This window comes from Carcharhinus amblyrhynchos, chromosome 18 (assembly GCF_965287045.1).
Source record: "Carcharhinus amblyrhynchos chromosome 18, sCarAmb.v2.hapA, whole genome shotgun sequence".
Taxonomy (NCBI): Eukaryota; Metazoa; Chordata; class Chondrichthyes; order Carcharhiniformes; family Carcharhinidae; genus Carcharhinus; species Carcharhinus amblyrhynchos.
This window is the reverse complement of record NC_137341.1, coordinates 8,959,247-9,103,241: the sequence shown is the minus strand read 5'-3', so window position 1 is coordinate 9,103,241 and position 143,995 is coordinate 8,959,247. Positions and strand designations below refer to the sequence as shown.

The window sequence follows — 143,995 nt, the reverse complement described above, 5'->3', positions numbered from 1 at the left end:
TGCATGTGAAAAATAACTCACCGGTAATTTGAAGTTGAAATACTTTACATAAATTAGGCACATATTGAGAATTGATATGAGCTTAGTGTAGGGATGTACATTTAAAGTCAGTCAATGCTCATTTTTCTTCACAAAAAGAGTGATGGAAGCATGGTTTAAGAATACTTAGCTGAGTTTATGAAAAAAAACACTTCAATGCCAACACTCTTTATTTCAAAAATCTTTCAACTTATAAGATAGAAAAGTCAAATACAACTAGATGCTGCAAATTAAAAAGCAAACGTTCAGTAAACACATTAACAGGACAGCCAGTCAGATAATACAGGATTCAATAACTAATGATCAAAAGAACATCTTCATTAGCATATGTCACCACAATGCCCTTTTCAAATTTTAACTGGAGTTATACAGAACAAAAAATATTGCAGTGCAAGTTCTTAGGCAAAAAATTGACAGGAAAGATCAGTAATTTCCTGCTCTTTCCAGTGTGCTTTTACCAGCCAGGGTTTAATTTCTCCTCGATTGCTTTTTTTATATACTTAAATTTGAAAGTGATAGAGTAGAATTTTCATACACTAAACAGCTTGGGGCAAAGTTAGCTTTGTGCTCCTCGTACCATAATAAACTTCATTAAAAAAGAGACAAAGGCATAACCTTTGTTTCTAAAATTACAAACACTTAGGATTGTTTCCTGCTGTATAAAACTGCAAAGTCTGAATTCACTGGTCAACACAGAGAGCGGGACATGTTCTGTTAGTCTTAACTTCCATAAATCTGATTTTCACATAAAAAATGCATTGAAAATTAGTCATGGATTAGTCCAATGTTTGTAATGGAAATAAATGCTGGAAGCACTGTGTTCATAATATTTAGCATGTTAACTGAAGAGCTCAAAACAATACTTGGGGATGCGGTAGAACACCATTGGTTAAGCCTGTAGCCTAAACATACAACTGAAGTCACCTTTATTGACCAGTTTAATTTTGTTAAGTATCTCAATGCAAGGTTGGTACTGACGTACTTTTACTTGGTGGTGGTGAAGAAATCAAGGATTTGGGGGAAATAAGCATGTCCATTTGGGGCAGTGGTTGTTCAGATATCTGTGCTTCAAGGTGGTCTGTAAATACTTGCTCATTCCATTCTGAAGACTGAGGTTAGTGGCCTTTCAGCAACATTGACAAGTGGGCAATTCTCATGTGGAGTTGCACTGAGAACTGGTTGGATCATCCAAACCTCATTTTGCAGCCAACTGTGTGAATACTCTCAATCCAGTTCCCACTGATCACAGACATGGGGAAAAAAATTGCTTATGATTGTCAGCCTTGATAACATGCCAGAAGGGCAGCTGGTGGAAACATGGAGCTGGTACAACAAAACAGTGCAGTGGAGATGGGTTAATGTAGGAGTGGCTGTACACCTGGCTGGCACTAAAAAGTGCGACTTAATTCTTAACTGGAGAATTACCATACTTAGGGCAGTTCCAGATGTGACCACTCAACAAGAATAAAGGAGAACAAATTTACAAACATTTGCACTATTAGCAATTATTGAAAAGCTTCTCAAATGCAACTCAGTACAAATTATGGTAATAAGCAAAAATGAACTCAGTTGAAGGAATTAACAAGTGCAAGCTTTTTGTCTTTGATCAATTGACAAAAGGGAACACTATTATTAACGTGGCTGAGTATGTCTCCAGGAAAGAAGCCTCAAGCCAAGGCTGTTACGCTTCCAAATGGACTTCCGGCGCCTAAAGTGGGAAAAAGAGAAATGGAGTTCTCTTGCAGCTGGAGTTGGTGCTTTCAAACAAAAGCAATCACATCTTGATGATCTCTACATGTAATTAATAAAGGAATACTGTACATTTCAAAATTATTTAAATGCAAGTTTACTTGTTAGTTTAAAATATGGGGAAGTCAATAGAATACCTGGATTCTTTAAAACGGCCTGTTCAGTTGGAAACATCCATATTTGCTTGATGGAATGCGACAAACATCCTCCACATTGTCTCTTCTCTCCTCCCCGCCACCCCACATTATACATACTTCATTCTCACAATCTGATAAAGGTAGAGACAACCTCCTCCTCCTCCTGATTCCCCTTTAATTTACAGAGCTGAGTATATAAGAATGAAATAGACGGCTCATGTTAACCCAATACTTTCTACAAACACTGAACAACCTGAGCACAATCCTATTCAAACTCCTACGGAGGCACAATGTTCATAGTTTCACTGATGGGTTAGTTAGGGATCAGCAAGGATGACAGAAATACTCCAGGTTAGCCATTCTGTAGAGATTTCAGGGACTAGTAGGTTAATTCTTTCAATACAGTGCTTGTTAACAAGTAGCAACATACCCCATAGTGCTGTATACATTTTAAATACAATTAAACCTATCATACGCTAGTTGGCAGGTCTGTTAAGACAGCATGGAGACATTCGTGCAACATTAAGCTTTTAATCCAAATCATTCTACAGCACCAAGCAGACATTTTAGTGACCAGCTCATTTCTTATTTGGAGTCTCAACTGCCCTTGCAAAGTTGAAGTAAACAAATCAGGGGGAAAGCCCTGCAGTTGGAGTTATATTTAGCACAAAAGATGATGGCTGGGGTCGTTGGAGGCCATACTTCACCATGCAGGACATCACTGTAGGAGTTCAACAGGCACTCCCATCTTCAATGACCTTCCATCACATGGTGAGAAGTGATGGCTGCACCATGTTCAGCACCATTCACTGATAATGAAACAGTTTGTGTCGACTTCTATAAAAACACCTGGGATAAGTGGCAAAGGACACTTGCATCACAGAAGTGCCAATGACCATCTCCAACAACAGAGAATCTAACCATCTCCCCTTGACATTCAATGGCTTTAACAGCAATGGATTCCCCCATTATTAATATATTGGGGGTTACCATTGACCAGAAACAGAATTGGTATAGCCATACAAATACCATGACCAGAAGAATAGGTCAGAGGCTGGAAATTCTGTGATTAATTAGTCTCCCATCTCTCCAAAGCCTGTCCACCATCTACAAGGCACAAGTCAGGGGTGGGATGGAATGAGTGCAACTTCAACACCACTCAAGCAGCTCAAGATCATGCAGGATAAAGCAGCCTGCTCAATCAACACTCCACCCACCAACCTAAATATTCACTGCCTCCACCACCGACACACATGAGGTACACTGCAACTTACCAAGTCTCCTTCAACTCCCACGAGACTTTTAAAAAAATGTCTTTGGAATCTGTTGAAAGAAAAATTACCTGAAGGAACACTGCAGCAGAGAAGGCCGGAGCCTTTTTCTGTTGGAAACATCCTGAACAGAGAAGGAAGTGGCATCTTCTGACACAATGCTACCTTCAGCACCATCTTCGCTCTCAAAATATAAATGGATTGGGGAAGCGCTGGCTCCTTCTTCAGCACTGGATCTGGAACTGACCGAAAGGGTGTCCTCCTCAGTTGTCTGCTCAGGCACTGTTTCATCTACAAGCTCTTCATCCTCAATATCTTCAGAGTCACCTGCTCGAAGCAAAGAAAGAACAAAGAAAGTTGCAGCACAGGAACAGGCCCTTCAGCCCTCCAAGCCTGCACCGACCATTCTGCCCGTCTTAACTAAAACCCCCTATGCTTACGGAGGCCATATCCTTCCATTCCCATCTCATTCATGTATTTGTCAAGATGCCCCTTAAAAGTCACTACTGCATCCACTTCTATCATCTCTCCCAGCACCCACCACTTTAAAAAAAATCTGCCTTGTATATCTCTTAAAACTTGCCCCTCACACCTTAAACCTATGCCCCCTAGTAATTGACTCTTCGACTCTGGGAATAAGTTGAAATTCTACATAAGATTCATCTGACCACTTTCATTGGACGGCACATTGAGGCAGCAGTACTAACCAGTGACAGTGTCCCAGGTTTGATTCCTGGCTTGGGTCACAGTCTGCACATTCTCCCTGCATCTGTGTGGGCTTCCTCCGGGTGCTCCGATTTCTCCCTCAGTCCGAAAGATGTACTGGTTAGGTGTATTGGCCATGCTAAATTCTCCCTCAGTGTACCCAAACAGGACTGTGGTGATTAAGGAATTTTCACAGTAACTTGGCTGCACTTTTAATATGAGCCTACTTGTGACGATAATAAATAAGCCTAAACAATATGTGCCTAAGGTGTTGGCCCTCCTCACTAGTGTGCATATGTTAACCTTCGGAGGTTTAAGGATATGGTGAGGCAGCAGCACTAAAACTTTAGTCCATAGTAAGGACTAAAAAGGTCCTTACTATGGAGGAAAACCAAAATCTACATGGGGCAGCATCTGGAGAAATGAAATAAATGGTCAGGAAACTTTGCATTGTACTGTGCTCAAATTTTGACCATGCTCATTTCAACTGCTCCTTAACTAAAGTGTTTTGGTTTGTTCTTTCTTCAATTAGACTATCTGCTGGCACAGAGAATGCAAACCAAAAATATGCAAACAAGAACAGACTGGATTAACACCAATACAGCAAAGATTTACACACATCTGTCTTGTCAGAAATGATATCCATTTCTGTGTCAATTCCTTCCCCATAGGGAGAGAAAAACCCATCTTCAACAAAGTCCAAGAGCTAGTGTATCACACGAAAGTCAGCCTGCCTATCCCTGATTACCTTTCACCCTTGTTAAGCAAGAATCTAACTCTGCCATAAAAATATTCAAAGACTTGCTTCCACTGCCTTTTGCGGAAGAGACTTACGACCTCAAAAAAGTCCCATTTTCGTCCACCCTGCCAATACCTATTTGGATCTTTACAGGTTTCGATCTGGTCATCTCTTACTCTAAGCACTTACACAGCAATAATCTACTCCATTTGGATTCTGCCAGAGTAACTCAGCTTCACACCTCATTACAGCCTTAGTCCAAGCACTAATGAAAGAGTTGAGAATCACTGCCCTCGACACCAAGACAGCCTGAGCAAAATAAATGGCAAGTAATATTTGTACCACACGTCATTGTCTGACAATCTCCAACAAGAGAGAATCTAACTGGCTCCCTTTGACATCCATTGCTGAATCCCCCACTGTCAACATATTGCGGACAGTCATTGAACAGACACTGAATTAAACTGGGTGCATACATACTGTTAACTATGAGAACAGGTGGTGGTCTTGTGATGCAGTTGGCAGTGCCCCTAGCTCAGAGACAAACGCTCCAGGTTCAAGTGCCAGTCTTGGACCAGATAGGCAAGCAACGCATGTTCATCATGCAACCAAACAGATTAAGAACCTGTTTGAGATCTTGTGTCAGAGAGGTAATATCCCTACCACTGGAAGAAGCTGCAGGTTCAAGTCCAATGCTAGGACTTTCTGGTCTTGAAGCAGTCTTCAGTGTGGTTCAGTGGGTTGATCATCAGCTTGGGAACCCTTGCACCACTTCCCCCACTAGTCCCCAAGGGTAAAAATAGTGTGAAGTTGCGTTTGGAAAAGTAAAAATCTGTAAATCTTTTCAATGCATGCTTTCAAGAACAGATCAGAGATGAGGAACTCATAACAAGTAACAACTCCCCAAAGCCTGCCCACCATCTCCACGAACGTGAATGAGTGCAGCTCCAAAAAAAAACTCAAGCAGCTCAACACCATCAAGGACAAAGAAGCCTGCTTCATTGGCAGCCCATCCACCACCTCAAACATTGGCTTGCTCCACCAAAATACCCGAGAAGCTTGCCCAGAATCTCTTCACAAGACCTTCAAACCCTGTGGCTTCCACCATCCAGAAGGACAAGGGCAGCAGACGCACTGCTGCTTCACAGCTCCAGGGGCCTGGGTTCGATCCCCAGTTTGGGTCACTGGCTGTGTGAAGTTTGCACATTCTCCTCGTGTCTGCATGGGTTTCCTCCCACTGTCCAAAGATGTTGATGGGTTCTTGATAAAGGAGGGGATTAAGGGTTATGGGGAGAGGGCGGGAAAGTGGAACTGAGCCACGACAGATCAGCCATGATCTTATTGAATGGCGGGGCAGGCTCGAAGGGCTAGATGGCCTACTCCTGCTCCTATTTCTTATGTTCTTATGTTCTTATGTGCGGGTTAGGTTGATTGGCTATGCTAAAATTGCCCCTTAGTGTCCTGAGATGCTTAGTTTTAGAGGGATTAATAGGTAAAATATGTAGGGACATGGGGGTAAGGCCTGGGTGGAATTGTGGTCGATGCAGACTCGATGGGCTGAATGGCCTCTTTCCGTACTGTAGGGTTTCTATGATGATCAGATGAATGGCAGAGCAGACTTGAGGGGTTATGTGGCCTACTCCTAATTTTCAATGTTCTCAGGTTAGTCTTCTGAATCCCATGTTATGCCATTTTAGATAAACCTGGTTTCCCCAGTTATCAGGACCCTTCAAAATTAGCAGGGACATGGGGTGGGGGGGAGAGACAGAGATCACATGGCTCCTGCCATGTATTTTAAAAGTAAAAGTGGATCAGTGGCAATCACTGGGATCTCAGTGTTATACCCCAGCTGCTAGCTTAACTCACAAATGGCAAGATGCAGCCAAATCTGCACATTGCATTGGAAACTGATAGAAACTAGAAAACCTCCCGGAACTCAGAACAGCTTCGGGACAGAAAGCAAAGAGTAGCTCATGGGGCTAACTTTACAAAACTGGCAGCAAAGAGAAAGGAAATGAAAAACTTGGACATCATCATGCGCTTCGAAACGACTTTATTTTACCTGGTCTGAATTCGCATTTGACTGTACTACTGCTTTTTTCAAAGAACTATAATAGCACCAGAAACATATTTAGTAAACCATGCAATTCGTTCAGAGTCACTAATTGATGTCTACTTGATAAGTGCTCACAATGAAACGTGGTGAGCAACTGGAAACATAAGATTAGTGGGCCTTATTCACATCTAACACACACAGTAGCAGATCCAGCCAAGACAGGAACCTTGTTCCATCAGCCCCACCCAAATCAGAACATGCCTTTGTGCATTTCTAATGATCCCGCAACCCATTTGTTGACTAGAACCTTTCTGGCTCTCAACTGTTCACTGTAATGCATGTAATATAAAGTTAACCTTAACCCGACTTCAACCGTACTAATTAAACCATGCCATTAATAATGTTATTAGTTTCATGACTAAATGATCTGTGACATCAATAATGTTTTCTTTGCACACACCCCTCCCTACACCCCCACCCACCATTCCTGACTTACCATCTCCATTTCCTACGTTACTCCAGCTCCAGGAATACTGGCTTTCATTTTCATTGAACTCTGCATCCGTAACGTTGTCATCACCACCTTCTTGGGCTTCAGCAGCCAATTCTTCATTTTCTGAGAGACAGAAATACATTAGTTGTATTTTTCTATTGTACCATCATTTGAAAGGCTACAGCCTGTTGAGTGCATTGAATAGGACTGTATAAAGGTCAATGAATTCAGAACAAATGACAGCACTCACAGAGTTTGGGTCACCAGAAGATAACAGAGAAACTTAATCTCTACTGCGCTTCACAGCGCCAGGGGCCTGGGTTCGATTCCCAGCTTGGGTCACTGTCTGTGTGGAGTTTGCACATTCTCGGCATGGTTTACCAAATATATTTCAGTTGCCATTATAGTCCTTTAAGCCTGGAAAATGCAGTAGTACAGTCAAATGCGAATTCAGATCTGGTAAAATAAAGTTGTTTCAAAGTGCAAATTAGATGTCCAAGTTTCATTTCCTTTCTCTTTGCTGCCAGTTTTGTAAAGTTAGCCCCATGAGCTACTCTTTGCTTTTTGCCCCTGAGCTGTTCTGAGTTCCAGGAGGTTTTCTAGTTTCTATCAATTTCCAATGCAATGTGCAGATTTGGCTGCATCTTGCCATTTGTGAGTTAAGCTAGCAGCTGGAGTATAACACTGAGATCCCAGTGATTGCCACTGATCCACTTTTACTTTCAAATACATGGCAGGAGCCATGTGATCTCTGCCCCCGTCTGTGTGGGTTTCCTCCGGATGCTCCGATTTCCTCCCACAGTCTGGAAGACTTCCCTCATGTCGCTATCTACCATCCAAAATGCTTTTCCATAAATCGATAGACGTTTGTTTTCAGGGCGAGACACACATTGACTTGTCGGTACTTCCTTTCCCAAGTGACTGTCACAGAGCATTCATATACAAACTCAGGGGCATTACAAATTAAGTGGTGTATGAAGTTTATTTATTAGTGTCACAAGTACACTTACATTAACACTGCAATGAAGTTATTGTGAGAATCCCCTAGTTGCCACACTCCGCCGCCTGTTTGCATACACCGAGGGAGAATTTAGTACGGCCAATGCACCTAACCAGCACGTCTTTCAGACTGTGGGAGGAAACTGGAGCATCCAGAGAAAACCCATACAGACACAGGGAGAATGTGCAAACTCCATACAGACAGTGACTCAGCTGGGAATCAAACCCAGGCCCCTGGTGAAGCAGCAGGGCTAACCACTGTGCTGTATAGTGGTCACGTTCAACTAGACTGAGCAAGGGTGGCAAGTTCGCTTCACCTAAGGATATCAGCAGGCTTTTAGGAAAAGGCATCAGAGTCCATGGCCTCAGCCCACAGGTTACCAGGTTTGTTTAATTCAATTTCAATGAGTCAGCATGCTAGCATTTTCTGTACCCCGTGTGCAGCATAGAAAAGGATTTCCACAGTTAATCACTTGCTTTTCACGAGTTCACAGAGTGTCTTTGTTACAACTCCAGCATTCAACTCTTTTGTGTCGTTACGCACGGGAAGACCATCCTAACTTAGCAATTCTGCAGTGGCTTTGTGATTTTAGATGGGTGGTGAATGGGTCAAATCACAAAGCAAACTGGCAGCTTTCAGTCTAATTTCTTCTCGTTAACCACAGCTGTTTGCCGCAGGTTCAGATTAACAAGCCAGATCTGTTTTCTGTAATGATGTTTGGTCAATGACAAGTTGGCTCTTTATTGAGGAATGATTCGACCTATCCTGCCTGCTTTTACATTCCCTTTTTGTGCGGTTATTAGTATTCCTCTTGGGCTAAAAATTTAAAAATTTCCATCCTAGGTATTGAAACCTAAATGGAAATATGCTGCCACCTGTTCCTTCAAGACCGATGCTGGCATCTCATCTTTCTACAAGATTCTGGGACAAATCACTCCACTGTTAGTCAGAGTGCTGCTCTTCTTAAGTTTCAAGTTTAGTGTCACAAGTAGGCTTACATTAACACTGCAAAGAAGTTACTTCCCCTATATATAAAAAAAATTCCCAAGTCACCACACCCTGGCGCTTAAGAACATAAGAAATAGGAGCAGGAGCAGGCCATCCAGCCCTTCGAGCCTGCCCCGCCATTCAATAAGATCATGGCTGATCTGTCGCTGCTCAGTTCCACTTGTTTGGGAACACCTAGGGAAAATTCAACATGTCTTTTGGACTGTGGAAGGGAAACCAGAGGAAGTCCACGTAGACGTGGGGAGAATGTGCAGAGTCTGCACAAGCAGCTGGGAATTGAACCTGGGTCTGGGGCGCTGTGCAGCAGCGCTAACCACTGTGCCACCATGCTGAGCCAAAAACAGGAGAATTTATTCATTCGTGGAATATGGGCTTCACTGGCTGTGCCACCCTCCTGCAACTTGACCCACAAGTAACTAATTAAATGCGTGTTGAGCTATAGTTACTTACCGTCATTTTCACGGATAGTAGGATCAGTAAACTGCAAGTGATCATCTGAGACCCAATCCTGAATGATCCCTTCAAATAGCTTCAGGCGATGGTGCATCCTGCACAACCGGCTTTTGAGAACAGTTATCTTTTCCTTGTACTTTTTCTTTGCGTCCCGGTAACAGTTGTGTTCCTCCAGCTGGTTCTGGGTAAGCTGGGCTCCACATCCCATTCTGCAAGGCTGGCTCCAGTGTTCACAAACTCGCTCGTGAGCAGCAAGGTTCTTCTGAAAGACTTCAGTGGTACAGGCTTCGTGCTTGCATCTGACCATCCTAAATTCACAAGCCGCTTTATGCCTCGTGTACTGTTCAAGGGGAAACGTCTCCCGGCAACCATAGACAAGGTTTTCACACTGCATTACAGAAGCAGAGAGCCCAGAGCTATTATCATAGAATCCTTATAGTGTAGAAGGAGGCCATTCAGCCCACACCGACAATCCCACCCAGGCCATATCCCCATTTACTCCAATGCATTTGCCCTAACTAATCCCCCTGACACTAAGGGGCAATTTAACATGGCCAATCCACCCAACCTGCACATCTGTGGACTGTGGGAGGAAACCAGAGCATCCGGAAGAAACCCACACAGACACAGGGGAAATGTGCAAACTCCACACAAAAACATCGACCCAAGCCGGGAATCGAACCTGGATCCCTGGCGCTGAGACAGCAGTGCTAACCACTGTGCTACTCCATAAAAACAAAAATTGGAGGATTGTTAAAATTATTCATTCATTCACGGGACGTGGGCATCACTGGCTGGGCCAGCATTTGTTGCCCATTCCTAATTGCCCCTGAACGAATGGCTCACTAGGTCTTTTCAGCAAGCAGTTAATAGTCAACCACATTGCTGTGGGCCTGGAGTCACAAGTAGGCCAGACCAGGCAAGGACGGCAGATTTCCTTCCCTAAAGATGGGTTTTCTTTTTTAAAAAAAGAGTGTATTGGCCACTCTTATTAAGATGAGCTTTCAATTCCAGATTTAAGAAAACACGTTAACTGAATTTCAAATTCCACGAGCTGTCGTAGCAGGATTTGAACCCATATTCAGAGCATCAGCCTGGACCTCTGGGTTACTAATCCAGTGGCATTACCACTGCACCACCATCTCTCCCTTCAAGGAAAATTGTGTAGAGCGGTTAGGCAAAGAGGGGACAGATCGGATCATATTTTCAAAGAGCTGGTACAGGGAATGGTGGACAAAATTGTGTACTGCAAAATTCGACAATCTGGTTTTGAGAGCGCTGATCGCAATCCGAAAGAGTTAGGACTTCTTTCCAGATGAAAAGACAGACTGAAGACCTGGTCTTCAACCCGTATGTACAAACAAAATTGACGCAGGAAAGCCAGTTACCCAGCAAGTTTCTTACTTGCTCACTCCCCCACCCATTCCCAACCCTTGGCAAATTTCCTCAGTCATTTTTCTGCCTTCACTCACGGATGTGAGAAACAAGACCCGGAGAAACCACAGGATGGATGTGCCGACAATGATGTGTACTGGCTTTTTTACAGCAGGTCCCATTGTAGCTGATATTGATTAGCTTCACACAACTTCAACTCTCAAGCTTACCTTCATGATCAATCGGCCAATCAGGTTGTGGATCATGGGTATCACAGCTCGAGCCGCTCTCCGCACCTTCTTCCTGCAGTAAGGACACTCCTGCTTCCTGAAGGGAATTATATTAAGTTAGGCAACTGCAAGCCCACATTGTGATTATAGCAACGTGTTCAGGAACAGTGAGATCATAGAATCCCTACAGTGCAGGAGGCGGCTGTTCGGCCCATCAAATCTACAGCGACCACGATCCCACCCAGGCTCTATCCCCAGAACCCCATGCATTTACCCTAGCTAGACCCCCTGACACTAAAGGACAATTCAGCATGGCCAATCCACCTGACCTGCACATCTCTGAATTGTGGGAGGAAACCAGAGCACCCAGAAGAAACAAACATGGGAAGAACATGCAAACTCCACACAGTGTGGAGACTGGAATTGAACACTTGTGCTGTGAGGCAGCACTGCTAACCAGGTGGGGTTGAGGCAGGAAAGGGGGAGAAAAATATTTTTCAATAGGAATGCCCCCATGAATCCCAGGAGTTTGCTATCTGTGAGCTAACAGCATGCATAACACGTCAAGTGTCAGCAGGTCTGACGGCATCTATGGGGAGAGAATAGAGCCAATGTTTTGAGTTTAGATGACCTTTCATCACCCAAAGGGTCATCTAGACTCGAAACATTGGCTCTATTCTCTCCCCACAGATGCTGTCAGACCTGATGAGATTTTCCAGCATTTTCTGTTTCAGATTCCAGCATCTACAGTATTTTGCTTTTATATCTCAAATGTACTCTTAAAGAGCAACAGCTGAAAATTTTTCCACATATTTCAATACAGATGCAAAATTCATTCAACAATAGAACTTTTAGCAAAAGCAATATATCATCATTTTTAACCATTGTTTAAATACAGCATTTCATACAGAAGTCTCCAGATACAGGTTTCCACACACTGAAACACCCCAGGAACTCTGCAAGCAACGACTGTTAAAAATGAGCAAGAAGTCTTTTACTCTATAAGCCACTTTGCAATGCAGCTTTTGCAGAAGACATGTTGGCAGCCAAGTTCCACTGGGTTTTTGAGCACACCGTGACAGATGGTACAGATGAACTCAGGGTCAGGAACATTCTCAAACAGCTCAATATCATATCCAGAATCCTGAATCAAAAAAAGTACACAAAATTAAAATTGGTGTTTTTGCATTTTATCCCAACTTGTAGTTTAAAGAGGGAGGCAAGGAACAGAAAATAACTTTCCATCTTACTCTGTTCAATATGAGGCTCTGTGTGATACACTTAAGTAAGAAAAAAAATGTGGAAATTGCTATCTTGCATAAATGGCAGGAAATTTGATGCTTGACTGTTCACCTCCAATAACACTAAATAAAGATTCCTCATTACAGATTAATTGTTTTCTTTCCCAATACCCGCTTTCTCTGTTGTGCAATTTTTAAAAATTTAATCATGGGATATGGGCTATCCAGCATTTATTTGCCCATTCCCAGTTGCCCTTGAGGGGCATTTGTGAGTCAACCACACTGCTGCGACTCTGGAGTTACATGTCGGCCAGACCAGGTAAGGAACAGCAGATTTCTTGCCCCTAAAGGACATTAGTGAACCACATGAAGCACCGGTTTCACAGTCATCAGTAGATTCTTAATTCCAGATTTTTTTAAAAATTGAATTCAAATTCCAATTCCACCATCTGCCATGGTGGGATTCGAACCCACGCACCAAGAACATTTGTTAAGTTTCTGGATTAATAGTCTAGTGGTAATATCACTAGGCCTTCGCCTCCCCCTGTGGACACAGAACAGAAATTTTACAAAACAGATTGGGGGTCACCTTGAAGATATCTCTCTCTTTTCTCCTCGTCCTCCTCCGCCTCCTCCCCCCCACCCCCGAATTGTACAGGGGAAGTGGTGGTATTATCACTGGGCTAGTAATCCAGAGATCCAGGATCTCTCTGGGAACCCTATTACCAATCCCACCACAGCAGATGGCAAAATTTGAATTCAATACAAATCTGGAATTAAAAGTTCAATGATGAAACCATTGCCATTTGTTGTAAAAAAAAACCCATCTGGTTCACTAATGTCCTTTACAGATAGTAATCTGCCATCCTTACCTGGTCTGGCCTGCATGTGACTTGAGATCCACCGCAACGTGGTTGACTCTTAAATGAGCTGGCAAACCAGTCAGATCAAGGGCTACCAGGGATGGACAATAAATGCTGGCACAGACAGCGATGCCCACATTCTGTGATGGAATAGAGACTCCATTAAAATTATAGTTGTTGCAGTTGGGTCAGAAGTGAAGTTATTACGAAGAGTTTCCCCAGCTCATCCAGCATACAATCACATATATACGTCAGGAGTTTAGTAACCATCTTAATGTGCTCCTGTATTCCTCTTTTAGTCCCCATCAGAACTACTTCAATGATGATCCTGAGGGGACTTGACAGGGTGGATGTTGAAACAATATTTTCCCTTATGGGAGACATTAGAACAAGGGGACACTTCTAAAATAAGGGGTTCCTCATTTAAGATGGGAGAGGAGAATAACTTTTTTCTGCCAGAGTATTGAGTCTTTGACTCTTCCCCAGACACTATTGGAGGCAACTTAATTGAAAGGCTGAGGTAAGATGCCATGCTGGACTATCAAGAGTGTCACCAGGGTAGGCAGAATCAGTTTAAATTTTTTTTTAATTAGTGTCACAAGGTGGCTTACATTAACACTGCAATGAAGTTACTGTGAAAATCCCCTAGTCGTCACACTCTGGCATCTGTTTGGGTACACTGAGGGAGAATTTAGCATGGCCAATGCACCCTAACCAACACATCTTTCAGACTGTGGAAGGAAACCCATGCGGATGAGGCAAACATGCAAAGTCCGCACAGTGACCCAAGCTGGGAATCGAACCCAAGTCCCTTGTGCTGTGAGGCAGCAATGTCAGCACGCTGCCACCAAATCTGGCAGCAGTGGGATTTGAACCCACGCCTGCATTGATACTGGGGCCTAAATTCAGCACCTTAAAACTGCTCAGCCACAATCAGCACAATCTCACCAAATGGCAGAGCAGGCATGAAGGGGTTAAATGGTCTACTCCCACTTCTAATTCATATATACAAAAAGTTATAGCAACATCAAAAGTCACCCCAATAACCTGTTAACACTGACAAGCCAACCTATTGCTTTAGTTCTCTCAGGGAGTAACTGAGCCTAGCCCAAAAAGTGTGGATCGAATCCATTTCTCCTTCAGTGAAAAGAATATTAAAATCTAGCCAGATTGTTAAATAAAGAGTTGGTTAAGTAACATTGAGTCATAGTGTCAGAGGTTTTCAGCATGGAAACAGGCCCTTCAGCCACCCTTTTTTAAAAAGGGAACCCCTAAACTAATCCCAGCTGCCCGCATTTGGCCCATATTCTTCTACACCCATCATACCCATGTAACTAACTAAATGTTTTTTAAAAAAAGACAAAATTGTACCTGCTTCTACTACTACCTCTGGCAGCTTGTTCCAGACACTCACCACCCTCTGTGTGAAATAATTGCCCCTTTGAACACTTTTGTATCTCTCCCCTCTCACCTTAAACCTATGCCCTCTAGTTTTAGACTCCCCTACCTTTGGGAAAAGATATTGACTACCTAGCTGATCTGTGGGCCTCATTATTTTATAAACCTCTCTAAGATCACCCATCAGCCTCCTGTGCTGCAGAAAAAAAGTCCCAGTCTATCCATCCTCTCCTTATAACTCAATCCATCAAGATCCATAGCATCCCAGTAAATCTTTTCTGCACTCCTAGTTTAATAATATCCTTTCTATAATAGGATGACCAGAATTGCACACAGTATTCCAAGTGTGGCCTTGCCAATGTCTTGTACAACTTCAACAAGACGTCCCAACTCCTGTATTCAATGTTCTGACTGATGAAACCAAGCATGCTGAATGCCTTCTTCACCACTCTGTCCACCTGTGACTCCACTTTCAAGGAGCTATGAACATGTATCCCTAGATCTCTTTGTTCAGTAACTCTCCCCAACATCCGACCATTAACTGAGTAAGTCCTGCCCTGATTCAATCTACCAAAATGCATCACCTCGCATTTGTCTAAAATGAAACTCCATCTGCCATTCGTACATATCGTAAAATCTTTCCAAACTTGGTCATGGGTTACAATATGGATCTAATGGTTCATCTGAATCTCCAAAGCACCTATATTTGTGACTCAAAATGTCACAGAACACAGGAGGCAATACAAAATAAAGGGTACAACTCAAAAGTATGTGCTGGAGCAGAGGGACCAGTGTCTTTCCACGCAGTATTCATTGAAGGTGCCAGGACAGGCTGAGATAGTGGTTAATAAAGCTGACAGTACTTTGGGCATTATTAGTCAGGGCACAGAGTGCAAGAGCAAGGAAGTTATGTTGAATTTGTACAAGGCATTAGTTTGGCCTCAGGTGGAGTACCGAGTCGAGTCGTGTGTGCCATATTTCAGAAAAGATGTGAAGGTGTTACAGAGTGCAGAAAAGATTCACGGGAATGAATTTTCCTTGGAATAAAGGAAGGCTGAGGGGGGCAAGGACAAGAATATAAAGGAAAAAACTGTTCCCACTTGTGAAAAGATCACGAACAAGAGGACACACATTTAAAATAATTGGCAAAGAGAAACCTTCACACCATGAATTATCAAGACTGAAATATATTGCCTGACAGCGTGGCGGAGGGAGGTTCAATTGAGGCACTCAAAAGCGAATCAGAGTATTGTGTGAAAAAGTAGCAGTGCAGGAGGGAGAATGGCACCAAATGGAATTGCTCAGAAAGCTGGTGCAGACACATTGGGCAGAATGGCCTCCTTCAGCACTGTAACCATTCTGTGAATTGTTTTTTTTTGATGGTCCAGCTGGAATTTGGGACTCACGCTTTGTTTCCTGTCTCACATTATGCCTATCTGGTGTTGATGAATAGGCTTACACTAGGTATCTCTGGTGAGAATAGGAAAAACAATTTAGCACGGGCAATGCACCTCTTTCGGACTGTGGCAGGAAACTGGAGCATCTGGAGGAAACTCACGCAGACATGGGGAGAATGTGCAGACTCCGCACAGACAGAGGCCCAAGATGAGAATCGAACCCGAGTTCCTGATGCTGCAGTGCTAACCACTGTGCCACAACGAGGGAACGTAAAACATGAAACAGGCAAGGAATATCAAATATCAGCATTTTCTTTTTTTACAATTACATTAGGAAAGAGGGAGCAATGTCGTTACACTAGTAAGGTGACATTGCAAGTGAAAATAAGGACTTGTTGGATAATTACTGTGTTTGTATTTAAAGTTTTTTTTTATTCGTTCATGGGATGTGGGCATTTATTACCCATCCCTGAGGAGCAGTTACTGGGGATCTGGAGTTACATGTAGGCCAGACCAAAAAGGATGGCAGATTTCCTTTCCTAAAGGACATTAGTGAACCAGATGGGTTTTTAATGACAATTGACAATGGTTTCACGGTCATCATTGGACTTGTTAATTCCAGATTTTTTTTTGAATTCAAATTTCACCATCTGCCATGGTGGGATTCGAACTCAGATCCCCAGAGCATTACCCTGGTCTCTGGATTACTAGTCCGGCAACAATACCACTACACCAGCACCTCCTCAGTGGAGGAAGAGGTCGAGACACCAGACATCCCAAGGATACAAATATTGACTCAGACTTACAAAAATTAACATGGCAAAATATCAGTTATAAGAACATAAGAAATAGGAGCAGGAGTAGGCCATCTAGCCCTTCGAGCCTGCCCCGCCATTCAATAAGATCATGGCTGATCTGTTGTAGCTCAGTTCCACTTTCCCGCCCTCTCCCCATAACCCTTAATCCCCTCTCTTATCAAGAACCCATCAACCCGCTTCTTAAAAATATTTAGCGAGGCAGCCTCCACCACTTCAACGGGCAGAGAATTCCAGAGATTCACCACCCTTTGAGTGAAGAAGTTCCTCCTCAACTCCGTTCTAAACTGCCTCCCCTTTATCTTGAGGCTGTGCCCCCTAGTCCTACTGTCTTTTTTGAGCGGGAAGAGTCTCTCCACCTCTATCCTATCCATCCCATTCATCATCTTATACGTCTCAATGAGATCTCCCCTCATTCTTCTAAACTCTAACGAGTACATATGATATGGCACAGTGGTTAGCACTGCTGCCTCAGTTCCAGGAACCTTAGTTTGATTCTTGGCTTGGGTCACTGTGTAGGGTTTGCACATTCTCCCCGTCTCTGCATGGGTTTCCTCCAGGTGCTCCTGTTTCCTCCCACAGTCCAAAGATATGCAGGTTGGGTACACTGGCTATGCTAAGTTGCCCAAGTGTCCTGGGTTGAATAGGTTAGAGGGATTAGCAAAGTAAATATGTGACGTTCTGGGGATAGGTCCTGGATGCGATTGTCGTTGCAGACTTGTTAGGCCAAATGGTCTTCTTCTGCACTGTAGAAATTCTATGATAAAAAAGCACTAAAGAGTGATAAGTCCCGAGGACCAGATGGTTTCCACCTCAAGATTTTAAAGAAAGTGGTGAGAAGATTCCAAATCACAGAATTCTTACAGTTCAGGAGGCCATTCAGCCCATCTAGTCTGCATTGACTCTGACAGAGTATTTTACCCAGGCCCACCACGCCACCCTATCCTATGGCTGATCTATCTAACCTACACATCTTGGGAAACTAAGAGGCAATTTACTATAGCCAATCAACCTAGTCTTTAATGTATGGGAGGAAACCAGAGCACCCAGGAGGAAATCCATGCAGCCAGAGGGAGAGTGACTAGGTTAGGATTATTTTCGCTGGAGTTCAGACAAACGAGGGAGGAATCTGAGACTTAAATCCGAACAGGACTAGACAGGGTAGATGCAGGGAGGGTGTTCCTGATGGTGGGGAGTCCAGAACCAGGGGGTCACAGTCTGAGGATTCAGGGTAGACCATTTAGGAAGGAGATATTTCTTCACCCAAAGAATGGTGAGCCTGTGAAATTCATTACCACAGGAAATAGTTGATGTATTCAAGGGATGGCTGCATATAGCACTTGGGATGAACAGGATCAAAGGTTATGGGGAAAAAGCAGGGTTAGGCTATTGAGTTGGACAATCAGCCATGATCGTGATGAATGGTGGGGCAGGCTCAAAGGGCCAAATGGCCTCCTCCTTTCTTCTAAGTTGTTTTGCAATTTAAAAAAGGTGAGAGAAGAAACAAAAAATCAGGTTGCCTGTCATCAAAAAATGATTAGCGTATAATTAACTTTTCAGCTGATTAGAGTACCAGCATGGATCTACAATCTCATGCCTGATGAATCTGAAGGGCAAACAATATCACTCATTCAACACTCCAAGTGTTCCGAAGTAATGGCATGCTGAAGAAAAATCACTTCCCACAAGAAACCACATTCCTGATCTGTCATTTCGATACCCAAAAACCTATTGGTTGCCTTGAAGCCAAACAGCCCCAAAATCCTCAACTTAACTACTCTTACAAACTTTAAAACCATTTACTTACTAATTATTTCAACTTATCCTCACTGTGGGAAATGGTGAGTGGGAGGGCTGCAAGAAAGACCAGGCCTGAAGCACCTAGAGATCAAACTGACTGGCAGCAAAATGGAGTAAGAAGTCTCACAACACCAGGTTAAAGCCCAACAGGTTTGTTTGGTAGCACAAGCCACGAGCCTTCAGAGCGCTGCCCCTTCATCAGGTAAGTGGGATGTGTTCACAAACAGGGCATATATACACTCAAACTCAATTTACAAGATAATCGTTGGAATGCGAGTCTTTCCAGGTAATCAAGTCTTAAAAGGTACAGACAAGATGAGTGGAGAGAGGATTAAGCACAAGTTAAAGAGGTACGTATTGTCTCCAGACAGTACAATTAGTGAGATTTTGTTAACCCAGGCAAGTCAGTGGGGGGCTACAGATAGTGGGACATGAACCCAAGATCCCAGTTGAGGCCGTTCTCATGTACAAAACTTCTTTGCTCAGCGATCCCGCGCTGTTGTGTGTCGTGAAGGCTGTCTTGGTGGTCACTTACCCAAAAATCAGAGGCCAAATGCCCGTGACCGCTGAAGTGTTCCCCAACAGGAAGAGAACACTCCTGCCTGGTGATTGGCGAGCAGTGTTCATTCATCTGTTGTCGTAGCGTCTGCATGGTCTCCCCAGCGTACCATGCCTCAGGACATCCTTCCCTGCAGCGTATCAGGTAGACAATGTTGGCTGCATTGCAAGAGTACGTACCATGTACCTGGTGGATGGTGTTCTCGCACGAGATGATGGTATCCATGTCAACAATCCAGCACGTCTTGCAGAGGTTGCTGTGGCTGGGTTGTGTGGTGTCATGGTCACTGTTCTCATGAAGGCTGGGTGGTTTGTTGCAGACCGTGGTCTGTTTGAGTTGTGTGGTTGTTTGAAGGCAAATCACCAGGCAGGATTGTTCTCTTCCTGTTGGGGGACACTTCAGCAGTCACGGGCATTCGGCCTCCAATCCTTGGGTAAGCGTTCACCAAGGCAGTCTTCACAAAACATGACAGCGCAGAATTGCCGAGCAGAAACTGACAGCCAACTTCTACACACAAGGACAGCCTCAACCGGGATCTTGGGTTCATATAACATTGTAATCCTCATGACTTGCCCGGGCTTGAAAAATCTCACTAACTGTCCCGGCTGGAGACAGTACACATCTCTTTGACCTGTGCTTAACCCTCTCTCCACTCACATTGTCTGTACCTTTAAGACTTGATTAGCTGTGAAGACTCACATTCCAACCATTATCTTGTAAATTGAGTTTGTGTCTGTATATGCTCTGTTTGCGAGCAGAACTCCCACTCACCTGATGAGGGGGCAGTGCTTCGAAAGCTCGTGTTTTTTGCTACCAAATAAACCTGTTGGATTTTAACCTGGTGTTGTGAGACTTCTCACTGTGCTTACCCCAGTCCAACGCCGGCATCTCCACATCATAGCAAAACGGAGGCCATTTTTCAACAACCAGCCCTCAACAAAAAAAAAAGCTCCAACCAAGTGACCAATTGCAAGTTCTATTAGGGCTGAGTTTAGTCTCCACAGTGGTCATGGCTGCCTCAAGGGGCGAGGCGGGGGGACCAACGGCTGGGAAACTCCTTTCCCGACCCATTCCTAGTCACTGGTGGGGTTAATCAGGGCTGCGTGCTCGTACCACTTCAGCACATTTTCCTTTGATATGCTCTCTGGTGTCTTCCACGATGGCGATCCTGGCATCAGAACCAGATATTGCATTGACAGGAGGTTGCTCAGAGATGACTCTGGGCAAACACCAAAGTCTTACTTCACAATTTCCTGCCAACGACTGTGTACTAGCTGCCGGTATGGAACTGGGCATGCAGTGTAGATATTCATAGAGTCACAGAGGTTTACAGCATGGAAACAGGCCCTTCGGCCCAACATGTCCATGTTGCCCCATTTTTTTTAAACCCCTAAGCTCGTCCCAATTGCCCATATCCCTGTATAACCATCTGCCCATGTAACTGTCTAAACGCTTTTTAAAAGGCAGAATTGTACCTATATGTAGCAGACTTATTCTCCAATGCATGCAATAACTTCAGCCTTATAATCAGCACAAGGAAACAGAAGGCAACGGCCTAGTAACATTATTGCTAGACTATTAATCCAGAAACTCAGCACACGTTCTGGGGACCCGGGGTTCGAATCCCACCACGGCAGATGGTGGAATTTGAATTCAATATAAAAAAAATCTGGAATTAAGAATCTACTGACGACCATGAAACCATTGTCAGAATAAGCCATCAGGTTCACTAATGTCCTTTAGGGAAGGAAATCTGCCATCCTCACCCGGTCTGGCCTATATGTGCCTCCAGAGCCACAGCAACGTGGTTGACTCAACTGCCCTCAGGCAACTAGGGATGGGTAATAAATGCTGGCCAGCCAGCAATGCCGATTCAATGCCACCAACGAATCAAAAAAGTCATTTACCAGTTAGCTCCTGGAAAGCCCTGTTCCCAGTCTGTGGTTTCAGTTCCTGACCAGAACTGATCAGGAGTGGATAAGTTCAGTAATACACTCTCTCAGACTGTCTGCATTGATGATAAGACACACGCAAAGCAATGTAGTTGACTCAACTGCCCTCGGGCAACTCGGGATGGGTAATAAATACTGGCCGTTGACAGTCTGAGTGTATCAGTCTGGGAATGAGGAGTAAGTTTGCCTATCAAATTGAAAGTCTACAGAGCAACAATCCTGTCCATTTAGTTCTACACACAAGATTCGAAACATACATCAGCGTCATGGTAAGAAGCTCAAACTACTTTCACTTGAACTACCTTCAAAAGCTTCTAAAGATCAGATAATCATAGAATCCCTACAGTGCCAAAGGAGGCCATTCAGCCCATCAAGCCTGCACTGACAACAATCCCACCCAGGCCCTATACCCATAACCCAGACTACAATATAGATTTATCAGAATGATATCTGGACTCACAAATGTTAAATTACACAAACAAGCATCATATTCCCTGAGATTTAGAAGATTAAGGGTTTATCTGATCAAAGTTTAAGATATCAAAGGGGAACTGGCGGTTTTTAAATGCGTTTGAAGGTTTATTTATTAGTGCCACAAGTAGACTTACATTGAAACACAATGAAGTTAACGTGAAAATCCCCTAGTCCCCTGTTCGGGTACACTGAGGGAGAATTTAGTTTGGCCAACACATCTAACCAGCATATCTTTCAAAATGTGGGAGGAAACCAGAGCACCCGGAGGAAACCCACACAGGCATGGGGAAAACATGCCAACTCCATTCGGACCGGTTTAATTCCTGGCTTGGGTCACGAAGTACCTGGACCTGAGGTAGCTGTGCTCACCCCTGTGCTGCCCCATTTAAACTAGTTGGGGAGTCTAAACTTGGGAGATATGGTTTAAAAATTACAGCCAGCCCTTTCGGGAGAGTGAAATTAATAAATATGGGTTTACATAAAGTGTGTTGAAGTTTGAAACACTCCACATTTGGCAATTAATGCTTGATCATTGTTAAGTTTAAATGACAAGTTACAGGGATTGGGGAACAGTTTGAAGTAGTAACATTTAGCTGTTTATCTGGTCACTTCAGTAAAAGGCACCTCATGAGTCTAAAATAGGTAAATCCAAATTATTAGAGTTCCTTATTATTCCAGGGGACACATTTGCATTTAAAACAAATATAATGGCGGGAGGGGGGAGGGCATTAAAGCTTGTCGTTTTCTAGCTCTCCAAGTTAGCAAAGTTCAAACCTACTCAACTAGTTCCCCGCAATAACTCAACAACTAAAAATCGGTCTGCATTTGTTAGAAATTAAAGCTTCTTAAAATGGAAGTAGAAATTAAAGCTTATTCAAACGAAAGTAGCTTCGATACCTCTAACCAGTCCTCATCGTAAAAAAATGCACCTATTTCACTCCCTTTAGCTCCCTAAAAGGTGAAGTGGGAAGAGCAACCTCGAGAAGAACAGAATGTTACTCAGCTCCAAACAAAAAGGGACAGGGAAACAGACTAAGCTTAATACTGTCCCAACTCAAACAGTCTCTGTACCTGTAGCTCTTCCTCCCTCCACTCCATGCTGTTACCACTGTGTAGCAATCAGCACGTTGGGGGTGTATCCTTTTCTTCCCCCCCACTGTGTTCAATCAGATCACCACGCCCCACTCAGCACTCCGACTGTCTACCGGGTTTCCGGTCAGGCGTGGTTCTGACCATCCCACTGGCCTCTGGGGACACTTCACCACGATCTGCTGTGTTTTTTTTGTCCTCTGCGTGGAAAGTTAACACAATACAGAAAGGCGTGGAGTGCACTGAAATGACCACGAATGAATGAATGAATGGGAATCGAGCTGAGTTGAATAGGCGGGCAGTGAATGCTCTGTACTGTGGTGGATTTCACTGGAAACGTAGTGCAGTGAAAGGCACTTTTTTTAAAAAAAAGCACGCCTTATTTAAAATCAGTCGCTGGAACATGGTGACCCCGACAATGACATTTTGATTTAGTGTTTTAAGTTTCCTTTGTACTTTGTTTCTGTTCGGGTTGTTCCCCCTCCTTTTGGGGAGCTGCCCCTTTTACTTTATCCCTGAGTTAATTTGAGTTGGTTTATTTGTTTGCCCGGGGGTGGGGGGCGGGAGACATGGTGACAGGAGACCATCCAGCTTGTTCTACCATTCAGTTAGATCTTGGCATTTCTGTATCTGAACTCTATTTACTGCCTTGGTTCCATCATAGCTTTGCAGGATAAACATCCGCCAATCTCCTTTTTTTACAAAATTTTCAATGAACCCAGCAGCTTCAATAACTCTCAGGGAGAGAGAATCATAGAAAACTTCTAAAGTGCATTTTGCTTGTATCCACATTTTTTAAATCTGCTTTTGGACTGAAATGTCTCTTTAATAACTACTCGGACGGAAGATGAAATGTTTTATTTTTAATGTAAAACATCTAATAATGTTTTTCTGGTTAAAAACCTTCACAATTAAAGTTTTAAAGTTTGTTTATTGGTGTCACAAGTAGGCTTACATTAACACTGCAATGAAGTTACTGTGAAAATCCCCAAGTTGCCACATTCCGGCACCTGTTCGGGTACACTGAGGGAGAATTTAGCATGGCCAATGCACCTAACCAGCACATCAATTAGAGAAACCATTATGACACAGGTATTATTGTTAAAAGAATTTCAATCTAATAAACTCCCAGAATAACAAAATCCATGAACAAAACCATCACCATGTATTGGAATTCATATATATTCTTGACGAAAATTCTTTATCATAAGGTAATGGAAAAAATGCTTTCAAAATTTCTACTAAAACATGGTGTATCTCTCATGGAACATCTTTAATACAGCATTCAGACTCTATCACTTTGTCATAGTGCCACACAGAATTACTAATGAAAATAAACATAATTGTTTCAAGGATAAGTGTTAGAAATTCCCTAAGTCGTATATCAGATCTCAAGGGGATCATCACAATTTCAATATGTGCTACCATCAATTATTGGCCAGCACAATGCTTACAGAGACTATGACAGACATATTGGCCATATCGCATGTTAGGTGGGAGTGTTGAATATTGATCAGAACCAAGCAGGATCACTGAACAGTTTGAGATTATACAAGGTTGCCTTTACTTTTGCCACGAGGGGGAGCACTCCTTGCATATACACAGAGATAGTGTCAGACTTTGAGAAGCATCAAAATGTATAGGCATCATTTATTAACATTTACTATTTTCCACAAATGAATATGTTCTTCAGTAATTGTGCTATCCCAAGAAGCATGGTGGCACTGTGGTTAGCACTGCTGCCTCACAGTGCCAGGGACCCGGGTTCGATTCCGGTTTAGGTCACTGTCTGTGTGGAGTTTGCATGTTCTCCCGGTATCTGCATTGGTTGACCCGAAAGAACCCCCCCCAATGTCTGCATTGGTTTCCTCCGGGTACTCCAGGGAGGAGCTCAGGCCTTTCACCTGGAGCAGGACCCACCTCCTCTACCTGGGGGTCCATCTCTGCCCAGCCGAGGAATCCTGGCCAGAGAACTGGCGGGAGCTGGAGGCCAAAGTCACCGCCCGCCTGGCTCGCTGGACAGGATTGCTCCGAGTGCTGTCCTACAGGGCGTGAGTTCTGGTCATAAACCAGCTGGTCGCCTCCATGTTGTGGTACCGGCTGGTCCCTTTGACCCCTCCCCCTGGCTTTGTCGCCAACATCCAGAGAACCCTCGTGTGCTTCTTCTGGGACAACCGACTGCACTGGGTCTCTGCTGCGGTTCTGCTTCTCCCGATTGAGAAGGACGGGCAAGATCTGGTGTGCCTCCACACGCAGATAGCGACCTTCCGCCTCCAGACCCTGCAGAGATACCTTTACGTTGAGCCTCCTCCACGATGGGTGCGCCCTGGCCACGTATTTCTTCCGCCAGTGGCGCGGCCTCAATTATAACGTGCAGCTCCTGCACATCAATCTGGGGCGCGTTCCCACCTCGTTGTGGGAGCTGCCCGTCTTCTACCAGGATCTCCTCACCATCTGGAACGTGGTCGCCTTGCAACGCAGTTCTCCCCCGTCAGGAGTAGCGGCTCTCGTGTGAGAGCCGTCGCTCAGGAATCCGCACCTCCAGCCGTATAACTTCAGGTGGCTGACGGAGAGGGAGGCTGTGGAGGCCGGGGTGACCAGGATCGGGGACGTGCTGGACGGCGGAGGAGTGGGCTGGATGAACCCTCGCGTGCGGGGTGGCCATCTGGCGCGCGGCCAAAGCCATCCAAGACCTTAGGACGGTCATGCTCGGCCCCAAAAGCACACGCCAGCTCGAAGCAGCTCAGGCATGCTGTGGGATCCCGTCCGAGCGTTCCCCTGTTCGGATGGAATTCCACATTAGCCCGAAGCCTAGACCCCCCTCCCCGGGTCAGGTGCCCCCCAGCATGAGCCGTCTGGCGGAAATGTCCTCTGTGCCTTTTTCCAGCGCGCAGAGGTGTTTCCTGTCCGGGCTGCTGCTGCGCACCTTCCACTATCGCGTCCTCGCCTGTCGCCCGGACACACCTTGGCGGGCCTTGTTGCCGCCGGGCGGCGGAGGTCCCCGATGGAGGTCCCTCTGCAGAGGGATCTCCCCCAGTTACATTGGGGACTTGGGGTGGAGGCTGCTGCACGCAGCGGTGCCGCACAACCATAGGATTCACTGGTTCGCGGACTCCCGAGACTGCTCTTTCTGTGGCCTCGAGGAGTCCGTGGACCACGTCTACGTTTTGTGTTATAGATTGCACTCCCTTTTTGATTTTCTGAAGAACCTTTTATTGATGTTCAGTTTGCATTTCGGTCCCGCGCTCCTGATCTACGGACACCCGGTGCGGAGAGGGGAGGGTCGGGACGCCGACCTCCTCGTGAACCTGCTCCTGGGCCTGGCGAGACGCGCCATCAACAGGTCCAGGCAGCGGGTGATCGACGGGGCCGTCTGCCTGCCCCTCTACCGTGGCTACGTTCGCAGCTGGGCGTCCCTGGAGGGGGAGCACGCAATGTCCGTGGGCACTGTCGAGGCTTTCCGTGCCCGTTGGGCACCGCTGGGACTGAGGTGTGTTATAGACCCCGACAATCACATTTTGATTTGACTCGTCTTAAGTTTCCTTTGTACCTTTTTGTTTCTGTTCGGGCCGTTCCCCCTCCTTTTGGGGAGCCGCCCCCTTTTTCTTTGTCCGAACGTAATTTAAGTTTGTTTGCTTGGTTCGGCCCACCCAAAAGAACGACCCGAAAGACTTGACCCGAAAGAACACCCCCCCCACCTAGAAGCAGCTGTGGCAAAGGGGGGGGTCACCTGGAGGAGGCGGGGCCAGCCAGAGGGGGCGGAGCCAGTCGGGACGGACCGCCCAGAGGGGGCGGGGTCAGCCAGAAGGGGCGGGGGGGCAGGTCGGAGGGCGTGGCATGTCGGAGGGCGGGGTAAGTCGGAGGGGGGCGGGACTATCCCGGGGCGTGGCCACCCAGAGGGGGCGAGGCCAGCCGGAGGGGGCGGTCCCTCTGATCTCTCACAGAGGCCGAGCTGTCACTGACTCTGTGCAGCTGTTGCGTCTGGAGACGGGGCTGCGTCATTCTCAGCGCGCCGCCGGTGAGGTCAGTGCAGCGCCGGAAGTGCGGGGCCTGTGCTGGGAACGTGCTGTTGATGAGAGATGGTGGCCTGAGGAAGAGGGAGACTGAGACCAGCCGCCTGAGCCCCGAGCATGGCTGCCACCGCCATCAGGTTGAAGACAAAGTGAGTGTTGCCACATCCCCTCCCCCATGGGACATGGCTGAGTGCCAGCCTCTGCACTGGCATCCAGATCAGCCAAGCATGGCCCCCCCCCTCCACACACTCTCCATGTTGATCACTGTGCTGTGGCACTGTGATTGATTTAAACTGTGGCCCTGTGATTGTTTGTTTCAAGTTTATTTATTGTTGTCACAAGTAGGCTTACATTAACACTGCAATGACGTTGCTGTGAAAATCCCCGAGTTGCCATGTTCTGTGCCCTGTTCGGGTACACTGAGGGAGAATTCAGCATAGCCAATGCACCTAACCAGCACATCTTTCACACTGTGGTAGGAAACCGAAGCACCCAGACGAAACCCACGCAGACATGGGGAGAACGTGCAGACTCTACACAGACAGTGACCCAGGCCAGGCACCGAACCCAGGTCTCTGGTGCTGTGGTGTAAACTGTGGGACTGTGATTGATGAACTCTGTGGTTAATGCTGCTGCCTCACAGCGCCAGGGACCCTGGTTTAATTCTGGCCTAGGGTCACTGTCTGTGTGGAGTCTGCACATACGCCCCGCTTCTACATCGGTTTCCTCCGGGTGCTCTGGTTTCCTCCCACAGTCCAAAGATGTACAGGTTAGGTACATTGGCCATGTTAAATTCTCCCTTAGTGTCCAAAAATGTGTAGATTAGGTGGATTAGAGGAGCAAATGTGCAGGGCTATGGGGAAGGAAGGTATGGCACTGGGCATGATGCTCTTTCAGAATGTCAGTTGTTGCTGAAGTGTGTGGACAAACATTTTAGACGAAGGTTGGGAACTAAACTACTTACTATTTGAGGTAAAGAAATACTAATTGTGAGTCAGAGTTCTTACAGAGAAGAGAAATGTCTGGACTGTGTGATGGGGTAAACTACTGATGTCTGCACTTAGTTACAAGTTTTGGATGCATTTGCTTGACAACTGTGGTGTTGGTGTGGAAATGATTTGCCTTTCAGCATTGCAGCAGTTATAGTCTTAATGCGCCTAACTGGTCACTGGGTTAGCTGACTAGGGTGAAGCAGAGGGAGTCTCTCTAGGGGACCAAATCTCCCTCTATTTCCAAGTAATGATGGATCCATGCCTGTGATATGCAGCTGTTCGGCACCTATGCAATGCACAAACAGTCACACCAATATTAAACTTGTTGTATAATATAGAAACTAGACGCCTGGAGTAGGCTATTTGGCCCTTCGAGCCTGCTCCGCCATTCATCATGATCATGGCTGATCATCAAATTCAGTACCCTGACCCTGCCTCTCCAATCCCATATATGTTGATCCCTTTAGCCCCAAGAGTAGGGGTGTGTGTGTCTGTGTTCGTGTGAGACCCATCTGTTCCATGGGGATTTCACAGTGAGCTGAACAATATACTGAAGCAGAAAGCAGCCGGTTCCTGCATTCTCTTCATGTGCCAACAGTTTCTGGTGTTTTAACATACCAGCTACATGAAAGCCCAACCACCCTAGTAGGTTAAAATTCCCCTGCAAAAGGACTTTTTTTTGGCGCCTTGCTGCTATGGGGCCCCGCCAGTGGTACTGAGCTGTGGTGTCTGGTCTGTTTTACATCATGGATTAGCGGAGTATGTGTGACTGTTAATTTTCTTGTTTTCAAGACATGACATTTAAGTCTGTGAATACTGCAGCGTGCTCTTGCTTCTGTCACCTCCATTTAAGAAATCTGTCAAGATAGTTTGTAACCTAAATTAGTATCAAGGTTAAGCGTTTATTCTCCTGATATCTGAAGTTGAGGAAGATCAGGTGAGAATACACATGATATAATCAGTCATTAAAATATAGTAATGAAGGCTTTCAGTTTGATCCTTAGATTCTATCCCAATGGGGCAGGCAAAGGCAGTTTATAGGGAATAAGTGCTCATTGACAGAACTATCTGAAGTTGAAAAACCTGAAAATGTAATGCTCACAAACTGAGATCCTGGTGGTAACATTGTACAGAACTGAAGAAATAATTTAAATATATTAAGAGAGACTATTTTTATATATCTGCAGACATTCTTGCACTTTTGGAACAGTGAACATGTAAAATCCAAGGCATTTGGAATTCTGTGTAACAAAACGCGCGTGAAGGATTTTTGGCAGGCAATAGATCTGAACCTTGTGTTAAGAGGACATGGACTCACAGCTTGAAATCCCTGAAAGTGTACCTTCTGAAGGCAAAACAATGTTTGTTTTGCTTCAGTCAAATGTGAAATTTCGGTAATTGACTGTTTTTCTCAATCAGTGTTTCACTCAATGTTTACATCTCTTCCAGCTATACTGTTTCCAGCAAAATTGAACCATTCTACAAAGGGGGAAAAGTGCAGGTACCTTTTAATCTGTTACAAATTTAACATTTTTCCAATAATGTTCAAACTTTTGAGATTGATTACTAAAAATGCTACAGGATATTGAAATACTAAGGATACAATTTTGATATTGCAATCTCTTAAATGTGACATAATTATCAAATCAGTAATTTGACGGTTAGCACTGCTGCCTCACAGCGCAAGAGATCCAGGTTCAATTCCAGCCTTGGGTGATTGTCTGCTTGAAGTTTGCATGTTCTCCTTGTGTCTGCCTGGGTTTCCTCAGGTGCTTCGGTTTCCGCCCATATTCCAAAGATATGCAGGTTAGGTGGATTGGCCATGCTAAAATTGCCCCTTGGTGTCCAAAGATGTGTAGATTGGATGGATTAGCAATTGGAGATATGTGGGGTTACAGGGGTAGGATGAGGGATGGGGCCTGGGTAAGATACTCTGTCAGAGAGTCGGTGCAGACACGATGGGCTGAACGGCCTCGTCTGCACTGTTGGGATTCAATGAATATGATGCAACAAAGCAAATTTGGCTCATTTTAAGGTCTGAGTCTATGTAATTTCTTGTATAATATGATTTGTTCATCATGGTTATGGAGCCCGACATCAACATTTCTTATACTAAAAAGTAGATCTAGGAGTCACTGAAAGAGGAAGAAGTTGAAAGGCAAGCAAGTGCTGAGTTTTACAGAGATCCATTCCTGTGCTACTATGCTGATCATTGTGGGAGATGATGGCATAATGATGGTAATCCACAGCCCAGCCTAACACTCTGGGGATATGGGTTTAAATCTCACCATGGCAGCTGGTAGAATTTAAATTCAATTAATAATTCTGGAATTTGTCGCTCGTTTCAGCAAGGGTGGCTACAAAACTAAATTCCATCTCGTTCACTAATGTCCTTTCGGGAAGGAAATCTGCCATCCTTACCTGGTCTGGCCTACTTGAGACTCCAGAGCCATGTGGTTGACTCTTAACTGCCCTCTGAAATGATCTAGCAAGCCTTTCCGTTCAAGGGAAATAAAGAATGGGCAACAAATGTTCGCCTTGCTTTGACACCAATATCCTGTGAAGAATAAAACGATGGCCTGGTGGTTAGCACTACTGTCTCACAGCAGCAGGGACCCAGGTCTGATTCCAGCCTGTGGTGACTGTCCATGCGGAGTTTGCACGTTCTCCCATTGTCTGCATGGGTTTCCTCCTGGTGCTCCAGTTTCCTCCTACAGTCTGAAGATCTGCAGGTTGGGTAGACTGGCTGTGCTAAATTGAACCTTAGTGTCCCAAGATGCATGGATTAGGAAATTAGCAGGGTAGATGTGCGTGGTTGCGGCAAAAGGGCCAGTTTGTGATGCTCTGTCAGAGGGTCGTATGGGCTCGATGGGCTGAAAGGCCTCCTGTACTGCAGGGATTTTAAATTATCCTAAGAAAGCTACTGAAATATAGCTTGAATGTAACATTCGACTTTTCTTCATTCCAACCTTCTCCATCGTTTCCTCTGTCCTAATTTGTTTTCATGTTTGTTTTTGGTTTGATGAATTTGATTTATCTTTGATATCTTAAATTCTAAAGAAGAGGGAAAAGTATAAGACCCATGAGTTTATTTTAATGGACTTTGGGCTCTCTCTGTCCATTTTGAGGTAGAAAAAGTCTCCCCTTGTTTTGAAATATATTCTATTTTTTCATCCAGATCAATAAAGATGGAATGTACATGTTTTGTACTTGTGGAGCAAAGATCAATATCATCGATATTGGAACAGGAAAGGTCACCAAGAGCATTGAACAGGTGTGGAATTTACTTTGGCATGAATGCTTTTCCGTTCCTCACCCTTGGTCCTGCTGGTGAGCTCTTGGTATACAGTGTATTATGCAAACTAATATCTTCAACCTCTGTACCAATAGAAACTTTCCATACTCACTTTTTAATTGCATTTTGTTAATTTTGTGTTTAATGTGGAATGTGTTAGGGCTGCATAATGGAGTTTTCATTTACAACTTTATAATTATTACACACTGCCAGTTCAATATAATATTAAATGTCAAACCCAAAGCTCCTACGTCAGCAATATAACTCAGCACAGATATTCAAAGCCTTCCTTTTAGTGTATCTATGTGATTTGTTTCCATTTCACCCAAAAGTCATTTTGCGTACATTGGAAATACAGCACAGAGAGAGGCCATTCTGTTCAGTTCATGCTCCATTCCTGTCTTTTCTCATCTTAAATCCTATCATCTTAACCCTGTATTCCCTTCTCCCTCATATGCTTGTCTAATCTCCTTAATTGTATCTAAACTATTTGCTTCTACACTCGCTAAGGTAGCAAGTTCCACATTCTCACCACTCTTTGGATAAAAGAGTTTCTTTTGAGTTATGGCTAACTCACATTGATGATCTCTCTCATCTGTTTTGTCAAAATCTTCCAGCATTTGGAAGACCAAGATTTGGTCACCCTGCAGCACTTGTTCCCAAGATAAAAGATACCCAGCCTGTCCATCCTTTTCTGATATGTATACTTAAATATTTCTGCTATCATCCCCGATCATCTCCCGTGCCTTTGTATCCTTTCCATAATATAGTAACCAGAACTGCAACCAATACTCTTAAGTGTGGCTTAACCCAAGGTTTGATGCTAATTGAGCCTAAATTTCCTTCTGTTGAATTATATCCCTTTAGAAATAAAGCCGAGAGCTTGGTTTGCTTTCCTTGATAACCTTGTTGACGTGTGGCGGAGCTTGTAATGATTGGAATTTTTCTGTTCTGAAACGCCTTTGTTCCTCTACTTGATCTGAACTCGGATCTTACAAGTAATAAGTGGCCTCCCCATTCTCCAACTCATTTATCTGTCTGAACATTGTTTGTGTCATTGCATTTGTGTTGATTACCATTTTCCTCTTTTGCCTTGCAGGAGGATCAAGAAGATATTACCTGCTTCATTGTCAGCCCTGATGATGAGGTAGTTATTGGAAAGGAAGTGTTTTCGCACTTTTTAAGTTTAATTTGGTAAAAGATATGTGATCAGTAGCACAGTATGACATTAAGCTTGATTAGTGCATCGATTAGCGCATAGGGTGGCGCGGTGGCACGGTGGTTAGCACAGCTGCCTCACAGTGCCAGGGACCCAGGTTCAGTTCTGGCCTCGGGTTGCTGTCTGTGCAGAGTCTACATGTTCTCACCGTGTCTGCGTGGGTTTCCTCTGGGTGCTCCGGTTTCCTCCCGCAGTCCAGAGATGTGCGGGTTAGGTTGATTGGCCATGCTAAATTGAGTAAGAAGTCTGACGACACCAGGATAAAGTCTAATAGGTTTATTTGTAGCAAACGCCACTAGCTTTCGGAACTGGCTGTTCCTTTGTCAGGTGGGATGCTAAATTGACCCAGTGCCGGAGGGATTTGCAGGATAAATATGAGGGGTTATGGGAAGAGGGCCTGGGTGGAATTGTGGTCAATGCAGACTCGATGGGCCAAATGGTCTCCTGCACTGTAGGGATTCTAAATATGCCATATTAGCGTAGGTATGTATATCCAGTGCCTCCAAGAGAGGCTGATGAAAGCTTTCCTGCAGAAATGAAAAATTGAATGCAATTGATTGTGTCTTATTCCATTGGGTGGTTGTAGAGCAGACTCATCTGAAGGGCCACCTGATAGGGATAATAAAGGGCTCTTAAACAAGAGGGAATGAAGTGCTTGGAACTGTACCCGGGTAATTTTCCTTCAGTGGGCACTGTAATTTGTTGAGAAGAGAGCTAAGAGAGACTCAGTATCTTCCTCAGCTGGTGAATTTATTGTGCATTTTTGAATGCACGCAGCTGCAAATTGGACTTGCTTTCTTCAGTTGGATGTGATCCATTTGACATCAGCAGGAGGTCAAAAATAGAAGGCAGCAGATTGGGAAAAGACAAAAAAAATTGCATTGCCGTCTCTCCCTGCACGCATTGCTTCTATTGACTAATTGTGGAGCGTCTATTTTGGACTTTGTAGCATATTCCACCATCTTGTAAAGATGTTCTGTTGGTTCTCAGAATGATTTACTCTATTTTTGGATTATCTGTATTTGGATACTGTTTGTGTGCTCTACTGTTTCCCACCATGAGCTCATTTGAACACATGAAAGTTGGCGTGATCCCAGAATAAGAGTTCACCAGCCATTGTGCAGACTCTGGTGGAGACTGCAATCTGACTTTGGGAGTTTTGTTTCTTTAGAACACATCTTCTGAACCGTGGCAGCAGAAAATAATCTCGTGCCCGTTTGTCATGACGTGGAGCCGATCCCAGGGATTCCCCTAGCAGAGTCACCGCTCCACAGTTGCCGTTGCTGCCACCGAGGCAGGGGAGCAAACGATCCAAGTTGCTTGATCTGTGACCCCACTGAGGATTACATCCCATTGTTTGGAATTCCCTGCTCTAGTCCTAGGTATTAATCAGTGTTGTGCATAGAAAACAGAAGTGATCCCAGGACAGAAGTCAGGGTGGCACAGTGGTTGTGGTTGCTGCCTCTCAGCACCAGGGACCCGGCTTTGATTCCCAGCTTGGGTCACTGCCTGTGTGGAGTTTGCACGTTCTCCCTGTGTCTGCATGGACTTCCTCCGGATGCTCCGGTTTCCTCCCACAGTCCAAAGATGTACAGGTTAGGTGGATTGGCCATGCTAAATTGCCCCTTAGTGTCAGGGGGACAAGCTAGGGTAAATACTTGAGGTTATTGGGATGGGGCCTGGGCAGGATTGTGGTCAGTACAGACTCAATGGGCCGAATGATCTCCTTCTGCACTGTAGGATTCTACAATTCTAGGAAGTGCTACCCAGTTCCAATTACTGCAATGTTGTCTTTAACTCCTATCCCCTGTGTTCTCCTTCCAATTCGTTTTTTACTCCCAAGCTGCTATTTTATCCCCTCGTTCTACATCGCTAAATCTTCCCCAACACCTCCTGCAGACTACCTTGTCAAAGATTTTCTGGAAGACCTTGAACCCCACTCTCTTGCATTGCCCCCACTTAACCATACCTGTCACCACCTGAAAGAATTTATCCCATTTGTGACACATTACAGTACGTGTAATATTATCTTGCTTTGTAGATTTTGGTGACGAGTAGTCGTGCCTTACTCCTGAAGCAGTGGGACTGGAAGGAGAACGTGTGCACTCGTACATGGAAAGCTATTCACGATAATCCTGTGGCCAGCATGGCTTTTGACTCTACCTCAACTTTATTGGCTACAGGTACAAGTCTTTCCTCGATGGGACTGTCCCCAGATTCTTTCATTTATTCTATGTTACAACATGTAAAAGTGATCCTGTAGATCACATGGCAGATCAACCTGATACGTTTGGAAATGCGACCCCGATGAAAGGCAATGGAACTATCATGGCTTGTTTATCAACTTTTTCAGGTGGATGTGATAGTACAATCAAGATTTGGGACGTTATCAAGCAGTACTGTACACACAATCTAAAGGGCTCCTGTGGAGTTGTTCAGTAAGGAAAATTAACCATGTGGCTTAATATTAGAACTGTTGTAAGTTTGGTGCGTAGGTGGTCTTGTGGTGCAGCAGGTAGCGTCACTGCCTCTGAACCAGGCGCTCTGGGTTTGGGTCCCACCCCAGGACTTGACGACCATGGAAGGTGCGTTCATCACGCAGCCAAACAGGTTGAGTGTCAACCTGCAAATAAATTACAAACATGCCAATGGCTGGCAATAAGAGTGGGAGAGCCTCCTGATCACCCACACTCGATGTTGAGTGCCCCCGCTGGCAACAGACTAGCGACCTGTCCCAGGGAAAAGTAGCTTTGCGCACCTCTCACCAAAGTCTTGTAATGAATGAAGAACGGATTTTAAATAGTATAAAACTCTGGCATTTTATGTAAGTTTCAAAAGGCAAAGATGTACTTGCTCCAAGCTTTGCCTGATGAGATGGTCTATTTGGTATAAACCTAAATAGAAACGAGAAGCAGCCATTCATCTTGAACATGGCTGATCATCAAATTTGATATCCTGATTCCCACCCCACCGCCCCCGGCCCAATATCCCTAGATCCCTTTAGCCCCAAGAGCTATGTCAAATTTCTTTTTGAAATCAGACAACATTTTGGCCTCAACCACATTCAGATTACTTTCCTTCACTTCTGGCACTTCCTTACTTTCTCCTTGCAGCCTGGTTGAATTTCACCCTGACATATCCCGGCTTCAGCTATTTTCCTCTTCGATGGACTATAAAATCCGGCTTTGGGACCTGAACTCCAGCAGCTGTGTGAAGGTGCTGGACTCTCATTACAGTGCTGTGACTTCGCTGACATTCACTTCAGATGGAAATACACTTGTCAGGTACTGTGAAAGTTCCAAGCAGGTTTGTTGTAATATAGAGTCTGGTGTGAATTAAACTGTGTTTTAGCTGAAAAATACAGGCAAAAAAGTGGCTAATCCAGAAAATAGAAACAGGGGCCAATCACAGTCATCAGCTTTGTGAGCATTTCCAAGATGGGACTTATTTTGCCAAATAAATTTAGTCGCTTTTCTTGCTTGTATAAATATGAGTCTTCAGTTTAAAAGTTGTACATTCATTCCAAAGCCTGTTTTGATTTGATTTATTATTGTCACATATATTAGTCTACAGTGAAAAGTATTGCTTCTTGCGTGCTGTACAGACAAAGCATACCATTCATTGAGAAGGAAAAGAGAGAGTGCAGAATGTGGTGTTACAGTCATAGCTAGGGTGTAGCAGGGAAGAAGCTATTCTTGAGTTGATTGACATATGACCTCACACTTTTGAATCTTTTTCCTGACAGAAGATGAAAGAGAGTATGCGTGGTGTTCTTGATTATGCTGGCTGCTTTTCTGAGGCACCGGGAAGTGTGGACAGAGTTAATGGAAGGGAGGCTGGTTTGCATGAAGGAGTGAGCTATGTTCATGACGCTTTGTAATTTCTTGCAGTCTTGGGCAGGGCAGGAGCCATACCGAGCTGTGATACTAACCAGAAAGGATGCTTTCTATGGTGCATCTGTAAAAATTGGTGAGAGTCGTAGCAGACATGCCAATTTCCTCAACCTTGTGAGAAAGTAGAGGTGTTGGTGGGCTTTCTTAACGATAGTGTCAGCTTGGAGGGACTAGGACAGGTTGTTGGCGATCTGTACACCTAGAAACTTGAATCTCTCGGCCATTTCCACTTCATCCCTGTTGATGTAGACAGGGGCGGAAAGGGAAGCCAGTGCAGTTTTTAATGTGAATTTGAAGGTGAAAAGATCTTTTAAAAGATATCCTGTGAAATACGTAAGATTTAACTTGTTGACTCTGTCATAATGTAACGATTCATTTTATGCAGCTCTGGACGTGATAAAGTATGTATTATGTGGGACTTGACAACTTACGAGTCACAGAGAACTATTCCAGTGTATGAGGTGAGTTGATATTTCTAATAAAGTAGTTTCAATGTTGGAAATATTTTAAAATAGAATTCCTTCCCTTTATGAGTCATATCGTCATAGCTGGGTGTATTTTTCTACCATATGGCCTTGGGTGGTGATGTCACCTTAGGATGGTAACAGAAAACAAGAGTGTGGTGTTAATGTCTGCTTTCAAGCCTGTATTTAGTGCCCGATTTTAGTCCTAATTGTTGATTACCCGAACGTGAGCTTGCACGAAAATGTTAAGTCACACACCTGCAGGTTTGGCACCCAAGTACTTGATGTAGAGCGGTGTTCAAGGACTTCTGCTGAAGGTGAGGAGAGCTCTGACACACAGTGACCTGTTACAGGATGGTGCAGGGATGGAGGGAAAGGATGCACAAGACTCTCAGACATAACAGATTTTCTGGAGGAGGTCCGGAGGAGAAGAGATGTCCCATACCCCTGGTGGGAAGGACCATTGCCTCACGCTCCTGGCCCTCTGTCCTCCAGCAGCTGCTCCTGTTCCATTTGGCCTTGTGCCCACCTCCCATTCCTCATTCAGATCCGAAGAAGATTCCCGTGACCAAGCACTTTCTTTCCCATGGTGACTCCTATAAAATGGAATGGAGTTGCACAATACTCTTGTAAGTAAAGCCCTTTGATTTCCATTGGTGGAACCTGGAGAAAGTGGTTAGCGCTGCTGCCTCACAGCACAGGGGACCTGAATTCAATTCCTGGCTTCGGGTGACAGTCTGTGTGGAGCTTGCACATTCTCCCAGCGTCTGCGTGGGTTTTCTCCAGGTGCTCCGGTTTCCTCCCACAGTCCGAAAGACGCGCTGATTAGGTGCATTGGCTGTGCTAAATTCTCCCTCAGTGTACTCGAGCAGGCGCCGGAGTGTGGTGACTAGGGCATTTTCACAGTAACTTAATTACAGTGTTAATGTAAGCCTACTTGTGACACTAATAAATAAACATGAAATGGTGACCATCCCTTTGAAATCTACATTACACCCTGTTTACTTAAAACAGCTCGTCATTGTTCAATGCGAAGGACAAAGTTAGCCAACAAAATATCCTCTTCAACGAGTGTGACCAGGTATTTCAGGACCTTTCAATACCTCCGTGAGTCTCTGGGCAGTTGTTCCGAGAGTGGGCTTCAACCCCTTTCTTAAGATGATATCATGAGCTGAACACTGGCTAAATTAATCTTTCAGCTCAAGACCCTGTCTTGCTTATGTCAGAACTCCTTGAGCGCCTGAATGTGCTGTCAAAGATCACCCCGAACCCTTCAATTGGAGAGATGGGTGCACTGCAGTTGTTCTTTGGCTACACCCATTGCTGTTGCTTGGTGCATCCACTGGGTGGCTTCCTTGTGTAGTTTGTAAACCTGTTTTGCCTCACTCTCCTTTTATTTAAATAAAGTGGACTTAGTATCCTGTGGGACAAACATGACTGTTAGAAAACCCTTCCCGTACAGCATTTCCTTAAGCAGAAATCGTTCTGCAAGACCTCTTCCTCGGAAACTTCTGATTTTCAACAAAAGGACAAGTTGGATAGGGGAGCAGCTGTTCCCCTTACTTGAAGGGTCAGTTACGAGGGGACACAGGTTAAAAGTGAAGGGTGGAAGGTTTTGGGGGATTTGAGGAAAAATGTTTTTTACCCAGAGAGTGGTGATGGAGTGGAATGTGCTGCTTATGGAAATGGGAAGCCTCACATCCTTTAAAAACTACCTGGATGAGAACATCATAACATTCAAGGCTATGGACCAAGTGTTGGCAAGTGGGATTAGATGGGCAAGTCAGGACCTTTCATGCGTCACTGCAGACCAGATGGGCTGAAGGGCCTTTTCTGCACTGTGATTCTGAAAAGAAAGAATTTCTAAACTGCCCTGTAACAGTTTTAACAGTGGTTATTAGTCCCTCGCTGATCTTCTAATCTTTCTTGCAAATCTTCTTTTGATTCACGATAGGCTGTGGAAGCAGTGACGTTACTTCCAGAGGACGGGGATTTCACTGCATTGGGGGTGACAAACAAAAACCCTCACTTTATCACGGCAGGCAGTAAAGGTAGGTGACCTGTGACTAGGGCGGTGGATAAAGGAGAGCCGGTGGATGTGGTCTTTCTTGATTTTCAGAAGGCGTTTGACAAGGTACCTCACAAGAGGTTATTGCAGAAGGTCAGGGGACATGGAGTTGGGGGTAGGGTGTTAGCGTGGATAGAGGATTGGTTGTCAAATAGGAGGCAGAGAGTGGGGGTCAATGGGTGCTATTCGGATTGGCGGTCGGTGACTAGTGGAGTGCCCCAGGGGTCGGTGCTGGGGCCTCAGCTATTTACCATTTATATAGATGATCTGGAGGAGGGAACCGAGCGTATGGTATCGAAATTTGCTGATGACACCAAGATTGGTGGAATGGCAAATTGTGCGGAGGGTGTGGAGAGTCTACAGAAGGATCTAGATAGGCTGGGCGAATGGGCCAGGAAGTGGCAAATGGAATTTAATGTTGGCAAGTGCGAGGTGGTCCACTTTGGTAGGAATAATGGTGGGAAGGATTATTACTTACGTGGCGAAAAACTGCAGCAGGCGACGGTGCAGAGGGACCTCGGGGTCCTTGTGCATGAGTCGCAAAAACCCAGCTTGCAGGTGCAGCAGGTGGTCAGGAAGGCAAATGGGATGCTGGCCTTCATAGCGAGGGGGATTGAATATAAAAGTAGGGAGGTCTTGCTGCGGCTGTATAGGACATTGGTGAGGCCGCAGCTGGAGTACCGTGTGCAGTTTTGGGCGCCGTACTTACGCAAGGATATTTTGGCCTTGGAGTGCAGAGGAAGTTTACTAGGCTGATGCCGGAGTTGAGGGGGTTGAGCTATGAGGAGAGGCTGAATAAACTAGGCTTGTACTCGTTAAGAGTTTAGAAGAATGAGGGGAGATCTCCTTGAGATGTATAAGATGATGAATGGGATGGATAGGATAGAGGTGGAGAGACTCTTCCTGCTCAGAAAGGACAGTAGGACTAGGGGGCACAGCCTCAAGATAAAGGGGGGGGCGGTTTAGAACAGAGTTGAGGAAGAACTTCTTCACTCAAAGGGTGGTGGATCTCTGGAATTCTCTGCCCGTTGAAGTGGTGGAGGCTACCTCGCTAAATATTTTTAAGACGCGGGTTGATGGGTTTTTGATAAGAGAGGGGATTAAGGGTTATGGGGAGAGGGCGGGAATGTGGAACTGAGCCACGACAGATCAGCCATGATCTTATTGAATGGCAGGGCAGGCTGGAAGGGCTAGATGGCCTACACCTGCTCCTATTTCTTATGTTCTTGTGTGGCATTCAAACCGGTCACAGTGCTTTCCGATAGCTATCCTGTGACGAACAGGAAAGGTGAGAACTGACTAATGACACAACTGGATGAATCAAAGTCTGCTATTCTCTAAAACTTTTCCCTGGAGCGTAGGAGACTTAGGGGTGATCTTATAGAGTCTATAAAATAATGAGGGACATAGATCGGTTAGATTGCCAAAGGTAGGGGAGTCTAAATCTAGAGGGCGTAGGTTTAAGGTGAGAGGGGAGAGACACAAAAGGGCCTACAGGGGCAATTTTTTCACAGACAAGGTGCTGACTGCCTGGAATGAGCTGCCAGAGGTAGTGCTGGATGTGGGTACAATTTTGTCTTTTAAAAAGCGTTTAGACAGTTACATGGGTAATTTGGGTATAGAGGGATATGGGCCAAACGCGGGCAATTGGGACGAGCTTAGTGATTTTAAAAAAAAAGGCAGCACAGACAAGTTGGACTGAAGGGCCTGTTTCCATGCTGTAAACCTTTATGCCTCTGTTACTAATACATCATGGTCGAGATCACCTTTTGACCAAAGCTATTCTATGAAGCCATTACACTATGTTATTGACGGGATGATATGTGCTAGAAATGCCAATACAACTGGAGCCTTATTCTGTAAATATTTTTGTGTTTTAAAAATTGCCACGTGTCCAGAAATTTTAGAATTTTCCATTTGTGACAACCAAATCAAATGATACCAGATTAAGTGACGAAACATTCAAGGTAATTTAATTGCCGAAATTGTCTACTTATTGTATTTGTTGCAGCTCGTAGTTGATGTTTGCCAGATACCCTGGAGCAGATTGGCAGCCTTTCAAGAATTAGCATGCTAAGCCTGTGTTGTGCACTGAAAATAGAGTTTAACCTTTATAAGATCTCTCTATATAATTACATCATTAATGCATGGAACGTAAACAAGATCAGTACAATGTTTTAAAAAAACTTCATTTAAAATTATATTTGAAGTGTAGATCCTGCCAACTTTGCAACAGAAAGCACAGACAGGGTGGTTCTTTTGAATAAATCCAAATTAATATGTCGGAGGAGACATATTATAACTTCTTAGGAGCTGACATTTTGTCAAATGTGCCCCACCACAGTTTATAATGAAAGAAATCGCGACATCAAACACAGTTCCACGGTGGCACAGTGGTTAGCACTGCTGCCTCACAGTGCCAGGGACCCAGGTTTGATTCCTGACCTTGGGTCACTGTCTGTACGGAGTTTGCACGTTCTCCCCATCTCTGCTTGAGTTTCCTCCAGGTGCTCCGGTTTCCTTCCAGAGTCCAAAGATGTGCAGGTTAGGCAGATTGGCCATGCTAAATTGCCCCTTCAGTGTCCCAAGGTATGTAAGTTTGAGGATTAACGGAGTATGTACATGGGGTTATGGGGATAGGGCCTGGGTAAGATGCTTGTTCAGAGAGTCAGTGCAGACTCGATGGGCCAAATGGTCTGCTGTGTAAGAATTCTATGATTCCACATTGTGTGATACTGAAATAAGCAGCAAATTGGAACTTAAAACATGAACGTTTGCTACTTGCATCCTGTACATCTTTTATCAACATAACACAATGGCACAGTGGTTAGCACTGCTGCCTCATGGATATCGGGTTCAGTTCTGGCCTCGGGTCACTGTTTGTGTGGAGTTCTCCCCGTGCCTGCATGGGTTTCCTCCGGGTGCTCCAGTTTCCTCCCAAAGTCCGAAAGATGTGCGGGTTAGGTTGATTAGCCATGCTAAATTGCCCCTTAGTATCAAGAGGAATTAACAGTGTAAATACATGTAGGGATATGGGGATAGGGCCTGCGTGGGATTGTTGTCGGTGCAGGCTCAATAAGCCAAATGACCTCATTCTGCATTGTAGGGATTCTATGATTTTCTGCCTTCTCCTGTAAATGATAAAATGTCTTTTTCTTTTGAACTTTTCATGCCATTAATTGGGCCAGCGATATGAGTTGGCACGTTGCCATAGGTTGCCGATCACTGCTCTGGTGTCCACTACAAACTGTGTGTTATAATGTGAATGACAAAAGTTCAGTGCGGAATAATGTTGAGTTGTTCACAGATTGCAGTTTCAACTTTTCGGCATTTGTATTTTTCTCTGAAATCTATCTATAATATAGTTCAATTTGGCCTGTACTTCTTGCATCAGAAACTTGTACTTTTCATTATCTCCCTTTGGCCTCGCCTTCATTGTCAGTGCCTGTGTACAGATTGATGATTGAAGCAATCTCTGTGAACTTGTCAATCCTGTACTCATCTAGCAGTGGAGCTTCAGCTTTGCTTCTTCCCATTTCCTCCGTTGTACGATAAAGAAATTCCTTTGTTTTGAGCAGTTTTATTTCTCTGCTTCCCAAACTTGCATACAAGGGTGGGCTGTACATCTTACAAATAGGAGCTGAACTAGATGTGTGTGACCTGGTCCAATTATTCCATCTCCACTAACCCCATTTCCCCTGAAAATGGTATTTGGTCAGCCCTCCACGTGTGCAGCATTACAATCGCCCAAGTGGTGGACGTCCCATCGTCACCGTCAGGCAGGAAGCGGGACTTACCCACGATGCCATGTAATTATGAGCCAACAGGTGGGAAGCTGGCCAATCGGATGGAACTCCCACACAGCTCATCCAATCAGCTCTGGAATCCAGGCAGCTCCACTGAGCGGTGGCGGTGACTGAGGCAGCAGCATGGGGGAACTTCCGTTTTAGACAACCCTAGAAGAGGAGACATCAAGTATATTTCTATGTGGGACAAGCAGACAGATGGGGAAACCCTCCCTGCCACAGTGAGGGGGATGCGAACAGCGTCCTTTTGAGCCTCTGGTCCCTCCCTAGAAGCCTCTGGCTCCAGTGGTCCCTGGAGAAGCTGCCTCCATGCAGCTGCCATTCTCCCCATGCTTTGGAAAGGGCTATTTCACCACTGGCAATGCCTGCAGCCAGCAAAATCACTCTTAATTGGTTCACTATTCATTTAAACTGGCTGTCAAACTGAGGTAGGCAACCAACATATGACCATTCCAACTGCTAGATCACTTACTCCGTAGTGCGATTGTATCAGCGAGACATCAGTGCAGCATGGTGGCACAGTGTTTAGCACTGCTACCTCACAGCACCAGGGTCTCGGGTTCAATTCCAGCCTGGGGTCATTGTCTGTGTGGAGTTTGCACTTTCTCCCGGCTCTGTGTGGGTTTCCTCTGGGTGCTCGGGTTTCCTCCCACACTCCGAAGATGAGCAAATTAGGTAGATTGGCCATGCTGAATTGTGCCTTAGTGTCAGGAGGATTAGCAGGGTAAATACATGGGGTTACGGGAATAGGGCCCAGATGGGATTGTTGTTGGTTCAGGCTTGATGGTTCAAGTGGCCTCCTTCTGCACTGTAGGGACTCTATGGACCTTAGCTCCCTGGCACATACCAGTTCCACCTCTTCTCTCTTTTCCATCCCATGTGTCTTTTCATGTGCATTTTGGCTGTTATTGCAGAACCTGAGCTCATTACCACTGCATGGTTTAGGGTCTCATCACCCTCCCCATTCTAAATCTCTCCATTTCCTCTGTGTTGTTCGAATGCTGATCCAACATCCAAAACTTTGATAAGTTGTAATTTCAACCAATTGAAGATTGGGAAGACCAAATTCATTGTCTCTTGTTTGATCACAAACTCTGCCTCCTCACCGGTGATTCCATCTGTCCCCCTGGTCACTCAGTCAGGCAGAATCAGACCTTTTGTGACCTCCACATCTTTGATTCAATCTTGTGTTGCTCAATTACCACTTGCGTAACATGGCCCCAACCAGACACATCAGGCAGGATTTTACAACCTCGTTTGGGCGAGATCATAAAATCCCACCTGAGGCCAACGGAGAATTCCTTTCCACGAAGCAGTAAAATTCCAGCCATCACCTCTCCCCTTCTCCCCTTTTGCTCTGCAGATTGCCAGATCTTCCCTCAAATGAGCCTCTTTGCCTAAGGTTCTGTTTGCTGTTTTGAATATCAGCTTCTTTGCCTACAGTTTTAATCCCACCTCGGAAGTATTTCAATTAATCGTGTTCCGTAAGAGTTTTTGAAAATGACTGGTGCTGACAGATTGTGCTGGTGTTTTTTTTAGAAGTTAGTTGTCTTGTTCCCCTCTCTCGCTTGCTGATGACTGTCGCTAGCCTGAATGTTTGGATTCTTGCATTTTCAGTTGGTAAATTCTGCTTTTTTTTCCCCTCTTAAATACAACTAAAGGGATTCTTCGAATTTGGGAAGCTCATTCTGGAAGATGCGTTTACTCCCAGTGCTTGCCTGGGAGGTCCAAGAACGAAACTGAAGACAATGTGGGAGAGCGATCGCTAACCCATTGCATGCTGGTCCCAGCGACACAGAAGCTAACCACTGTAACCGCTGAACATAACATTCTGACCTATGACCTATGCACTCTAAAATTAGAACATCAGGTAAGTAGAACATTTAAAAAAAAGTTCTTCACCCCAAACCCTACTATTCACATTCCCTTTATAAAATTACGTTGATTAATGTATGTTGCACTTGAAATATTGACATGATTAATGGGAATACAATTCAGTGCCATTCAACAACAGCCATAGCGGAATTGGTATCAGTGCGTATCAGTAAACTTCTGTGCTCACGGGTCATTATTATCATTTCAAGGTTCTCTGAAAACACATAGAAAATCTCCATGTAGGCTATGCAAATCAGACCCTTTAATTTGCCACATAACAATTTAAGTGATCACACACTGCTGTGGCCTCCCAAAAACTCCTCCTTTATACTCCTTGTATAAGAACGAATGAATCTATGTTGTTTGTGCAGAAAAGTAACACGTGTCAATCTTCCTTCCAGCAGTGGTAAGCTGTAGAATTTATTAATGCTGCAATCCACAATGAGGTCATGGTCATTATACACAATTCCCAAGTTCATTCACTGATAGCTGATGAGAGCGCTCACAATGCTATGCAAAGAATGATTATTCTCTAAATCACATTGGGAACTGAATGTCAACCACAAGACTGTGTCTGGAAATATTATCTAGTTAAGCGTATGGAATGCTCAGAATATTAGACAGCACAGTTTACAAACTGGATCTATAGATGGTGTTGCTGACTTCATATGGTGTAAGTATCATGCGAGGGAGGTGTAATGGTGCAGCTGCCCAGCTGAGAAGATGCGTGTCCACTGTGTTGCCTACTGGGAAGATTTTTTTTTTGACTCCCATGTTGTTCCCAGGGTGTGCACGTAGCTGGCTAGGCCAGCATTTATTGCCCATTCCTCATTGCCTGTGAGGAGGTGACAATGAGCTATTTTCTTGAGCTGCTGCAGGTATGTGGCTTTATAACACCCATGCTGCGGTATTTACACACTGTATTTATGCAACTGCTTTCACCCTGCAGCCATCCCCTCATGTAAAGTAATTTCTCAGAGGGGCATTGACAGCAGGTTTGCCAGCAGACTACATTTAAAGGCCTGAATGCTAGGGGAGGAACTCCCCACATACTGACTAACTCCTCAAACTTAACCTTCTTCATGGATGATAACCTGGTCAGCATTGTGTAAATAGTGTGTAAATACCGCAGCGTGGGTGTTATAAAGCCACAGATCTGCAGCGGCTCAAGAAGATAGCTCATTGCCTGTGAGGAGTTGGCAATGAGGAATGGGCAATAAATGCTGGCCTAGCCAGCTACGTGCACACCCTGGGAATGACATGGGAGTAAAAAAAAAGTCTTCTCAATAGGCAACACAGTGGATGTGCATCCTCTCAGCTGGGCAGCTGCACCATTACACCTCCCTCGCATGATACTTAAACCATATGAAGTCAGCAACACCATCTATAGATCCAGTTTGTAAACCGTGCTATCTAATATTCTGAGCATTCCATACGCTTCACTAGATAATATTTCCAGACACAGTCTTGTGGTTGACATTCAGTTCTCAATTTGATTGAGAGAATAATCATTCTTTGCATAGCGTTGTGAGCGCTCTCATCAGCTACCAGTGAATGAACTTGGGAACTGTGTATAATGACCATGACCTCATTGTGGATTGCAGCATTAATAAATTCTACAGCTTACCACTGCTGGAAGGAAGATTGACATGTTTTGCTATGTAGGTGTTAATCTTCTTTACAAACAACAGAGAATCATTCATTTCTATACAAGGGAGTATGTTGTCACTCAGCATTTAGAAAAACCTGGGGTCTACTCACTGACATTTCCCCATTTCATTGCCCTTCGGGCAGTTTTTAACAGTTGCTGCAGATAAGAATTCCAACAACGTATTTCTGTTTGAATCACTCCTTCAATGTGAGCCTTTTGAACAAAGCAGAGTTTCAGATAGTCCAGATTCTATACGACCCTTTTTAAAAAAAATACTTTGAATTCTCCCATTAACTTCACAACACAATCTACGCACAACCCTGACACTCACCGAGCGCAGAAAAGTACCTCCCAGTTTCAGAAGGCTCCACCAGAGACTTTGGTTGTTCCAGTTTTCCCCAGGTTACAGAAAGCCAGTCCTCTCTAAATGTGGGATAGCACTTTTCCTGAGACATTGCTGGTGCCTGGGCTTCATTTCTTAGACATGGTGTAAGGCAAAGACGCTAACAATTATCAACTGACAAACTAGTGGGCAGCCTGGATGTTACAAGGTGCAAAACATTCCTAATGACTGAGCATAAAGGATTGGTTGGGAGACCGGAGGGCCTTTGGAGACTCCAGCCAGAGATTGGAGTTGGTAATCGCAGTTTCAAGGTGGCCGGGGGCGGGGTGGTTGTCGGTTTGATGCTCGAGGTTGGAGGAGGTTGCCCTGGTGGTTTGACACGATCCCAGCTTTGTGTTTTGGGACTGGAGGGAACACAGTGCTGGTGGGCCAGGGGGGAGCAAAGTGCTGTCAAAGCACTTTTTAAAATGTTAGAAAAAAATTTTCATTTATTCACTGGATGCCAGCATCACTGACAAGCCTGTACGTATGGATCCACCGCTCCGTGGCCAGGGAAACCTGTGGCTAAAAATAAGGTCACTGTTTGGAGGCTTACAGCCCTCTTAAAAGTTGCAATGACCAAAGCGGCTCCTGAGAATGGATGGGTGCCCCTGCCCCATTAAAACCACATGAGCAAACATGAGGCGCATTGGATTTCAGTTCTACTTTTTAGATATTTTAACTTCCAAGCTATATTTTGGAGTTTAAAGTGACCTCCTATTTGTCTGCAGTCGCTACTGTCTACTTCAATAAGGACGTTGCTCAGTATAAACCAATATTTTCATCTTATAAAACCGCTGTTTGCTGCAAAGAAGGTGTGGGTGGAAGAATTCATTCACACACAGTCTTGCAGGGAGCATGGGAGGTGTCACTTACTTGTGTTCAATACCATTGCAAACTCGGAGTAGTTGGGAAGCAGAGGAGAGCAGGACACTGGCATTAGCTCTGAATTAATGCAACACAGGAAAGAAAGGCCAAAATATTTCCCTGCTGCTTGTGGAACTCTTGGCAAGAATTGGTGATCACTTTGTTGCGTTCTGAACAAGCATAGCAGTGGGACAGATTGTACAGGACACACAAAACCAATATTTTAGTACATGTTATATATTGGTTTAGGTTTTGGAACACCACATGATTTTGTGCTTCAGGTGTTAAGATTATTGCATTCTAATGTCTTCTCCTTAGTTTGTAGGTTACAACGATGAGGTGCTGGACGTGAAATTTCTGGGTCCATCTGACACGCACATTGTGGTGGCCACCAACAGCCCACAGCTGAAGGTGTTTGAGCTTGCAACATTAAACTGTCAAATCCTATATGGACACACAGGTGAGTGGAAAATGCGGAGATCTTATTCTTGTGTTGGCTGGTCATTTTAGAAATCCTCTGTGGAAATCTCCACTCTGGTAATTGTAAGAGGTAGCGGTTATGGGACCATTGTTTGGGGAGTACAGATGCCTGGTAACTATTCCATTGCAGGGATGGACATAGCACACAACAATACAGTGCCTCCTGTGTAATTTGAATTTAGCCTCTGCTGGCTGTTTACTTGTTATGAAGCAATAGAATAGAAATATTCCTGATCATGCAGAAATTGATTTAGGGAAAGGATTTTGCAGACATCCAGGTAATTGCAGTGCCAATCTACCCTCCTGATCTCCGGATGCATTGATGCGTTTCTCTCCAAACTGCACTTGTACCACTCAGCGATTGGAAAAATAAAAATTGTAACACTGATTAAAAATGAAATGTTTCTCCAGAGGAAAACTTACAAAGTTCCCAGATGTCAGCCCTGTCTTAGTCAGTACTGCAGTTAGGAAGAGGAGTGGGCCACTCAGGACTGCTTTCAGCCCTGAGTTGGACGATTGTAGGTGTAACTCCTATTTCAGGGACTTCTCTGACTTAAGAGGACAAACTACAGAAACTGGGATTGTTCGCCTTTGAAGGTAGAAGTTTCAAATGAAAATTAGTAGGCATTTAAAATTATGCTGGATGTTGACAGTAAGGATAGTTTGAACCTATTTCCACTGGTAAAGTTTGAAGTTTCTTTTCAATTAGTGTCACAAGTATGCTAACATCAACGCTGCAATGAAGTTACAATGAAAATCCCCTAGTTGCCACGCTCCGGGCCTGTTCGGATACACTGAAGAAGAATTTAGCGTGGCCAGTGCACCTAACCAGCACGTCTTTCAGATTGTGGGAAAAAATCGGAGCATCCAGAAGAAACGCACGGGGGAACGTGCAGACTCCGCATGGCAGGACCCAAGCCGGGAATAGAACAGGGGTCCCTGGCACTGTGGGGCAGCAGTGCTAACCACTGTGCCACCGTGCATGTTAAGAACTAGAGGCTACAGATTTAAGATAATTGGCAAAAGAATAGGAAGTGGGGTGGCCTGGGATGGGTGGGTGGGGTTAGTAGGGGAAATTATATTTTTTTAATGCGAGCAGTTATCTGGAAAGCATCACCTGAAAAGATGGTGAAAGCACAGGTTCAGTGTTGACTTTCAAAAGGAAATTGGATAAATACTTGAAAGGGAGCAATTTGCAGAGAAATGTCAGGATTGCTGTCTCAGGAGTCAGCAAGGCAGAGCGAGATGAAAGGCCTCCTTCTGTGCTGTAAGATTTTAAGTTGACAAAATGTATTTAATTCACTTCAGCTAATTTTGATTCATGGGTCAGCAATATTCTTGGGGTTATTGGGTTTTACAACGACTAAGTTAGGATCGCCACTATAGAGGTTTACAGCACGTAAACAGGCCTTTCGGCCCAACTTGTTCATGCTGCCCCCCTCTTTTTTTTAAATCCACTAAGCTAATCCCAGTTGTCTGCGTTTATAGAGTCATAGAGGTTTACAACATGGAAACAGGCCCTTCATCTTGAACAACTAAGTCATATGAAATCTACCATGATGGCAGGGTGTGATTTGTATTTTAGCGTCAAAAATAATTTTGAATCAACTTCTTTTCCCTTCGTTTCTGGCCTTTGCTATTGCTGTTGTTAGCGCGAGTGGGCGAAACGACCACAACGGACTCAGGGTGAGGTTCAATAACGGCACAGCTTTATTTTCTTTACGTCGACGGAGAAGCGTACAATCGGACTGTCCCGAAAGTGCTCTGAAGACTCTCCCACAAGGGGCTACAGTTATACCTGAACTTCGCGTTTCAAATGCTAATCCTTTATTTACAGTATTTGACTTCAGCCATCCTGTTTCGATGTTTTCGAGTGTTGGAGCAATTGTTTTAAGTGTGTGTTAACCGTTTTTGTCTGGTTGGTTATCAATGGTCTAGAATCTGGGGTTTGAACCATGGGTGTGTTATTGATCTCAAGAGTTTTGAGGGGCCAGGGACGCTTCCTTGACTGTGTTAATTTTAGGTGTCTCCATGGGTTGTTTGGCTGGTTTAGAAGTGCTGATTTTGATGGGGTGGGGACGTGTTCTTTAATTTAGTTCCTGTAGGTGCCATCCTGTCCAATTTCCCTTAGGTGCTAGCCCTCATTTGCATTCTAAAAGCATGCTCTTGCCAACTGATCAGTGTGTTACTTTGTGATTTTAGTGGAGGGCTCTGAGAATAGCTTTCGTTTGCTTCCATTTTGTGTGCCCAAGTTCATAAAATTTGTTGTCCGTGTTGGTCGGGAGCAGGCTTGTTCTGCCTCCCTCAGACCGATTTTCTTAACAAATTTTATGTCCGGTGCTCCCTGCATTTGCACGCTGCAGTCGTACAGTTTAGGGGAGCCCCGGGTTTGTCAAATTCGGTGTATGCAGGAGAAGTCTTCCCGATTTGTTAATTGCCCCATATTGCCAATCATTCTGATTAGTTCCCTCCTAGTTTTGGTTTTCTTGCGCTGGCGGTATGTATTAGCACATTATGACCCCTCCCAGGATATTACCAGTATGAGTTGGATGGCAACCAGTATGTGCGAGATTATCCGGATCCAGGGATGAATGTCTACACTTAGACCCCAGTCCCACACCCTCTGAATCCATGTCTGGCTCTGTAAGGCTGACTCTGTGTCGTGCTCTAGGGTTTTGATATTGTGATTGTAGCTGGTGGTATAATCGAACAGAGTGTCCCACTTTGAGACGGAGCTCTCTCAGTACTTCTGCCAAGTGTGGGACGGGAGCCTGTTCTGGCTCTTGGTGATGTTTGAGGTCGTCTCTCAATGGGTCCGTGGCATTAAGTGTCAGGGTCTGTCTACTTCGGATGCTGGTGACGTGGACCTGGCCAATAGAGACCGGTCGGCGAGGGGGTGAAGCAGAAGTTTGGGCTGGTGATCGGGCATGTCAGCCCGTTGTATATGAAGGATGTTCTTGTTGTGGCTACACCATACCTGCCTCGTCCTCCATATCCTGCCCGGGCAAAGTGTGGATCGGTGGGTGTAATTTTGAGGGTATAGCCCTGCATTTTATTAAACCCGCATTCAGCTGCCTCTCCTTGTCTCAGTGGGTGAGGGCAGATGGTTATCTCTCCCCTTTGTTTGCATCCCGAGAGGGAGGTACTGAACATCACGCCAGGCCTTGAGATGGCCGTGACTTCGGTTATATGGTAGCGGAGGGAGGTATTGCCTCTAACAACACCGATATTATCAATCTGGAAGGTAGGGAGTGGTCCCGAGTCTGGTGTAACTATTGGAGTCAATAGGACCATCCTTACTCCCGTACTCTCGCTAACCTCGCAGTCGGGGATCACGGGATATACCCATGTCATTGCTCTCAAGGTTCGGCTATCCAGCACCCCCTTCTGATCTGCAAGTTGTGCTAGCCGGGTGCTGTCAATCCAATCGGGCACCTCCCCCCTGTGTACCTGGTCCAAATTATGTCTTAATTGACCTATCATCCACTGACCGTACGCGTGGCACAGCTGTCCCTGTTGTACCCAGGCAGTGTTTTCTCTCTCTCTATCTACGAGGCGGTTAATGGTACGGGCGTGTGTTTCTAATATTGTGACTCCATCCAGTTGAGTATGGGCACCCCTCTCCCCTAAAAGAGCCTGCTCAGCTTGTTGGGCTAGTGACCGTTGCAGGATATCTTTCATCACTCCCTTCAACTGTTCTATCTTATTACTGAGTCCCTGGATGTCAATTGAGTTAACCACACTGGATCCGGTGTTTATCCCTGTGAGGATGTCATTGACTATGCCCCTTTTGCTTCTGTGTTTGTGTGTGTTGTCTCTGTAGTGTGTTGCTCTCATCGCATTGATAGCCTGCTTTATAGTTTCCCTGCCCAGCATTTGGTACATGTCTCGTGTCTGTTCTGAACAGTATCCCGGTACCTGGATCCCTGAGATATCGATCAGAACAGGCACGATTTCGTGTTTCACATTGTCATATACAATTTCTCCCTCGTTCCACAACACCAGTCCTCCCTCCGGCCCCCCCTGCTCAGCAAGGGGCAGGGTAAGATTTCGGGCGTCGTGGTCGTGGGGGCGCGCGTTGTAGGAAGTGCAAAACGTACATATAGTGAGACTACTGGAACCTCAACTAGTCCATAGTACCCGCAAATATCAGTGTCCGGTTTCAAAATGTCTCTTTGTGGCTGGATCCGTGGGCCCTCGGGAAGGGTGCAGATCGTCCCAAAGGTGTAGCCAGAGTCGCTCAGCGAGTCTGGCCGTTGGATACGTGTTTGGGCCTTATCCAATGTGCAGGTGAAGCAGGTCACATCGAGACCTGGGTGGACTTGTAGCCATGCGTTGGAATACATTCTGTTGTTCTCGGGGTATGGTGCTGCCGGCACGCACAACGCCTCGGACATATTGAATATTATTCCGTGGGATTGTTGATAAGTGGTGTATCCCTGGATGGCGAACCTTGACAAGAATATCACGGATAGGGCCATCCTCAAAGTGGTTGTCACCCTGGAGAGGGGTAGGAAGGGTACACAAAGCCTGGTGGCCGCCAGGTATTAGAATCCTAGTATTAACTAATCTCGATAAACTAATCTACTTGGGCATGCCTCTACATCTATATACATATATACACACATATTAGAGCCATGGCTGATGTGTGGCTCTCCTCCGTCCGAGAGATGAAGGTTGTTAATTCGATCTCCGCTGTGTGGATAGAGGCGGTTAGTTACGGGTCAATACGTGGCCCGTTTATGTCGTCAGACTACTCTTGTCTTTGTAGTCAGTCTGTCCTGCCTCTCTCTCTCTCTCTCTCTCTCTCTCTCTCTCTCTCTCTCTCTCTCTCTCTCTCATAGGGGTCCTACCCATTTCGGTGCAAACCGTGTTTGATCGGGGGCAACTCAGATCAAAACCTCGTCCCCTACCTGGGGAAGTGTGGAGGTATGGCAGATGTCATGTTTCCTCACCTGGTCTTTTATAGCCTGTTGGTCTCTGGCTGTGTGGTGTAGCTGTCTGAGTTGGTGGTCTAACTGTTGCACATATCTTTTCATTTTATCCTCGGGGGGGTGGTGCCACTGTTGTAATTTTAAAAATCTCTGATACTTTGGCCCAGTTTGCTTACTCCAATGTTTTACCCCAGTGCCCTTACTTGCAAGATGGACAAAGGACAAACACAAGTAACGGTTCGACTAGTTTATTCAATTGGGTGATGCGTGGAGTGGACAGATAAAGCTATTTACAAACTGGACTGTGATGTCCTGATTCTTCCTTAGTGAAGGGAACCTACGTGGGCGGTCTTTTATCTTAATTACGGCTGCTCCTGAGGGCAGCCTGGCTGCAGCTACCAGGTCTCGGATGATATTTTCGTGCTTTATGCGGCCCCACCCCCCATGGTGATAAACCTGCGCCTTCTCCAGGCCATCATGTAATCGTGGGTCACCCCTTTGAAGTTAAATCAAAGTGTAAAGCATTGTGTACTCAAAAACAAACAGACCTTTAACAATTCTGCTCTTACCTCAATGCAACAACAATCACCTACATTCGACAAGCAGCCAGACCACACAAATACACTGAAATACAAAAACTATCCAAATTATCAGCTCAACCTTAGATTTTCTCTAATCAACCTTCCATCTTGCCAATTAATTGGTAATATTTTCCTAGTATGTTGAGAGACTAGTCTCTTTCTCTCAGAATTCTGTAACACACCCTGTGAACTTCCTCCTTTTAAAAAACCAAGGATCACTTGGGTGTGATGATATGCAGTGCTAAGGTTCTTTAAAACATTCATTCCCTCCCGATCAACAAACATCTACTGGTAATTCCATGCATTCCTTGCAACTAATAGTCACAGAATTCATCAAACCAGGGGCAAATTCTAAACTTACTGTGGGATCAGGTGCCTCTGGAAAAAGAAGTGGGAGATCCCCAGTCAGTGCCATAACCCAATCCATAAACACTATCTCCCTCAGACTCAACTGTCCCAAACACAGACAACATCCCTGTCTGCATTGACAATTGAGATTTTAATTGGTTAATCTCCTGCTGGAACTTGGAGTAACCAGAACTTGGATTCTTTTCACTAACTTGATATACTTTAAACTGACTCATAGACAATATATTTACCTCATTGTTTCGTTCCTGCTCATCTACTTTCCCACAAAATTACTTATTTCTTTCTCTTAACTTTCCAACTAACTCTCTCGTAATTTCTCTTTAACTTCATTTTCTCTGACTTCTCACTCTGTAACTCTTCTAAACTACTAATCACAATAACTTTACTCAGTTTCAACAAACATTTTCTTTATCTCTGTTTCTCTACCATGGAGCTGTTCCAGACAACTGGCAATTGCAATCATTTTCCTAAGCTTGTGAGCCCTTTTACTTACTTCCCTTTGGGCACGAATCCAACAATTCTCTCCCTCGGATCCCAGGTCCGGTTTCGGGGCATCACCCCACTGTACCCATTTGAGCCACTTATGATTCAAAAATAAACGGAGAACTTCCTCCCATTCGGCATGACAGGTCATAATTATTTCCTTTTAGGATTCATTACTTGAGAATACGTAAGGGATCAGAGTAGGGGTCTGGTTTTCACTAAATTCCCTCTCACAGATTTTACCAAAATTTCCTAGACTGTTCTAGTTCTAACTACCAGTTTGTCCACCTTGTGTTACAGACACCAGGTTTATGGCCCAATTTGCTGGTCAAATCTGTATTAGTCCTTCATTCACTTAAGACTGGCTGTCACATGGGGCGCCTGCCCTCTTAATTCAGGCTCAGACAGAGTGTTGGAGAATACTGGGTTGAAGGTTCAACTTTGGAGCTGCGTATTACTTTTTATCGAAGTACCGACTGGCTTACGAACTGGCCACATCGGGGAGTTGGTGTTGGACACTGGGTCTTAAGATACCCTGGGCGACCAAAGCCTGAGCAGGGGCTTGTAGTGCCTCGGGCTTTACAGGGTATTATTTGTGGGGAGCGTGGACTGGCCCGCGTATGTGTAGGGGAGGGATTCTTACGAGGCTGCAATCTTGTTTTTCCTTGGGGACCCAGTATCCCTGGATCCCCCACATTTGTATATTATTTAAATTCTATACCTTTTAAGCCCAATCATGGCCATTGATTATACTCAAAAGGCTAAGAAATTCCAAGAATCTATTTCAATTTAATCCAATCCAATTTCCAAATTTTATTTAAGCTTTGTGTCAAACCCCCCCCCGTTGTGAAATCACAATTAGGGGAAGAACATTAAAACATTAATAAAACAACAAACAAAAACATTGATACAACCTCTTTACCAAGCACACACAGACACACATGAAAGCTTCCAACATGCATTCCACATTACCTTCATTAGGTTTTTAACTAGATTCTTATTTTGTCTGCTAGATAGCGGGTGAGGGACCCTTCTGGTTCCCATTCAAAGGTGGTATTGTTGCTGTCCATGTTAGTTTCCTTTACTAGGGCCAGTAGTGTACCAACCCTGGCTCTAATGCTTTCACAGATACTTGTGTGTATATCTGATTGGGTTACGGTCTCGTGTTCCCACTGTTAGTACGTTTGTACCTTCAGTGACAACCCGCAGAGCCCGACCTGCGTGTAGCGGGGAGACTGCCGCTCTCAGAGGCTGGTGAGTTCTGTACAGCCTCTCCGCAGGGGCCGCAGCATACAGAGAGACTACCGACTACAGTGACTGGGGCCACTAGCTCCTACCCAAACTCCTATCGCTAAATCGACTCTCGGAGGGCAGCTGTTTCCCTATCTCCCAGGGAGTCACCCGGACCTGGGTGCGGACTGGCGTGTAGTCGACCGCAGGTCGGAGTCCCCCAGTGTGTAGTCGTTTTTTCACGCTACTAGAGGTCTCCTGCTTGTAGTGGTCGAGGCACTCAGAGGCTCCAGACTGAGTCGCGCCCTGACATGTAGCAAATTCCTCGCGGATTTTGCCCCCAGTGGCCCAATCTTTCGCGCTTGCAGAGATCCTCGCCGATATGCAGCGCCCGGACGTGTACTGAACTCCGTGAGTCTGATCCCAGTGGCCCGAAACCTTGGACGTCCTCCTTAACCTTAAATCCCAGGGTGCTGTCCCTGAACCTTAAGTCCCAGAGTAACACCCCTACCCTGTAACACCTGTTCTGTCGGGTCCCCTAGTGGGCAGTCAGTCTGTGGTTGGGGGTCAGCGGAATGTAAAAATAACACAATGAATCACGGTTCGCGATCCCAGCCACCCGCCCAAAAAGAAACTTAAACCCACGTTACCGCTGTGCAGCTGCTGAACGGACCCTTTTCACAAGTTCAGATCGCGGCAGCCGTGACACTGACACTGGGACAGTAATATTCCACGTGTTCGATGAAATGAGTAAAGATACTCGCCCAGTGCCGGGAGACGGCGTTCCAGCGACGGTCGTGATCCCGGACGAGCCCCCAGTTGTTAGCGCGAGTGGGCGAAACGACCACTACGGACTCAGGGTGAGGTTCAATAACGGCACAGCTTTATTTTCTTTACGTCGACGGAGAAGCGTACAATCGGACTGTCCCGAAAGTGCTCTGAAGACTCTCCCACAAGGGGCTACAGTTATACCTGAACTTTGCATTTCAAATGCTAATCCTTTATTTACAGTATTTGACTTTAGCCATCCTGTTTCAATGTTTTCGAGTGTTGGAGCAATTGTTTTAAGTGTGTGTTAACCGTTTTTGTCTGGTTGGTTATCAATGGTCTAGAATCTCTGGGGTTTGAACCATGGGTGTATTATTGATCTCAAGAGTTTTGAGGGGCCAGGGACGCTTCCTTGACTGTGTTAATTTTAGGTGTCTCCATGGGTTGTTTGGCTGGTTTAGAAGTGCTGATTTTGATGGGGTGGGGACGTGTTCTTTAATTTAGTTCCTGTAGGTGCCATCCTGTCCAATTTCCCTTAGGTGCTAGCTCTCATTTGCATTCTAAAAGCATGCTCTTGCCAACTGATCAGTGTGTTACTTTGTGATTTTAGTGGCGGGCTCTGAGGATAGCTTTCGTTTGCTTCCATTTTGTGTGCCCAATTTCATAAAACTTGTTGTCCGATAACACTGTTCACTGGTTTTTGCATATTTTTCCAATCATCAGGCTAATATTGCTGATATTAGTAAAATGATGGGCAGGTTAGGATGAGTTGGCCGTGCTGAATTGTCCTTTGTGTCCCAAAATGTGTAGGTTAGGGGATTACTGGGTAAATATGTGGTGTCACAGGGAAAGGGCCTGGTTAATGTAACTCTGTCAGAGAGTTGGTCAGACCTGATGGGCTGAATGGCCTCCTTCTGCAGTGTGGGATCCTATGATTAAAGCCCTGAAATAAAGCAAAATATTCACCTACGTGAAAGTTACGACCTAAAGCGAAAAATTTGTTTCCTGCTAAATACTAAATTTATACCCTGAATTAGAAAATGTCATTTTTTTTATTGTAGAAACGGTATTAGCCCTGGATGTGTTTATGAAAGGCACCAAATTTGCCAGTTGTTCTAAGGTATGTTTTATTTTCAAGCAAATTGATCTAATTTTAGAGATGTATTTGGGTGTTAATCCATTACGAAAGCAAACTCCAATGAGTTTTTATATTTTCAATCATTTTCCTTCCATGCTTCAGGACAAAACCATTCGAATCTGGAAAATGAACAAAGTGACTGGGGAAGTGAATTGTGTGGCGCAAGGTGTCGGGCACGCCCATGGCGTTGGTATTGTAGCCTGCTCACGGTAAGAGTGCTTCTGAAAGTATTCGTGTTTTTTTTAAAGCCTCACAAATCCTCTTGCAGTTCTGTCTGCAGTTAAAGTGATTGAAACACTACTCGTGGCTTGATTTCAAAACTCTCATCCTTGTGTCCAGGTAGAATAGAATCACACAATCCCTACAGTGCAGAAGGAGGCCATACGGCCCATGGACCCTGTACCAACAACAGTCCCACCCAGGCCCTATCCCCACAACCCCACATATTTACACTGCTAATCCCCCTGACACTGAGGCCAATCAACCTAACCTGCACATCTTTCAGTTTGTGGGAGAGAACTAGAGCACCCAGAGGAAATCCACACACTCTCACAGGGAGAATATGCAGATTCCGCACAGACAGTCACTTGAAACCGGGACTGAACCTGGGTCCCTGGCCCTGTGTGGCAGCAATGCTGTGCCACTGTGCTCTTAGCTCTGCAACCTCTCCTTTTTCTCGCATTCTCCCCCCTTGCGCATTTCCGATTTTTAATTGCTTCACATCTGGCTGCATGCCCCTCAGCTGCCAGAGTCTGAGCTCCGAAATGCTTAAATCTTGCTGCCTCTCTGAACCCTAACTCTGTTGAGATCTCTTTAAAACCAAGCCTTTGGTGACCTGTTTTAATATTCCCTGTTGTGTCTTGTCATCACATTTTGTTTGATCGTGTTACTGTGAAGCACCTTGCAATGTTTTACATTAAAGGTACAATCTATACGTAACATTTTTTTTGTAGATTAATTTGAAGTAGTGGGTAGTATGCATTAGACAGATGCTTTTCTAAACCTATATCCTTATAAGACAGTTCTCTGTCTGCAGGGAACTTTTAAATAGTGATCGTCACTTCCAGGCTTTACTTCATGATGAAGCAATGCTGCTGTTTTCAGCACCCACCTTAGGAGCTTTCACCTTCAGAGATTTATTGTCCTCAGTTGAAGGGGGGAAAGGGGATTGTTAATGCCCCAAGTCGATCATTTTATCATTGTCTGGCAATGAATATATTAACAATGGATTTCTGTGTTCCATCACTTGATTACAGGCTTCAACATAGTGAGAAAATTCTTAGTTCTGACTTGTTTCTCCCCCCACAATGATATTCTAATTACAGATTAAAGGAACGTTTCATTGTCAGTGGCAGCCAGGATTGCACCTTAAAGCTGTGGACTCTCTCGAAATCCCTGGGGGTTGACATTAGCGAGCAAGCTGCAGAGCCTGAAATCCTTCGTGCTGACTTGACCGAGAAGGTTCACGACAAGGTAAGAATTGTGCATTATAACTTTTATTGATATCTAAAAACGACAAATACTAAACTGCTTTGCTGAAGAAGAAATCAAGAAAGGGCAATCGCAGGTTGCTGAGCAAAGACATTTACAAAATAGTGGGACTGCCCTTGGATCCATTCTCCTTGCTTACTATTGTATAGGCAGCTCTCGCGTTGGCCTTACTTCCTGCCGATGCACGATTACCTCCCAAGTTCCTCTGGAATGTACTCTAGACTCTCCTCTTTCTCGCTGACCCGTAGTGACATCATTCTCAGAACTACCAGTTTGACCTCCCGACTACCTCCCTCAACTCTCTCACCCTCCCCACCACTATCTACACTGTCAAGACTGCTTGCCAGACATCCGGTCCTGGCTAGCCTGCTACTACTTCCAGTTTTGTATTGAGAAGGTTGAAATCAATGTCCTCTGCCTCTGGATTACCAGTGCCGTGATATTACTCCATACCTATGCCACCGATTCTATTCATCTCCACGGCCGCTGCCCCCACATGATGGTTCACATCCCTGAAATTTTGAATCTGAACGAAGCATCTGACCGTATAACCTCATATGACCAGCTGCCAACTTCCTGCTCTGACATTCATCTCTATTCCAGCCCATGCCCGTTGAAGTGGTGGAGGCTGCCTCGCTAAATATTTTTAAGACGCGGGTTGATGGGTTTTTGATAAGAGAGGGGATTAAGGGTTATGGGGAGAGGGCGGGAATGTGGAACTGAGCCACGACAGATCAGCCATGATCTTATTGAATGGCGGGGCAGGCTCGAAGGGCTAGATGGCCTACTCCTGCTCCTATTTCTTATGTTCTTATGTCCAGAGTCAACCTCTGCCAACATTCTCCTGGCTGACTCCCGTCATTCATACTCAGCATTCCCAATGAGAGATGGGGGCGCAGTGGTAATATCACTGCACTGATAATCCAGAGGTCCAGGCTAATGCATGAGGGTAACATGAGTTCAAATCCCACCATAGAATTTACATTCAATGAGTAAACTCGGGAACTGAAAAACCAGTCTCGCCAATGGTGACCATGAAGCAATCGTCAATTGTCGTAAAAACCCATCTGGTTCATTAATGTCCTTCCTTTATGAGAAGAAAATCTGCCACCTTTACCCGGCCTGGCCTATAATTATCTCCAGATCCATAGCAACTGGCTGAGTTAAAAGCAATTAGGGATGAGCTGGCTTTACCAGTGACACACACATCCACTGGAAGAATAAAATTACTCATACTATCCTAGCGTGCAGGAGGGTTTCTTGACTCAGTATGTTGACAGGCCAACTAGAGGTGAGGCTATATTGGATTTGGTGCTGGGAAATGAGCCAGACCAGGTGCTAGACTTGGAAGTTGGGGTGCATTTTGGTGATAGTGACCACAATTCGGTTACGTTCACCTTAGTGATGGAAAGGGATAGGCAGGAAGCTCGGGTCAGTAGTTTTAGCTGGGGGAAGGGTAATTATGAGGCTATTAGGAGAGAATTAGGAAGCATAGGTTGGACTAGGAGACTACAGGGTCTGGGAACGTCCGAAATGTGGAGTTTTTTCAAGGAGCAGCTACTGCGAGTCCTTGATATGTATGTCCCTGTCAGGCAAGGAGGAATCGGTCGAGCTAGGGAACCGTGGTGCACTAGGAAAGTTGATTCGCTGGTTAGAAGGAAAAAGGAGGCTTATGTCCGGATGAGACTTGAGGGCTCAGGTAGTGCACTAGAGAGCTTTAGATTGGCTAGGAGGAGTTAAAGAGAGAGTTAAGAAGGGCTAAAAGAGGACATGAGAAGACTTTGGCTGATAGGATTAAGGAGAATCCTAAGGCGTTCTATAGATATGTTAAGAACAAAAGGTTGGTTAGGGCAAGATTAGGGCCAGTTAGAGACAGCAGTGGGAATTTATGTGTGGAACCGGAAGAGATTGGAGAGGCATTGAACCAATATTTCTCTTCAGTGTTCACGCAGGGGGACATAAATGTAGCTGTGGAGAACACTGGGTTACAGAGTTGTAAACTGGACAGTATTGCAGTTGATAAGGAGGATGTGCTAGTTATTCTTGAGAGTTTGAAAATAGATAAGTCCCCTGGGCCGGACGGGATTTACCCGAGCATTCTCTGGGAGGCAAGGGAGAGATCTTCAAGGCTCTGATCTTCAGGTCGTCGTTGGTCACCGGTATAGTGCCAGAAGATTGGAGGTTAGCGAGTGTTGTCCCATTGTTTAAGAAGGGGAACAGAGACTTCCCCAGGAATTATAGACCGGTGAGTCTTACTTCTGTTGTGGGCAAGGTTTTAGAAAAAATTATTAGGGATAGGATTTATAGTTATTTGGAGAGTAATGAAATGATTAGAGATAGTCAGCATGGTTTTGTGGGGGGTAGGTCGTGCCTTACTAACCTTATTGAGTTTTTTGAGGAAGTGACCAAAGAGGTGGATGGGGGTAAGGCAGTTGACGTGGTATATATGGACTTTAGTAAGGCGTTTGATAACGTTCACCATGGAAGGCTTCTGCAGAAAATGCAGATGTATGGGATTGAGGGTGATTTAGGAAATTGGATTAGGAATTGGCTGGCGGATAGGAGACAGAGGGTGGTGGTTGATGGTAAGTACTCGACATGGAGTTCAGTTACGAGTGGTGTGCCTCAAGGATCTGTTTTGTGGCCACTGCTGTTTGTAATTTTTATAAATGATCTGGATGAGGGTATAGCTGGGTGGATTAGTAAATTTGCTGATGACACCAAAGTCGGAGGTGTGGTTGATAGTGAGGAAGGGTGTCTTAGTCTACAGGGAGACTTGGACAAGTTGCAGAGCTGGGCCGAGAGGTGGAGGATGGAGTTTAATGCGGAAAAGTGTGAGGTAATTCACTTTGGCAGGAATAATGGATGTGTAGAGTATAGGGCTAACGGTAGGACTCTGAATAGTGTGGATGAACAGAGGGATCTAGGTGTATGTGTACATAGATCCCTGAAAGTTGGGAATCAAGTAGATAGGGTTGTTAGGAAGGCATACGGTGTCTTGGCGTTTATTGGTAGGGGGATTGAATTTAGGAGCCGCAGCGTCAGGTTGCAAGTGTACAAAACTCTGGTGCGGCCGCACTTGGAGTATTGTGTGCAGTTCTGGTCCCCACATTATAGGAAGGATGTGGAGGCTTTGGAGAGGGTGCAGAGGAGGTTTACCAGGATGTTGCCTGGTATGGAGGGGAGGTCTTATGAGGAGAGACTGAGGGATTTGAGGTTGTTTTCGTTAGAAAGAAGGCGGCTGCGAGGGGACCTTATTGAAACATATAAGATGATTAGAGGTTTGGATAGGGTGGACAGTGATAGCCTTTTTCCTCGGATGGAGAAAGCTAGCACGAGGGGGCATTGCTTTAAATTGAGGGGTGGTAGTTATAGGACGGATGTCAGGGGTAGGTTCTTTACCCAGAGGGTGGTGAGGGATTGGAATGCCCTGCCTGCTGCAGTTGTAAATGCGCCTAGTTTGGGGGCATTTAAGAGATCCGTGGATAGGTTTATGGATGGAAGGGGTTTGAGGGTCATTGTTTTTTAACTGGTCGGCGCAACATCGTGGGCCGAAGGGCCTGTTCTGCGCTGTAATGTTCTATGTTCTATTTTGCTTATCCAAGTCTTGTTTATACACCAACCCTGCCTTTGTTGTTTGTGCAATGCTGGTCCTCCAGAATCCCTTGGGTGCAAGATTAGCATGTTTATGTTAAATCTCTTCATGGCTTCACCCTTGCCACTCCCCCAGCCCCACACTTCTTGTAACCTCTGCCAGCCTTTCAGTTCGTTCCCTTCAGCTTGTCCTCTGGCTGACCCTTTCTGGATCCCGACTCCTGGGCCTCACCATTGATAGCCAAACCTTCAGAGTTCTAAGCTCAGATCCTCTCCCTCTGCACCTCCCTTTCCCCTTTGAAGGCCAGACTCAAAAGCTTTGATTCATCCTTCATAATATCCCCTTTGGCTTAGCATTAAATCTCTGTGAAAGCGCATTGGGATGTTTCACTGTGTTAAAAGTTATTTTATCCAAATGTCATCATTGTACAAGTTATTGCATTGATAACAAGACTCTTCGCTTGTTAGACATTAGAAAATGAAGCTGTTAACTCAGTCCTATTTTTGTTACTTTCCAGGATATAAACAGTGTGGTCGTCTCTCCCAATGACAAACTAGTGGCTACAGGCTCCCAGGACAGAACAGCAAAGCTTTGGTCAGCGTCAGATTTCTCACTTCTGGGAGTGTTTCGAGGCCACAAGCGTGGGCTTTGGTCTGTCCAGTTTTCTCCTATGGACCAGATCCTAGCCACCTCTTCAGCAGATGGCACCGTCAAATTGTGGGGACTTCAGGACTTCAGCTGCTTAAAGGTAGAAAACATTAGTCAGACAGTGTGGTAAAGCAACCACACTGGTTCAGCATTATCATTGCTGGCCATTACAAAAAGGGGGTCGGATGGCGTGGCAGAACCAGAATGCTGAACTGTGCTAAGATCACAGGAAATGGGGTTGACCTCTGGGCTTCAGTTTCTCTTGGACCCCTGATTCCCGCCACTCTAGCATGGCCATGGGAAAGGTTAACATTGAATGCCACTTTGTTTGAATTCTCAGCTTGCAGAAATTTCCTGGCCCTCCTAGTTGGTGTGTGTGTGTGAAATGCTATTTCAGTGTTAACGTAATATGGGTACATACCAAGTATCTAGAAGGAAGCTATTCCAGTTCACCGTATAATCAAGTTACTGGCAGAATTGGCATCAAATGCCAAATTTGCACTTCCTCAATCCTCTACCAAAGCTGCTCAGGAATGAGGTCAAACGCTGTTGTTGCTCTGCCCTATGTATCATGACAGACTGGCACTCATTTTCTCTAACAGGTTTGTCTTTTCACGCAGAGGGCCTCATTCTGATTGTTCTCGCACTTTGGGGCCCATGGACAAATTTTGGAAAGATAAGCTTCGGTGTGCATTTCAAAAGGCCCACCCAATACGAAAAGAAAGAACTTACTGAGGAAAAGATCAATGTCATGGCAATGAATTAACAGTTTAAAAATCGAATAATAAATAAAGGTGACCATTAGATTGTCCAGCTGACTTCCAGTCTGAGTGCTCCCTCTCTGACACACGCCTGCTGAGAGTGGGCGAGAGTGCTTGTCAGTGGGCGAGGGCAATCAGAGCCCTGAGACTGGGTGTAAGCCAGATACACACAATCCTCTTCCTCATACTCGTGGTCACGCTCAGTCGCTCACTCACTCGCTCAGTCTTGAGCCGATCAGTAGCAAACGCAGGACAGAATCAGACTGTCATTGGAGGAACAAAAATCCTCAAATTCACTGACCAGTCATCCAGGCATTTTCAACAATCACTGGGCAGGTCACACTGGGGGCCTTTTTGGGCTGTGGGTGGGACAAGCCTGGTCTACAATTAGCTCCTATTACACTGCCCATGGTAAGCCAGTGTTTCGTAATAATGGGGATATTTGTACCATAGAGCAGTGTAGTTAAAGAGGAACCAGTGAACACTTCGTACGTGGGATTTTCAAAGGGCGTTCAATAAAGTAACACAAAGAGCTTATTATATAATAAAGCGAGGGCTTGGGAAGCTAATTACAGACAAAAACACTGTGTATTGGCTCACTATAGGAATGACATGAGCTGTCGTGTTTGTTGAAACAGGACATTTCAAAAAATTCGGCCAGTCAGATACCGACAGTGATTTAAATCGATTATTCATCCAGCTCCCTATCTCTGTAAAACAATCATAGAAAATATTTCATGTCCTTCTCCAGCATTGCTGTGCCACCAATTTCCTTATAGAATAATAAGCCCTTGTGCAAGTTCTGTTCATCCCCATTTGATTTGCACTGAGTCACAGATGTAGCAATAGATAATCAGTCAAGGGTTTTTTTTTTGTAATAATTAACAACTGTTTAGAACATGTTGACCTTTTCTTTGACTAACTGTTTGCGTTCTCAGACATTTGAAGGCCATGATGCATCCGTAATAAAAACGATTTTTGTGAGTCGTGGAACTCAGCTGTTGTCAAGGTACTTTTTATAAGCTCTGCGGCCATGTATTAAATATCGCCGGTGCATCCCAACACTCCTTCCCAAAATGCACTGAAACCTTTGGAACCTAAATCCGTATCGCCACAGTTCAATTCCCTCTTTCCTCTACTTCACCTCGCTCCCTCTTCTCTCCTTCACCCCTTTTCCCTCTTTCCTCTCCTCCACCTATGTTTCCTCTTCATTCCTCCACCTCCTCTTCCTTCCTTTACCTCCGTTCCCTCTTCATTTCTTCATCTCCACTCCTTCTCCACCCCTCTCCTTCCCTCTCCTCCTCTCCCTCTTCTTTTCTCCACCCCTCTCCCTCTCCTTCATCTCTTTTCCTTCTCTTTTCACCCTCTCTCTACCCTCCACCACCTCCTCTTCCTTCTTTTACCTCCAATTCCTCTTTCCTCTCCACCACCCTCTTCCCTCTCCTCCACCTCCTCTTCTCTCCCTCTTCCCTCTCCTCGACTCTTCTCCCTCGTCCTTCCTTCTCCTCCACTCCTCTCCCTCGTCCTTCTCCTCCGCTCCTCTCCCTCGTCCTTCTCCTCCGCTCCTCTCCCTCGTCCTTCTCCTCCGCTCCTCTCCCTCGTCCTTCTCCTCCGCTCCTCTCCCTCGTCCTGCTCCTCTCCCTCGTCCCTCTCCCCCGCTCCTCTCCCTCGTCCTTCTCCTCCGCTCCTCTCCCTCGTCCTTCTCCTCCGCTCCTCTCCCTCGTCCCTCTCCTCCGCTCCTCTCCCTCGTCCCTCTCCTCCGCTCCTCTCCCTCGTCCTTCTCCTCCGCTCCTCTCCCTCGTCCTTCTCCTCCGCTCCTCTCCCTCGTCTTTCTCCTCCGCTCCTCTCCCTCGTCTTTCTCCTCCGCTCCTCTCCCTCGTCCCTCTCCCCCGCTCCTCTCCCTCGTCCCTCTCCCCCGCTCCTCTCCCTCGTCCCTCTCCCCCGCTCCTCTCCCTCGTCCCTCTCCCCCGCTCCTCTCCCTCGTCCCTCTCCCCCGCTCCTCTCCCTCGTCCCTCTCCCCCGCTCCTCTCCCTCGTCCCTCTCCCCCGCTCCTCTCCCTCGTCCCTCTCCTCCGCTCCTCTCCCTCGTCCCTCTCCTCCGCTCCTCTCCCTCGTCCCTCTCCTCCGCTCCTCTCCCTCGTCCCTCTCCTCCGCTCCTCTCCCTCGTCCCTCTCCTCCGCTCCTCTCCCTCGTCCCTCTCCTCCGCTCCTCTCCCTCGTCCCTCTCCTCCGCTCCTCTCCCTCGTCCCTCTCCTCCGCTCCTCTCCCTCGTCCCTCTCCTCCGCTCCTCTCCCTCGTCCCTCTCCTCCGCTCCTCTCCCTCGTCCCTCTCCTCCGCTCCTCTCCCTCGTCCCTCTCCTCCGCTCCTCTCCCTCGTCCCTCTCCTCCGCTCCTCTCCCTCGTCCCTCTCCTCCGCTCCTCTCCCTCGTCCCTCTCCTCCGCTCCTCTCCCTCGTCCCTCTCCTCCGCTCCTCTCCCTCGTCCCTCTCCTCCGCTCCTCTCCCTCGTCCCTCTCCTCCGCTCCTCTCCCTCGTCCCTCTCCTCCGCTCCTCTCCCTCGTCCCTCTCCTCCGCTCCTCTCCCTCGTCCCTCTCCTCCGCTCCTCTCCCTCGTCCCTCTCCTCCGCTCCTCTCCCTCGTCCCTCTCCTCCGCTCCTCTCCCTCGTCCCTCTCCTCCGCTCCTCTCCCTCGTCCCTCTCCTCCGCTCCTCTCCCTCGTCCCTCTCCTCCGCTCCTCTCCCTCGTCCCTCTCCTCCGCTCCTCTCCCTCGTCCCTCTCCTCCGCTCCTCTCCCTCGTCCCTCTCCCCCGCTCCTCTCCCTCGTCCCTCTCCCCCGCTCCTCTCCCTCGTCCCTCTCCCCCGCTCCTCTCCCTCGTCCCTCTCCCCCGCTCCTCTCCCTCGTCCCTCTCCCCCGCTCCTCTCCCTCGTCCCTCTCCCCCGCTCCTCTCCCTCGTCCCTCTCCCCCGCTCCTCTCCCTCGTCCCTCTCCCCCGCTCCTCTCCCTCGTCCCTCTCCCCCGCTCCTCTCCCTCGTCCCTCTCCCCCGCTCCTCTCCCTCGTCCCTCTCCTCTGCTTCCTCTCCCTCTTTCACCCCTTCTCCCTCTTCTGCTACATCATCTCTTTCCTCTTTTCCCTCTAAAGCCTTTCCCTGCCTTGGTCCAATTTCCCTGAACTCTGGAGGGTAGTTAGCACCCATTAAAAATTACCTCTAAGAGATGGGACCAATCTTTTGCGCGGATAGACTGCAAAAACATATGAACTTATTCATGCTGCAATTAATCTGTTTAATTGCTATCACATCAAAGTTGAGAGTTTAAAGAGAATGATGCAACAGCAATATAACTTTGCACTTTCTTCCAGCATTTTAAAATGTTTCTCTCATCTGCAGTGGGTCTGATGGGTTGCTGAAACTGTGGACCATCAAAACCAATGAATGCGTAAAAACGTTAGATGGGCACCAGGATAAGGTGTGGGGTCTCCACTGTAACAAGAACGATGATTTCGTTGTCACTGGAGCCGCAGATTCGTGCATCATTATCTGGAAGGTATGATGAGCTAAATTGCTGATAAAAAGGCAACTATATGCAACTTTCTAAAAGTTGTGTTCAATAAGCCACCTTTTTTTTTAATATATTAATTTATGATACTCTTGTCCAGTGATTCAGAGAATCACAGTTGCCAATGATGTTCACTTGTGTGGGTGTGGTTGGACTTGTCCCCTTCTACTACAGTGTACACGTCAGGAAGTGGAACTTCCATCAAATATTTTTGACGTTTGACATTCCAATTAAATTTCTTTTTTAATTGCACGGGATGATGGCATGGCGCAATGGCCCTTCACCCCTGGAACTTGAGCTTGAATCCGCTGTGTCCACTGGTGTACTTGTAGGGCTCTGTGGATCCAACTTCCAGATTGGAACTGCAGCATTACACTGACCCACTGACAGTAAATCAGCAATCTCATCTGAGAGACTCATGGACAATGTGCAGCTGGACAAAAAGGGCAAGAGCTTTAACTCTGCCAGTCTCACTGTACTCGACCCATGTACTTGATGCCAACATCAAATGTCCAGAACAGAAAGCATTCCAATTCCAATTCCTTCAAGAACACACTGCACAAGCGAGAAAATAATTAGAAACAGTTTTCCTCACTTTCAACCATTCATGTATCTTGAAGGATCAAACAGAATTTCTGAAGGATAGATCATAGAATCCCTACAGTGCAGAAAGAGGCCATTCAGCCCATCAAGTCTGCACTGACTCTTAACCTGGTTTATCCCATGACCCCATGTATTTACCCCACTAATCCCCTGACCTGTATATCTTGGGACAGTGAGGGGCAATTTAGCACGGCCAAACCACCAATGTCCACCTTACCTGCATATCTTTGAACTGTGGGAGGAAACTGAAGCACCCGGAGGAAACCCATGCAGACACGGGGAGAACATGCAAACTCTATACAGTCATCCAAGGCCAGAATTGAACCTGATGCAGTGAGGCTGCGGTGCTAACCACTGCGCCAGCGTGCTGCCCTGCTGTCAGTATTTTTGTGGCAAGCTTCATCGAGGCCAAATGCCTAGATTGTAGGAAAGAGATGAAAAGGATGAAGTGGATCTAATTTGTTGATCTTTGCCTGCTTTCAAAATGGTGAAGATTCGCACATCCCAATAACATGTTTTTTTGTGTGCTTTAGGATGTTACAGAGACAGAACTTGCTGAAGAACAGGCCAAACAGGAAGAGCAAATTTTGAAGTAAGTGTTGTTTTAAACTAGCTTAATGAGTAGTAGTTCTGCTGCGCATCTATGGTAAAGTTGTACAGATCTAAATCCTGAATTCAGGGTGCATCTTGATCTGAGAGCAAAACAGAGTGAAACCACGGGTGACTCACCTGATGAAGGAGCAGCGCTCCAAAAGCTTGTGATTTCAAATAAACCTGTTGGACTTTAACCTGGTGTTGTGAGACTTCTTACTGCCCACCAGAGTCTAGAATGTTTCTTCTTTCTTGTTCTTTCTTCTCTGAGAGGTTGTGATTGTTCACAGAATCTACAGTGCAGAAGGAGGCCAATTGGCCCATCAAGCCTGCACCGACAACAATCCCACCCAGGTACTATCCTCGTAACCCCACACATTTACCCTCTTGATCCCCCTGACACTAAGGGTCAATTTAGCACGGCCAATCAACCTAACTCGCGCATCTTTGGACTGTGGGAGGAAACTGGAGCACCCGGAAGAAACCCAAGCAAACACGGGCAGAGCATGCAAACTCCACACAGATAGTTGTTGGTGTATGGTGAGCTCAGGCTGCCATTTCATTCCATACCTCGTTACAGGTTTTAGTCAGTGAGTGTTTGTGGATTACTGATCATCGGGGTATCAGAGAATTTACTACCGCTGCCATCCACACATGCTTTCCAAAAGGAAATAATGATAAGTTGCAGGAATGAAGACCTAATTAAGCTGGACTGAATTGTAACGTTCTTACTTGAGTTTGTGTAACTCCACATTGGATTACATAGGATATACAACACAAAATCAGGCCATTCAGCCTGACCAGTCAATACTGATGCTTGTGCAACATTAGGATCTCCTCCCATCTTTTCTCAGATTGTTGAAGTGTAACCCACTGAACTCTACTCCCCCAGTGCTTTCCCCTTAAATGCATCCATACTGGGTAAAAACATATCTGAATTCCCTATTGAATTTCTTTGGAACTATCCTATACTGATGCCTGCTAAGTTTAATGCTCTTTATAAGAGGAAACATTCTCTCTCTCTCTATCCATTTTATCAAAACCTTTCATTTTCCTATGTAAAATATTAAATCTGTCCATCCAGTCTGTCAAAATTCTGACTGGACGAGACAGGGTAGATGCAGGAAGGATGTTCCCGATGGTGGGGGTGTCCAGAACCAGGGGTATCAGTCTGAGGATTCAGGGTAGACCATTTAGGATGGAGGTGAGGAGACATTTCTTCACCCAAAGAGTGGTGAGCCTGTGGAATTCATTACCGCAGGAAGTAGTTGATGCCAAAACATTGAATGTATTTAAGAGGCAGCTAGATATAACTCTTGGTGCAGATGAGGTCAAAGATTATGGGGAGAAAGCACGATTAGGCTGTTAAATTAGACAATCAACCATGATCGTAATGAATGCTGGAGCAGGCTCGAAGGGCCAAATGGCCTCCTCCTGCTCCTGTCTTCCATGTTTCTTTGTTTAATCCTTTTCAGATACATAAACTCCACACATTTTTGATATCATCCTTGTAAATCTTCCCTGCCATTTCTGGTCAGTGGTAACCCTTAGGATGTTGTGAAATTGTTTTTGTTTTGGAAGCACTTCTGTATCCTACAGTGACTTGTGCCAGAGATTTCCAATTAAAACTCCACTCTTGTGTAAAGGAATGTATTGTAACCTCCCTTTAATTCTAATTACCTTACAAATCCTGTTACCAACCAATAAAATATCCCATCCTGATTCACTCTATCAAACCCTTTTTAATCTTGAAAACTTCCATCAATACCCCCTTAATCTGCTGCATTCCAGTGATCAGCCCCTAAATTCTCATAACTTTTCATAACCATAATTCCTCACCCCTGGTGACCTCTAATTGAGCCAATGCTGCATTTTTTTTCTGTTATGCTTGTCTCCTTCCTCTAATGAGGCACTCAAGACTGTCGGGAACATTTGATCTGTAGATCCTGCATAAGTTGAACATTGCCCTGTTACTTCTGTATTCGGTGCTTCTATATATAATGGGTTCAATTCCAGCTCGGGTCACTGTCTGTGTGGAGTCTGCACGTTCTCCCCATGTCTGCGTGGGTTTCCTCTGGATGCTCCAGTTTCCTCCCATAATGCAAAGATGTGCGGGTTAGGTTAATTGGCTGTGCCAAATTCTCTGAGTCCCAAGATGTGTCGTTTAGGGAGTTTAGCGGGTAAATATGTTGGGTTACGAGAATATGGGCTGAGTGGGATTGTTGTCGATGCAGACCTGATTGGTCGAATGACCTCCTTTTGCACTGTAGGGAACCTATGATTCATTGAAACAGTTAAGTAATAATTAGGCTATCTTGTATTTAATTAATTTGGGCCAAGCAAACTTCCTTACATGTAATTTATCACGCAAACATATTTTACACTGACTCACCATGTAGATTGTACAGTGATTTAAGTTCACTATGATGTTTTCATTCAGACTGCAATGACCCCAAAAGTCATAAGCACCATCTGTTTGACAGGAGTGAAGCAAAGTTACTAGGCTGGAGAATAAAGTTGTTTTTTAACCTTTCGTCTCATGCAGAATAAATATTTTCTTCTCTGTTGGTAACTGAGGCACTCTCTTTGCGTTGATTTTAAATGTTAATATTATTAAAACAAGATTCCAATTACCCAACCATTGTTTTAAGTATGTTTTTTGCAGAATGAGATTCCTCCCCGCACCCCCCCCCCGCCACATTAACTTATAAAATCTGTAATGAATACTATCCCAATCGAAGTTCGCCTCTTAGTGAATAAAAATGGTACGTCTGCATCAACTATTAAGGAGAAAAGGGAAGGAGAAAACGATTGATTTGAGTGTTACCTGTTGGTGCTTTTGAGTGCGTTGGTGATAACTGGATGAACGTATGTGTTTAATAGCAAGGCACAATGTATATTCTTTTCTCATGCTGCCTTTTAAGGAGTAATGTGCACAAGGTTTAAAACAATCTCGCTTGCTATTGAGGTGGTAAAAATAATCTTTCTATTTTAAGGCAACAAGAATTATCTAATTTATTGCATGAGAAGAAATATGTGAAGGCTTTAGGACTGGCAATTTCTTTGGACCAACCCCAAACGGTGCTACAAGTGATTAAAGGTAAACACGCTGATACCATTGCATTTCTGTTTGTTTTGTTTTTTGCACAACTCTGGGCCGCGGAAGATTTGATATAACTGGAAATGTTTTCATAAGCAAGATGTGTTGCACAAACTGTCTGAGGAGCTGGGATTGACTTTTGAGTAGCACTCCAGCCACCTATTTTTAATCAGTAAGGGAATCGAGGATTATGGGGATAAAACAGGAAAGTGGAGTTAAGGATTATGTCAGATCAAGTCATGATCTCATTGAATAGCGGAGCAAACTCAATAGGCGGAAAATAGCCTATTTCTGTTCCTGTGTCTTTTTTTCACCCCGTTTTTTATTTGCCAATGTTCTCAAAGCTAAAACAATCTCAGTTTTTAATATAGGAAGGTTAGGTGAGTAGGCAAGAAATTGGCAAATAGAGAATGATAAAGCAAGAAGAGTAAAGGGAAACTGATCAATGTTCACAACAACTCTGTAAAAATTCAAGTGCAGTGTCAGGAGGCTGCATCCAGAATGATCTGGGCCTTAGAAGCTGTCAAGGTAAAACCAAAGCCACAATGATGTACAAGACTTTGGTAAGATCTTAATTAGAGTATCCTGCACATGTTTGATTTCCACCATCTCAGAGGTGCAGAGGAAGCCATCGGGTTCGATCCTTGGCCTGTGTGTTTTAAGCTTCAGCATTGTATGAACTGCACAGTGTGATTTGAGAAAGTCGACGCTGTTAATGAAACAGCATTTGTGTTTAACAAACGTACACAAGGTTTTTGGTAATGTTCCAAGCAGGGTAGATAATGGGAAACCACTGGATGTAGTATATTTGGATTTCCAAAGACATTTGAGATTTTTAAAAATTCATTGATAGAACATGAACATCCCTGGCTGTCCAGCACTTATTGCCCATCCCTAGTTGCTCTTGAGAAGATGGTGGTGAGCTTCCTTTCAGGATTGTTTCAATCCACGTGCTGTAGATTAACCCACAAGGGAGGGAATTCCAGGATTTTGACCCAGCAAATGCAAAGGAATGACGATATATTTCCAAATCAAGACACTGAGTGGCTTGGAGAGGAACTTGCAGGTGGTGGTGTTCCCACGTATCTGCTGCCCTTGTCCTTCTAGATGAAAGTGGTCGTGGGTTTGGAAGGTGCTGTCTAAGGATCTTTGGTGAATTGCTGCAGTGCGTCTTGTAGATAGTATACACTGCTGCTACTGAGCTTCAACTGTGGAGGGAGTGGAAGTTGGTAGAGGTGGTGCCAATCAAGTGGGCTGCTTTGCCCTGGATGGTGTCAAACTTCTTGCGTGTTGTTGGAGCTGCCCCCATCCAGGCAAGTGGGGAGCATTCCATCACACAGCTTGTAAATGGTGGATAGGCTTTGAGGAGTCAGGAGGTGAATTACTTGCTGCAGGACTCCAGCCTCTGACCTGCCTCTGTATTGATATGGCTAATGCAGTTGGGTTTCCGGTCAGTGGTAACATTGAGGATGTTGATAGTGATTCAGTGCTACTGAATGTCATGAGATGATCAAATCTAGTTTTGTAACTGTTAGCTTAGTTGAATATAGCAATACAGAAATAATTTAAGCTTAAACTTCCAATATAGGCCTAAATGTTACACAATGGATGATCTTTCTAAGGCTGTTATCATTTGAGTTAAAATACTTAATTGCCTGTTTAAATGTAACGTTATACATGTTTATGTCTATCTATTAAAATATTGAAATCATATAAACTATCACTTTGTTCAGTATGTAAAATTTATATTGAAATAAAGTAATTATTTGTCCCTATTTATTTTCTTCTAGCGATTCTTGGTGAACCTAATGGACAGGAAATGCTAGAATCAACAATACTAAGGTTGCGACAAGATCAAAAAGGTATGGGTTGATATTTTGTCATAGGTATTTCTCATGGAAAAGGTTGGAGTTGCAGCAGATGTATTTGTTTTAGATTTATAAGCTTCAAGAAATTGTCTAGGTTAGGGGTATCTGCGGGGTAAACATGGGGTTGTAGGGCTTGGGCGAGGATAGATAGGCCTGGGAAAGATCCTCTGTCAGAGAGTTGGTGCGGACTCGATGGGCTGAACAGCCTCCTTCTGCACTATAATAATTCTATGATGAAGAAGGTGACAAAGGGATTGAGTGAGTGGGCCAGAGTTTGATGTGGGATGTGTGAGATCATCCTTTGAACCCGAGAGAGTCAAATGGTTTCTTGAAAGTTTGTCTTGGTGCAAGACTCAGGCACCAAAATCCTTTCTCTCCTCCACAGCTTTTATATACACATCACGACAAGCGAGCTTTTGTGTTACTCATTCATGGGATGTGGGTGTTGCTGGCTAGGTCAGCATTTATTGCCCTTGAGAGAGTGGTGGTGAGCTGCCATCTTGAACCACTGCAGTCCAAAGATACAAAAGGGAATTGTAAAATCCGATGGAACATTGGCCTTTGCCTCAAGGCGTTGATGTTCAGAAGTGAAAAACCTGTGCTCTAAATTACAGTAGTTTCCAGAAGGGTGTTTTCGCTGAAGTTTCAGCTTGAAACTAATTTCCATTTTGCCAAAGGTAAAATCGTCCTTGAACCAGTTCATTCGGACAGTGTTTAAAAAGAGTGTGGCACTGTGCTTAGCACTGCTGCCTCACAGCGCCAAGGACCCGGATTCGATTCCCAGCTTGGGTGACTGTGTGCGGTGTCTGCACATTCTCCTCGTGTCTGTGTGGTTTCCTCCGGGTGCTCCGGTTTCCTCCCACAGTCCAAAAGACAAGATGGTTCGGTGAATTGGCAATGATAAATTCTCCCTCAGTGTATCCAAACAGGCGCCAGAGTGTGGCGACTAGGGGATTTTCACAGTAACTTAATTGCAGTGCTAATTTAAGCCCACTTGTGACATTAATCAATAATCTTTGAACTTTAATGATGCTGTGTTACTGAAAGTAGATTCATCACAGCAAAATAAACAATTTTAGCCCGCATCTACCCCATCATCAGGATCTTAAATAAGTGACAATTACTCCAAAAAAACACATGGAACCATTTACTCATTCAAAATAGTAAACACTATTCGCTTGTTTTTGGCAATCATATTTAAAAGTTTTTAAAAGGTGCCTCTTTGCATCCTGTGCCTAAAAAGAGGTTACATTTTAAGAGCAATTAGTGGAACCACACAGAGATGATTGATTTGATTTGTATTGTCAGTTTAGCAGACAGGGTTAACCTGTAGCACAATTCTTTTTTCAAACCCGCTCACAGATGGTGGAAACTTGATTCGCGATGAATATAGTTTGTGCTCAAGATTCTGCCACCCTTTGAGCTGGTTTGACTAATTCCAGGCTTGGCACAAATGCTGCAGCCTGGCAGAAATAGCACACCCCCGTCTTTTCTTGCATCTTTTGATATGGCCATGTTAATTGTTGCAAAATTTTACTCCCCTCACACTGTATATCAGCAAAAGACCGCAGTTCGTAAGATTTGGAAAAGAATGACTGATTCATTTGTTTTCTTTTCCTTAGAGTCTGTGTTAAAGTTCTGCATCGTATGGAACACAAACTCCAGAAACTGTCACGAAGCTCAGTCGATTGTCCAGATCCTTCTACGAAACATACCTCCTGAGCAACTTCTTCAATACGACGGCATCAAGGCTGCTCTCGAGGGGTTAATCCCCTACACCGGTAATTAGACTGTTGTCCCATCGGTTTATTTAACTTTGATTTTCTTAAACGTACTCATTCTATTAAATGTGTGTGCTTTTCCTTGTTACTCGTTTGAAGGAGCTAGGTGATTTATGTAATGTGCACATTTCTCCGGTTCAGGTCTTTTTCACCTTGCTCAGGTGAGTGTGAGTTGTGCTGGTGAATGCCAGTACGGCGTTCAATCGTTAAGGAGGTGCAGGACATCACATATAAACCAAACTCTGTCTATCCCCCAATTCCAGCTTCTGAGTGTTTCCAGTGCAGCCACAGGAACAGAATCAAAAAGAACATTGGCTCTTTATTATGCTTTGCTGTTTTTGAGTTTCTCTTTTTTCTGTCCAAAACCCAACGTCAAGATATATTTCCTATCACACTGTTGTATTACACAACTAGCTCGATATCAAGAGTACTCTGTTAGAAAATTCTATTGCCATAGAATCCCTACAGTGCAGAAGGAGGTAGTTCGGCCCATAGAGTCTGCACTGAATCTCCAACAGAATGCCTTACCCAGGCCCTATTCCCATAACCCACGTATTTATCCCCAATCTAAACATTAGGACACTCAGGGACTATTTGCCATATCCAATCCACCTAACTCGCACATTTTTGTGCGGAAACCCACAGACACGGTATGGTGGCACAGTGGTTAGCACTGCTGCCTCAGTGCCAGGGACCTGGGTTTGATTCCCAGCTTGGGTCACTGTCTGCGTGGAGTTTACACATTCTCCCCGTGTCTTTGTGGGTTTCCTCCAGGTGCTCCGGTTTCCTCCCGCAGTACAAAGATGTGGGTTAGGTGGATTGGCCATGCTAAATTGCCCCTTAGTATCAGGGGGATTAGCTAGAGTAAATGAAGATAGGTTAAGAAGATAGGACCTGGGTGGGATTGTGGTCAGTGTAGACACGATGGACTGAATGGCTTCCTCCTGCACTGTAGGGTTCTATAGTTCTTTGACATGGGCAGACCGTGAAGACTCCACACAGTCACCCGAAGCCAGAATTGAACCCGGATCCCTGGCACTGTGAGGCAGCAGTGTGAACCACTGTTGCCCCCAAATCAGTGGTCAGAAATATTATATAAGCTGCTGATGCCAGGTTCAAATAAAACTTCCTGGTTCGCCCTCAGCTAGGACCCAGAAATTACAATTGTCTGGGATATTTTGAAAACAATGTTTTTTGGTTGAAAGAAAAAGTGTCAGATGTAATTTTTAAAGGAAGGTGCATTCTGAGGGCAGCGGAGTGACAGGGACCCGCGTACAATTCCGGCCTTGAGTCACTGTCTGTGGAGTCTGCACATTCTCCCCGTGTCTGCCTGGGTTTCCTTCGGGTACTCTGGTTTCCTCCCACTCTCCAAAGTCCATTAATGTGTGGGTTAGGTTTACTGGGCCATGGTAAATTGACCTTAAAGTCAGGGGGATTAGTAAGATAAATGTATGGCATTACGGGAATTGGACCTGGGTGGGATTGTGGTTGGTACAGACTTGATAGGCTGAATGGCTGCCTTCTGCATTAAAGGGATTCTACGTCCTTTTCTTTCCCCTTTGCTGGTGTCTAGTCTATACAAATCCAGTATTTCTGCTTTGAGAAGCACTGAGTCGAAAGTGCCATCAGGCATTTCCACCTGACTATTTTCTTTATTGAATTGGTTTTTCTTTTCTGTGAAGTGTTTATTCTTTTCTACATGTCAGTCCGAGGCAGGGCCTATAAGTAGCTGGAAGTGAGTTTTCTTCCATTGCCGTTAGATCTCTGACGCTCATTTGCCTTTTATTGAATTCTCCAGAGCGACACTTCAAGAGGATCGGCAGACTGTTCCAGGCTTCCATGTTTTTGGATTACATGTGGCAGAACATGAGACTGACGGAGAAATCCAGGTGGGTCTGAGGCTGTAAATAATTGACAAAGAGGAGTGGTGTGACAAGAGGGTGGGATTTCCCTGTCCTGCCTGCCTGGGGGCTGGAAGTTCCGCGTTGGGCGGGACCGGCTTTAGGCCAGAACGTGCCCTTAGTGTTACAGCAAATTGGAATAAATATAAAAGCAAAATACTGCAGATGCCGGAATGTTAAATAAAAGCAGAAAATGCTGGAAAATCTTAACCGGTCCGATCACGTCTGTAGAGCAAGAATAGAGCCAACATTTTGGTCTGGATAACCGTTCATCAGAGCTAAATTGACTTATTCTATTAATTGCAAAGGAAATATTTTGGCAAAGTTTCAATCCTGTAAGATACATATCATATATGTTATCTCTTTAAGACAGAGATAGATAGGTTCTTGATTAATAAGGGGAAAAGGCAGGAGAATGAGGATGAGAAAATATCAGCCATGATTGAATGGCGGAGCAGACTCGATGGGCCGAGTGGCCTAATTTTGCTGCTATGTCTTATGGTCTCACAGCTTCAACCATGAATAGGTTAACTCAACGAGAACATTCTAATGATATGAACATAGTTGATCAGGAAATTGTGAGAAGAAGAGGAACGTGAGTAAAATGAGGAAAAAGAATCTAGTCTTGCATCCCTTGGCTTCACCTGGTTCTGCCCTATCAAATCCGACACTGCCCACATGGACCCCCCACCCCGAACTCAGAGTCAAGTCAGTCGTTTGTGTTAAAGGGGAATCACCTTGAATGCTTCCAGCTCACAACTGACATATCCGTGCATTACCCAGTCTGGCTGGGCCAACCCAATGTAGCCATTCCTCTCCCTCTGCTGCCATTACTGCCCATTACTCCAGAATTATTCCCAAGAGCAAAGAAACCTCTTTTTTTAAAAGTTAAATGTTAAAAAGTTAAAGTTTACTTATTAGTCACAAGTAGTCTTATCTTCACACTGCATTGAAGTTACTGTGAAAATCTCCGTGTCACCATACTTTGGCGCCTGTTCGGGTGAATGCACCTAACCTGCACATCTTTGGACTATGGGAGGAAACCGGAGCAGCCGGAGGAAACTCGCGCAGAATGTGCAAACTCCACACAGACAGTGATCCAAGTTGTTAATTGAACCCGGCCCCCTGGCACGGTGAGGCAGCGGTGCTAACCACTGTGCCACATGCCAGCCCTCCACTCTGCTACCTTTAAAACCTTCTTCCTGTCTTAGACTCCAACAAGCGCAAGGAATTTATTGACTTCTCTGTGAACAGGGTCTGCTCAGCTGCCTTTGTTCCTTCTTTCTAAACTCCCGTCCCCTCATCCCACCAGGCTTAGCCCTGGCCCAGCTTTGAACCTCTGCCTTCCTCCAGTTTCTTTTCCAATTCTACACAGGCCTACTTCAAACTTGTCTGATGACAAGACCAGCCCCTTATATCTAAATAAAATGTCCTCATACCGTCTGTCCTTGCAAATTAGGTTAGCACTGCTGCCTTACAGCACCAGGGACCCAGGTTCCATTCCCATCTCGACTCACTGTCTGTGTGGAGCTTGCACGTTCTCCCTGTATCTGCATGGGTTTCCTTCTCGTGTTCCAGTTTCTTCCCACAGTCCAAAGATGTGCAGGTAAGGTGGATTGGTCATTTTAAATTGTCCCTTAGTATCAGAGGGATTAGCAAGGGTAAATGCATGGGGTTATGGCAGTGGGGCCTGGGTGGGATTGTTGTCAGTGCAGACTCGATGGGCTGAATGGCCTCCTTCTGCAGTATAGGAGTCTTTGGTTCTAGTACCCGCCCATCTCCAAAATATAATACCAAAGGAAATTAGAAAATAAGCGAAAAGATCAATGACCCTGACATAGAATCCTTTTCTGGAAGTAGTTTGAAAGAAGGACAGAGATCGGTAAAAGTGCTAAATGTCCACAAAAGTAGATAAGTCCATTACTGAAGGATAACTTTCTCATTAAGTTATTGGTTGTTTGTAAAATCTGCCTGGTTTTTCCCAGTGACTCTGACACGCAAGCTGAAGAAATGGAGATTGTGTCATTCTCTCCAACGGACAAGTCAGTTGACGGGGCCAAGAAGGCAGTGACTACTGCACCAGCGTAAGATTGCACCCAGGGAATGAGGCCCAGGCGTCTGAGAGCGAGGACAGAGCCAGCGCCATTTATCCGTCAAACCGAGGAATTACCAACAAACACAAACACCTTCCAAGAGAATTTGGAGCCTCTAATAGAAAGTGACACAGCCGAAGAAGGACAATCCGATGTTCAAATAGTCAAGGTCACTGTAAGAGAAATTAAACAAAGGCAAACTAGCAGCAAAAAGACAACCTGGAACTGGCAAAGCGAATTGGTGCTGCATCGGAGTGCCTGTCAATGCTGCAACCCTCCGGCTGGTCTGTAAAATTGCTTTGTTAATTGACGTGTTTGTAGTTGAAGTTATTCAGACTTTGAAGCCACGTACCATGACATTGAAAGCTTTAAGCCACATTATTACTGAGTTACAAATTCTTTTCACTTTGTGAAAGTAGTAACATTACTCTCAAAACAAAACCCACAGCCGTCTTAATTTTTTTATCTTAAAATTGAAATTTTATAATAAAGTCTCCGGAATGCTAAAGGCATACTTAGTTACGGTTTCTGTGTCATCACCATTGGAGAAAACCTGTCTGAATGCAGCATAATTACATAAGCTTGCTTTGTGCTCTGGAAGATTTGGTTACTTTTGATCTAATCAGCATTTAAAGCCTCTGTTTGTTCTGTGCTTTGGCACAGTATTTGTCAATACATCTAAGCTACTGAAAGATGTGCTTTAATTTGCAATTTTAATGAGGTAGATAATCATAGTATCTCTACAGTGCAGAAGGAGGCCATTCAGCCCATCGAGTCTGCACCAAACACGATCCCACCCAGGCCTTATCCCCATAAACCCACATATTTACCTTGACAATCCCCCACACCTATGCATCCTGAGACACTAACAGCCAACCTAGCGTGGCCAATCAACCTAACCTACACACATTTTGGACTGTGGGAGAAAACCAGAGCACCCAGAGGAAACCCACAAGTGACCCAAGCTGGGAATCAAACCCAGGTTCCTGGCGCTGTGGTGCAGCAGTGCTAACCACTGTGCCACCATGCGGCTTCTGCACATGGATGTAAATGAACTTACACTTTCACAAGTAAGCTTGAGTCAGAGAGTGATCTGAGTTCCCCAAGCCTTCTTGTCATCATAGTGACTGCAGTGCTTCAAGAACACAGCTCAATGTCACCTTGTAGGTAATGTTGTGAGATGGTTAGAAAGCTGGTTAGCAGACAGGAAACAATTCTGGAAGGGCAATAAATGTTGGCCTAGTCAGCGATGCCCACATCTCATAACTGAATCTTTAATAATGTGCAGTCCATATATTTTAATCTGGTTGAATTGACGTCACGGTGCTACAGTGGTTAGCCCCGCAGCCTCTCAGCGTCGGGGTCACGGGTTCGATTCCTGGCTTAGTTCAGTGTCTACGTGGAGATGCACATTCTCCCTGTGTCTGTGTGGGTTTTCTCCGGGTGCTCCGGCTTCCTCCCACAGTCTGAAAGTCGTGCTGGCTGGGTGGGTTAGCCATGCTAACTTCTCTCTGTGTGTCCAAACAGGCGCCAGAGTGTGGCGAATCGGGAATTTTCACAGTTACTTCATTGCAGTGTTAATGTAAGCCTATTTGTGACTAACAGGTAAACAGACTTTTACACTTTAAATAACATGATTTGGGTCACAGAACTTGGAGCCCTTAAACTTGCAGCCAGAAACCAGAAGTGTACGGTCCCATGGTAGCGATACCAGTTTTCTTAGGCTATTGATGAACATAATTCTGTTAATAGCTTTTTTGAAGAACGTGCATACTATAGACGGAGTGCAGTGAAGGTTTACTGCACTGATTCCTAGGTAGCAGGATTGACATACGAGGAGAGATTGAGTCGGTTGGAATTATGTTCACTGGAGTTTAGAAGAATGAGGGGGGAATCTCATGGAAACCTATAAAATTCTAACAGGGCTCTAGAATCATAAAATCCCTACAGTGCAGAAGGAGGCTATTCTGCCCATCGATCCTGTACTGGCAACAGTCCCACCCAGGCCCTATCCCCCTCACTCCACGCACTTATCCTGCTCATCCCCCTGACACTAAGGGGCAATTTAGCATAGCCAATCAACCTAACCCACACGTTTTTGGAGTGTGGGAGGAAACTGGAACACCCAGAGGAAACCCACGCAGACACAGGGAGAACGTGCACACCGTATAGACTGTGACCCGAAGCTGGAATTGAACCCGGGTCCCTGGCGCTGTGCAGCAGCAGTGCTAATCACTGTGCCGCTCGAGGCAAGGAGGGACGTTGCTGAAGGTTGGGGAGTCCATTATCAGGGGTCACAACCTGAGGGTAGAGGGTAAACCATTTAGGACTGGGATGAGGAGAAAATTCTTCATCCAGAGAGGGGTGATTCTCTACCACGGGAAGAAAAATATTGTACGTTTTCAAGTAGAAGTTTAATATAGCTCTTGGGGCTAAAGGGATCAAAAGATATTGGGGAAGTGGGGGGAGGATGGGTGAGGGAAGTAAGAAGAGGTAACTGAGTTGGATGCTCAGCTGTGATCACAATGAATGGCAGAGCATGCTTGACGAACGACTGTCTCCCATTTTGTATGTTTTTATCCAGCACTTTGAGCAGCACTGCAGACATTCTGGGAGAGTTCTGAGGAAGGGTTCCAGCTGCAATGTCTCTCCCTCTCTCTCTCTCTGATCCACATGCTGTGCATTTCCAGTTTATATTTCACATGCTCAACACTTGCTGTTTCTGAGTCCAAACATTTTTTGCTTTAGCCTACAAGGAAATCTAAAGAATTGTGCCCACAGGGGTAAATTTGGAATTTCCCTGCAAATGGGTGGAGAAATCAGAATGCACAATGAACCCATGTCCCCTGCTCCTGACACTCGTTTCTGGGATTGAGGCAAACTTCACTGGATCGTCCATATAAATACTGTGAGTATGAGAGCAGGTCAGAGGCTGAGAATTCTGTGGTGAGTAACTCACCTCCCAACCACCCCTCCAAAATCTGTCCACCATCTACAAAGTGCAAGTCAGGAGCGTGAAGGAATACTCTCCACTTGTCTCGCTGACACTCAAGCAACTGGATACCATCCAGGGGTGGCACAGTGGTTAGCACTGCTGCCTCACAGCACCAGGGACCCAGGTTCAATTCCTGGCCAAGGATAGACATGTGGCAATGAGAGCAAGGTGCTGTGGCCAAGGACAGACATGTGGCAATGAGAGCAAGGTGCTGTGGTCAGGGACGGACATGTGGCAATGAGATCAAGGTGTTGTGGTCAGGGACGGACATGTGGCAATGAGAGCAAGGTGCTGTGGTCAGGGACGGACATGTGGCAATGAGAGCAAGGTGCTGTAGTCAGGGACGGACATGTGGCAATGAGAGCAAGGTGTTGTGGTCAGGGACGGACATGTGGCAATGCGAGCAAAGTGCTGTGGCCAAGCAACCACTGTGATGGTTGGTGAGGGAGGGTAAACCTCAAGGCTGAAATTGTGATCACTGTCAATTCCTCATAAACATGCACCGGTAGAAAGGGAATGTCTAGATGACTGCACTTTCCTGAGGAGAGTGCAAGGACTGGCCTTCATGATTGTGAGGTTCTTATTGTGAAATACTGCCAGTTTCTGTGGACGTGTCCCTCCTTTTATCTGTATATAATGGACTCGTTATCTAAGAATGATGTGTACACTATCGAGGGTAACAATTGGATCTTTTACACTGGAGACGTTGTTTTCATGCCAGGTGTTGCTTTGAAATTCCTGATAGCTGTTAAAAACCTTTAAATAAGGAGGTGTTGTGATTTCTGTATTTGAAACGTATATTTTGGATCTGCACAGCAGACATATTCTGGGCAATATACGCTGTGTGACAGACTCTGAGTTCTTGAGGTGTTTCGAGGTAAGACTAAGTACTGAAATTATGAATTTAGGTTGTTAACCTTTCACATTGCCAAAAAAGTTCACACCACCATCGTTCAGGTGGATGGTATGAGGTTATTTTCATTTAAGTTCTAAGTTTCTTTATTAGTGTCACAAGTAGGCTTACATTAACACTGCAATGAAGTTACTGTGAAAATGCCCTAGTCGCCAGAATCCAATGCCTGGTTGGGTACGCTGAGGGGAGTTTAGCATGCTGAGCCATTATTCTGTCATGGTGTTTGGGCAACGAACCAGCTAGGTTGTTTCTTTTTATTTGTTCCTGTGATGTGTGTGTTGCTGGCTAGACCAGCGTTTATTGCCCATCCCCAATTGCCCTTGTGAAGGTGGTGATGAGCTCTGGCTTTTGCTTTAGTTTAACCGTGAGACTTAAGTCACTTCCAATTGCAAACTTGGTTGGGAGCGTTAATCGTGTGGTCCTGGCCCAAATATTGCTGGAAAATTGGCTAAGTGAGAGTGACAGTAAAGGTTGATGGGAAATGAGGCTAAGTTGCAGAGACACTACAAGGAATCGCAGGCAGTTCTGCCACAGGATACAAGGCAGCAGGGATTCCCGGGACTTCAAAAGGTGATCGCTATTAGTTTGAGGTGTCAGAGATGTGCAAGTGAAACGCTCCTCGTAAAGCCTGTCTGGGGCCTTGAACAGTGTGGAGGGTGGAGATAAAGGGGAAGGTGTTCTGCGATTGCATGGGAAGGTGCTGTGGGACGGGAATGGGGTGTTGGGTGTGATGCAGGAGTGGACCATTATGTCACAGAGCTGATGGGGGTGGGGTGGGAGGTACCATCGGGTCCGGAGTGGAGAAGGATGATCCTTTGTGGGCAGATGGGGTGCAAAGTGAGGACAAGGGGAACCCTATCATGGTTATGGGAGGGACAGAGAGGATGTGGTGAGGGTAAACACGCGAGACATGACTTCATGCTGTTTTACTGGATTGGTAATTAGCTGGACTGCTGAGCAAAGAGGCAGCACTGTGCGTACTTAGCCTGCACTGCTTAAAGCTCGCCTGCCTCACTGAAAGAGGAGGTGCAAAGCGGCTGGGGCAGGCACTGGGAGGCCTTTGTGAGCTGAATCTGACCCGGAAAGGACTGATTAATGGCTGAGGATGGGATAGAGCAGACTCCAAGCTCATCAGATGCTGCTCTGGGGTCTCACTGGAAGGGTTGGAAAGGAGAGGAGATGTCTGTTTCCGAAGGGGCTCCGGAGACCCTCTTGACACACTCAACGGCAGCAGAACCAGAGAATCACGGAGATCAATGGATGGAGTCAGACCTGAGTACCTGGTTACAGGGCTGCAAGAAATTCAGTGATCTTACAGGAACGATCGAGATTACTGATTGCATCATCAAATGTCACACAACGACATAACTAACCTCAGGCAATGCTTAAATCGCTACATCTGCACGATCTATGAACAGACTTTGAGTCAGGACACATACTTGGCATTCATATTCTCTACTGCGGTCTCATGTACTTGGCACTGCTCGAAGTCCCACACCCACATCTGACTGCACCCAGGGGTTCACGCAGACACATTGCACAATATCTCTGGCAGGGCAGCTGGCGCACAAAAGATGCCAACTGGAGCGAGACCTGCATGTGTGCAGAACCTGACCTCCATGGAGGCGATGTTAATGGCCATTGTTGGGACTGCCATTGCCCGAAGGTTGTCAGCAGCACAGGAGCTGAAACTATCAAAGAAGGTACCCTCTTAACCAATTACCCACCTCCCTCTCACCCCCACACTCCTGATTTGTGGATGATGTAAGCACACACGTATTACTTGGCGACCATACTCTTGTTCCTTTGTGCTTTCAGATATCCAAGAGTGGCCAGCTGTGGAGGCAGTAAGAAGTCTCACAACACCAGGTTAAAGTCCAACACGTTTATTTGATAGTAAATGCCACTATCTTGCGGAAAGCTAGTGGCGTTTACTACCAAATAAACCTGTTGGACTTTAACCTGGTGTTGTGAGACTTCTTACTGTGTTTACCCCAGTAACCACAATCGTCCAGAACGTTTTAAAAACAATGTTTTTTGATTGAAAAATAAAGTAGCAGATGTAATTTTTAAAGGAAGGTGCACGTCCTTTTCTTTCCCCTTTGCTGGTGTCTAGTCTATACAAATCCAGTATTTCTGCTTTGAGAAGCACTGAGTCGAAAGTGCCATCAGGCATTTCCACCTGACTATTTTCTTTATTGAATTGGTTTTTCTTTTCTGTGAAGTGTTTATTCTTTTCTACATGTCAGTCCAAGGCAGGGCCTATAAGTAGCTGGAAGTGAGTTTTCTTCCATTGCCATTAGATCTCTGACGCTCATTTGCCTTTTATTGAATTCTCCAGAGCGACACTTCAAGAGGATCGGCAGACTGTTCCAGGCTTCCATGTTTTTGGATTACATGTGGCAGAACATGAGACTGACGAAGAAATCCAGGTGGGTCTGAGGCTGTAAATAATTGACAAAGAGGAGTGGTGTGACAAGAGGGTGGGATTTCCCCGTCCTGCCTGCCTGGGGGCTGGAAGTTCCGCGTTGGGCGGGACCGGCTTTAGGCCAGAACGTGCCCTTAGTGTTACAGCAAATTGGAATAAATATAAAAGCAAAATACTGCAGATGCCGGAATGTTAAATAAAAGCAGAAAATGCTGGAAAATCTTAACAGGTCTGACCACGTCTGTGGAGCAAGAATAGAGCCAATGTTTCGAGTCTGGATGACCCTTCCTTAGAGCTAAATTGACTTATTCTGTTAATTGCAAAGGAAGTAATTTGGCAAAGTTTCAATTCTGTAAGATATATACCATATATGTTATCTCTTTAAGACAGAGATAAATAGGTTCTTGATTAATAAGGGGACCAGGAGTTATGGGGAAAAGGCAAGGGAATGGGGATGAGAAAAATATCAGCCATGATTGAATGGCACAGTAGACTCAATGGGCCGAGTGGCCTAATTTTGCTCCTATATCTTATGGTCTCACAGCTTCACCATTGATAGGTTAACTCAATGAGAACATTCAATTTCCTGATGAACATAGTTGATCAGGAAATTGTGAGAAGAAGAGTAAAATGAGAAAAAAGAATCTAGTCTTGCATCCCTTGGCTTCACCTGGTTCTGTCCTATCAAACCCGACACTGCCCACATGGACCCCCCACCCTGAACCCAGAGTCAAGTCAATTCTTTGTGTTAAAGGGGAATCACCTTGAATGCTTCCAGCTCACAACTGACATATCCGTGCATCACCCAGTCTGGCTAGGTCCACTCAGAATAGCCATTCCTCTCCGTCCACTGCCAGAACTGCCCATTACTCCAGAATTATTCCCAAGAGCAAAGAAACCTCTTTTTTAAATCCCCCCTTCCACTACATCTGAGATCTCCTTCCTGTCTTAGACTCCAACAAGCGTAAGGAATTTATTGACTTCTCTGTGAACAGGGTCTGCTGAGCTGCCTTTGTTCCTTCCTTCTAAACTCCCACTGCCACCCCCTCATCCCACCAGGCTGAGCCCTGGCCTAGCTTTGAACCTCTGACTTCCTCCAGTTTCCTTTCCAACTCTACACTTCAAGCTTGTCTCATCACAAGACCAGCCCCTTATAAATAAAATGTCCTCATGCCAACTGTCCTTGCAAATTAGGGCAGCACGGTGGCACAGTGGTTGGCACTGCTGCCGCACAGCACTAGGGACCCAGGTTCCATTCCCGGTTTGGGTCACTGTCTGTGCGGAGTTTGCACAATCTCTCCGTGCCTGCATGGGTTTCCTCCTGGCGCTTTGGTTTCCTCCCACAGTCCAAAGATGTGTGGGTTAGGTGGATTGACCATGCGAAATTGCCCCTTGGTGTCAGGGGGACTTGCTAGGGTAAATGCATAGGGTTAAGGGAATAGGGCCTGGGTGGGATTGTGGTCGGTGCAAACTTGATGGGCCGAATGGCCTCCTTCTTCACTGTCGGGATTCCATGATTTATTACAGTTTTGGACAACCTTGAGGTACAGACTCATTTTCAAACGTGTTTCCAGTGGGAATGTCAAGTTACTGTAGCTGAACTACAAAACCAATCGTAACCTAGAAACAAAGTACCTGATTCGTGGGGTGATAGAAAGCTATTGTTGTTACGAAGGTCGCCAACCATCCAGGATTGAGCTGGAGTCTCCTGTATTGAAGACCTAGCTCCAGGACACTGCAGCGCGCGTCCCTGGAGAAAAATCAATGGGAGAGTCGAATATCGATTTTTGTTCATTGTGATTTGTTGTTGAACATTTCTCTTGTACCAGATTTTAAAAAAAAATTGAAAATGGGAGGGCTGGGGGAAGGGGGGGGGGAGGCCATTCAGCAGCGTCATCTCATTGTGCAATGAATCTCTGTGCTTTTCCAACTGCATAGCAAGGAACTGTGTCACAGGGCTGGAGCCTGGGAGCAAATCATGTGATTAACCTCCAGAAATGCAACCCTATTTGTAATTCTACCATGCCATACCTTGGAAGCATCTAGTTATAACTCTTAATGATAGGTAACGAGAAAGCATTTTGTCCATGGTGGAAAATACAACATGCTCAAATTTTAATGTGACGGCTAATTGATCGTTTATAATTTTTGCTTTTGATCTTTCTTTCTCAGCTGGGTATTGTGTTGTGATTGGCCAGGTATAACAGGTAGACTTTAGTCACTTTTCTCAATACGAGTGCTACTATAGAAGTTTCAGCATGATTGCGAGTGAGCCCTTCTTCCCGTTCGTAATCCTTTATCCCGTGCCGAAACTATGGTTAAGAAAGCCCACCGACGCCTCTACTTTCTGGGAAGACGAAGGAAATTTGGTACTATGACTCTCACCAGCCTTTACAGATGCACTATAGAAAGCATTCTTTCTGGTTGTATCACAGCTTGGTATGGTTCCTGCTCTGCCCAAGACCGCAAGAAACTACAAAGGGTCATGAACAAAGCCCAATCCATCACACAAACCAGCGTCCCATCCATTGACTCTGTCCACACTTCCCACTGCCTCAGAAAAGCAGTCAGCATAATTAAGGACCCCACGCACCCCAGACATTCCTCTCTTCCACCTTCTTTCTTCGGGAAAAAATACAAAAGTCTGAGGACCCATATCAACCGAGTCAAAAGATCTTTCTCCCCTGCTGCCATCAGACTTTTGAATGGACCTGCCTCGCATTAAGTTGATCTTTCTCCACACCCTAGCTATGACTGTAACACAACATTGTGCACACTCTCCTTTCCTTCTCTATGAACGGTATGCTTTGTCTTTATAGCGGGCAAGAAACAATACTTTTCACTGTTCACTAACACATGTGACAATAATAAATCAAAAATTATTAGCAATGTTTCTTAAAATTCATTCATGGGGCATGGTCATTGATTATCCAAGGATACACTAACCTGTTGATATTGGACCTTCTTCTTGGAAGGCATGGCAGCCATTTTGTAATAATACAGTTCTTTGGCAGACCACTTCAGATTGCAGTTAAAAATCAACCATGTTGTTGTGGGGTTAGGATATGGATAGACCACAAACACAGCCTTTAATGTGGATCCCCTTATTAAATCTATTAATACCACTATTATATAAGGAACAGCACAGTGGTTAGCACTGCTGACTCAGTGCCAGGGACCCAGGTTCAATTCCTGCCTTGGCTCACTGTTTGCACATTCTCCCTGTGTCTACATGGGTTTCCTCCCACAGCCTGAAAGGTGTGCCGGTTAGGTAGATTGGCCATGCTAAATTCTCCCTCGGTGTGCCCAATAGACGCTGGAGTGTGGCGACCAGCAGATTTTCACAGTAACTTCATTGTAGTGTTAACGTAAGCCGACTTGTGACTGTAATAAATAAACTTTAAAACTTTCAAACAAATCCAACTACAGGAATCTCTTAAAACAATTATGGTCTTTAATTTTACATCTCATTAAAAACACTTCACAATATTTGTCACAACAGACAGACTTCAAATCACAAATCAGAATGTATTGATTGAAGCAAATAATACTATTAATAAAACATTCTTTGTAGATGTGCTGAAAAATTACTATTCCTCTAGTAAGTACATAAAAATACAGAGTGTTCAGTCTGAAATTCTAGAAATGTGTAGAGCTGTCCGGAAAGAACTACAGTTCAGTTGAAGAATTTAACCTAACACCCTAATAATTGATGCATTTTGCATCTCTAACATTAGTTAAGGATTTAAAATGAATCCCACCACATAGAAATTGCATAAAAACATATCTTAAAACGAATATGATTATAGCAATGTTGGATACCTACATTTTCCTCAGATAAAGGTATAAAACTGCAGCTGCTGCATACCATTTTAAAACTAAATATTGTTTAAGTAAAATCAAAGCGTCCTTTCTCGCCATTATTTCTGCTGAGTGGCCTAAGGTTGTGTCGCAGTCATTTTCAAGTTAGACATATGTTGAGATCTCAGAACCATGTTCCTGGTGAAGGTTGTGCACCTCGCCAGTATTTCTTGACGATGTGGCCTTGGCGGTATCTTGGGGGTGACACTTTTAACGGGAATGCTCTCACTTGTGGAAGACTCAGGGCTGAGTTTCAGTTCCGTCTTTCCCACTCCAGAATGGTTCAGGGCTTTGGGCTTGCTCTCAGGAGCCACGGTTTGGTTCTTTTCAAACAATCTTGCCACGTTATCGCCGCCCTCAAGAACGTGGTAACTATCTGATAAGCTGTTGTCGTCAGATAATTCCGAGCTGCCTGAACCAGTACTGCACAAGCTTTCTCGCCTGCTACCTGACTCGTCTGAATTGGGAAGGCTGAACTCATCCCCAGACAGGCTATTGTCCGTCAAGTTGGTCGAAGACTTTGACGTTTGTTCATATTGTCCAATTTTGTCACCAATGTTCTTTGAGGGCGATAAATAATTGTTGCCTTGGCTTCTGTTCAGGTTGAAGTTGACGTTACTCGACAGCGAATTTTCAGTCTCGGTGACTATATTGGGGGTGGAAGTGGACCTGATTGGTTTGGAGAGAATCTGTAATTTTGAATGAGGATTTTTATATGGCTGGAGATAGAGAGATGGGACAAAGCCAGATTTGCCATTGTACCTATTGGTCAATAAAATGATGAGAGTTAGTCTCCTTGTTTCTTTGCAGTTGTCAGAATGCATAATGGATTGCATTCTTTGTAAATTTATTAACCTTAAATACAGAATGAATTCTGTTGATATTGTATTCTCTTAAAATTTAAGAAGATCTAAACCACAGTGCAAATCCTTGTTAAGCTAATTTTTGATAATGTTATTCTTGAAATAGAAAATAAATAACATTTAATCATGTAATTCTGTTGAACTACAAATCGAAATTTAGATTGTTGCTACATTCAGAATTCATTTAAAAAACAAATATTAATATGGGGCAATTGAAGAATGTAACTTCAGAATTTTTCTTTATTCATTCATGGAACATGGGCATCGCTGGTTGGCTAACATTTATTGCCCATCCCTAGTTGCCCGAGGGCAGTTGAGAGTCAACCCCATTGCTGTGGATCTGGAGTCACATGTAGGCCATTCCAGGTAAGGCCAACAGATCACCTTCCCTAAAGGACATTAGTGAACCAGATAGATTTTTCCCACAATCAACAATGGTTTCACGGTCTTCATTAGATCTTTAATTCCAGATATTATTTATTATATTCAGATTCCACCATCTGTGGTGGGATTCGAGCCTGGGTCCCTGGAACATTAGCTGAAATCAGCATTAATAGTCTAGTGATAATACCACTAGGTCATCGCCTCCCTCAAATATCATACGCTATTTATTATTTGAAACTACTGACTGGGGAACAAAGGATTAGAAGTCAAGTGGGACAAACCTGATAAGCCACCATCCACGACTGGAGGTTTTCAACACTTCAACTATGACCCCGACATGCATGGATAATTCATCTTCATTTTTTGCTTCATAGCTTTTAACAGCATAATACAGACCGCCTAAATGTATACAGAGAAAAGGAGTCAATTTTAGATAAATGTTGATTAAAAATCTACTGCATAATGGGCCTCAGTCTCACATATAAACCAGAAAAGAGGGGGTGATCTTCTTTGGATTTTGCTTAACATGCATTGTAAATGTGACAATGTGTTATACACCTACAAAACACTGCTTCAGCCTCAGCTGAGATATTCGCTAGAATTGTACTGCCCTGTCCCCATGGAATCGGAGCAAGGAAGGGGTGGACAACGGGAAGGTCTGTTGACCTCGAGCAGGATCTTTCAATCTCGGGTCGAGTGAAGCCATAAGATCCCGTCTATTGTGTCCAATTCTGAGCATTAAAAAAGGATGCAGAGAAAGGTTTATGAAAATGGTTGAAAGGATGAGAGATTTCTGTTACGTGGATAGACTGGAAAAGCTGGGGCTATTCTCCTCAGAGAAGGGATCATTAAGAGGGGATTCTGTCCAAATCATGAGGGGCCTGAGCAGGGTAGATAGGGAGAAACCGTGCTGCTTGTCTGAAAGGTTAAGAGCCAAACTATGCTGATTTATGGTGGATCAAAAATAGTTAAAAACTGTTTTTAAGCAGCACGTGGTCAGGACCTGGATTGCACTGCCTGAGACTGGTGGAGGTAATCTGAGATTTGATTTTCCAATGGAAATTGGATAATCACTTGAAGAGAAAATACACAGGGCTACCGGGAAAGGAGGAGTGTGTGAGTGGCCAAGTCGCTCTTACCGAGAGCAGGCACAGAGATAATGGGCTGAGTGGCCTCCTTCTGTGCTGTAGCATTTTATAATGAGATGAAACGGAGAAAAAAGTACTTTCAGGTTTGCAAGTGAAAGACCCTTTATGAGAGAGTCTGACAGGTTAATGTTCCTCGGAAAATGAACACAGTTGGAATTGAAGAGTTTGAAATACTTATTTTAATTCGTTCATGGGACAAGGGCGTCAGTGGCTGGGCCAGCATTTATTGCCCATCCTTCGTTGCCTCAGGGCAGTTGAGAGTCAACCACTTTGCTGTGGCTCTGGAGTCACATGTAGACCAGACCAGGTAAGGACAGCAGTGAACCAGATGGTTTTTTTTTTCCAACAATGGTTTCATGGTCAGTAGATTCTTAACTCCAGATATTTTTTATTGAATTGGAATTCCACTATCTGCCGGGGCTGGATTCGAACTCAAGTCCCCAGAGCATTAGCTGAATATCTGGATTAATAGTCTAGCGATAATACCACTAGGCCATCGCTTTCCCTACACATGGTGTATACATGGTGCTCATGTAGGCTTTCACTAACGATCTTTAACTGTGTCAGACCAGAACAGTGCAATGAGTGTTCATGCTATTAAAATTTATAAAATGCAGTATGTATAGAACATTGCAACTTTAATTATAAAATATAAAACTGGTACTTTGCTCCTTTAAGTTATTCCTTAACTTACCGTCTGTTTCAATAATTGACATTGTTGATGGGGCACATTCCCGACATTTTTTGAGATAGGGAGCTGGAAACCAAGCTAACTGTTTCTCTTCATTTTCCACAAGCCACCAACCTAAACGTGACAGGGGTCAGAACCATTAATATATACAAGTCCACATCAAACATGCATTCCTGTTTATCCTATTGTCTGTGATTAAAAAATCAATGTTACAATGTTCTGTTGATATATATCAACATTTTGTAGATGGATGAGATAATATAAACGCTACTTTTATGAGACTATTTTACACATTTGAGGAGCTGTATTGTCCCAGCTTGTTAAAATCAGTTAGGGTTTATGGGGTAATTTGAACAGTAAGAAGTCACAACACCAGGTCAAAGTCCAACAGGTTTATTTGGAATCACGAGCTTTTGGAGCACTGCTCCTTCATTAGGTGAATGGAGGTTAGTTCACAAACATGGCATAGAGTCATAGAGGTCTACAGCATGGAAACAGGCCCTCTGGCCCAACTTGTCCATGCGCCCGCCCTTTTTTTTGAAACCGCTAAGCTAATCCCAATTGCCTGCATTTGGCCCATACCCCTCTATACCCATCTTCCCCATGTCACTGTCTAAATTGTTTTTAAAAGACAAAATTGTACCCACCTCTACTACTACCTTTGGCAGCTTGTTCCAGACACTCACCATTCTCTATGTGAAAAAATTGCCCCTCTGGACACTTTTGTATATCTCTCCTCTCACCTAAACCTATGCCCTCTAGTTTTAGACTCCCCTACTTTGGGAAAAAATATTGACTATCTACCTTGTCTCTGCCCATCATTATTTTATAGCTCTCTACAAGATCACCCCTCAGCCTTCTACATTCCAGAGAAAAAAGTTCCAGTCTATGCAGCCTCTCCTTATAACACAAACCATCAAGCCCCGGTAGCATCATAGTAAATCTTTTCTGCACGCTTTCTAGCTTAATAATATCCTTTCTATAATAGGGTGACCGGAACTGTACACCGTATTCCAAGTGTGGCCTTACCGATGTCTTGTACAACTTCAACAAGACGTCCCAACTCCTGTATTCAATGTTCCGACCGATGAAACCAAGCATGCCAAATGTCTTCGTCACCACTCTGTCCACCTGTGACTCCACTTTCAAGGAGCTTTGAACCTGTACCCTTGGATCTCTTTGTTCTGTAACTCTCCCCAACGCCTTACAATTAACTGAGTAAGTCCTGCCCTAGTTCAATCTACTAAAAGGCATATATCACCCGCTGAAGGAGGAACATTCTGAAAGCTCATGATTCCAAATAAACCTGTTGAACTTTAACCTGGTGTTGTAAAACTTCTTATTGTGCCCATCCCAGTCCAACGCCGGCATCTCCACAATCATAGTAATTTGAAGCCCGCGATTTAATTAAACAAGTGATGTGCGAGATCACGTTTCACTAGCTTGCTCTCTCTATCCTCCTGTAAACATACAGGATCACATCTCTGTCAGTGTACATGTACAGAGAATGGTCTTTTTTTTTAATGCATTGTTGGAATATTGAGATGTTTCACTGAAACCAGATTTCAAAAATCACATTTTTTCAGTTCAATGATTGACCATCCCTCATCCAAGTTCACAATTTGGAACTCAGAGCCCCTTCCAATGGATTTATTGTGTCTTCATGCATTTCATTCAAAATAGAGAAGAGGATGCCCCTCGTAAAAAAATAATCACCTGATGAGTTCTTTGCTATGACGTCGACAGTCTCATTCTCCAACACCTTAAAGGGCTTGTTCTTGGTATCTTTTGTTTCATAAGATGCTATGGATTTGTAACTCTCCGCAGCAACGGGTTGTGTGATGGACTGGACGGATGTTTTGCCTGAACGTCTCAGAGTCTTTCTCCTCTCAACTGCGGATGGCATGACGATGACACTAGATCAAAAGAGAGGGAGAGAAAAGGTGTGGGTTTTGAACAAGACTGGACCATTCGTAGGAAGTTGAAGCTTTGGTACGACCATTGCTAAATCAGTCAGCGGGGAATTTAACTTTGCAGTGACTTGACTCCCGGTAAGCCAGGTAGTAAAGTTAAATTGGCCTCACTGGCGCCTTGCGCTCACCTGTCTGAGGGGAAGGAAGGTGCCAGGTCCTGGCTGGTGGCCAGGAAGAACTGAATGACATCTTGGTCCTTGGAGATTTTAGTACAGCATGTCAATAAACGATCACAATATTCCTGCAGCATTCCTATCCTCAAAACTGATTTACTGACCCGGGCATGCCTCCTTTCCCTTCTGGAGATGTCTACAAGATAAATAGAATGAGAAGATGTCACATCCTGAATTTTAAAGCCTTTTCTTTAATCGTCAATTGTACTTTCACAGTGATTCATTAAAAACATGATTAAAAATTCATTTTTACATGTGTAGAATATTTGAATATTACACTGAAGTTTTTAAAATTTCAAATTTATAACACAAATTTGCAAAATTTCAAACTTGTAACACTAGAGTACATAAAAATTTAAAATTTATAACACTGGAGATTGTAAAATTTCAAATTTACAACACTGGAGATTGTAAAATATTTTTGTCAATAGTGATCAATTTTTCATTTTGTGTAACTAGAATTCCAGGTAATCTCACCTTCCAGGAAGAGGTTAATCTATTATTTGCAGCGTTCGGATTAATAATGGATTTAAAAACAACAAATGATTACCTTGGAACTTGGGTAGACTTCGATCAGACTTTTTAATGCGCCCAGCCTCAAGAGGGTACTTCTTCGTAACAGCTTTCTGTGGTCGAAACAGCAGTAATTTAACACACGCACTCATACACTTGACGCAATGAAAGTCGTGAGTGTCAGTGAAAAGTTATCAAAAGATAAAAATTGACTTACGTGCAGTTTCTTGAACTCTGCAAACTTCCTATAGACAATAACATCATTCTGATCTGACCACAGGACAGATGTGAGGTAGGTCTGTCATTAAAGAGAAATGTTGGTGAGTGGATCAGAGAGAAACAAACAGGCGAAATAGTCAAACAGAATTCAAGGAATGCACTTGATGTTTGAGAATACAAGATGACCATGAGTTTTGTAAAACAACTTTGACGTGGCTCACCTTTTCCTTCTTAGTTTGCATTAATCCAATAATTCGGACCTGCAGCGGGAATCTCTCGTTCATCTTGTTGCTCTGTTGGGTGAGGTTTGCTCTGAGCTCCTTAACGTGCCTCTGTGAGTTAGTGTGTGAGTTTAGGTGAAGTGGAACTCCCTCTTTTATAGCCAGCCTCTGCTGACGATTCAGACTCCAATCTAGCACCGTCCCTAAGGCAACCACATGCCAGAAGCTCATCGTCTCAGCTCCTGAACCACCAAAGAATTTCCAGAAGCCATGCGATCTTTTTCATCATTCAGTTGCCTCCCCACCCTCCCCCAAGCCTGCTTGGAATGTGACCAACACCTATCCCGGGTGGAGAGAGCTTTTATTTTGTTTTATGATTTTATTTTTTATTTGTAATCAAGTCCAAAGATGTGTAGGTTAGATCGATTGGCCATGCTAAATTGCCCTTTGGTGGCGGGGAGTGGGGGAGTGGGAGAGGCTAACAGGGTAAATATGTGGGGTTACAGCCTGGGTGGAATTGTTGTCAGTGTGGACTCGATGGGCTGAATGGCCTCTTCCTGTATTGTAGGGATTTTATGATTCCATGAAGTAGGTTTACATGAGGTTACTGTGAAAATCCCCTCGTCGCCAAAACTCCGGCGCCTGTTCGGGTACACTGAGGGAGAATTTAGCGTGGCCAATGCACCTAAGCAGCACATCTTCCAGACTGTGGGAGGAAACAGGAACACCTGGAGGAAACCCACACAAACATGGGGAGGATGTGTAAACTCCGCACAGACAGTGACTCAAGCCAGGAATCGAACCCGGACCCTTGGCGCTGTGAGGTAGCAGTACCAACCACTGTGCCACTGTGGAAGGAGAGCATTTGACCCATCAATCTTTCCCAGCTCACTGTAGAGCAGACTCGCTACACCTTTTTAGCCATGCAAGTTAGTTTCCCTTAAGTCCCCATCCTTTAGAAATCATTTAATTTGGTTTCAAAAGAGAAAATGCTGGAAAATCTCAGCAGCGTCTGTAAGGAGAGAAAAGAGCTGACGTTTCGAGTCCAGATGACCTTTGTCAAAGCAACCGCAAGCTGGTTCACTTTGATCAGCTGGAAATTTTCGAGATTTTCACTCATTCTTTATTGTTGGCTCACAGGTCTATAACGTCCTGGTTTTCTCCCCGTCATCTCCCTTAAGTAGCAGAACGGTGATTTTTCAGTTGAAAGGAATAATGCCCAAATGAGAAAACTGTGCAGTGTTCTCACCCACTTCCTTTCAAACCCTGGGCTGGATTATTCAGTGAGGTAGGGTGGGAGGAGCCTTAAGTGGAGCATGAACCAGTATAGGCCAGATGGGCCAAATGGCCTGTTTCCATGCTGTGAAAACACGGCGTTCCACCTGCTTTGTTTGGATGACAAGGGAGAGGCGCTTGTGCACTAGCTATCCACGTTTTTATTCATTCGGCCCACTCACCCATGGCAGCAGGGGGCTGTTGGAATCAGCAGTCAAGGCCGGAGCACCCCATTTGCAATTTTCCGGTGCAAAAGGACGCAGCGAATCTCTTAAAGAAAGCACTGAAGGACACTCGAGGAATGTCCTCAGAAGATGTTCATTCTCCCTTGGTGTGCGCAGGAGAAAGGAAGGTTTATGTCGCGCCTTTCACAACCACTAGATGTCTCAGAGACAACCAATGGAGTTGTTTTGAAGTGTAAAATAATCACTGTGATGTTGGAGGCACAGCAGCTAACGTACACACCACTCCCACAAACAGAAATGTGATGATGACCAGATAACATTTAATCTGTGCTGTGGATTGAGGAATAGATATTGGCCGGGACTCTGGGGATAACTCTTCCCCAAAGCAATGGCGTGGAATCTTTCCCCTTCACCGAAACAGGGCCTCAATTTGAGTGCCTCATCTTAAACTCGGCACCTCCAACAGTGCAGCACCCTTAATATCGCACTTGTTTTTTTGGGTTTTTTTGCCCTCATGCTCTGAAGTCGGACTTGGAAACCCAGAACAATCCGGCTGTGCTCCCAACAGCTGACACCACCGGGTAGGGGCAGGATGGTGATGCCAGCAAAGGCCCGGCCGACAGGGAGTCGGCTGTTTCCCCCCTCTCCTGCAGCCGGTGACCTGCAGCGGGGCACCCGTTGAGTTCCGCAGCCCATAGCGGGGATGCTAATGGGGCATGGGCCAACACCCATATATAGACAGCCAGTCCTCCTGCTGGTGGACGTCACCCGTGTAATCTCCTGAGAGAATGTCAGTGATCTTCAAAGGTAATCGAGCACAAATCCAACATAATGAGGAGAAAATTGTTTCTTCTCATCTTGAGTCTTATTTTAAACTTGGCCCTTATAGATTTATGCTCTTAGTTTAACACAACAGGGACTGCACCTACACAGACCAAACCTCTTTACTCTGAAGAGGAATAACCAGAAGGAAACAACAGTTTAGACCAGTATCCTTATTTCTCTGTTAACTGGTGTTCCATTTTAAAGTGTACAAGACCAGCTTGAACCAGTATTCTTGATTCCCCTTCTCCTTCTATGGAATTATTTTCTCCTTCAAGGTGACGCGGTGGGTCGTGCGAGGGTTGCTCTTGGATGTTGCTTCGAGAGTTGCCTGGTGCTTCACGTTGTTAGTGTACACTTAAACTGGACCAACTGACGGGCAACACGACAGCTCAGTGACTATCACTGTTTGCCATGCAGTTACAGGGACCCGGGTCGGATCTCCGACTTGGGTCAATGTCTGTGGGAGTTTGCACATTCTCCCCGTGCCTGCGTGGGTTTTCTCCGGATACTCTGGTTTCCTCCCACGCCCCAAAAACGTGCTTTTAGGCTGATTGGTGATAACAAATTGTCCCTAAATTAGACCTCCCTTAATCTGGCACACATTATAATTCTCTAAATTTGCACCCCTTTATTGTGGAGTCCAAGAGGCTTAGGTAGAAGAAGGATTGGAATGAGGCACTCACTGAGTGTTAAAATGGTGGCGCGGGCTTGTTGGGCCAAAGGGCCTGTTTCCTGTGCTGTGTTGTTCTTTGTTCTTTGTAAGGCAGCGTGATGGCACAGTGGTCAGTGCTGCTGCCTCACAACGCCAGGGACCCCGGGTTGGCTCCTTGTCTGTGTCCGTGTGGAGTTTACACCTTCTTCCCATGTCTGCTTGGGTTTCCTTCGGGTGCTCCAGTTTCCGACCACAGTCCAAAGATGGGCGGGTTAAGTTAATTGGCCGCACTAAATTACCCCTTAGTGTCCAAAAATGTGCAGGTTAGGTGGATTGCCCATGTTAAATGACTCCTTAGTGTCCAAAGATGTGTAGTTTAGATGGATTATCCATGTTAAATGTGTGAGGTTATGGAGATGGAGGAAAGGGCCTGGGTAAGGTAGTCTGTCAGAGAGAGTCAGTGCAGATCAAAGGGCCGAATGGCCACCTTCTACACTGTCGGAATTCTATGATTCTATTCTTTTCTCCAAATAAAATAATTTCATCTATAAATGTGCTTTTTCATAGCTTTACCTCTATGACCCTAACTCTGCAGTGATTGTTCTCTGAGAACTCATCAAAGTCTTTGTACAGGTGGGTATCCAAATTGCCCAAAATCTAGGCTCACCAGTAATTAAAGTCATTCTTTCAATGTACAGCAGCTTCCCTTCAGCTATTGACCTCTCGTCAATTGTATATTTTGCATCCATATTATTTTCCTTTGCTAATGGACACTTTGTGTACATGTTTGGTATTATAATTCCAATATGTCTGCAACAGTCATGAGTCACAAGGAATCATCTGACTTTCCTTTCTCCATCTATGTCGTTTCCCTGGATCTTCCCGTCCATATGTTTGTCACCTGACCACGATTTCCTGCTGCAGTCACTTTGGAAAAATTACAAGTGCTCCTTCAAATGGCATCACGGTGGCACAGTGGTTAGCACGGCTGCCTCACAGCGCCAGGGACCTGGGTTCAAACCTGGACTTAGGTCACTGTCTGTGCGGAGTCTGCACATTCTCCCTGTGTCTATGTGGGTTTCCTCCGGGTGCTCCTGTTTCTTCCCACAGCCCAAAGATGTATGGGTTAGATGGATTGGCCGTGCTAAATTGCCCCTTAGTGTAGGGGGGATTAGTAAGGTAAATATTTGGGGTTACAAGGATAAGGCCTGGGTGGGATTGTTGTTGGTGCAGACTCGATGGGCTGAATGGCCTCCTTCTGTGTGGTGGGGATTCCATGATTCTATGAAATCATTGATAGGCACAGGTGCCCCTCCAAAAAAAGACCCAAGCAGTGTTGAAAGAGAGAGTTTTCCTCCTTTAGTTTCGGCTTGTAATTGGCAAGCCCATTTTTCAATTAGCTCATCATTGTGTAACTCTCTGCCCATGTCTTTTGTGTGGAATTTGATCACTTGCCTTTTCAGGATCATCCACAGGTTTTGTTAGCGCCACCTCAAAGAATTGGTGACCTAATGCTTTTCTGCTAACATTTCCTGTGCATCTATCTGCGCATTCTTCAGATCAGGTTCAGCAGTGCTCTGCTGTTCCCCAGCATCCATCCTGGTCAACGCCTCACCTATTCTATAACTAAAATATTTATAATCCTCTCTCTGATCCACACTCTATCACATACTTCCTGTTTCCTGTATAATTTTCCTCCCTGTATGAATCACCTTGACTCTCTGAGGGTTACTTTAGTGTGAGGCAATGATGTAAAATCTCAATGTCCAAATCAGTCCAAACTGAGTTGGCGATCAGGTTATTTCTTGGTAACACTGTTGATGTGGCCTTGCATTGCTTTGCTGATGAGGTGAACATGATCTTATTGTTGTTGCCTCTTATTTGGTGTATTTGAATCCAGAAAGTGTTGGCTGACGATATCCAATAGGAGAAATCAAGAATCTATATTTAACTGATTGGTGAGAAGATTCACACTGGGACAGTAGGGGGAGCACTTTTGAGACGAGGCTCTGGGCACGGTCTATTTGGAGTGTGTGATGTGCGGGAGTTACTAAAACTGACACGTGTTCAAAACACAGGGAAATGTTTCAATTTCTCCAGCCTGAAATCACTTTACTTGAAAAGTTTCAAAATTGGGCAAAAAAATGTTTTAAAAGATAAAGCAACTTGCTCATAGAGAGCTGTTGTTATACTTAATGCAAAGGGGAGGTGGTGGCTGAGGGGTATTATCACTAGACTATTAGTCCAGGAAACTTACCTGATGTTCTGTGGACCTGGGTTCGAATCCCACTACAGCAATTGGTGGAATTTGAACTCAATTTAAAAAAAAATTTGGAATTAAGAATCGACTGATGACCTTGAAACCGTTGTCGTGGAAAACCCATCTGGTTTATTAATGTCCTTTAGGAAGGAAATCTGCTGGTCTGGCCTAGCTATGACTCCAGAGTCATAGCAATGTGGTTGACTCACAACAAGGGCAACTAGGGATGGGCAATAAATGCTGGCCAGCCAGCAACACCCATGTCCCACGAATGACGAAAAAACAATGAGAGATTTTGGTTTGGTTTTATCAATTGGCTCAATGGCTTTTGTGTTGTTCAGTATAACTCAGCAACGCATGTCTGCTTCCTGTTCCAACTGATGTAGGATTTTGGCCTTGAGAATGGTGAGCAATAAAAAAAATCACTAAAGCAAAACAGTCAAGGAAATGGCTGAAATGCGTCCGTCCGTTAGCCAAGGACCTGCCTTAGATAGAATACACTTGAATGAATGAAGCAATAAAAAAATTCTGTTTCCAGATTTCACAAGAGACAATAAATATTTATTGTACAAAGGAGTAGAACAATAGGGAAGGTAATTAACTGGTCTCCTATGCCCTACTACTGCCGCCAGCGGGAATGCAGAATTTGATTTTGATTTTGATTTGGTTTGATTTACTATTGTCACATGTGTTAGTGTACAGTGATAAGTATTGATTCTTGCGCACTATACAGACAAAGCACACCGTTCTTAGAGAAGGAAAGGAGAGAGTGCAGAAGGTAGTGTTACAGTCACAGCCAGGGTGTAGAGAAAGATCAACTTAATGCGAGGTATGTCCATTCAAAAGTCTGATGGCAGCAGGGAAGAAGCTGTTCTTGTGTCAGACTTCTGTATCTTTTTCATGATGGAAGAAGATGGAAGAGAGAATGTCCAGGGTGTGTGGGGGCCTTTAATTCTGCTGGCTGCTTTGCCAAGGCAGTGGGAAGTGTAGACAGAGTCAGTGGATGGGAGGCTGGTTTGCATGGTAGACTGGGCTACGTTCATGACCTTTTGTAATTCCTTGCGGTCTTGGGCATGACAGGAGCCATCCCAAGCTGTGATTCAACCAGAAAGAATGCTTTCTATGGCGCATCTGTAAAAGTTGGTGAGAGAGTTTGGCGCTCAGCCAAACCTGCATTCACGGCAGTGGGACTGGATAATTCTGTCCCTGAGCAAGGTCGTTTATAATTCCGAAGGGATTTAATGCCAGCCCAATGTTATCAATAAATTCAGCAGCAATTTCACTAATGCATGCATTGGTTGCTCCTCTAGCTTGTGGATTGGAAGTCATAAGAACATAAGAAATAGGAGCAGGAGTAGGCCATCTAGCCCTTCGAGCCTGCCCCGCCGTTCAATGAGATCATGGCTGATCTGAAAGTGGATCAGTTCCACTTTCCCGCTTTCTCCCCATAACCCTTAATTCCCTTATCGATCAGAAATCTATCTACCCGTGACTTAAACATATTCAATGAGGTAGCCTCCACCACTTCAATGGGCAGAGAATTCCAGAGATTCACCACCCTCTGAGAGAAGAAGTTCCTCCTCAACTCTGTTCTAAACTGACCCCACCTTATTTTGAGGCTGTGCCCTTGAGTTCTTGTTTCCTTTCTAAGTGGAAAGAATCTCTCTGCCTCTATCTTATCCAGCCCCTTCATTATCTGATATGTCTCTATAAGATCACTCCTCATCCTTCTAAACTCCAACGAGTACAGGCCCAGTCTACTTAATCTCTCCTCATAAGCTAACCCCCTCATCTCCGGTATCAGCCTGGTGAACCTTCTCTGTACTCCCTCCAAGGACAATATATCCTTCCGCAAGTGCGGTGACCAAAACTGCACACAGTACTCCAGCTGCAGCCTCACCAGTGCCCTGTCCAGTTGCAGCAAGACCTCCCTGCTTTTATATTCTATCCCCCTCGCGATGTCAGTTTGTTGGGGGGGGTGCTGCTATTGATAGACCCCCGTGTGAGGCACCAATAAAAAAGCCCACCGCTCTCCACACAAAGCACGCATCAGATTATCAACGCTGATTGGATGAAATCCTGGAGCTTTGATCACATGACCGCCCACCGCTAGTCACCTGACTCATCAAACAGCATTTTCTCCTCAACTCTGATATTTTCATAACCAGTGAGGACGTCACTTTTGACGTCCTGTATTACTAGTAACGTGTTGGTTCATCTATGTTCCCCGTGGCTTCCAAGATATTCCTGGAGGATTGGCAAACACCGAGCGACAGAATGGTTCATAATAAAAACAGACAATGCTGGATAAGTGCAGCAGGTCTGGCGGTAATTTTGGGGAGAAACTGAGGCTGGAATTCTCCGACGGGGGAAGATGCAAAATTTAATGGAGCAGCGAAAAGTCCATTGTATTTAATTGGGAGCTTCCAGTCCCGCCCAATGGGGAACTGGAAAATCCCGCCCATTAACTCTGCTTCTCCAGGGGTTTCCTAGTAGCCTGGAGACTGGGGGGGGGGTTGGGTGCATAAAATGGGAAACCCCGAACAGAGGCAGGACTGGAAGATTCTGCTGCCATCCAATGGCGGGCCAACTCTGCCACTGAGGAATAATTTAAAGTTTATTTATTAGTGCCACAAGTGGGCTCACATTAACACTGCAATGAAGTTACTGTGAAAACCCCCTCGTCGCCAACTCTGGCGCCTGTTCGGGTACACTGCGGGAGAATTTAGCACGGCCAGTGCACCTAACCAGCACGTCTTTCAGACTGTGGGAGGAAACCAGAGCACCTGGAGGAAACCCAGGCAGACACGGGGAGAATGTGCAAACTCCACACAGACAGTGACCCGAGACGGGAGTTGAACCCAGGTCCCTGGCATTGTGAGGCAGCAGTGCCAACCACTGTGCCACAGAAGTTTAATGGCACAATCGCCATGCATACAACAGAGCCAAATACAGACTGTAGTTTGAATGGCACAATCTCTGATAAATAACATTGTGGCAAATGTGAATTTATTTATTATTTATTTTATTAAATTTTGCTCAATAAAGGCTAAAGTAAATGGGTTTTAAAATGCCTTTGATCTGAAGAAAAGTTTAATCAATAACTGAGTATTCTTGGAATAAACAAGGTAATAAGGAAGATGAATTATTTATTTAAAGGTTTGGAAGTTTCCCTACTTAAGCACCACCCTGACCAAACATCTCACTACATCAATAGAGTACGGAAACAGAAAATGCTGGAAATCTTGGCAGCTCACCAGCAACTGTGGAGTGAGAAATAGTTCAAATTTCAGCTTGAAGATTCTTCGTCACGACTTCTCATCAAAGGTCGTCAATCTGAACATTCGCCAGAAACCTCCGACCTCACCCCCACCCCCCCCCACTCCCCCTACCCCCGTCTGCTGGGATTCTCCAGTCCCGCTGCAGTGAGTGGACTTTTGGCCGGCAGCGGGATGGGAATGAGCGAGATCGGAGAATCCCATCCACTGCGCGGGATTTTGGCGTCCCGTCGACCGCAGGAATCGTCATGGAGCTGGGGGTTGGGGGGAAGAACGGAAAATTTTACGAATCAGCAAAAGGCCCACTGCGGAACTGGAAAATCTCGCCCACTAACAGTTTCCCTCTCCACAAACATGCTGCATCGAATGGAGTTTTGGCTAAGCGCCAAATTCTCCGTTCTCCTCTTCCTGCACAAGATTGCCACATTTTATATATCAAATAATTTTTAAAACTCTTTGATGAATGACCCTGTCTGAGAAATTGTTGGGTTTTTGCCTCTATGTATGTGTGTAATTAAGAAAGAACTTACATTGATCGTAGAATCCCGACAGTACAGAAGGAGACCATTCGGCCTATCAAATCTGTACCGATTACAATCCCACCCAGGCCCTATCCCCGTGCGTTTACCCTAGCCAGTGCCCCTGACAGTGAGGGACAATTCAGCATGGCCAGTCCACCTAACCCGCTTATCTTTGGAGTGTGGGAGGAAACCACAGCGCCCGGAGGAAATCCACACAGACACGGGGAGAACATGCAAACTCTACACAGACAGTGACCCAAGGCTGGAATCGAACTAAGTCCCTGGCGCTATGAGGCAGCAGTGCTAACCACCGTGTGCTACAGTGCTCCCGATACTATAATACTATATCTGTATATCTACATTTATATGTATCTATATATATATCTACATTTATAATACTAAATCCCTCAATAACATTACTACTAAGTTTAAATTCAGTGAACTTATGTCCCCAAAGCAGCATTTAGACCCCAGTTACGATGGCAGATTTTTGCACCATTTTGTTAGGTTCTTCCAAAAGAAATGTCCTTGGGATTAATGCCGGCTCCGATTAACGCAGGCAGCCTCTCATCACCTCAGCATGGTCACCATTGGGATGCCGCATTTAAAAACTGCCCCAGTGTTCACCAGCCTTCTTGGTCCATGGTTATTCTTAACTGCAACAGAGTCTACCTCCAGGTTCACCAACATCTTGCGGAGCAGACTGCTGGTGGACTCGCTGTCCACCCTATCTAACCCTCTGATCATCTTGTATGCCTCAATTAGGCCACCTCGTAACCTTCTTCTCTCCAATGAAATTAACCTCAAGTCCCTCAGCCTTTCCTCATAAGACCTTCCCACCATACCAGGCAACATCCTGGTAAACCTCCTCTGCACCCTTTCCAATACCTCCACATCTTTCCTATAATGCGTCTCGGTGGGATCTGGTTTTTAAGAGGCCTCGGGGGTTACCTCACTCTCTCTGATCCACAGCACAGTGGAGACAGGAAAATCCCACGGTGCTGGCACTCAGGGGATTGCTGGAGGCCAAGAACCTGCTGAGACCCAGCCAGCTGATGTGCTTCTGGGCTGGGTATTGCATCAATTACTGGAGCTGCAAAGGCAAAGTCAGAAACGACGGGAGGTGATGCCAGCTACACTTCTCGGATTGAAAGGCAGAACGGAGGAGTCCTCCCACCTCCTGCCCGATGCGATACTGCAACCAGGTCAACATGGCGAGGGTGGCAGCTGCAGTGCATGGTGGGAAACTTCACTGGTAGGGGGAGGGGACAATCTCAGAGACACTTCCTGCCAACACAAAATGTGATTCAGGGAGTGGTAAATATCATTAGGCTGTTATTCTAGAAGCCCAGCTAATGTTCTGGGGACCCAAGTGTGAATCCCGGCAGATGGTGGAATATGAATACAATAAAAAAATCTGGAATTAAGAATCTACTGATGACCATGAGGCCATTGTCAATTGTCGGAAAAACCCATCTGGTTCACTAATGTTCTTTAGGGAAGGAAATCTGTCGTCCTTACTTGTCTGGCCTGCACGTGACTCCACAGCAATGTGGTTGACTCTCAATTGCCCTCTGAAATGGCCTAGCAAACCAGTTGTATCAATTGCTACAACACCCCCTTCTCAAGGACAATTAGGGATGGGCAGTAAACGTTGGCCCGCCAGGGACACCCATGTCCCAGAATGAACAAAGACCAATGAGATTTTCCATTCCCATCAGCAATTCCACCCAATAAGAACGGAACGTTGTGACCCAATGGAACCATTTATCGTGCCTGCCTCTTCCCATCAACGTCCTGGGAGACTCTTCACTCCCCTCCTGACTGAAACCCAAAAATGCTGTCTCTTCAGAGACGCAAAAATCAAGAGAAACGGTGAACTGAGGAAAATCCCTGGGAACTTCACCTGCAACACTCTAAGGCAATCAAGGAAAATTCTGGAACAATCCATCTTCACATCACTCATTCCAGCCACCACATTCAGGAAACAAACCATTCATAACTGGAACGACCTCAAAATCTTATAAATTTCCCCGGGGGAGAGCTGAAAGATTCACTCAGTGTGGAGAACAATATCTTCCTGTGAAAAGAAATACACCCTAATCAAGTTCTTTGCCTGTTTGTGTTACCGGCATAACCACAAATCCCATCGTAAATACTTCAAAGTTCTGGACTTCATCCAATCCAATCTTTATTGTATAGCTGCCCATAAACTCAATAAGCCAGTAATGCAAAGTTAAAGCTTATTTGCTTTGCCTATTACCATCTCACACTGTGTATTTCCTTCACAAGAGATTAACCAGTATCGCAGATCTCTTTCCTGATCGAGTTCTTTTCATGGATACCCAACACAGTGCTGGCGCAGTGGCAATGTGCTTAGCACTACTGCCTCATGGTGCCAGGGTCCTGGGTTCAATTCTGGCCTCGGGTCACTGTGTGGAGTTTGCACATTCTCCCCATGTCTGTGTGGGTTTCCTCCGGTTGCTTTGGTTTTCTCCCACACTCCAACGATGTGTGGGTTAGGTTGATTGGCCATGCTAAATTGCTGCTTGGTGTCAGGGGGATTAGCAGGGTAAATAGAGAGGGGTAGGGACTGGGTGGGATTGTTGTCAGTATCGGCTTGATGGGCCGAATGGTGTCCTTCTGCACTGTAGATTTTATGTGTCTGGAGTCTCCTAACTCTGTGTCCATGTTAAATGACAAATGGGTCCATTTGTAGAATTTATTGAAACACCGTGCCTCTTAAGACCAGACTGGTAAGACTAAAGTTGCAAACTTTGCTTTTTAATGTATAATGAGTGTCACGGTGACACAGTGGTTAGCACTGCTGCCTCACAGCATCAGGGACCCAGGTTCAATTCTGGCTTCGGGTGACTGTGTGGAGTTTGCACATTCTCCCCCTGTCTGCGTGGGTTTCCTCCAATTTCGTCTCACACACCTCAGATGTGTGGGTTAGGTTGACAGGCCATGTTAAATTGCCTTTTAGTGTCGGGGGACTAGTGAGGTAAATACAGAGATAGGGTAGGATTGTTGTCGGCACAGGATTAATGGGCTGAATGGCCATATTCTGCACTGCAGGGATTTTATGATTCTATGAAAGTGCTTACCTCAGTTTCAGATCTCATCCTACGGACCACACTCCCATCATTAATGGACTGTGTTATCAGCCAAGACTATGTGCTAAGATCAAAGCTCCAGTCCCAAAACCCCTTGCCTGTCAGTAGTAACAGGATGTACACTCCATCCAGCAAACGCACACCTAAGTATGATTTTGTGTTCATCTGTATCTTCTGCTCAATCCTGCAATTTAGACTGTATATTTTAAACCCCATCGAGCCTGTACCGATCACAATCCCACCCACCCCAACTCGCTTAATCTGCTAATTCCCCTGGCACCAGAGTCAATTTGGCATGGCCAATCAACCCAAACCACACATCTTTGGACTATGGGAGAAAACTGGAGCACCCGGAGGAAACTCGTGTAGACACGGGGAGAATGTGCAAACTCCCCAAAGTGACCCAAGGCCGGAATTGAACCCAGGTGCCTGGCGCTGTGAGGCTTCCGTGCTAACCACTGTGCCACTGTGCCACCATTCTGAGATAGTTTTGAGAAAGTGCTTGCGAAATCCAAGTATAGCATTAATAAATTGCTACATTCCTGTCAAAAACATCCCGGATAATGATCTCCTTCAACCACAATGAATTCCAGAATGTGGGCCTAACTTATAATTATCTAGGTACAACCCAAAGAAAGCTGGATGCAGTAAATTAACCAGTTGGACAATGTAACAATCAGCTGTGAGCAAGTTCCTGCATGGAGAGCTTGAGCGATCTCGGAATGCACAAAGACACATGTCACACATGACATATTGGTGCCACATCGAAAACATCAGCGAGCGTCGATCAACATTCTCTGCACGCTGCCGAGAACATAGCAGTAAGGAAAACTGACTTGTTGGGACTTGACAGAGAGCTTTGAGGAAGAGAACATTGTACATTTTAAGGAAAAAGAAATTACTCATTTAGTGAAATTCACAGGAATGTGGGAGGAAGCACAGAAGTGAGTTTAGTTTAGATTGGTCTAGCAAAGGGCAAGCAGAGACACTGTGGATCAAATGGCCACGTTCTGTGCTGTATATTTAAAATGGCACTATTACCGCATGTGACGTTACAAATGTTTCTCCCCTTCTGACCAAACGATATACATCTCCTAAAACAATTAGAAACCTTATAAATACCCTGTGCATTTTGTCAGTGCTACTGCAACAATACCCTTTCACTAACAATTTCTAAATTAAAGTGTATGTTTTCAAAATGAATTGCAAAGGAGGCAGTGCTTCTGTTAAGCTGTCACGGCTGCACGATTGTGCTTGCTTACAAAATACAACAAAAGGAACTCGCAACAAATGCCAAAAGCTACAGTCAGGACTCGATAAGGTGATTATATTTAAATGAAACCTTACACGTGTGTCTCTAAGTTTCCCTTTTTTGGGAAAATGCCACTCTTTGTCCATAAGGAAGTCCCTGCCTTTTGACTCACTAGCCTCTACCAAAATTTCCCAGACGTTATCCCTTGTCAATAATTAGTTCTCAGTAGCGACCAATGTATTTGCAAACCATTTATCAACTGGACTTCAAACCTACTGAAGCATAACTTTCAACTATTGAAAGTTTGACTGACAGGAATATTGAGGTAAGCTACTTCCTCTTGCTTATGCGCAGCTTTTAAAAAGTGCTCCACATTTTTGTCCCAAGATTAGGAATCTCCATAAACTGTCACATTCTCCTGTTAGACCACACCATCCCTATTTCAACCTCTGCGATATATTTAATTAGTTAACATTTTAATGCACACGTCATTTTAAATTCTAATAACTAATTAGTTTATCTAGCTTAACTTGGGGGCAGCACAGTAGTTAGCGCTGCTGCCTCACAGCACCAGACATCCAGGTTCGATTCCCTGGCTTGGGTCAGTGTCAGTGCAGGGTCTGCAGGTTCTCCCTGTGTCTGCGTGGGTTTCCTCCGGCTGCCCTGGTTTCCTCCCACAGTCCAAAAGACTGTGCTGGTTAGGCGCATTGGCCATGCAAAATTTTCCCTCAGCGTCCCCAAACAGGTGCCAGAGTGTGGCGACTAGGGGATTTTCACAGTAACTTCATTGCAGTGTTAATGTAAGCGTACTTGTGACACTAATAAATAAACTTAAAACTCAACTTATAAACTCATTTAAACAATGAAAGGAGCTTTAAACAAGTTCAAGGTAAGCGGAGAGCTGGGGGGGCGGTGGGCAAGGTTCAATACAAATATGCGGGGGAAATATGTATTGTACAGAGGGTGGGTGGGGGCTGGGAATGCACTACCAAGCAAGGTGGTTGAGGCAGACATGCAAGGATCATTTAAGAGTTATCTAGATAGCCACATAAACGGACTGGGAATAGAGGGATACAAACGGATGGTCTAGTTAGGAATACATGATCGGTACAGGCTTGGAGGGCCGAAGGGCCTGTTCCTGTGCTGTCTTGTTCTTTGAGTTATTTCTGAGCTTTAGTGAAAGAGGGTAAAGAGCAGAAAAGCAACGTTGTACTAAAGCTACTGATGTACCTGCTGCTCGATTCTTATTGGGCTCTGGTTCTGCTGCCTTTATCTCCTCAACCCAGACCCAGGGAGAGAAATCGTGCTTCCAGGTCCCTTATTCCTGTCCACACACAACCACTTTATCTCTCTCCCTTAATCACGCATGATATATAACCCCCCCACTTTCCAGATTCACCAAGCAAATGCAGTGCTCGTTTGGGTAAACGGACTGCAGCACAGCAGTTAGCTCTGCTGCGTCACAGTGCTGTAGGTGGTGCAGAAATAAACAGGAATTGTGTTATTGTTTGAATTCCATGACGATAAATAGATTCGTGCATCAAGTAATTTGACAAAATTTCATTAACGAAAATTTGGAAATGTTGGTTGGCATTGTACACTGAAAAAGACATGGCTCTTGTGAGTTAGGTTTCAAATAGCACTTCGAAATGCACCATGAAAGTAATATCACACTTCTAAGAGGATGCAGTTGTGAAACAGAGAGAGACTGTGTCTGAAGAGAGGGAACAATGTACAGCGCCATTTACAATGGGGGCCAGGAACGAAAGTCTTGGGAAATGGAGTTGAGTAGGGGTGAAGTGAGAGAATGCACGAGGGGAAATGGGAGAGAAATTTCAGGACTAGGGCAGAAAGGAGTCGAGGGAACAGTTTGACTCACTCAGTGAAGATAAGGAGCACTGATAGTTGAGCAGGTCTGACAGCATCTGTGGAGAGAGAAACAGGGCTAACGTTTCGAGTCTAAGCGACCAGGACACTGATAAAGAGTCATCCAGCCTCAAAACGTTGGCTCCATTCTCTCTCCACAGATGTTGTCAGACCAGCTGAGATTTTCCAGCATTTTCTGTTTTTGATTCAGGTTCCAGCAACTGCGCTATTTTGCCCTTAATGTTTATTTATTAGTGTCACAAGCGGGCTTACATTAAAACTGCAATGAAAATCCCCTCATTGCCACGCTCCGGCACCTGTTTGAATACACCGAGGGAGAATTTAGCATGGCCGATACTTTATCTGAAGACCTTTTAGGTAAAATGAAATGGCCAGCAGTTTACACATCAGCCGCCTTGACAGTAAACCAGCACATCTTTTGGACTGTCTGAAAACCAGAGGAAACCAAAGCACCTGGGGGAAACCCACGCAGACACGGGGAGAATGTGCAAACTCCACCCAGTGACCCAAGCCAGGAATCAAACCCAGGTCCCGGTGCTGTGAGGCAGCAGTGCTCACCACTGTGCCACCATGCTGTCCCACATTTACCGTTCTGAGTTTCACTTGTTAGACTTTGTAAAAATGTCAGTTAAGTTGGTCCTAAACTCTTGCCTCCAGAAGGTTTCCCACCATTGACATTAAGCTGACTGGTCTGCCATTGCTGGGTGCTTCCTCCTCTTTTTGAACAAATGGGTAAGATTTGCAATCCTGTCTGGCACCTTCCCAATATCCCAGGAAGATTAGAGCCAGAGTTACTCAAAATATTATCTTTAAAAACTGGTTTTAAGTTGTTGGAACTTTCTCTACAAGATGTCTCTCGCTTGCTGCTTGGTATTTTTGATCAGTCAAGTGTGACCAGACACAGGTTCGATACTGGCCTCGGGTCACTGTCTGTGTGGAGTCTGCACGTTCTCCCTGTATCTCTATTCCTCCCACAGTCCAATGATGTGCAGGTTAGGTGGATTGGCCATGCTAAGTTGACCATTAGTGTCAGGGGGATTAGGAGGGTAAATATGTGGAGTTACAGGGATAGGATCTGGATGGGATCATTGTCGGTGCAGGCTCTGTGGGCCGAATGGCCTCCTTCTGCACTGTAGATTCTATAATTCTAGTCATCACAGTTGTGTATCAAATTTTTGCTGTAACTATGTTTGAGAGAAAAAGGATGTTGGAGAATCTAAACAGCTCGCCTTCCTACAGGGTAGAAAATTTGCATTTCTATAGCACCACTCACTACTCTGGGAAATCCCAAAGTGCTTTACAACCAATGGGGTATTTTTAATGAAACGTAGGGAACACAGCAGTCAGTTTGCACTCAGCAAGGTCCATACACATAATAGCCACCAGATAATGTCTTTTGTTGCAGTGCATTAGTTAATAGTTAAATATTGGCCAGGACACTCAGGATACATCTCCTGCTGCTCTTTAAAATAATGCCTGAGATCTTTTTCAGCTTAATGCCCAAGGGACATGGGTTCAAATCCCATGGCAGCTGGTGGAATTAAATTCAATTGATAAACTGCACGGCATGGTGGCACAGTGGTTAGCACTGCTGCCTCAAAGTGCCAGGGACCCGAGTCCGATTCCCGGCTTGGGTCATTGTCTGTTTGGAGTTTGCACATTCTCCCCGTGTCTGCATGCGTTTCCTCTGGCTGCTCCTGTTTCCTCCCACAGTCCAACGGTGTGATAGTTAGGTGGATTGGCCATGATGAATTGCCTTTTAGCGTCCAAAGATGAGCGAGTTAAATGGATTGGCCATGCAAAATTTCCCTTTAGTGTCCAAATGTGAGTAGGTTAGGTGGATTGGCCATGCTGAATTTCCCCTTATTGTCCAAAGATACGTAGGTATGGTGGATTGGGCATACTAAATTGCGCTTTGGTGTCCAAAGAGGTATAGTTTTGGGTGGATTAGCCATGGTAAATGCATGGGCTTACAGGGATGGACCTAGCTGAGAAGCTTTTTCCGAGAGTTGGTACAGATGTGATGGGTCAAATGGCCTCGTGCACTGTAGGAATTCGATGAATTCTATAAATTTAGCCTCAGTAATGGTGACTGTGAAACTATCAGCAATTGTAATAACACTCATCGGGTTCACTAATGTCCTTTGGGGAAGGAAATCTGCTGTTCTTACCCGGTCTGGCCTACATGTGACTCCAGACCCACAGCAATGTGGTTGACTCTCAAATACTCTCTCGAATATGGTCAAGCAAGAGACCCAGTTCAAGATTGTTCGGAATGGACAACAAAATGCTGACCTTGCCAGTGAGATCCTCATTCCGTGGAAGAGTAAAGACAAGGTGTCAGTTTAATATTTCATCTGAAAGACGGAACCTCCAGCAACGTAGTGTTCCCTCAGGTGTCAGCCTATATATTGCGCACAGCTCTCTGGGGTGGGACTTCAACATGTTGTCCCTTGGTACAGGACAGGAGTATTGGACCATGACTCACTCTGTATCTGTTGATGACAGACAGCACAATGCAAGGTCTGTATTCTAGTCACTAAGAAGCTTCAGTAATACTGGCAGCAGCTAGATACAGACCTGAACAGGGAAATAGGAACTGTTCAGAGCTAGCATTCCAGTAGGAACTGCCAGTAATACTGGCAATTGGAGCAGCAGGAATTAGTGGTAATATCGGTGACGTTACCAGCACTGGTGCAAGTTGGTTATTTTATGTTTCAAAAATATATTTTATTCATAAATAATCTGAAAAAAACTTTACAGAGAAGTCATTTCCATTCATTACAAACAGTGAAAAACGGTCACATTTACAATTTCCTTAACTTCAAATTTTACAGTGCTCAGTTCCAAGACGTTTCATACAATGCAGTACCGTTCAGAGTTCTCCGTCAAACTGTATACATTCATCACATTCCTCGGTGTGCTGCTTTTACAAAGTTACGCAGTCCGAGGGTTTTTTACAGTCTCTGGCCCCTTGGTCTGCCTTGGTTGAGAGGCTTTAAACGGTGGCTTTTCCCATTGTGCCTTTGAGGTGGCTGCCCCAAGCTTGAGAGCGTCCCTCAGCTCTTAGTCCTGGAGCTTGGAATGTGCCAGTCTGCCTGGTAGTTTTTATTGCTGGTGCACTCTGAACGAACATTGTCAGATGTAAAAGCTGGAAGTCCGCAGTCCTCTACTAGCCCACGGTTGTGTGGGTGGAGATGGTCAAGATTAATACATTTGACTCTGCAGATTTGTAGGTTGTATTTTTGGTTCCAGGTCAGTTCAACTTTGAGCTGATTGTGTGCATCTTTTCCCTTTCTGAAGACAAAGCCCCGAAGTACTGGAGCCGCTGGCCACTGTAAGTTCAAACAGCATGAATCAGATAAGCAGAGCTGGAAATTCCTGCTTTGGGGCCTGAGTTGGGCTCAGAATGACACGCTATCTGGGAAGATCGAGGATGTGTGGGAATAGATAGCAACCCGATCACTTTAGGAAAGTGAATGCTGCGTCCATTATTGTTTCAGCGTAGGTATATCATGAGAATGGTGGGGGAAGCGGGGGGTATCGTGAATAAATTGGAGTCAAGTGGTCATTCCTATTCCTCCTGGCTTCACAACAAGAATTTTACTTTTTTTTAAAGTGAGAAGCCTCTGCAGTCCTGGAAGGAGGAAGGAAATTAGGCATGTCCGCTATGACTCTCACCAACTTTTACAGATGCACCATAAGAAGTACACTTCCTGGTAGTATCACAGCTCCTGCTCTGCCCAAGACTGCAAGGAAGTACGGAAGGTCGTGAATGAAGCCCAATCCATCACACAAACCAGGCTCCTATCCATTGACTCTGTCCACACTTCCTGCTGTCTGGGCAAAGCAGCCAGCATAATTAAGGACCCCATGTACCCGGGGCATTCCCTCTTCCACCCTCTTCCTTCAGGAAAAAGATACAAAAGTCTGAGGTCACGTACCAACCGACTCAAGGACAGCTTCTTCCCTGCTGCCGTCAGACTTTTAAATGGATTTACCTCGCACTAAGCTGATCTTTCTCTCACCCCCTAGCTATGACCATCACACTACATCCAGCACTCTCTCCTTTCCTTCTCTACGAACAGTATGTTTTGTCTATAGGACTTAGTTGAGGAGGAACTTTTTCATACAAAGGGTTGTGAATCTGTGGAATTCCCTGCCCAGTGAAGCAGTGGAGGCTGCCTCATTGAATGTTTTTAAGGCAAGGATAGATAAATTTTTGAACAGTAAAGGAATTAAGGGTTATGGTGAACAGGCAGGTAAGTGGAGCTGAGTTCATAAACAAGATCAGCCATGATCTTATTGAATGGCGGAGCAGGCTTGAGGGGCCAAATGGCCTACTCCTGCTCCTAGTTCTTACATTCTTATAGTGTGCAAGGAACAATACTTTTCACTGTATACTAATATTATGTGACAACAATAAATCAAATAGAATGGGCATTTCCATTAGTAAGGGGTGAAATTCTTGTTGCTGGCAGCCATTAGTGCGCCTAAAAAACTGCCTGAGTTGACGTACCCCTCAAAATCAGCCCTTCCTGCTCCCACATTATGCCTGTCTTTTTAAGTATTGATTTACAGGACGTGGGCATCGCTGGTCGGGCCAACTTTTATTGCTCATCCCTAACTGCCCTCCATTTCAGAGGGCATTTAAGACTCAACCACATTGCCGTGGGTCTGGAGTCACGTGGAGGCCAGATCAGCTGAGGGCGGCACATTCCCTTCCTTAAAGGACATCAGTGTGAACCGGATGGATTTTTAGGATTCTGGTAGTGGGCCCCTTTAAGGGCAAGGTTGCAGTGGGCCATGTGACCTGTTGGGCCAATCGGGCTGAAGCGTGCTAAAGCTGTCATTTACAGGTGCTTTCCTTTCTCTCTCCCCCTGCCCCGCCCCACTGATGTGGGAGAAAGAGTGCTCAGGAAGGAATGGGTGAGATACTTGAATTTTGTTGCTTCTGCAGGTTTTTGGATTCTTTAAGAACTTTGGTGTATGTATAGCCAAGACTGACAGTGGTCTTGGAGCTAATCCTGGCACCACATCTCCAGCCTATCAACCACCCCACCCCAACCTCATCAGTCAGAGAGCCTTTTATCTCTCATCATCAATATTTTTAAACAGACTCATTTCTATTATTTTTCACCTGGCTCTCATGAGGCGAAGGATACTGTGTGGGAAAGTGTAAGAGGGAGAACCCTCGTAGGTCAGTAAGACTTTGAAACTGTTAGACCTAAGGCACTGACAGAACTACCAGCATTAAGTTAAATGGCTTTTAAAACAAGCCTATGAGCGAAAGCAGTTTACATTATACGCGATGCAGTAAGAGATTTAGATAAGCGATTATGATTTTAAAACATGTATGCTAATATTTTGAATGTATTAATGTATTTTTTTAAGGTATATTGTTCATTTTAGCCAAGAGCAATTTGCTGCAAAGCATCATGGTAAAACGCATTCGGGCAAGGCCATATTCCAAGAGATTGCTTAGACCTTGAGAATATGCAAGATTTATCTTGTAAGTTTCTTGTAATATGTAAGTTTCAGAGAGGAGAGAACATTAGAACACTGAATCACGTTTCACGAATTGCGTTTATTCACTGTCCAGACAAGATGGATGCATGCACAGATGGGGATTCACGTGTTAATCTGGTTTGGCACTGACCTTGAAGGAGACTCATGGGAATGCTCATTTTGAACTTTGGGCTAGCACCTGAGGTTACTGGGAAGTGGGGTTGGCCAACAGAGGAGTTAGCTTCTGGGTTATAGGAGTTATAAAATGCTGTTATGCCAGAGGGCAGGATGTGATTGGCTGAAGTATATGACAGGTATTGTTGTTGATTTACGTATATTGAAGATGATTAATTTAAAGTGAATGAAAGATGGGAGTAATTGATAAGAAAAATTATAATTGATCTGTTTTGAATTGTATACGTCATCAGAGAGGTCTAGGTGCTCCATCTCAGCACTGCCCTGACCCTTTGATTGTCTCCTAATGGCCGCTGGTCGAAATAAAAGTTCTTTAAACTGAGACACCTGTTTCATGAATCTTGTCTGAAGTTTAAGTGGTTACTGAGGTGGCCGGTACTGCTTAAACTTCTAATTTTTGTACCCAAGTGTTTGTGACATAAACTAAGTTCATAAAGAAGAGTTTCATAGAATCCTACAGTGCAGAAAGAGGCCCTTCAGCCCATCGAGTCTGCACCGAACACAATCCTACCCAGGCCCTACACCCATATCCCGACATATTGTACCGACTAATCCCTCTAACCTACACATCCCTGGACACTAAGGGACAATTTCTTAGCATGGCCAATCAACCTAACCTGCACATCTTTGGACTGTGGGTGGAAACCAGAGTTCCCGGAGGAAACCCACGCAGACACGAGGAGAATGTACAGACTCCACACAGACAGTGACCCGAGCCGGGAATCGAACCCAGGACCCTGGGGCTGTGATGGAGCAATGCTAACCACTGTGCTACCGTGCTGCCCCCACTGTGCTAATTAATTAATTGTGTTTAATTAATTGTGGACTTCAAACGTGGAGAAATTTGTATCTCCTTGTATCCATTTTTTAAAAATTTGGTCATAATATTAACTTGGACAAAAAGGGACAAGAGGATGTTGAACTGCAGTTTGCTTGGCACCCAACTGGACTGTGATCCATTCTGTTCACTTAAGCAGCATGCCTATCACCGGTTTCTCAGCAGTTTCCTCCTCCAACTTCTGAACAAGAAATTCTCCAAATTCCTTTTCTGTTTTTGCCCATGCCCAATGTAGCCTCAGGTACTCGGAGCAGATCCGCCCATGTGGACTACAGGTCACTTCAGTGCCATTTGCTTCAGTCTGTGTTTTCCCAGAATTTACACACAGGTAAAAAGTAATTATTTCCCTTCAGCTATTATATGCCAGAATAGAGACAGCCCGAAAAGTAAATAAGGAAGTTCTTTTACAATGAATCAAAGTATTATCTAATCCACAGTGATCACCTTGGGAGCCGACAGTGCAGCAAAGGAGCTCTTTGCAGATTGGCATTGCTTCTGGCTGTTTTTTTTATTGAACACGGATTTTTAAATCAGTGTCAGCCTTGCTTCTGCTGGTCACACTCTTATTCTGAGCTGAAAGATTCAGCGTTCCACGACACAGTTTGAGGCTGAAATCCAGGCTGGCCTTCCTGCAGTGCCGCAGCTGAGGAGAGACAGTAAGTTGAGGCCACGTCTGCTCTTTTAAGTGGAAGTGGGATATTCAATGATGCTATTTTCATGTAGAATCCCTGCAGTGCAGAAGGAGGCCAATCGGCCCATTGAGTCTGCACCGACACTCCAACAGAGCTGCCAGATAAAGTGGTAAATGCGGGGTCACTTTTAACATTTAAAGAAAAACTTGGACGGGTACATGGATGAGAGGGGTGTGGAGGGATATGGTCCAAGTGCAGGTCAGTGGGACTGGGCAAAAAATGGTTCAGCACAGACAAGAAGGGCCAAAAGGCCTGTTTCTGAGCTGTAATTTTCTATGGTAACAGAGCATCTTACCTAGTCCCTATTCCCACAACCCCACATATTGACCCCAGTAATCCTGCTGACTTACACATCTTGAGGCACTAAGGTGCAATTTAGCATGGCCAGTCCACATAACCTGCACGTCTCGGGACACTAAGGTACAACTTGGCATGGCCAATCCACCGAAGCTGCACACCTTTGAAGTGTGGGAGGAAACCGGAGCACCCAGAGGAAACCCACGCAGACACAAGGAGAATGTGCAAACTCCATACAGACAGTGATCTGAGGCCAGAATTGAACCTGGGTCCCTGCTGCTGTGAGACTGCAGTGCTATCCACTGTGCCACCATGCCAGTCATGATGTGGATGTGCCGGCGTTGGACTGGGGTAAACACAGTAAAAAGTCTGACAACACCAGGTTTTAGTCCAACCGATTTATTTGACAGTAAACTCACAAGCTTTCGAGGGGACTCCCTCTTCGTCAGGTGAATGGAGAGTTCTGGCCACCATGCCAGTGGGCAGAGAAGAGCAGAGATGTTCTCCCGTGGTCAACATGTACCCCTCAGTCAAGGTCATTAGAGCAGATTATCTGATCATTGTTCCGTTGTTGTTTGTGTGATCTTGCTGTGTAATATTTGCTACATTACAACAATGGCGACACTTATAAAAAAAAATTAATTGGCCGTAAAGCACTTTGAGGAAACCTGAAGTCATGGAAAGGTTATATATGAATACAAGTCTTTCTTTTGTAAAACACCCACAGAGTATTACAAAAATAACTTATTCACAGATATTTAAAATGAAGGAAAATGTTCCAATGTGCTTTTCAAAGATTTATAAATTGAGTTACATTGAGTGTACAACAGCATAGAAACAGGCCATTCGGCCCAACTCATCTCTGCTACGTTTATGCTTCATCCAAGCATTCTCTGGTACATTTCCATCTAATCTCAATCAGCATATCTTTCTATCCCTTCCTCCCGCATGGCTATTTAACCTCCTCTTCAATGCATCTAAAGTATTCATCTCAGCTACTCCTTGTAGCAAGTTCCACATTCTAACCATTCTCTTTGGTAAAGAGGTTTCTCCTGAATTTACGATTGAATGTAAGAGTGACAATCTTACGTTTGGACTCCTGCGAACAACGGAAGCATTTCCTTGATGACAAGTCTATCAAACCCCTTCATTGTCTCACGGAAACAAGTTTCCCCTCAACAATTCCCTGTTGAGCGTAAAGAGCCTCAGGCCGACCGTGTAATTGTGGCAAAGATAGTTCTTTCTTTGAGAGGTTGATGAGTGCAGTAATTGGACGTATTGACAACCACCAGTTAGTATATAATGAACAACATCAGTTCATTTATAGATTGTACTTTCACAGTGTTGACACTTCCAACTCGAGGATCTACACTGAATGCAAAAGCCCACACTCTGCATGGAGATCCCCCCCCCGGCTCATTCCCCATTGGGTGATTGGGTCACATGACTTCCCTGATGTAGGCCCCTTAAACGGGCCAGTTGCTGCTCTGAGGATTGGGTTGATGGTGGGTGGGGCATTGTTAATGGAGACAGAACATGTACCACATGGTGCTGAAGGGGAGGAAGGGTGGGGAGGAGTGGGGGGTGGAGGGCAGAGGAGAAGAGACTTCCCAATAAAGTTAAAGCCCATGTTTAGACTGTGAAATGGAAAGAGGGGCTTTGGACCGATTGTAGCAGCCTATTGTCACGCCAGCTCATATCTGCTAACTCTGCATGATGTGGAGATGCCGGCGTTGGACTGGGGTAAACACAGTAAGAAGTCTCACAACACCGGGTTAAAGTCCAACAGGTTTATTTGGTAGACTGTTGGACTTTAACCTGGTGTTGTGAGACTTCTAACTCTGCATTAGCCAGGGGACGATGGCAGCAGGTTCCTGCACAGCATGGGGACACGTTGTGAACTGCCTTGTCTAACTGAGCCACTCAGACTCACTGCTGCCACTCTGCGCCAATATTGGAGTGGGTGAATGTTTAAGATGGCGGATGGGGTGCCAGTCACATGGACTGCCTTGTCCTGGATGGTGTCGAGCTTCTTGAGTGTTGTGCAAAGTGGGCCTTTCTTTCTGTGAGTCTGTTTCCACTGAACCATCGTCCACACTAATTGTGACCAGTGTTTCTTGGGTTATTGAACTGATAAGTAATGGGTGGAAAAGGGCTTGATTTGGAATGGGGTGATGTATGGGTGTGAGAGTTGGACTTTACAGAGGGCAGCTTACTAAACAGCTTTGGAATGGGGACGATGAGCTGGAGAGAAAAAAAATATAGCTGCAGGAGTTCCTTGGGGTCTTTGACCCAAACATCTTCAACAATGACCGTCCTACACCGTAAGGCAAAGAGTGGGGATGTTCACAGATAACAGGGAATCAAGGTGGCACAGTGGTTAGCACTGCTGGCTCAGCACCAGGAACACAAGTTCGATTCCTGGCCTTGGGTCACTGTCTGTGTGGAATCTGCACATTCTCCCTGTGTCTGTGTGGGTTTCCTCCGGGTGCTCCAGTTTCCTCCCACACTCCAAAGATGAGCAGGTTAGGTGAATTGGCTGTGCTCAATTGCCCCTTAATATTCCAAGATGTGCATGTTAGGTTAATTGGCAATGTTAAATTGCCCCTTTGGGGGTCTTACAGGGTAAATACATGGGTTTACAGGGATGGGGCCTGGGTGGGATTGTTGTTGGTGCGGGCCGAATGGCCGCTTTCTGCACCGTAGGGATTCTATAATTCTTTGATTCTATGAGTTGCAGAAGGTTCAACAGCATTCACAGCATTAATGAAGCAGTCATTGCAGCAAGACAGGAGAATTTGAGGCTGAGAAGTGGCAAATCACGTTTATGCTGATCCCGGTGCTCCTGTTAGGTTTCTGCTCAGAAGCAAGCCCCCGGCTGTTGAGAGAGGAGGATCCAGCCATGGTCATGCCTTTGAATGCCAACAAGAGATGGTTCTCCAGGTCAAACTCTCCTGGCCTCTGCTCCATACTCTGGCTTGTTGACAGAACCTGGGGACAGAATTTTATGAAAAAAATTGTAAGTGCTAAACAAGTGAGAAAACGGGAAAGTTTCAGACTCGATTCTTGGGCGAGTTTAAAAAAGCAATCTTACGGCACTTTGTTTTTAGAACGTGCAGAATGTGATTCTCGCCAGAAGGTGAGGGTGTGGGTCCTAATCTCCCTGGTGTAGGCGATTACTGAGCTCTAGGGGCACTATTGCCCAGCCGCCCCGATCTCCCAGTGTCACCCAATCCCCAAAAGAGCATCAGTACCTGCCTGGTACCTGCAATCGGTATTGCTCCCTGTGTTGGTCTCCCCCACCCCCTGCTGATCACCATTACTGCAGAGTTCCTTCCCCCCCACCCCCCCACAGCCAATCGCCACATCGGAATCCACCCTCCTGGACTTTGACCCAACCCCCTGATTAACTCCCTAGCCTTTACCTCCTCTAACCCACTGATCGCTGCACTGGATATCACCCTCTTGATCACCACCCCCACTGATCAACCACCCCCTGCAGAGTGCCCACCTTCCTTACGCCCCCTACAGAACAACATATCCCCCATCCCTCCCCAGCCTCTCCCGTCATGGTCCTGATTTTTCACCTCTCACCCAATCTTACTGGCTTACCTTGCTAATTGATCGGTGGAACGAGCTAGTAAGGCCATGGCCTGGGACTTTCCTCAGTCTTGTCAAGGGTTCCTAGATTAACGGGTACATCCTCATATAATCATAGAATCCCTAAAGTGCAGAAGGAGACCATTTGGACCATCGCGAATGCACCGAATCTCCAACAGAGCATTCTACCCAGATTCTATCCCCATAGCCCCATGTATTTATCCCACTAATCCCTGAACTGACACATCTTGGGACACTAAGGGGCAATTTAGTATGACCCATCCACTTGACCTGCACATCTTTGGACTGTGGAAGAAAATCAGAGCACCCGGAAAGGCACGGGGAGAACTTGCAAACTCCACACTGACAGTGACCCAAGCCAGGAATCGAAACAGGGTTCCTGGCACTGTGAGGCAGCAGTGCTAACCACTGTGCCACTCTGTCACCCCATTTTTAAAATTAACCTGAACTCACTTGTCTGCTGACCACAGGATTGCTGTTTGCCCATCACTAGCTCGAAGTTTAATCTTTTAACCCTCATTGGCTCCCAAACTACAGTTTGTTCCCTCATTGCCAGTGGCTCAGTGAGGTCCCTCCTTAACACTGACGCTCAGATAGGGATTGTTCTCCTTCTTATCCACTGTACTCAGTTCTCCTTCACACCCCCTTTCTCCAAATCAACATTATTCTGTAGTTTATCTTTTGTTCTCCTGCTACAGACTTGAACCCTTCCCATTATCTCGCCACACTGATTCTCTGGCATTCCTCTCTCTCTCTCTCTCTCTCGTTAATATCTATCATGGAGTCTATTAAGACCAGCACACTCTCTCCCAGTTTAGCATCTCGACTCTCTCTTGCTCACTCAGCAACCATCGCCCCATCTCAATACTGGAGGCTTAACGTCTGTGATAACCTTTCCATTCCCTCGTACACAAACTGAAAAGGTGCCTTATCTCTCCCCAAGGTGTCCCGAGATCATACCCAAAAGGATTCCTTACCTCTCCAAAGGGGTGTCCTATGCGAACAAATCCACCAAATTCAAGCCATTTTTCCTGGTCAAATCTGCAAACTTGGGGTTTCCCACATTTCCCATTCCAGTTCCACATCCCTCTATGATCTGAGTGTGCCCAAACCCCAACCTGACTCCAATCCCACCAGTGGCTTTGGTGTCACGTGTAGACCAGATCAGGTAAGGGCGTCCGTGAACCAGATGGGGTTTTCTGACAATCGATAATGGTTTCATGGTCCTTACAATTTGTAATTACAATTTAAAGAAAAATTGAACTCCAGAATGGTGGTGGGATTCGAACCTGAGCTCTAGAGCACTACCCAGGGTCTCTGGATTACTCGTCCAGTGACAATACCGCTGTCTCCTTTTGTGGTCTTGGGTGTTTAACTTTCCGTATATGATTAGTGATATTTTGTAAGAATTCAATCCAATGTCACAATTCATTAAAGAGCTCTGACTCGTTATGACGAGGGCATTTGCAATCTCCCAAACTGTTCAGCTTGAAGTTCTTTGTTGGGTGAAGCAACGTTTGAGTCAGTGGATTTTGAGAAGACCTCAGTCATTGTTTCCAGCTTTCACTCATTTTGTTTGTGCCCTTGTAACCAACCCCAACCCATCCGTGACCAACTGTGTTCCAGCTCACCCAGACATTGTGTAGCCTCCATTGATTGGTATTCCGTTTTGCGACCTGGGCTGGATTTTCACCGTGGAGCTGGGGGAACAGGAACTGGGACTGCTTTTTTAATCAGAAACCTTCCTCCCACGGGTGAACTGGAGTCCGGTTTCCTGTTCAACTGGAGACAGTGGTGATGGGAATGGCGATGGTTCAAAGGTTTTGTCACCTGACTTTGCTCCCCCCACCCTCCATCCATTAATCAGTCAACACATCCACGCTTGTGCCTTCCTACACCAATTGGAAGGAGGACTTATTACCCGATGAATACCCCCAACAGAGTTAGTAGCCATGGATCTTCTTCAGGGTTGTGGGAGAATGCTGGCACCCACACCACCAAGGTTACATCCTAGGTATCTGCCAGTCCAACTGTAGGGGAAATGCAGCATTCTGTACCTGATCTGACAGTGCTGAAGAAGGCCATTTGTCCCATCGAGCCTGTCCCTATCCCCGTAACTTCACGTCTTTACTCTGCTAATCCTCTTGACACTAAGGACAAATTATCATGGCCAATCAACCTAACCTACACATCTTTGGAAATTAAGGGGCAATTTAGCATGGTCAATCAGCCTAACCCACACACCTTTGGAGTGTAGGAGGAAACCGGAGCACCTGGAGGTGCCCCACACAGACAGCGGGAGAACTTGTAAACTCCACACAGACACCCACCGTCAGATTTGAACCCAAGTCCCCGGCTAGCCACTGTGCCGTTGTAAGTAGAAACTTGTGCCCAACAGTCACTGAAACCACCTCAACTCCTCCTCACTTTTAAGAGAGCCATATTCAAAAAACAAAACCAAATTAATCTGATCAATTTCTTCAGAGTGAAGGTTAAGATACTGTATCTGGTGTCCATTACTGAGGGGAGTTGGTGTCCACTAAAAAAGACAAGAGTTAAGTGTTCTTTGACGGTTCTTGAGGCGTAGATTTTAAATGCTACAGCTGATTTAGGTTAGTTATGTTCAGATAGAGTCACAGAATCATAATGTCAGAGAGGTTTACAGCATGGAAACAGGCCCTTTGGCCCAACTTGTCCATGCTGAGCTTTTTGTTTAAACCTCTAAGCTAATCCCAATTGCCCGCATGTGGCCCATGTCCGTCTATACCCATCATACCCATGTAACTATCTAAATGTTTTTTAAAAGACAAAATTGTACCCGTCTCTACTACTACCACTGGCAGCTTGTTCCAGACACTCTCCACCCTCTGTGTGAAAAAACTGCCCCCCTGGACACTTTTGTATCTCTCCCCTCTCACCTTAAATCTATGCCCTCTAATTTTAAACTCCCCTACCTTTGGGGAAAGATATTGACTATCTAGCTGATCGATGCCTCTCATCATTTTATAGACCTCTAGAAGTTCACCCTTATGCCTCCTGTGTTCCAGAGAAAAAAGGCCCAGTCTATCCAGCCTCTCTTTATAACTCAAACCATCAAGTCCCGGTAGTATCTTATGAAATCCTTTCTAGTTAATCTTTCTAGTTTAATAATATCCTTTCTATAACAGGGTGACCAGAACTGTACACAGTATTCCAAGTGTGGCCTTACCGATGTTTTGTCCAACTTCAACAAGATGTTGAACTTCAATGTTCTGACCGATGAAACCAAGCATGTCAAATGCCTTCTTCACCCTTCTATCCACCTGTACTCCACTTTCAGGGAGCCATGAACATGTACCCCTAGATCTCTTTGTTCTGGAACTCTCCCCAGCGCCTTACCATTAACTGAGTAAGTCCTGCCCTGGTTCAATCTACCAAAATGCATCACCTCGCATTTGTCAAAATGAAACTCCATCTGCCATTCGTCAGCCCACTGGCCCAATTGATCAAGATCCTGTTGCAATCGGAGATAACTTTCTTCACTGTCCACTATGCCACCAATCTTGGTGTCATCTGCAAATGGAGAAAGTGTAGAAAATGTGACAAATATTACGAGAATCAGTTCACTGGAGGATTCTGGTAGAGTTGGTTTCTGGAATCGAGCGACACACTTATTCCAATAAAGAGAGTTAGAGTAACCCTCAGCCTGATGCCTCTGCTGAAGACTTTTGTGATACCGACTGTGTCACTTGCAATCTTTCTCCAGTGGCTGGGCAATACTTGCTTTGAAGTACTTCACCCATTGTGTATTTCCAAGGATTTTTGGGTGTGTCTGTTTGCCATTGTTTCAATTTTAATGTCACTCCCTTGGACAGTTACGAGTTTCGAGGGCTGCGTCTGGATGTATCACACTCCCTGAGGGGGATTTGTTTGTCCCTCGTCTTTATCTTGGAATGTGGCCTCACAATTTTCAATCATTTTCTCTGTCTCAGTTCAATTTGTGAAATTTTTCACTCGGTTGAAAAATCATATTTTGAAAAAAAGGGGCAAATTCTCACAGGAAGGGCAGCGACTGGCCAATCCAGGCACTGGAACCACATGTTCAGAGGCCTGATATCCTGCTCAATGATTGTCCTAGTAATTGGTTTTATCGCCTCTCTTGCTGTGGGGCTCCCACAGCAGGGGTCAGTAACCATGGACAGAACCTTGCAGTGATGAAGGGTGCCTCAGCTACTAACTGGACAGGCGACAACATCCCCATATCACCATCTTTTGCCACCAATGGCAAGCACTGCCCAGGATCATGACCCTTTGGGGGGGAGCCACACCCCTAAAGAGCTGCTGGCCAATCAGAATCCAGCAGATCTTCTGTACTCAGTAGCGCCACTGAGGAGGCTGGCTGCTGCTGGTATAACACGGCCTGAGTTCTCAGATTAAGGAGGGATGAGTGAGTGAAGGCAGGAAGTGGGTCGTGGAGTGGGCGGGGGGGGTCATTAGAATAGAATCACCACAGTACAGAAGGAGGCCATTTAGCCCATCGAGTCTGTACTGGTCACAAACCCACCCAGGCCCTATTTCCTGTCACCCCAAATATTCACGCTGCTAATCCCTTGACACTGGAGTCAATTTAGCATGGCCAATCAACCTAACCCGCACATCTTTGGACAGTGGGAGGAAACTGGAGCACCCAGAGGAAACCCACACAGACACGGGGAGAATGTGCAGACTCCACACGCAGACAGTGTGGAATTGAACCCGGGTCCCTGGAGCAGTGAGGCGGCAGCGCGAACCACTCTGCCACCGCGCCACCCACGCGTTCAGAGGATAGCATGATTTGGGGAGGGCAAGTTGGCAGCAAGGGCAGGGCTTTTGGTGGCTGTCCCCTTCCGATACGGGGTCCTCCAATCAGGCACTGAGTTCCTCGGAACGTGGCTCCCACTCCTATCCCAGAAGCCCCCAATCAGCTCTGTATGGGTTGGCTTGTCATGTTCCCTGCGCAGCGGCACCTGCTGGCAGGATGAGTCCCCTAAAGTGGGGCCCCGGCCCCTCACTTTGAAATGGAGGTCGGGGGACAGGCAATTGGAGTGAAAATCTGAGGCAGTCTGAACTGGCGAGGAACGAACGAGTCATAATAGCAGCGAGGGAAGTGAGGCCGCACGTGGGGGAAAACTCTTGTCGCAGCCACAGTTGGGTGTTGAGGGAATGGGAGCCCTTCCTGCTTATCAAAATCACTGACCCATCGCTGGGTACCTTGATGGCCATGTCAAGCAATCTGGAATGCAGAGAGGGGATAGGAAAAGCTCTGGTTGATAAAGGTAGGGAAAATCCCAAGATGTTCTGTAAGTATATCAACAGGAAGGCAAAATCAGGGAAACGTGAAGGGATATGGGGCTGGGGCCTGCGTGGGATTGTGGTCGGTACAGGCTCGATGGGCAGAAGGGACTCTTTCTGCACTTTTGGGTTCTGTGATTCTCTATAAATACACCTGCAATGCCAGAACCTAGTCCCCTGTTGGCCCTTTGCTTGATGTAGAGATGCCGGCGGTGGACTGGGGTAAACACAGTAAGAACACCAGGTTAAAGTCCAACCAGTTTATTTGATAGTAAACCCACAAGCTTTCAGAAACGGTGTTCCTTCATCAGGTGTGTGGAAGGTTCTGATCAGAGAAGGGCATATAAAGACACACACAGTTTACAGAATACTGATTAGAATGCGAGTCTTTGCAGCAAACCTGATATTCAAGTCTTAAAGATGCAGTAGTCCTTTTGCATCATCCATCCCCTTCACGATAGTTTCCCAATTTAAGATGAGTGATATCATCAACTGCAAAGGGATGGTGTGCATCATATTTTAATGGGACACGAAGCCTTGAATTGAGGAATAACTTCAAGGTAGCTTCTCATTTTAAAGCGAAAGCTGTCCTGGTGTCGATGGAGTTCTCCAGCCCTCTGGTGGTAGGCCTCAAGCAAACCAATGGCCACTGGAGCTCTCTGTCCAGGGATACCTGAGGCAGGCCGTTAGCTTGAAGAACCCACTCAACTGTGCCACGCCCGCTATGTAGATGGTCAGGAGTAGGAGCAGTCACATGAGAAGGTTCTTCACCATCCAGGCACAGACTGCTTCAGTATCTGAAGAGTCGCAGATGGTGCTGAACACTATGCAGTCGTCAACAGTCATTCACATTTTCTACATTACGATGGAGGGAAGGTCACAGAAAGTTTAAAGTTTATTTATTATTGTCGCAAATAGGCTTACATTAACGCTGCAATTAAGTTACTGTCAAAACCTCCCAGCCACTACACTCTGACACCTGTACAGGTACACTGAGGAAGAATTTAGCACAGCCAATGCACCTAAACAGCAGGTGCTTCAGACTGTGAGAGGAAACCCATGCAGACACAGGGAGAATGTGCAAACTCCACACCGACAGTGACCCAAGCTTGGAATCAAACCTGGGACCCTGGCGCTGTGAGGCAGCAGTGCTAACCATGCTGCTCCAAGTTTACAAACAGTCAGTTTACAAAGAGGTTTACAGCATGGAAACAGGCCCTTCCACCCAACTTGTCCATGCTGCCCAGTTTTTACCACTAAGCTAGTCTCAATTGCCTGCATTTGACCGATATCCCTCCGTACCCATCTTATCCATGTAGCTATCAAAATGCTTTTTTAAAAGGCAAACTTGCACCCGCCTCTACCACTGCCTCTGGCAGCTCGTTCCAGACACTCACCACCCTCTGAGTGAAAAGAATTGCCCCTCTGGACCTTTTTTATATCTCTCTTCTCTCACCTTAAACCTATGCCCTCAGTTTTAGACTCCCCTTGGGAAAAGATATCGACTATCTAGCTGATCTATGTCCCTCATTATTTTATGGACCTCTACAAGATCAGCCCTAAGGCTCCAGAGGAAAAAGTCCCAGTCTATGCAGCCTCCACTTATAACTCAAACCATCAAGGCCTAGTGGTATCCTAGTAAATCTTTTCTGCATTCTTTCTAGTTTAATAATAGCCTTGCTGAAGCAGCAGCGATGGTTAGGCCTAGGACACCTAACTCTGGGGAACTCCTGGAGCTGAGCTGATTGATCTCCAGCCATCACAACCATCATCCTCCGTGCCAGGTATGATTCAACCACTGGAGAGTTGGAGACGGGGTGCGATGGTCACCACTGCTCGAATCAGAAGTTCCCATTGGCAGGAAGGGGTGGGAAATTTTGGCCAATGATGGAGATTTGAATGGCTCGCCACATTTGGCATAGGAGAACCAATCACGCGGGGCTGGAAATACTCGGCAAGTGTCAGCTTATGAATGAGGCAGAACAACAGCTCAGGAGTGGCATCGTGGTTAGCACTGCTGCCTCACAGTGCCAGGCTCCTGGGTTCAATTCCCAGCTGTGGGTGACTGTTTGTTTGTGTGGAGTTTGCACATTCTCCTAGTGTCTGCGTGGGTTTCCTCCGGGTGCTCCAGTTTCCTCCCTCAGCCCAAAGATGTGCGGGTTAGATGGATTAGCCATGGATTCACGGGGATAGGGCAGGAGAGAGGGCCTGAGTGCAATACTCTGTCGGAGAGTCAGTGCAGACCTGATGGGCCAAATGGCCTCTTCAGTACACTAGGGATTCTATGATATGATTGTTGTCCTGACTAAAGTTAAGTCATCCATTATTCTGTCTGAGAGGAACTTTAGGGTTACGGTTAGGTTACTGTGTTATGATAGGTTGTCATGCTGGATTTTCTAAAACCATTCTCAAATATTGATTTCCAATGAAAACTCAGTCAACCTTAAACTACTCCAGAAATCGAGGGTCTGTGAAAAGCCAGGCATCAATCTGTTTTTCAGTTAGATGCTAGAACAGACTGACTCTGTGACAACGCTATTATCAAACATGAAGAAAGTTTCATTTTTTTATAACCTTCCGTGACCCCAGGATGTCCCAAAGAGCTTTGGAGCCAGTGAAACCTTTTTGGAGTATAGTCACTGTTGCAATGTACAAAATACAGCAGCCAACCAGCGCACAGCAGGATCCCACAAGCAGCAATGTGATTTTTTTTTTCTGGTGCAGTTGGTTGAGATATTAAAGTTGGCCATTGCTCTGGAAGAACATCCCCACTCTTCTTTGAAATACTGTCACAGGATCTTTTAAAGTCCTTTCAAGATTACCCCTGTGGCATTTTCTGAGTGGCCTCTTCACTCTTTTCTTCAGGGACGTCACCAGGAACAGTGCAGACAACACTTAGATGTGGGTTTTGTATAGCCTGCTCCCACTTCTACTTCTATAAATAAGGGAAAGCAAAATAAAAAAACCCTAATCCTGTCACACTCTTCGACTTTGCATAACTACTTTGATTTTATGATAACCTTCAGGACTTGCATGGGGAATCACTGATTGACCTCCCTGCAGGACTCGTTGAATATGAGCTGTCTGAGGATTGGTAACTAACTCACCAGTTGGAGCTCCTACACCGAGCCCCATTATAAAGCAAGACCCTGAGTGGGTCCATTATTGCATTGTCCCGGATGGGACTGGCTAAGTTCACCATGAATTTGTAGTTTTTGTTTATTTCGTTTTGTGCAATAAAGCATTGTTCCTTTACAGCCAACTCCTGGGGGTATTGTAGGTTTCTTTTTAGAAGTTAGGATGGGTGAGGCCTTATGGCGAGGATATCAGTAGAAGCAGAGCCTGCTGAGGAACAGACAATTCTGAAAACTATTGCCCAACCCCTCGACCCTGTTATTAGCCTACAACCAGCTATACAGCCACATTATCACAATACACAGTAACCACAAAGAGGTAGGAGTCAGGCCACGTGTAAAAAAAAAAGTGCATTTATTTAGTGTCTCTCGCGCTCTCTGGATGTGCCAGAGTGTTTAATATCCAATGGAGTATTTCTGAAGGGGAGGTGATGGCCTACTGGTATTACTGCTAGGCTATTAATTCAGAAACTCAGCTAATATACTGGGGACCTGGTTTCAAATCCCACCATAGCAGATGGTGGAATTTGAACTCAATAAAAAATACCATAAAACTGATTGTCAGAAAAACCCATCTGGTTCAATAATGTCCTTCAGGGAAGGAAATCTGCTGTCCTTACCTGGTCTGGCCTATATGTGACCCCAGAGCCACAGCAATGTGGTTCACTCTCAACTGCCCTCAGGAATGGCGAAGCAAGCCACTCAGCTTCTAGGGTAACTAGGGACGGGTAATAAATGCTGGCCAGCCAGCGACGTCCAAGACTCGTGAATGAATTTTTAAAAAGTACAGTCGGTTTAGCTCAGTTGGCTGGATGGCTGGTTCGTAATGTGAGTGACGCCAACAGCGCGGGTTTGATTCCCAGCTGGGACCATCCGTGACGGCCCTGCCTCTGCAACATTGCCCCTCGCCTGAGGTGTAGGGATCCTCAGGTTAAATCATCACCAGTCAGCTCCCCCCACCCCCCGCCTCGAAGGGAGGGAGAGAGAGCAGCCTCTGGGACTTTAACAACTCCCATTCGATTGGAAATTTTCTGCAATGATTCCCACTGAGGATGGAAATTGATTTTGGGAAATATTAATGGCAGTACCTCCCTGTGAAACACAGCCCTCAGCTGCAATGGATAAATTTGCACAGGTTGATTCCCTGTCTACAGGAATAGAAAGAAAGAAATGTAAATATTGCATCTGGAAATGGGTGGCTGCGTTTTCCCACTTTATCACAGCCAGGTTACTGCAAATATTCTTCAGTGATTTCCTTAGTTCATAAAAGGTGTTTTGTCGAGGCAAATCTTTCTGCAATTGCAACTGGTGCAGAACTTTGCTCTGTTGCGTTGACGTTTTATCATATTTGCTTTCTGAGGATGGTGCATCATTCTGACAGGGAGTTGCTGCATTCTGTGTTGCTATTAATAGTTAACCAGAAAAAAAATCCCCAAGTTTCTACAGGCCTATGCCCAAAGGAGCAGGTGCTGAGGAATGTCCTTCTGGGATTATGTAAGGTGAAAAGTGCCGGGAAGGATATTTTCCATGTGTGTAAATGGGCACGTACTCTATCAGTGATTCAATTGTCACACAACCCAGTTACCCCACCTTACTCAGAAACTGCCCTTTGCAAACACAGTTCAATGTGTGCAAAGACATAATTTGTTGACATAAATTTCTTTATATATAAATCAACTGAATTAGGCAGTATTTCATTATATGCTGTAGCGCCAACTTTCCTGAAACATTGTGTATTTTTCTCCACTGTATTGTTTATTATCGTGGTTACTCTCAACACAGCTATTGAACATGTTTGTGAGATTGATCACCCGACTGACAGTCAACCAAGCGAAAAGGGCTGCCACACACACCTAATTACAAACAGGTAGTATGTATGTACAGCAAGTGCTAAGAATTGTTGGTACGCAGTGTACAGTAGGTGTTTAGAATCACGGAAAGTTGGTACGCAGTGTGCAAGAGGTGATTCAGTTGGTACATACTGTAAAGAAGGTGATTGAGTTGGTACGCAGGTACAGTAGGTGATTAGAATCATGGAAAGATGGTGCGCTGCGCACAAGGCGATCGAGTTGGTCGGCGCTGCGCACAAGGCGATCGAGTTGGTCGGCGCTGCGCACAAGGCGATCGAGTTGGTCGGCGCTGCGCACAAGGCGATCGAGTTGGTCGGCGCTGCGCACAAGGCGATCGAGTTGGTCGGCGCTGTGCACAAGGCGATCGAGTTGGTCGGCGCTGCGCACAAGGCGATCGAGTTGGTCGGCGCTGCGCACAAGGCGATCGAGTTGGTCGGCGCTGCGCACAAGGCGATCGAGTTGGTCGGCGCTGCGCACAAGGCGATCGAGTTGGTCGGCGCTGCGCACAAGGCGATCGAGTTGGTCGGCGCTGCGCACAAGGCGATCGAGTTGGTCGGCGCTGCGCACAAGGCGATCGAGTTGGTCGGCGCTGCGCACAAGGCGATCGAGTTGGTCGGCGCTGCGCACAAGGCGATCGAGTTGGTCCGCGCTGCGCACAAGGCGATCGAGTTGGTCGGCGCTGCGCACAAGGCGATCGAGTTGGTCGGCGCTGCGCACAAGGCGATCGAGTTGGTCGGCGCTGCGCACAAGGCGATCGAGTTGGTCGGCGCTGCGCACAAGGCGATCGAGTTGGTCGGCGCTGCGCACAAGGCGATCGAGTTGGTCCGCGCTGCGCACAAGATGTTTGACTTGGGTTACAGATACAGCAGGTAATTAGAATCACGGGAAGTTGGTATGCAATTTACAGAAAGTGATCAATGTGGAAAATTCTCGCCCATGTGTGTGGTGTATTTGGATTTTCAGAAGGTTTTTGATAAAGTCCCCCACAATAGGTTGATTACAAATAAAAGCACATGAGGTCGGAGGCAAGATACTGGCATGGATTGAGAATTGGCTACCAGGCAGAAAACAGAGAGTAGGAATAAATGGGTCACTCTTGCATTGATAGGCTGTCGTTTGTGGGCTTTCATAAGGATTAGTACAACTGGGCCTCAGTTGTTTACAATATATATCAATGGTTTGGATGTGGAGACCAAATATAATATTTCCAATTTTCTAGATGACACAAATGTGTTGCAAGGAAGATGCAAAGTGGCTTTGGACAGATTTAGTGAGTGGGCAGATGGAACAGAATGTGGAAAAATATGAGAGAATCCACTTCAATAGAAGGAACAGATACGCAGAATATTTCCGAAATGGTAACAAATTAGAAAGTGTCGATGTACAAGGAAACCTGGGTGCCTTTGTCCATAAGTCACTGAAGACTAGCATGGCAGGTGCAGCGAGTTATTAGGAAGGCTGATGGAATGTTAACCTTTATCGGAAGGGGATTCAAGTACAGGAGAAGTGAAGGCTTGCTTTAATTGCATAGTTTAACTTAAAGTTTATTTATTAGTGTCACAAGTAGGCTTACATTAACACTGCAATGCAGTTATTCTAAAAGTTCCCAAGTTGTCACTCCCTTGTGCCTGTTCAGGTACACTGAGGGAGAATTTAGCATGGCCAGTGCACCTAACCAGCATGTCTTCTGGAGCGTGGGAGGAAACGGGAGCACCCGGACAAAACCCACACAGAAATGGGGAGAATGTGCAGACTCTGCAAAGACAGTGATTGAAGCCAGGAATCAAACCTGGGACCCTGGCTCTGTGAGGCAGCAGTGCTAACCACTGTGCCGCCCTTGGTTAGACCACACCTGAAATACTGTGTGCAGTTTTGGTCCCCTTAACTCACAGAGGATGTTATTGCCTTGGAAGAAACACAATGAAAGTTCGCCAGACTTACTCTGGGGATGGTGGGACTGTCTTATGAAGAGAGATTGGGCAAACTGGGCCTGTATTCTCTGGAGTTTCGAAAAGTGAGAAGCAATTTCATTGAAAGCTACATAATCTTTAAAGGAATAGACAGGGTAGGTGCAGGTAAGCTGTTTCCCTTTGATGGGGAGTCTAGAACAAGTGGGCACAATTTCATAACAAAGCAGATGCCACAGAGGACTGAGAAGAGGAGGAATTTCTTTACACGGAGGGTTGTGAACCTTTGGAATTCTCTATCCCAGAGAAGAATGGAATTTCAATTGTTGAGTGTGTTAAAGCCGAGATTGATAGACTTCTGAATGCCAATGACATAAGGGGAAATGGGCAATGAAGTGGATGATCAGCCATGAGCATATTGAATAATGGGCACAGTGAGCAGTCACACAACACCAGGTTAAATTCCAACAGTTTTATTTGGAATCACAAGCTTTTGCGGCATCCTCCTTCATCGGGTGAGTGGTCCGAAAGCTCGTGATTTCAAATAAACCTTTTGGACTTTAACCTACTGTTGTGAGACTTCTTACTACTTATCCCAGTCCAACGTCAGCATCTCCATATCATATTGAATGGTGGAGTAGGCGCGATGGGCTGAATGGCCTACTCCTATGCCTCTAATTAAAATGCAATGTGCTGGCAGTTGACAAAGGAGGATGCGCGTGATTCCATGGTGGGAGCTGGGTGAAAGTTATTGTCAGTTAGCAATGATGCAGTTAAGGGCAAACTATGACTCTAAAGGGAAGTTTGCAATATCGCCAATACTATATTAACCATTAACCTATGCCACTAATCTAGGACATAGTGAGAGCATCAACGTGGCATGGATGGTTGCCAAATCTCGATCTCATTGTGGATATTTCACATTTCCTTGGTTTCACTTTATTCACCTGCGTATCGTTATCCGTTGAGACTGGCTTAGTCATATTGTTTCTCTGTTCACCCATTTCCGCTTTACAGCAGTGGGTTCCTGTGAACAATATAATCTCATTACTGATGTTATACTGCTATCTTATCTTAATGTCACTATCAGTGCCTTCTTGACTCTCTAATGCTACCATTAACACTCCCTTGCCTTGTGTCCATGACATCATGATACCTGTGAGGTATTCGCAGGCATCTTCAACCTCTCTTTCCAACAATCTGAGGTCCCTATCTACTTCAAGAAGATGACCATTATCCTGGTACCTAAGAAAAACCGAGCAGCGTGCCTGAGTAGCTATCAGCCAGTGGCTCTGACATCCATCATTATAAAGTGCTTCGAAAGGTTAGTCATGGAACAAATCAATTCCAGCCCCCCGACTACCTGGATCCACTACAGTTTGCCTATCACCACAACAGGCCCACAGCAGACACCATCTCCTTGGCCCTGGAACACCTAGACACCTATGTCAAACTCCTATTTATTGACTACAGCTCAGCCTTCAACTCTAATATTCTCACAAAACTCGTCTCCAAACTCCGTGGCCTGGGCCTCGGCTCCTCTCTCTGTTTGAACTTGCAGGCACAGCTGGCCCTCCCTTCTCTGAATTGTAAAGGACATCGTCTGAGATCATTTCAGCAGGGATAATTAAAATGTCGCTGTGTCCAAACCCCTGTTAGGGCTCTGCCAGCTTACACCTCACCCATGTGGACTGTACTGACCCTGTCACAAAGGCGCTTGGTTTTCTAACTTTGACAAACTGCGCCCATTAACCCACAATCCCCCCGTCACACGTGGAATGCCGGGCCTTCCCACTTCACTCCTCCATGCCTCCACCCTCTGCCGTACTTTGGATCTTGTTTCCATACCCCCGAACCCCAACCTTTCGACCTCAATTTCCAACCACCACCAACCCCCACCCCAACCAACCCTAACTTGCTCTTGTTAATCCAGAGCCTCCAGGCAAGCTCCATGAAAACTTAGATGCAGGCTACCTTTAAACAAGTGTAAACCGGGTGCCATGACATTTTTGTGCACTGCTAACTTCAACATGAAGGTATAATGTCATTCAAAAGAGAGTTTTAATATAGTGAGCATTCATGGCATGCAAATATATTACAAGAACGAACCTACTATCACGCCATTCACCAGTTTGACACCAACCAGAAGAAAGCTGCCTGCTTGATTGCCCTCTTCCACAAACATCCCCTCCACCACTGACAGTGGCAGCCATCCCTACCATCTACAAGATGCACTGCAGCAACTCCCCAAGGTTCCTCAGGCATCATCTTCCAAACCCGCGACCACTACCGTCTAGAAGGACAAGAGTTACAGAGAGAGGTTGAATAGGTGAGGACTTTATTCCCTGCAGCGTAGAAGAATGAGGGGAGATTTGATCGAGGTGTATCAGATTTTGATGGGTGTCGATAGAGTGAATGCAAGCAGGCTTTTTCCACTGAGGCTAGGGGGGAAAAAGAACCAGAGGGTGTGGGTTAGGGGTGAAAAGAGAAAAGTTTAAAGGGAATATTAGGGGAGGGGGGGTACTTCTTCATGCAGAGTGTGGAATGAGCTGCCGGATAAAGTGGTAAATGCAGGGTCACTTTTAATATTTAAGAAAAACCTGGACGGGTTCATGGATGAGAGGGGTGTGGAGGGATAGGGTTCAAGTGCTGGTCAGTGGGACTGGGCAAAAAATGGTTCGGCACAGACAAGAAGGGCCAAAAGGCCTGTTTCTGAGCTGTAATTTTCTATGGTTCGAAGGTTCTAACAGCAGATACCTGCAGACACCACCCCTCCAAATCATTCACCATCCTGCTTTGAAAATACATCGCCATTCCTTCACTGTTGAAATCCTGGAACTCCCTCCCTAACAGCACTGTGGGTGTACTTACACATGATGTGGAGATGTGGCCTTTAAGAGGGGGAAACATGACTTGCAGGATGAATTAGGCAGTAGCTGAAACGTCCATTTCCCAGAAGTGCTTTGAGATGTAGAGACACAGTTAGAACATGGTGTAGTATATCAGGACTCATGTGGCCTATGGTTTTTTTCTCATTCATTTATGGGATGTGGTTGTTGCTGGCTAGGACAACATTGACTGTGCTGCCCAAATATCATAGAATCATAGAACCCTCCAGTGCAGAAAGAGGCCCTTCAGCCCATCGAGTCTGCACCGACCAGAATCCCACCTTACCTCCATATCCTTTCATATTCTACCCACTAATCTCTCTAACCTACACGTCTCAGGACACTAAGGGGCAATTTTAGAATGGCCAATCAACCTAACCCGCACATGTTTGGACTGTGGGAGGAAACCGGAGCACTCGGAGGAAACCCACGCAGACACGAGGAGAATGTGCAAACTCCACACAGGCAGTGACCCCGAGCTGGGAATCGAACCCAGGTCCCTGGAGCTGTGAAGCAGCAGCACTAACCACTGTGCTAATGTGCCGCCCACAATATATAAATATAATAAATAACCTTTGACAGTTCTGCTCATAATCATTCTTCAATAATTATTCATCAGGAAATGAAGGCGAATTAATTCCTAATTGAAGGAAAACACGACATATGCCAGATTTTCTGACGTTGACAGTTGCTGTGATAATGTGGCTGACTCAGCACCCCTATTACCTGCTGCAATATATCTGCCAGATTTAGAAGCCTCTTTTGTAATGATGTGGATTGGTTCTGACTGTACAGGCTGGGATTAAAAAGTGGGGCTGGGAAATGCTGTCTGGTACAGAGTGTTTTCTTGTTTTTTCTTGAACCAGCTAAACTAAAGTGGTCCTGCTTCCAAAGGTTGTTTGTCCTTGTGCCAATCTTGGCTGACTTGGTGTCAGCCAAGACTGCGGAGAGTTGAGGGGATGAAGGGGGGACGCTCTTTGAACTTGTTTTGCTTGTGACTCAGTCTCACTCAATCTTGGGTAGGGGATGGGCAAGTTGCATTGATAATAGGTCTTACCGGATAAACTGAATATCCTGCAGTTGGTGTCAAAGCTGGCACAAAGGAAGAGAGTTGGCATAGTTGAAGGTCAATAACCTCAATCCCAGAACATCAGAAAGGAATCCAAGATGGCACTTTCTAATTCTACCTTTTACTCTCATTCTACGCTTCTAAAACTTTATTCACTACGTTCTGCACCCTTTCATTTCCTTCTCTGTGAACAGTATGCTTTGTATAGCACGCACGAAAAGATGCTTTTCACTGTATGTTAATCCATGTGACAATAATAAATCAAATCAAATCATTGAACTTGTTCCCCCAGGCAGTATTCCAGGCCTAACCATCTTTAGCTGCTTCATCAATGACCTTCCCTCCATGAAATGGGGCAGTTCACCCATTATTGTTCAGTTTTCAGCGCCACTCACCACTCCTCAGGCTCTGAAGCAATCCATGTCCAAATGCATCAAGACATGGACAATATTTAGGATTGGGCTGATAAGTTACAAGTAACATCACATAATAACCAAGCAATAATCATCACCAATAAGAAAGAATCGAACCATCACCTCTTGACATTCAATGGCATTGCCATTGCTGAAACCCCCACTATCAACATCCTAGGGATTACCATTGGCCAGAAATTGAACTATCATAGAATTACTGTGGCTACAAGTGCAGGTCAGAGGCTGGGAATCATGTGGTGCTTAACTCACCTCCTGTCCCCCCAAAGCCTATACACCATCAACAAGGCACAAGTCAGAAGTGTGATGAAATACTCTGCACATGCCTGGATGGGTGCAGCTCCGACAACACTGAAGAAGTTTGACACCAAGACAAAGCAGCCCCAACCACTAACATTCCCTTGTAGGAATTCCCTTGTCCATTCCCTCCCTCCAACTCCGACACACAGCGTCAGCAGTGTGTACTATCTATAAGATGCACTGCAGGAACTCACCAAGACTCCTTTGGCAGCATCTTCCAAACCTGTGGACTTTACCACCTAGAAGGTCAAGAACAGCAAATACCTGGGAACACCATTATCTGCAGGTTCCCTTCCAAGTCACTCACTATTCTGCCTTGGAAATATATTCCTTCAACGTCGCTGGGTCAAAGTCCTGGAACTCCCTCTCTAACAGCACTGTGATGTACCTACACAATGTAGACTGCAGCGGTTTGAGAGGACAGCTCACCACAAGCTTCTCCAGGACAATTAGTGTTGGCTTAGCCAGCCATTCCCACATCCTGTCAAAGACTAAGAGATGTTTGGCTGATTATTCCTGCCTGCGGCTGTATACACTGGGCATTTAGATCTGTAACAACTCAAACATACAGAAATAGTAAAAAATATGGACTGAAAGTGATGATAAGTTTTAGACAATGAGAGGAAGATCTTGGAAGTGTGCAGTTCTCAGACTGGAGTGGACTGGGGATGAGTTTCCAAAAAGCGATCGAACCTCCACCAATCCTTAGGTGTGTTACTGAGAAGTTCAGTCCACATGGTCCAGGGAGGGAGGTCCATTTTCAGTGGACCATTTCTCACTAGTGGCAAGGGGAGTTGCCCCATAGATGGCCAATACATCCTTGGATGCAACAGTCAGGAAGACTTGCGAATAGCCCAGCTGTGCCTGTCTCTGGTGGGGGTATGTGGTGAGGGTACCAGTTACCCGGGCAATCCCCTAAACTGTTTGCAGGACCCGAATACAATTCCCTGGACACAAGCGGGTGGAATAACATGCCGTACATTTGGACCAGGTGTTGGTCGGTCAACCTGTGGTCATTTAAAAGGAGTCACTCGTAAAATGGCCAAGTAGATTTCTATTTTCTGTGGGTCCGTAAATGTTCCTTGTTGGTTTCTCCGATGCTGCGCAAAATTTAGCAGGCATCTTGGATTGTAGAATCATAGACCCTTACAGTGCAGAAAGAGGCCCTTCAGCCCATCGAGTCTGCACTGAACACAATCCCACCCAAGCCCTACCCCCACATCCCGACATATTATACCCACTAACCCCTCTAACCTACGCATCCCTGGACACTAAGGGGCAATTTCTTAGCATAGCCAATTAACCAAACCCGCACATCTTTGTCTTCCTATTGGATACAGAGAAGGGAGAGGAAGGAGAATATTTGGATACAAGAGAAGTGACACTGCAGGTGAAGCATCCATCTCACCATGACAAGCAATTAAGTCAGCCAGCCTGACACTGAACCTCGGAGTGGAATAGTCAATGTAAAATTGCGATCAGTCGCATCCTTATTTGGTGCTGCCCAAAATGCCATCTGCTGCCCAAAATGGCTTTGGTGATGTCCACACAAAACTTTGAGGCAAGGCATGTTGGAGACACATTAGTGAGGATATAAGCGTGTGAAAGACTGTCTGATTACACAAACAGGATGATTGTGATGTCAATCAGTACACAATGTTGACTTAATGCCTGCGGTTTCTACTTCGGAACTGCAGCTAATTTCTCCCTTAAGCTCACAGCTGAACACGTGTTCAATAGCAGGAAGGAAACCACAGCGTTAATACAAATTAAAAGTATAATGAACTACTTATGTATTGGTGACTGGCTGACATTTTCCTCTGGACGTTTTTTCAGTTCTATAAGTGTTGAGTACTTGCTAAGGTGGCTTAAAGTTGTAGAAGGGAGTCGTTTGGCAGCAATTGAAGGAGATCCAAGGCTTCTACATGAACTCGCTGCCCCTTTACCCAGGTGCACTCTCTTTGGAATCGAGATTAAAATGAGAATGAATAGTGGCCATGCAGAGCAGGACAATCTGCTAGAAGAGGAGTTGAAGGGCTCTAAGCAGGAGGCCATATCCATCTGGGGTAATCCGGAAGTAACTGTGCTACTGGAATCTCAGTGAGGAACAAGACAAACATACAGGCGAATAAAACATACAAATTAAAGCAGGAGTAGGCCATTCAGTCCCTTGAGCTTGCTCTGCTATTTGACAAGATTATGGCCATACTATTTGGATTGGTTAACCTTCCATTCGGTCAATCAGCTATGAGGAGGCGCTAAATGAGGGGCCAGCAAGTAGAAAGCATGTAAGCATCACAATGTGTGTTATCAATGAAAGTTTTAAGTTTACCTGCGCCAAACCTGCCCCTCCCTTATGTTATTACGCTGGCGACAAGGATAAATCCAACTTGCGCTGCATTCTGAGCCACAAAGTTCAAAATCAACGAGCTCCTGCAGTGTTCAGAGAAAATAAAACGAAGACTCACCCAGACAAGAGTTGCTGCGGATGTAACTGTCGTTTAAAAAAAAAAGGGGTTTTTTGAAAAAAAGGCCCACAATCCCCTCACATGAGAATTAGAGGGAATGGACCAAGTAGGCTGCAGATGGCCTCTGACCAGCAGAACAAGAACAAAAGAAAAAATATTATCTTGAGGTCTACAGCAATTCTTCAAAGGTTTACAGAAAAGTGGCCCATGACGGCTGCCAAATTTAGAAAATCGTGGGAACCTCAAAGACAGAACCAACAAGCAGCTGACAGCCTGAGGTTTAAAACAAGTCAACGCATTTAAAGTGTTAAACGCATTTAAAGTGTTAAACGCATTTAAAGTGTTAAACGCATTTAAAGTGTTAAACGCATTTAAAGTGTTAAACGCATTTAAAGTGTTAAACGCAAGAAAAAGCCTGAACATGCAGAAGCAACAAGGAAAAAGAAGGCTTGCTGACTGTGCTGTTGTTTGGAGGATCGATCTGTACAAGAAGCAGAGGATTGGAGTCAGTGTTCATAATCCTCTGGGCTCATTCGCGATTGGCAGAAATCCCATTGTGGTGACTAACTCTTGCAAGAGCACTCCAATGGGATTTGCAGTGAGATCTCAGAATGAGATCTTCGCTGTGCCCCCGCCGGCAATGGAATCAGGTTCACACCCAGTCAGGGTGTGGACCCTGTTTAACATCAATTGGAATATCTTGAAGCCATATTTTCCAGGGAGATGTCCCTCCCTGACGGCATGGCGCCATGCCTGCGGGGATCACTCCTGCTCTCCAGCATTCGAGGTGACCATGCCCCAGTGTGGATACCCGGATAATCAGGGACACGGTAGAGCAAGAGGCAGGGGTCAAGTGGCAGGGCCAGATGTGTGGTCGTAGGCGACTGGGGCGGACCCACAATGGAGAGGGAGAATTGCCAGTGATGAAGAATTGGACAAAAATGGACACCAGATGTGATGACCACACAGGGGGCTCAGAGGCCAATATTGCCCCTGGATGGTCAGGGATGTGGCTAGGCAGTACCCTGGCATGGCACCTTACCATTACCAACCTGGCAGTGCCAGTCTGTCAGCGCATTGCCAAGTTGGTATTGCCAAAGGGGGGACCAGAATGGGATAGTTCCTATAGGTGATTCCATCGTGTGGATTCGCTTTGGTGCGGGGGAGATGGGAGGTGGGAAATAGGGAATGTTGCCAGCGATGGAAGGGCAGGATGGACTTTATCTTACATTTGAGATTGATTACTGAGGAGCTGAGCTTGCTGGAGTCTTTAAGACCCACCCCTCTGAATGATTGCACAAGACACACCCCCAGGCAATAAAAATGAGATAAAGTGTCAGAAGGTTGTGATTGGGATCTCTCTGCCTGAGCCAACGGGAATGGCACCAGCTTTCCCACCCGAGATGGCACTTTGTTAATTTTTTTGGAAAACTCCACCCTGGAACAAAAACTTGGCTGTTTCTCTGGTTTTCACTCGGAACGTGACACTTACCCAGGTTTTGGAAAAATTTCACCCGATATGTCGAGAGAGTTAATTTCAATGCTAATAGAGTTATTGATGAAGGTAACTGTGGAGTTATCCTGCTGAGCATGTGCGGAAGCAAAACGGATAATCTTATCAATCTACGACTCAAGTTGTACAATGAGTTAGTGAATCTTGTGAAGTTGTATATTAAGGCAAAACTGACTGAGATTATGCAGTGCTTCAATAAGAGAGTTTGTGCTCCAGGAGAATCTATTGCTACCTTGCTGGCGAACCTGAACCAGCTTACTGAGTACTGCAAGTTTGGGGATATCTTGAATGATACTCTATGGGATAGGTTGGTATGCGGGTTGAACACCAACCATCTGTGTGGTTACTGCAAGCTGATGGTCAGTCAAGCAGTGAAGTTAGTCAAAAACCCTGAAATCACGCAAGCTATGAAAAGCAAAGGTCTTCTTATAAGAGCTTTCATAGACAGGCACTAACGTCGTTAGTCTGGGCAATGCTCATTTAATCAGATATCTATAACTAGGAGAAAGAAAGTGATCCATGAGCTGGACTGTGATAATATGCATTAATGATGCATTAAGTTTCCACACTGATTGGATATTATAATGAAACAAGCATAATATGGTTGTGATTGGTATATGCTAATTACTTGTAATTGAATTGGAGAACTATAATTACCTATGCATCTTGGAATATGCCACTCTTGCCAGCTACAGAGATGTGAGCTGGAGCTTTCCAGCGTCCTTGCTATTGCTTGCAATTAAAACAGCTGCTTAAGAGAACTCCATGATTTGGTCTGGTTACTAGAAGGATAAAGTTGTGACCAATTTAAAAAGCTGAACATCAAAGCCTGCAAAATACCATGTCCCCAAAAATCAATGACCATGTTAGCAGGAGACAAGTTACTCGCCCAGTTCGATATGAGTTATACCAATCAGCAGGTGGAATTAGACAGCAGGTGAAGAGAGTGTCTGAGAGTCAGTCCTTTTCGCGTACACAGGGATGCCTTTTCGACTTTCACCCCATGGGCCAT

At 45.2% G+C, this 143,995-nt stretch overlaps 3 protein-coding genes across 3 annotated transcripts; 1 reads left to right on the top strand and 2 right to left on the bottom strand.

The window, feature by feature from the left end:
- Positions 1–1,647: 1,647 nt before the first annotated feature.
- LOC145354641 (uncharacterized) lies at positions 1,648–19,662 on the bottom strand. Its single transcript, XM_080206072.1, has 8 exons — positions 19,304–19,662; positions 12,253–12,398; positions 11,255–11,351; positions 9,648–10,038; positions 7,189–7,312; positions 6,190–6,197; positions 3,268–3,526; positions 1,648–1,747 (listed from the first exon to the last, which is right to left on the bottom strand). The coding sequence occupies exons 1-8, from the start codon at positions 19,550–19,552 to the stop codon at positions 1,672–1,674; spliced, it is 1,350 nt and encodes a 449-aa protein (XP_080062198.1). The 5' UTR covers positions 19,553–19,662; the 3' UTR covers positions 1,648–1,671.
- Positions 19,663–26,868: 7,206 nt separating this feature from the next.
- On the top strand, positions 26,869–79,841 carry tbl3 (transducin beta like 3). The gene is made up of 23 exons (XM_080206326.1): positions 26,869–27,004; positions 29,297–29,348; positions 31,026–31,121; positions 32,242–32,289; positions 34,403–34,544; positions 34,715–34,799; positions 35,475–35,645; positions 36,640–36,715; positions 38,673–38,769; positions 44,254–44,462; positions 47,686–47,827; positions 57,274–57,332; positions 57,453–57,559; positions 58,676–58,823; positions 62,954–63,184; positions 64,784–64,854; positions 67,224–67,380; positions 68,529–68,587; positions 71,583–71,686; positions 73,477–73,548; positions 75,177–75,335; positions 77,134–77,224; positions 79,222–79,841. Exons 1-23 carry the CDS (start codon positions 26,973–26,975, stop codon positions 79,322–79,324), a joined length of 2,511 nt encoding a protein of 836 aa, XP_080062452.1. The 5' UTR covers positions 26,869–26,972; the 3' UTR covers positions 79,325–79,841.
- Positions 79,842–89,107: 9,266 nt separating this feature from the next.
- On the bottom strand, positions 89,108–95,821 carry LOC145354640 (NADPH oxidase organizer 1-like). Its single transcript, XM_080206071.1, has 8 exons — positions 95,712–95,821; positions 95,489–95,569; positions 95,309–95,384; positions 94,714–94,894; positions 94,329–94,528; positions 92,616–92,726; positions 91,055–91,172; positions 89,108–90,288 (listed from the first exon to the last, which is right to left on the bottom strand). The coding sequence occupies exons 1-8, from the start codon at positions 95,772–95,774 to the stop codon at positions 89,604–89,606; spliced, it is 1,515 nt and encodes a 504-aa protein (XP_080062197.1). The 5' UTR covers positions 95,775–95,821; the 3' UTR covers positions 89,108–89,603.
- Between the last annotated feature and the right edge of the window lie 48,174 nt (positions 95,822–143,995).

Excerpts from the sequence above, each read along its gene's own strand:
- LOC145354641 (XM_080206072.1), bottom strand. The coding sequence starts at position 19,552 with ATGGATACCATCATCTCGTGCGAGAACACCATCCACCAGGTACATGGT. Across the intron at positions 12,399-19,303 it reads ATTTGGCCTCTGATTTTTGG|GATTCTGGATATGATATTGA; the intron begins GTAAGTGACCAC and ends TTTTTGATTCAG. Across the intron at positions 10,039-11,254 it reads TTGGCCGATTGATCATGAAG|TGTGAAAACCTTGTCTATGG; the intron begins GTAAGCTTGAGA and ends TCTGTAATGCAG.
- tbl3 (XM_080206326.1), top strand. The coding sequence starts at position 26,973 with ATGGCTGCCACCGCCATCAGGTTGAAGACAAA. Across the intron at positions 64,855-67,223 it reads GGAACTCAGCTGTTGTCAAG|TGGGTCTGATGGGTTGCTGA; the intron begins GTACTTTTTATA and ends TCTCATCTGCAG. Across the intron at positions 77,225-79,221 it reads AGACTGACGGAGAAATCCAG|TGACTCTGACACGCAAGCTG; the intron begins GTGGGTCTGAGG and ends GGTTTTTCCCAG.
- LOC145354640 (XM_080206071.1), bottom strand. The coding sequence starts at position 95,774 with ATGAACGAGAGATTCCCGCTGCAGGTCCGAATTATTGGATTAATGCAA. Across the intron at positions 95,570-95,711 it reads TGCAAACTAAGAAGGAAAAG|ACCTACCTCACATCTGTCCT; the intron begins GTGAGCCACGTC and ends CTTTAATGACAG. Across the intron at positions 91,173-92,615 it reads GTCAATTATTGAAACAGACG|GCGGTCTGTATTATGCTGTT; the intron begins GTAAGTTAAGGA and ends GTATACATTTAG.